Below are 144,179 nucleotides of genomic sequence, written 5' to 3'. Positions count from 1 at the left end.
CCGCAACGAAGAATATACAACTATGTACCGGGGGGCTTTGGGGAGAAAAAGGAAAAGATAAATATCTTTTAAAAAAAAAGATTTCTTAAACAAGACACCAAAATCCATTTTTAAAAATTGATAAATTGCACTACAAAATTGAAAACTTTTGTTTTTCAAATGACACCATAAAAAGTGAAAAGACAAAGAGGAAATACAAATTAAAAAGACTGAAAATATTTTCAAATTGTATATACAATCACGTATTGCTTAATGATAGACGTACATCCTGAAAAATGTGTCATTATACAATTGTGTTGTTGTGTGAACATTGTAAAGTGTACTTACACAAACTGAAATAGTATAGCCTAGTGCACACCTAGGCTATATGGTACCAATCTTATGGGACCATCGCCACATGTGCCTTCCATCATTGACTGAAACATTGTTATGTGGCACATGACTGTATGATAAAAGACTTGTATCCAGGTTACACAAAGAATTTTTACATGTGACTCAACAATAAAAATAAAATATCTTCACCAAAAAGGTATGTGAATGGCTAATAAGCACATGAAAAGATGCTCAACATTAGTAGCTATCAGGGAAATGCAAATTAAAACTACAGTGAGATACCACTACACATCCACTAAAAGAGCCATGTCGAAAAGACTGATAACATCAAGTGTTGGCGAGGATGTGGAGAAACTGGAACTGTCATGCATTGCTTGTGGGAATTTAAAACGATACAGCCACTTTGGAAAACAATTTAGCAGTTTCTTAGAGTGAAATACATTTGTACCATGCAACCCACCAATTCCTCACAAAGTTGTGTACATAAATGCTCATAGCAGCATTATTCAAAATAGCCTCCAACTGGGAACAATCCACATGTCCATCAATGGGTGAACAGATAACCCCAATGTGGTACATCCTTATAACGGGATACTATTCCACAATAAAAAGGAGCAAACTACTGATACATGTTACAACTGGATGACCCTCAAAAACATGCTAAGTGAAAGATGCCAGACACAGAAGACTACATATTGTATGGTTCCATTTATCTGAACTTTCTAGAAAAGGCAAATCTTTCTAGAAATAAATAGATTAGTAGTTACTTGGGGTTGGAGTTGGGGACTGAATGCAAATGGGTATGAGAGAACTTTTTGAAACGTTGTAAATATTTTAAAATTGGTTTGTAGTGATAATTGCATGACTGTATAGATTTATCAAAAATCATTGAATTGTATCCTACAACGGGTGAATTTTATGGTATGTAAGTTATACCTCGATAAAGTGCTAAAAATGTTTAATGGGACACTTTCTCTGTCCCCTGGTGGAAGAAACTCTCCTCTGGGATCCAGGACCCTCAGACCTGCAAAGCCTAGAGTTGCAGTGATGGAAAACACAAATTCCCCAATAGGTCACTGGAAGTGATGGTAACCAGGGCTACTCTTGCTACCTCCCTTGAGTCCTGGACCATGTATTTTGCCTACTGGGTATACAGTACCATAAAACAGTCACTGATTCAGGGTACATATTGCATTCTGGAGGATGGTGCCCCATTTTTGCATAGTATTATCTCCAAGCTGGTACCTTAGTTGAGCTTTCAAAAGGCCGTACCTCATTCTCTTGGGCCAGCTACATGCGGAAGGATCAGTGGGTCCCATGGTCATGATCCCACAGCTACATCCACTTTTGCTAAATAAGTTTCTTGGTATGATGAGATATTGTGCAGGATTTCATGTCATTAAATCGAACTCTTCATGAACTTGCAGGTGATGACATTGGCTAATGCCCTGCAGAAAGGAAAGGCAACCCATACTCAAAAGAGGTGTTGATTTTAGTCAAGGTGAATCACTGTTCCCTTCAGAATGGAAATAGTCTAATGCAATAACTTGCCAACAAGTGACTGATAAGTTTCTTCAAATGAGGGTTGGTCTCTGTTGCTGGCAGTTTGAACAACCAGCTGCTGAGGTAGCTCTATCCGCCTTTGTGGGTGAGAGCCCCTGCTGTTTAGTCCATAGATAGCCTCCTGCAGTCATGACTCTCTGTTCATTGTACTAATGATAGAGGTTGGATGACATCCATGAGTCATTCTATTTGGTTGTTGAACCTAGTGGGGAAGATGGAGGCTCTGAAGATGTTCCTAGCACATGCACAGCTAAGGAGGTGAGAGAAACCTAACTCACCTTCAAATACTGAAATACTGCTATAAGACATAGCATTGCTCTGTTCTCTTCAAGGAACTCTCCCACTAGAGAAAGGAAGCACAGATCCAGGGAAATTCACAGGTGGAGGTCACCTGAGCTATTTAGTACTCCCCCTTCACTGTGTGGGTGAATATACCTGAGATTCTTCAAGAGCAGAGGACACACTCATGGTCACCCAGCTCTTTGTGGGAGGGCAGGGATTTGAACCTAGACCTCCTGTATCACATCAACTCCTGGACATGTTCCAAATTTGCAGGTGATAGAACCCACAGAAGGCAAAGCCACTGTAGCAGGAAGGGAGGAATTGATTACAAGAAGCACTACATATCGAGTTCAGAACAAATGTTTCAAAACTGATTTCTCTAAGACGTCTGCCATGCACGATAGCCAGGCACTCTGTTTGCGCACGGCACATGCAAGAGAATATCTATTTTGTACAAGTTGGTAATCATATTAGATGCGATTCTTATTGACCCCTCAAAGAAAGTAACTTAATCTAGATTAGCGAAAAATAGAGTCTAGTATAAGAATGTGAGGGTGTCCTTTAGAAGTAAAACAGACCTGGCAGGAATGTGGCCAGGTCTAGGGAAAAATGGAAACCAAGAACTGGGAACGTATGACGAGGTCCTCATCATCTCTCATCTTCGCTCTTTGGGTCTTTTTTTCTTTCCTCTCTGCGCACTCGGTTTCTCATTACCTCCCCAGTTCGTATGGTCAAACACAATTACCTCATAGCTCCCAAGTTTGTACGTTATGGAGCAGTGACTCCCTCCTTGGGTGTAAATGACAATCCCCAAATCTGGCAGGAAGAATGTGATTGGTCTAGGTAGGGTCAGTGTCACACAGCACAAACATAAGTCCTTCATCTCTGAGGATAAAGAAGAGAAATGACTGGGGAAAAGGCCCAGAGAAATGGGATTGCTGGCTCATAAGCTGGAAAGCCAACCAGAAAGGCACTACAATAAAAAGTTGGAATTGATTCAGTTACGTGTGGTACTGAACTCTGTCTTCAAGTGTCATAAGGCTTCCTCAGAGGAGTTAACATACTTCATTAATAATAAAAATGTTCATTTATTAATTGGGAGGTTGTTCTTTGCTAGCCACTATGCATTTTTTATATATATGCATAATTTGCACATACAAAGGGCAGCTAGTCTGCACGTGGACAAAGAAAAAGGTACATACTTTTTTACAAAGTTTTAATTTTTATTGTTTATTTTTTCAGATTCAAACTAACTTTTAATAGTCGGTTATCCCTGCTTCCAGGTGATTTAGCACAATCCCCTCTTCATTCTAAAGACTTTTTCCATTGTCAAACATTCAGGAAGGCCCATCCTGAAGTGCACGGTTTGGGAAGTTTTGTGATGAAACTAATCTGTGGGACCATCGAGCAAGTCTGTGCTCACCAAGTAGTCATTTCCTAGGGGACCCCCCTGTGTGCACAGAACCACAAGATACACTGCTTCCTCCCACGATCACTGGGAGAAGCGTTTCTGACTTACCAGGTTCTTCACAGTGGCCTTCACATCCTTGTTTCTGAGGCTGTAGATGATGGGGTTGAGCATGGAGGTCAGCACTCCACAGATGAGGGGGATGAGCTTGTCTGAAACATCCTGCTTGTCTGCCCCCAGAGAGTCCTTTGATTTGGGCTTCCCATCCATGAATAGGATGGTTCTGTAGAAGACGACCACCACATCAAGGTGGGCAGAGCAGGTGGAAAAGGCCTTTCGCCGGCCCTCAGCTGAGAGGATCCTCAGGTTGGTGGTGAGGATGAAGATGTGGGAGACAAAGATGAACAGAACAGCGACTCCCAGGAAGATCGCATTGGCCACCCCCATACTGATCACACTGATAGAGATGTCAGCACAGGCCAACTTCAGAACTGCCAGGATCTCACATATGAAGCGGTTGATGATGTTGTCCCCACAGAAGGGCAATCATACTGCAAGAGAGATCTGCACCAAGGAGTTCGCTCCACCAACCACCCAGAAACTGGCAGCCATGGGCACACAGGCAGCCTTGCTCACGACCATGGGGTATCTAAGGGCGTTGCAGATGGCCACATAGCAATCAAATGCCGTCATACCCAGAGTCACACACTCTGTGGCTCCCACGGAAAAGGAGAGAAACGTTTGCACAGCACAGCCTGAGAAGGAGATGGTTTTCCTGACACACGAAGCTTTGTCTTGGCCAATTAAAACCCAACTACCCCCAGGATGGTCTGCCTGAGGCTTCTCCAGACAGTGAGGAGAAATCAGGAGAAACATTTTCAGCAAATCTCAACTCTCCATGCCCCGAGCCCCCCACACTGTGTTAGTGAGAAGTCAGCCCAGTGCTCTCACATGTGACTGACAGATGAGCAGCGTCGGCATCCCCCGGGGACTAGTTAGTGATGCAGATTCCCAGGCCCCTCCCTGGACCTGCAGACTCAGAATCTTGGGAGGTGGAGCCCAGCCTTCCGTGCGTGCTGTCTGTGTGCGTGTGTTTAATCAGAGTTTTAACAAGTCCTCCAGATGACTCTGATGTGCTAATGTCTGAGAAGCATTGGTCTACTTAGACCCTTTCTACGACTAGGATCCCAGTTATTTCTTTCAAGGAATCTAAGAAGAGGGAGGGTATATTTTAATGGTTGATCTGAGCAGCTGCCTATAATTCCTCTACTTTGGAGTCGGCGCCTCTTTCAGTCCCTGCTCGCCCCTATCCTCTGATCTTTGACACTTGACCACACCCCTGCCAACCTCTAGGTCACTGGTCTCTGGGGCCTTTCTCTCTTTCCCACCAGCAGGAAACTTCCTTCCCATCCTCAGGATCCACTTTCTTAGGGAGTTCTCACAACAGAGCGGATGGGCCCTAGTAGCCAGAGGTCAAGGACACCCTGTCAATATCATGAATTTGCATTTCGGGGGGCCTCTGACAGTCTCCCATGGTAGTGCAGTTAGAGCTGTGTCTAGAGACAGCGGAGTGGTACCAGCGTTTCCAGGGGTCCAGCCACTCTCTCAAAGCGATGAGTCTCCTTCTCAGACATCACCCATCTCTACCTGGATGTTCTTCAAACATACCATGTCCCAAACTGAATTCACCTTCTCCTCTAAAACCAGCAACTAGGTCAATATTCTCTACTTCAGTGGTGTCGCCATCATCCACCCATCATCTGAGCTGGAAATATTGACTCTACCCTGCTTCCTGCCTGCTGTATCCAACCAACTCTAATATTGTATTTTGTATCTATCCACCATTTCTTTTTTTTTTCTGATTCTAGAAATTTTTTTTTTAATTAAGATTATGATAGATTACAGCCTTGTGAGATTTCAGTTGTACATTATTGTTAGTCTTGTTGTGGGTACACCACTTCCCCCTTTGTGCCCTCCCCCCACCCCCCCTTTTCCCTGGTAACCACCAATCAGTTCTCCTTGTCTATATGTTAACTTCCACCTATAACTGGAGTCATATAGAGTTCGTCTTTCTCTGTCTGGCTTATTGCGCTTAACATAATACCCTCGAGGTCCATCCATGTTGCTGCGAATGGACCAATTTTGTCCTTTTTTATGGCTGAGTAGTATTCCGTTGTGTATATATACCGTATCTTCTTTATCCAATCATCAGTTTCTGGGCATGTAGGTTGGTTCCACGTCTTGGCTATTGTAAATAATGCTGCGATGAACATAGGGGTGCAAAGGACTCTTGGGATTTCTGATTTCAGGTTCTTAGGATAGATACCCAGTAGTGGGATGGCTGGGTCATAAGGTATTTCTATTTTTAACTTTTTGAGAAATCTCCATGCTGTTTTCCATAGTGGTTGCACTAGTTTGCATTCCCACCAACAGTGTATGAGGGTTGCTTTTTCTCCACAACCTCTCCAACATTTGTCGCTCTTGGTTTTGGATGTTTTTGCCAATCTAACGGGTGTAAGGTGATATCTTAGTGTAGTTTTGATTTGCATTTCCCTGATGATTAGTGATGATGAACATCTTTTCATGTGTCTATTGGCCATACTTATATCTTCTTTGGAGAAATGTCTGTTCATGTCCTCTGCCCATGTTTTGATCGGGTTGTTTGTTTTTTTGTTGTTAAGCTGTGTGAGTTCTTTGTATATTATGGAGATTAACCCTTTGTCGGATAAGTGGCTTGCAAATATTTTTTCCCAATTAGTGGGCTGTTTTTTTGTTTCAATCCTGTTTTCCCTTGCCTTGAAGAAGCTCTTTAGTCTGATGAAATCCCATTTGTTTATTTTTTCTATTGTTTCCCTCAACTGAGGAGTTATAGTGTCCGAAAAGATTCTTTTGAAACTGATGTCAAAGAGTGTACTGCCTATATCTTCTTCTAGAAGACTTATTGTTTCAGGCCTAATCTTTAGGTCTTTGATCCATTTTGAGTTTATTTTGGTGTGTGGTGAAAAAGAATGGTCAATTTTCAATCTTTTGCATGTGGCTGTCCAGTTTTCCCAGCACCGTTTGTTGAAGAGATTTTCTTTTCTCCAATGTAGGCCCTCTGCTCCTTTGTCAAAGATTAGCTGTCCATAGATGTGTGGTTTTATCTCTGGGCTTTCAATTCTGTCCCATTGATCTGTGCACCTGTTTTTGTACCAGTACCATGCTGTTTTGATCACTGTAGCTTTGTAGTATGTTTTGCAATCGGGGATTGTGATTCCTCTGGCTTTGTTTTTCTTACTCAGGATTGCTTTAGCAATTCGCTGTCTTTAGTTGCCCCATATGAATTTTAGGATTCTTTGTTCAATTTCTGTAAAGAATGTCCTTGGGATTCTGATTGGGATAGCGATGAATCTGTAGATTGCTTTAGGTAGAATGGACATTTTGACTATGTTTATTCTTCCAATCCATGTGCATGGAATGTCTTTCCATCTCTTTATGTCGTTGTCAATTTCTTTCAAGAAAGTCTTGTAGTTTTCATTGTATAAATCCTTCACTTCCTTGGTTAAATTTATCCCAAGGTATTTTATTCTTTTCGTTGCGATTGTGAATGGGATTGAGTTCTTGAGTTCTTTTTCTGTTAGTTCATTGTTAGTATATAGAAATGCTACTGATTTATGTATGTTGATTTTATACCCTGCTACTTTGCTGTAGTTGTTGATTGTTTCTAATAGTTTTTCTGTGGATTCTTTGGGGTTTTCTATATATAAGATCATGTCGTCTGCAAACAGTGAGAGTTTTACTTCTTCATTACCTATTTGGATTCCTTTTATTTCTTTTTCCTGCCGAATTGCTCTGGCCAACACCTCCAGTACTATGTTGAATAGGAGTGGTGAAAGTGAGCACCCTTGTCTTGTTCCTGTCCTCAGAGGGATGGCTTTCAGTTTTTGTCCATTGAGTATGATGTTGGCAGTGGGTTTGTCATATATGACCTTTATTATGTTGAGGTACTTTCCTTCTATACCCATTTTATTGAGGGTTTTTATCATAAATTGATGTTGGATCTTGTCAAATGCTTTCTCTGCATCTATTGAGATGATCATGTGGTTTTTGTTTCTCAATTTGTTGATGTAGTGTATCACATTGATTGACTTGTGGATGTTGAACCATCCCTGTGTCCCTGGTATAAATCCCACTTGATCATGGTGTATAATCTTTTTTTTTTTATTGAGTTATTGATAGGTTACAATCTTGTGAAATTTCAATTGTACATTAATGTTTGTCAGTCATGTTGTAGGTGCACCACTTCACCCTTTGTGCCCACCCCCCACCCCACCTTTCCCCTGGTATCCACTAAACTGTTCTTGGTCCATAGTTTTAAATTCCTCATATGAGTGGAGTCATACACAGATTATCTTTCTCTTGCTGGCTTATTTCACTTAACATAATTCTCTCAAGGTCCATCCATGTTATTGCAAATGGAATGATTTTGTTCTGTTTTGCAGCTGAGTAGTATTCCATTGTATATATGTACCACATCTTCTTTATCCATTCGTCTGTTGATGGGCACTTAGGTTGCTTCCATGTCTTGGCTATTGTAAACAATGCTGCAATAAACATTGGGGTGCACAGGACTTTTCGGATTGCTGACTTCAGGCTCTTTGGGTAAATACCCAGTAGTGGGATGGCTGGATCGTATGGTAGTTCTATTTTTAGTTTTTTGAGGAATCTCCATACTGTTTTCCATAGTGGCTGCACCAGTTTGCATTCCCACCAGCAGTGTATAAGGGTTCCTTTTTCTCCGCAACCTCTCCAACATTTGTTGCTATTAGTTTTAGATATTTTTGTCATTCTAACGGGTGTAAGGTGATATCTTAGTGTAGTTTTGATTTGCATTTCCCTGATGATCAGCGATGATGAGCATCTTTTCATGTGCCTATTGGCCATCAGTATATCTTCTTTGGGGAAATGTCTGTTCATGTCTCCAGCCCATTTTTTGATTGGGTTGTTTGACTTTTTGTTGTTGAGTTGTGAGAGTTCTTTATATATTAAGGATATTAAGCCTTTGTCCGATATATGACTTGCAAATATTTTTTCCCAGTTAGTGGGTTGTTTTTTTGTTTCAATCCTGTTTTCATTTGCCTTGAAGAAGCTCTTTAATCTGATGAAGTCCCATTTGTTTATTCTTTCTATTGTTTCCCTTCTCTGAGAAGGCATGGTGTCCGAAAAGATCCTTTTAATACTGATGTCAAAGAGTGTACTGCCTACGTTTTCTTCCAGAAGCCTTATGGTTTCAGGTCTCACCTTTAGGTCTTTAATCCATTTTGAGTTTATTTTGGTGAATGGTGAAAAAGAATGGTCAATTTTCATTCTTTTACATGTGGCTTTCCAGTTTTCCCAGCACCATTTGTTGAAAAGACTTTCTTTTCTCCATTGTATGCCCTCAGCTCCTTTGTCAAAGATAAGCTGTCCATAGATGTGTGGTTTTATTTCTGGGCTTTCAATTTTGTTCCATTGATCTGTGCACCTGTTTTTGTACCAGTACCATGCTGTTTTGATTACTGTAGCTTTGTAGTATGTTTTGAAGTCAGGGATTGTGATGCCTCCCGTTTTGTTCTTTTTTCTCAGGATTGCTTTAGCAATTCGGGGTCTTTTGTTGCCCCATATGAATTTTAGGATTCTTTGTTCTAATTCTGTAAAGAATGTCATTGGGATTCTGATTGTCTACCCACCATTTCTTGAATCGCCCATCTTCACCAGCCCTCAACCACTTCCCCAGTTTTTATCTTCACTTGGCAGAAGTGCTTCCCTATCTCTTCAGTTCTTGTACCCCTGCCCCCAATCTTCCCTCCACAGTGTGCCCAGAAGGATCAACCTAAGACGCAAATCTGATCATGTCAGACCTTTACTTAAAACCCCTAAGTGCCTTCTCATCCCCTACAGGAGAAAGTCCTAACTCCTTAGGATGCCCCCAAGACCAGCACAGAGCTGGCCCCTGCCTTCCTCCCCATCAGCAGCACCTGCCCCTTATGCTCCAGCAACACTGCTTGGCTGGTCACTCCCCACCCCTCTGTTCATGCAGCCCCTCCTGGCTGGGATGATTCCCACACCCCTTCATCAGGCAAATTGCCGCTCATCCATTCCAGTGCTGTGCTGGTAGAGTTTAACAACTGGATCTCCAGGTTGAAAAAAGCCCTGATCTGGAGCATTTGCTGATTTCTGTGGTGTAAACACTCCCACAATGGCCAATTTCAAGCTACCACTGAAGTCACTGAATGGGAGTTGGAAGGTGATGTGCACCACTGGTAAGGCAGCTCCAGCACACCGGGGACCAAGGATCACCTCCTCCAGCAGTCTGGCCCCTGCCTCCCTCTGGGCTTTCATGACAGGGCTTTTTCCCCTGTCCTGGCTTCCTGCTTTGTGTGGTAGTTAACTTTTCATGTGCCTCTCCCTTGCCTCGAGAGGGTGCACTCCGGAAGGCAGAGACCCTGGTTACACTGCACGTTTCCGCCTTCTCTGCAGCACACACTCAATCATCACTTCTGAATAAAGGAATATACCCATTCTCTGCACCCATCCCTGCTCTGGGTCATATTCTGTCATGACTCCCCTGAAGTCCAGGAGCATATGCACAGATGACAGGATGCTGATACGCCGTGACTTATACAGATGCCGAGTAAGGACCGAGAAACAAGACAGCAGTTGAGGACGGAGGGAGGGGTGGGGAGGGGAGGGAAGGCATGGGGGGAGGGTAGAGAGAGCAGCAGGGCAGGGGAGGGCCCAGGGGGGGGTTGGGGAGGGGCGGGATGGGGCAGGGCGGGGCAGGGCCGGGGTTGGGGGGAGGAGAGAGGGCGGAGGGTGGGTAGAGCAGGTTGTCTCAAGAGGTCTAATTCGGGGAGTTAAAAACTTAGAGGGAGAGTATGTCTTTCAGTCTGGCCCCGCAAAACCACTGCATAAGCACAGACTTGGGGTGATGGGGCTTGGCACAGCACAGGAGAAAAAACTTGGTGTTCTGAGTGGGTTACTGACCAGCAGGCTGTTGGACTGTTGAAGGGATTATGATGTTCAGAGAGACAGAAGGAAGGGAGGAAGGAAGGAAGGGAGGGAGGAAGGGAGGGAGGGAGGGAGGAAAACATGAGGGAAGGAGAGAGGCAGCAGGGGGCAAACCTCCTCCAGTGCCTTCTGCATAATTGGATCTTGGGGATGTTATCCCAGAAGAATACAGTGTCTAAACAGAGTACCACTCACTTTCCAAACTTTAAATGACTTCAGGGACTAAAATGGTCCTGAAGAACAAGCTGGGATTTAAATTACCTTCTAAGAGCAATGGCCAGTCCCTCGGAGGGGAGAGGACAGCCGGACCCTTCACCTGTCACATTCTGAGCCCTCACCCTGGCACCTCAGACTGAGAGTCACTATTTCTGACATGTGTCCTATTCCCAACCCTTAGGAAATGGATCATTCTTGCTCATCATGTTTCTCATACAGGTAAGTCCAGGTTTTGATCATGCCAAAATTTTCATTGTCACAGCTACATTTCTTCTGTCAGACTTGATTAGAATGGAATGGGGTCTTGAGAAGGGGAGATAGGAAGCCCTTCCATTGGTACGACGTTCTTCTCACAGGTCAAGTAGATCCATCAAACCGCAAGAGTCTCCAAGATCTCTGGCCTCGCCCACTTTGTGCTGAGGGGAAAGGGCTTGCCTGGGACCACGCAGCTCGTAGTCTTCCCCTGCAGCTTTCCCTCCTCGGTTAAAACTGGGGGCTCTTTCTCCTTCTGAAGTTACGAATCCCAAGTCCAGCAATAATAACGAGCCATGTTTCTGGTTGTGATGACACGGAGGGATTATTTTCTTCACATGATCCAGGTTCTTGGGAGAGGCTGGAGGGCTGGCTGACACAGAATGACAACCCCGCTGGGGCTGCTCCAGCACACACACTGCAGGCAGCCGTGTGTGCTGGGCACCTGAGCCATCCCTAAGCTGGGGGAGGTTCTCAGTACTGACCAGCCTTTGTACTCAACTCCTGGGTGGTGCATTTGCTTCTAAGAGATGGATTGATTGTTTTAAGGCCCTGGGAGAAAAGGGGAGACTGATTCTTGTTTATCTTCATGCTGAAGCCAAGCTATTTCTGGATATTTGGAGAGGGGCCTGGGGAGGAGGGATTCAAGTTGCAAAGGGGCAGATTTCAGCTCAATATCGAAGGGGAACTACTTTAAATGCAGTGAGCCTGGCCAAGAGGCTCATCACAGCACCGCACATCCCTCAGGGAGTCAGGTCCAGGCGGGGTCACCGTGAGGAGTGCAGGAAGGGGCTTTCTGCATTGGAAAGGGAGCGCATTGCCAAATAGACCCTAACGCCTGTTGTCAGTAGCATTAGAATGACTATTAGGGATGATGATGGTGGTGATGTAATTACTTGTCTCCATGACTATTCTGCATCCTCACCATGTCCACCCCTCCTCCCCCCATCCCCATTACACTTTGAGTCAGGGATTCTGCCCCTCATTGCTGTGTTCCTAGCACCTAGAATTATACCCATCCCAGAGCAGACGCTCAGTAAATGTCTGCCCAGCTGACCTGAATTATGACGGCACTGACTCGGTAACAGCTCTAATGCTGGGCACCAGCAGAGGAGCGGCTCAGAGCTCCCCAGGCAGGAAGCGCCCTGCACAACTGAGGAAGGCCTAATTATTGAAAGATAGGTTTCTGGGACGAGAATTTCAGATACAGGGCAAATGAAACTGAATGCCCAACACCCTCACAGTTGCCAACAAGTTTTTTACTGGTCCAGAATAACTCCCGGTTCGGGGAACACTTAGAAGTCTGAGGAGAGATTTAAGCTTCCTAGCAGGTAGCGCTGGCAGAGCAGGACTGTGTGCAGAGTCTCAGAGAAGCCAGCGCCTCTGGTGCAGGCAGGTGGAGGGTGAAGAGGAGATATTCAGCCAGAACTCTCCTTCCACGTGGCCACAGTGCACAAGCGGCGCACGAGCTGCCCCAATGTACCAAAGGATCACAGGCTGCTAAGACCTTGGCACTGCGGTCGGCTAATTCTCTCAGGAGGTGACGCCAGGGCACAGGAGCCCTTGGCTCCCACCTGCCCCGAGGACAGGGACGCTCGAGTTCCTGTTGGTTTTCATTTATGTTGTCTTGACTCCTGTGTGCCATATGCTTTTTTTTTTTAAAGATTTTATTTTTTTCCTTTTTCTCCCCAAAGCCCCCCGGTACATAGTTGTATATTCTTCGTTGTGGGTTCTTCTAGTTGTGGCATGTGGGACGCTGCCTCAGCGTGGTCTGATGAGCAGTGCCATGTCCGCGCCCAGGATTCGAACTAACGAAACACTGGGCCGCCTGCTGCGGAGCGCGCGAACTTAACCACTCGGCCACGGGGCCAGCCCCTGCCATATGCTTTTTTAATGTGTTCCAGATGTAGTATTTGCGAAATTATTTGTAGAAATGATTTACAGACTGGGGTGAGGTCACCTTCCTTCAGAGTGGATTTGTGTTTGCTTCTGTTAGATATTGGGGAGCACGGGAAATCTGAGACTGCCTCAATCCACTCTCGGGGCTTGAGAAGGCTTGAAGGTGAGCTCCAGCGCCTGGAAATGCGTGTTTCCTCCCGATTCACTCTTATTCCTGTGGCGCTGCCTTTGGGGTCCCCTCCCAAAGGGAGGAGGTTTGGTTAGGGGCACCTTCGCAGTGGCCTTGCTCCCCACCTCCAGGCTGTCTGTAGTGCTTCTTGGACTCTCAGTGCCACCTCCAGAAGCTGCAAATGCCCCAGTGGAAACCTACCTTCAAATGCTGCTCTTCTTCTCCAAGTCCCTCTTATTCCCAGAATCGTGACCCTATTATTCCTCGTTGTCTTATTACCTTGCAAATGCATTACACAAATGTTTTATATAGTTTTTCCAGTTTTTCTAATTGTCATCTGCAGGAGAGTTAGTCCAAATTAACTCGTTCATTCTTCCTGGAAGCAGAAGTTGAATATTGATTTCCACTACATTTCCCCTAGAATCCTGCAGAGATGACCGAATTGTCAGAGCTGTTCTTCAGTTGCTCAGCAGGGTAGGGTTTTGCCCAGCTGCCCAGGCACTTTTGGAGTCAGAGAGTGTGGAGGTTGACCTCAGATAGCTCCTGCAGGTGACAGAGCAGATGCACCATGGACAGATCCAATCGGACGTCCCTGATGGTGGGGTTCATTCTCCTGGGCCTCTCAGCCCACCCAAGGCTTTAGAAAATGTTCTTTGTGCTCATCCTGCTGATGTACCTGGTGCTTCTGCTGGGCTACGGGGTCCTCATCCTGGTGACCACCCCTGACTCCCGCCTGCACACGCCCACGTAGTTCTTCCTGGGGAACCTCTCCTTCCTAGACATCTGCTACACCACCTCTTGCATCCATCTGGTGCTGGATGGCTTCCTGACCCCAAGGAAACCATCTCTTTCTCAGGCTGTGCCATTCAGATGTTTTTCTCCTTTGCCATGGGAGCCACAGAATGTGTGCTCCTGAGCATGATGGCATTTGATCACTACATTGCCATCTGCAACTCCCTTAGGCACCCCATGGTCATGAGCAAGACTGTGTACGTGCCCATGGCTGCCAGCTCATGGGAAGCTGGTCTCACCAACTCTGTAGTTCAGACATCCCAGGCCATGAGGCTGCCCTTCTGTGGGAACAACGTCATCAGCCGCTTCACCTGTGAGATCCTGGCTGTCCTGAAGTTGGCCTGTGCTGACATCTTCATCAATATGATCAGTATGGGGGTGGCCACTGTGGTCTTCCTTGGGGTCCCAGTCCTGTTCAGTTTTGTCTCTTATGTGTTCATCATTGCTACCATCCTGCGGATCCCCTCAGCTGAGAGGAGGAAAAAGGCCTTCTCCAGCTGCTCTGCCCACCTCACAGTCATGGTCGTCTTCTGTGGGACCATCCTCTTCATGTATGGGAAGCTCAAGTCCAAGGACCCACTGGGGACAGACAAGCTCATTTCCCTCTTCTACGGGGTGGTGACCACCATGCTTAACCCCATCATCTACAGCCTGAGGAACAAGGACGTAAAGGCTGCTGTGAAGAAGCTGGTACATCAGAAACACCTAACTGAGTGACTATCACAGATTCCCAGACTGCCAGAGTGTAAGACCTCTGAACTCCTCACTGAACTTGTGGAGAAATGGTAATCCAGGGGAGTCCTCGGGCTGTCAGGGGGAAGAGCCTTTTCGTTTCTGGCACTGTTGTTTAGTTTCTTGGCTTCACACAGAACCACACTGTATCGTATCATAGCTATATTTTGCTGCCCAAACCTTGAATCCTCTGATACCGGAATTTGATGGCTACCCATAAGGACTTACAGATGTGGTCAAAAGAGACAAACAAACAGAAATGTTAGTGGTCCTGGGACCGTAGAGTATCCTGTTTTTCCCTGTGTGGAACTGCTGCTTGCTCTGTTCTGCTTTGGTCTCATCCCAGAGACCTTTGCTCTACCAGATTAGGATAAAGTGGAAAATGTCATCTGTTTCAACACACAATAGTGATCCTAAGCACTGTGGCAGGACTTCCGCTCAAATCTTAGCACTAGAAACAGTAGGACTTAGCTTGAGCACCTGCTCTGTTTTGATCTAATGGACACTAAGAATCTCATCATTTATCATGTTCTCCTCTTTACTGTCACCTCCCGGAAGCACAGAGGCAGATGTGCCAGCCCACTGCAGCAGTCGTGGAGTGCTGCACGGCTGGGCGCCCGCAGCTCCCAAGTTTTTGTCCGTGAAACCGACCTGGCACATGGATAGTAGTTACACAGCACACACTCCAGGAACGTGCCGCATGGTGATGAACCCCCCAAAAAGATTGTCAGGGAGCAAATGTAAACATTATTCTCAAGCCCAGAACTAACAAGAGGCACAGTACCAGGGACTCCCTCCCATCCGTGGCTCAGGTAGGATCTGCCACGGGGTCCGTGACTTTCTCCTACGCTCAGGGGACGTGTTGAAACAGGAGTGAGACTTACTGTGTTACAGCAATGCTTTGTCATCTGCTTTGTGTTTGTAAAAGTCAGTTGTTACCAGACTTTGGTCCTTGAACAGGATTAGTCTGTGCGGCGTTTTCTCTTTTTCTCTCCTCCTCTTCCCTCCTCATTCCCGTGTTAAATCAGCTTCTCCCCAACTGGTTGATAGTTGCCTCCAAAGTCATATTCATTTTCCATTGCTGCCTAACAAATCCCCACAGTTCAGCAGCTTAGAGCAATGCCCATTTATTAGCCCACAATCCTCCAGGTCAGAAACCCAGCACGGTGTGCCTTGGCTCTTTCCTCAGGGTGTCCATCGGCCAAAATCAAGGTGTCAGTTGCAGTGAGTGCTCGTCTGGAGGCTCCGAGGAAAAACCCACTTTCAAGCTCACTCACTTGGCAAAGTTCAGTTCCCTACAGCTATGAGACTGAGGTCCCCATTTCCTGGCTATGTGGCCCCCTCCATCTTCAAGTCAGCAATGGCGCATCAAATCCTTTTAGTGCTCTGAATCTCTGACATTCTCTTCTGGCACTAGCTAGAGAAAAAGTCTCTGCTTTTAAAGTATCCGTGATTAGGTCAGGCCTGCCTGGATAACCTCCCTTTGTTAAGGCCATGTTATATAACATGACCCAATCGTGGGAGTAAAATCCTCCATTTTCACAGTCCTGGGGATTGTGCAAAGCATGGACACCAGGGGGAGAGAAATCTTGGGGGCAACTTAGAATCCTTCCTTCCACAGCTGTAACCCCTGCACTTCTGGGCTATCTTCGTGAGTGGGCCTCCACAGCATTAAAGAAGGCCTGGGGCAGAGAAGCAGAAAGATAAATGGCACCCTTGGAGGTGGAACGCTGTTACCTCAAGGTGAGTCTAACTTGCATAAACTGTCCACATAGCTGTGGCTGAAATCAGAGGTGGACTGAGAGATTATGAAGTGAGATACTATAGCATTTGCTAATTATGGGTAGATCCATATTGCCAAGCTCATGTCACATCCTAAAGATGTCATAGAGCTTGCCCTATCCCCATTCCCTTCTAAAGAAACTGTCCCACCTTCAGCCCAGTGACACTTTCAGTAATCCTACAGGCCATAGTTCAGGGGACCTGATCAACTGACCCGTGAGGAGTTAATCCATAGATTTGAAGGTAATGTGTCCGACTCAAGCAAAAGGATGAACTAGGCTAATTAGATTTATCTTTGGGGAATTTGGAATTGGGAAATTGGAAGACTAAATCAGTTTAGTGAGGCCCAAATCAGAAAGGAGCCATCAAAGAATCCGTGAGGTAGGGTTGAAGTTATGGTTGTGGAGTGGGAAGCAAAGCTGAGTTAGCAGATGAAGCCCATTAGAAGAGAGAAAAGAAAGAAACAGATGTAGAAAGTGTCTGTATCATGAATTGAGGAGATTCAGGAGGTGAACCCACAAGCTCTTCTTCTGAGTTCCCTGGAGCTTCCTGCTGTCAAGAGCACCCTCCACCTCTACAGTCCTTTAACCTTGCTCCGCTAAGAATCCTGCTCTTTGATTTATATGATTCCACCAATTGCTCCAAATGCATCTTTATTTAGAACCACCACCACAATAAAACTTTCCTTGAGCTAGCTTAAGTGAGTCTTGGTTTCTTATAACCAAAACGACAAAACTAAACCAGGTCAGGGTGAGGGTTTGTTGAGGGGCAGTTGCTCGTGACCAGTCTTGGCTCTAGGTTCGGAAACTAGCAGGCTTCTTGGTGGACCCCAATGGGGAGACAAGAGCAGATCCTATTTCATCCTCATTAAGCTGATTCAGTATTCCCTTGAGGGTCAATTGAAGGGACCTTGAGTATCATAAGGAGGGGACCTTAAGTATTACAAGTAGGAGGAAAGGAGAACTGGGGTCCCTTGGCCATCCCAAACTAAATTACTACAAAGCTGCTTCTATCCCTCTCCAAATATGGCAGAGTAACTGTTGAAAGAAGGTAGACCTGAGATAGGTTTGGCCTCCATCAGACCACAGAGGCCACCATAGACTAGGCTGACTCATTTGCCCTTCTTTGTTCCAGTAGAGGAAGTGCTATTCCAGACTGCACAGCCAAGACATCTGCCTTTCAGTTCTGCCTCTAGCATTATATACTAGTGCTATGACGTTAGTCAAGCTCCTTCCCCTATCAGGGCCTCAGTTGCTTCATCTATAATCTGGGAGTAAATGTCCTTGTCCTTCTAGCAAGAAATATGTTTGGATGCTTCTTGAGAAGGGGTTACACAGTGCAAATGAAAAGAATTTAAGATCCATTACCCTTCAAACTGTCCTTCCCTAATCCTCTGATGTGATGTGGCGCAAATACACGTCAGAGTAATCATATTGTCTCTTAAGAATCTGAAGCAAGAAGCTTGGGAAGAATTGACCCAGTAGAAGTACGAGCTGTAACTGAGAGATTATGGTACATAGATAGACCATATCCATGTGCTCACTAGAGTCGTGAGGCAGCAGAAACTGTGAGGCAGCAGAAACTATAACTTAAAGAAAACATATGAAATGAGAAAAAGGCAAAGAAGTCAGTTGACAGAAAGAAGCAGATATGGGCAGCAATTCTGACTCAAATTAAAGGTGGAGCACTAAAGCAAACATCTCATTGACATTGGTGAAAATTAACGCTTTTCACACTGCACCCATGCCTATAATTCCCAGAATACACTCCCCTTTCCTCTCCTTATAGAGAGCACAGGTTCAATTTGAAATCATGCCCAACAAGTAGAGAGACCTTGTTTTTACAAGACATGGGGTATTTCTGTGACTGACACTAGGTAACATAAACTCTAGTTTCAGGCATATTCAGAAGGAAATAACGTCCAGTGCTGTTTGTGCAAAAACAAATAGGCACCTTTTACACAACCATTCTAAGTCGGAAAGGGCTGCTCACGTCTGAAGGTAGAAGGAAATAAAGGTAGCTGATGATGACGTAAATGGAGGAACAAGTGACATGGGTCGGGATTTGAACCGGGGGATGTGTAAAGAGAAAATTGGAGGGTCTATGGCTCTCCATATCTCCATGATATTTACTTCTGGAGAATTAATGGTTTGGGTGGCCCAATCATAAGTTCTAAACAAATTTATCGCACTTATACAGAACTCCTATTAATGCAAAGTGCTGAAAGAAAGCTGGGAAGAATCCACCGCAGCTCCTGCCTTCCTAGGGCTGGGAAGAGGACAGACACATAAGCACACCCACTGGCACACGGTGGCCTGTGAGATGTACTTGTAACAGGGCAGACTGAGAAAAGAATACAGTGAAAAGAAGTTCACTCCTCTTAGACATATATAAGTACAATCAAAGAAAAATACAACTCGACACTGATCCCTAGGAAGACTCATGGAAGAGTATGTGAGCTGTTGAAGGATGAGAAAGACCACAACAAGTGCTTCATAAATGTCCACCTCACTCTGGGTGATCAATATCTGGTTCTTCATCAGCTTGGAGCAGTCAGAAGGACTTAAATTGAATCGCTGGCTAAGAGCAGGCAGTTGGTCAGTCAATGCCTTGTTCTATGTCCACTTGTGTAAGCCTGGAATGGTGAAAACCCCAAGCTGATCCTTCAGGTCAGAGGATGAGCCGCCCCTGTACACAATCTGTGTCTGTATGATGCCTATTTCAGGACAGTTGTTCTCTCTTCTTTTGGTCCCCTATCAAGGGAGGATCAAGCAAATGGGGTATGGGGAAGCAACTCTAGACTTAGGTTTCTTATAGTTTCTTCATTGACTTCTGCTTTATGATGTTTATGACAGTTTGGGAGCCTTTAGGAAAGGAAGCAATGTGTACTAGGAGCCAGAACAAGTCACCAAGATCAAGTCATGTCATCCTCATTGCCTTATGGCACAGCATGTCAATGCTAAAAATGCTGAAAACATCATACATCTGCCTTCAGGAGGCATCCAACAGTCTTCCATGGTTGTCCTTGTGGACCAGATGAAGAACCAGGTCTACATGGTCATACAGTCAGAGTTGTACTCAGAGGACACAGAGCAAATGACCACATGCAACAGGGCTCCATCCACTCTCCCTGCGTGACCTCATCCACTCTAAGGGTTTCAATCTCTGGGCAGAAGCTGGCGAGCCCCAAATCTTTACCACCAGCTCCAACCTTCTTCCAGGCTTTAGAGGTTCCATGAGCATCTCAAGCTCACCAAGCCCTATACCGAACTCACCTTCTCCCCTGAAACCACTTCTTCAGACAACGTTCTCTCCTTGGTGATAGCACTGCCATTATCCACCGATCGCCTGAGCTAGAAATTTGGATTCCTCTAGTCTCTCTGGCACCTCATTCAATCAATCTCTAATCTTGTGTTTTTTTATCTACAGGAAGATTCAAGAAATAGTAGGGGCTGGCCCTGTGGCCAAGTGGTTAAGTTGGTGCACTCCACTTCGGCGGCCCAGGCTTTCGCCGGTTCGAATCCTGGGCATGGACATGGCACCGCTCATCAGGCCATGTTGAGGCGGCATCCCATGTGCCACAACTGGAGGGACCCACAACTGAAAAAATACACAACTATGTGTCGGGAAGCTTTGGGGAGAAAAAGGAAAAACATAATCTAAAAAAAAAAAAAGAAAGGAAGTTTTAGTCTAGCTCTGATTAGTCAAAGTTACAACAAGACCATTATCATAGCCTGTCAGTGTTAACTGTCAGAATAAGGTGTCTCTGATGAGAGGCCATTGTCTTCACCCCTTTTCTTCATCCAGCCAACTCCAAAGTCCTTCTCTATTTGCACAAACGTTGTTACAGAAAGGCCCACAATCATCCTCCATCCTTCATTCTGGACTTGTTACCGGTCTTGTTTGTTACTCACAATCCCAGATGCCCCTTTTCTTTGGTGCTGCCGCGCCATTGGTGAGTGTGATTCCCTGTCCCTGTGGTCCTCACTTAAGGCAGAATCCACACAGTCCACATCACAGTCATAGGCTCTTCCATCTTTTCCTTTGGTCTTTCACACTCAGAAAGTTCTCCTCTTATACTTGTCTGAATTTGTCACTTACACCATGAAATTTTAGAAACATGCACTTGAAAGAGCATCCAAGTTCCTTATCCTTTTCCTTAGTTAACTAAAACACCCAGTTTCTAGTATCATTGGGGTTCAGTTGTTGCCCAAGCCAACGAATGTCCCCCCACATCTCTCAGTGCTGCTTTTGCTGCATCCCATCAGTTTTGGTACATTGTGTTTTGTTTTCGTTTGTCTCAAGTATTTCCTAATTTTCTTTTTGATTTCTTCTTTGACCCAATGGTTGTTCATGAGTGTGTTGTTTAACTTCCACACATTTGTGAATTTTCCAGCTTTCTTTCTGCTGTTGATTTCTAGTCCATTCCTGGTGGTCAGAAAAGATACCTGGCATGGTTCCATTCATACTTAAATTTGATGAGATTTGTTTCATGACCTAACACGTGATCAACCCTGGAGAAAGTTCTACGTGTGCTTGAAAAGAATGTATATTCTGCTGCTTTTGGGTGGAATGGTCTGTACTGGATACAAGTTATGGGGGCCAAGAAGTCCCTGTCTCCCGTCTGCATGCTAGAGAACCAGGAAAGCTGGTGGTAAAATTCAGTCCGAGTCCAAAGGTCCAAGAACCAGGAGCTCCGATGTCTGAGGGCAGGAGAAGATGGATATCCCAGCTCAAGCAGAGCAGTAATTAACTTTTACCTTACCATTCCCAGTACAGAGGGCGAGTGCCCTGAAGAGAGTGCCAGTGTGTTACTCCTCTCTACGTATGTCTGCCTCCCTCTCTGCCCTGAATAAAGCAGTGTTCACAAAAGCTGGTCTCTCATGGAGTGCCTCAGGGCTCTGTATCCATTCCCGTCCTGTGCTACACTCCAGTCAGTGACCCAGATGAGGAATTGGGCCCGCACAGAGGACAGGAAGCTGAAAGGACAGTGACTTGCTGGAGGCAGAGTTGGGATCCAGAAAGAAGACAGTGCATTGCTTCAGGGAACCTAATCACTGTGGGGATGATACATCCTAAAACCAAACTCTCCCCGAAAACCACTACAAAGTACAGGCTGGGATGCAGCCGTCAGCAGCTGGTAGAAAAGGGCTTGGGGGCTGTGTGAGCTGAGGATGGCTGACCAGTAGTAGGCTTATGGGTTCTGGGCAATGTGTCCGTAGAAATATGTTGACCAAAGACAGGGAAGGAGGAAACGAAAAGGAGGGAGGCAGCAGGCAGCAAACCTCCTCCCGTGCCTTCGGCATAATTGGATCTTGGGGATGTTATCCCAGAAGAATACAAAGCATCTAAACTGCATACAACTCACTTTCCAAACTTTAAATGACTTCAGGGACTAAAATGGTCCCAAAAAGAAACTGAGACTTAAATTACTTTCTTTAGGCAACTGCTGGTTCTTTGGAGATTGTTCCTGGAGCACCAAGGCAAGTGGGGGTGGGGAGGCCTGGACCTTTAGCCCCCCCCTCCCTGCCCCGGGGGATCCAGATCCAGTGTCACTATTTCCCACCCTTTACGAGAGTGATCACTCTTTCGCATCATGTTTCTGATGAAGGTAAGTGAAGGTTTTGATAAAAGGACTGAGATTGTCATGAGCACAAACTCATTTCTAAGAACGGATTTGATTGTCCAGGGGAATAGGGCTCCAAAGGGGGAGAAAGAGGTGACTTCAGTGGCATAGTAAGTGCCAAATTCACCATAGCCCCCCTTGGTGGGTCATAATATCCTGACATCTCAAGACTATTCAGGAATGGTGGACAATTCCTCTCACTATATGATGTTTTTTCGGTGCTATAGGAGTAACAAGGTTGGTTCTCCATCATTTTAATGCCAAAACCAAGATATTTCTGAATATTTGGAGGAGTTGGGGAAGAGGGACTAACTTCTCTTGGGGGCTACAGAAGGCAGATCCTGTTGGAAGGTTCAAGAAGGCAGAATTCCCTAACAATAGCAACGACCTTCAAATGTCACAAACCTCCTCAGCAAGTAGAGAGTCTGCTTCGCTCAAGTCTTCCAGCTGAGGCCAGAGGACTACGGTCCAGGACGGAGTGGGCCCGTGTGCCTTGCAGTGGGGTTGGGTTGGTTAGGCCCTAAGGCCCCTTCCAAGCCGGGTCTACAGTTGTCTGTCAGCATAATGGTAGCCAGAACTGAAGACCGGCCAGTGTTGTATGTTTTAGGAAGCCCTGCATAAGCAGGTGGCATCTTCCCCGTGACTATTCCCATGACTGCTTTTGCACAGCCGCTGAGAGAACAACATTTTGGAAAACATTTCCAAACATGAAGCCCTTCCAAATCAAACTACCTGGCTCAAGGGACCCCAGAGGAGGCGTGCCTCGGCTTTATTCTCACAAGAGGAGGAAGGTTGGAACCATGACTGCATTTACAGAGTAAACCAGTGGCTTCCTTCCTGGGGTCGAAGAGGCGCTGCTCAAGGGGATTCATGACATCTAACCCCCAGGTCAGAGAGGGACTCTGACCTCGGAGGTATGGGGCCCCAGACCCCATCCCTGCAGATCCCGTCTGTGCATGGAAGAAGCTGGGGGTAGATGGACATTCAGTCACTTTCAGACCTTTGCATCTAGGGGCCGAGAGGATAACGCAGTCGGTAACATGGCTGAGCTTCCCACAACTTAAAGCTCACCAGTGGGTTAAGGATATCTGCCTCAGCTCCTTGAACATGCGTGTTTTACTGCCCTTACTCTCTTCATCTGAGAGTAGGAATAAGAGCTCTTTCCTCCTGAGGATGTTGTGAGAATGATAGTAGATAAGATTAATATTATTATTAGGGTGCTGATATATGATTTGTACTCAGTCAATAATAGCTACTACTGCTGCTTCTACAAGTGCTGTTGTAGCTGTCGTAGTTCTTGCAGTGATTTATTACCACGTCTGTTTTCCCCTAAGTCTTGAGCTCTCTGAAGTAGAAACTCTGAGTCCTCAGCACCTAGAATCATGCCTGGCACAGAAGAGGTGCTCAGTAAGCATCTGTTGACTTGAGCTGATGGCACGGGCATCGTGTGCTGGCACAAGGCAGGAGAGTCCCAGAACTCCTTGCAGGAAGTGCTCCCGGAGCAATCTGGGAAGGGGCCAGACCACAAAGCAGAGCTTGGAGGAGACGGATTTCTAGGCAGTTTGTAAAGTTTTTAGGCACAGAGTAAAATAAAACCAACGGCCAAAACCCTCTGTGCTGTCAACAGGTTTATGCTGATCCAGGAAAAAATCACGTGGAAGCACCTAGAAACACAGAGATTTAAGGTCCCCAGAAAAGAGCCAGGGAAATCTCAGGAGCAACCTCAGCAGCAAGTCAGTGCCATTTGCGAGGACTGATGGAGAATGGGGAGTAAGAAGATCCAGGCAGAACTACCATTCAACTACCATTCAACTTGGCCAAAACACGCAGGAGGCCCTTACTGTCTAGTCATGGAGGCTTGCTAGTGAAGTGAAACATACTTAAAGGTAAGATTTTCAGATCTTGGCACTAGGGTTACACGGGATCTGGGGCTGACTCAGGGCAAGTGCCACCAGAGCAGAGGGGTTCTTAGCCCCACCTGCCCCAAGGGGAGGGAAGAGACTAAACATGATCAGAATCCCTGGAGTGTCAGAAACAAGTTCCCAGCAGAAAGCTGTGGCCGAGGTAAAGCTCCAAGCCCAGAGCACCAGCTACTGCAGGTTCCTCTACGCAGTGGAGCCAACTGGGTCCCTCTGCTAAGTGTTCACCCCAAGACTGACTTTCCCCAGTGCAGCAAAAAGAAATGTGCCCAGCACAGACCCTGTCAGCAGAGCATCACCCAGGGCATAGAGGGGCTGTGACAGAGGTGCCCATCCTCCAAAGACCTCGAGGACATTGGAGGAAAGAGCAGAGAGCCCCCTACTCCCTATCAACTCACAGAAATACATGAGGGGGCAAAAGAAAGAGAAATGAGAGGATGGAAAGAGAGACAGAAGAGACCTGGAGAAGTTCCCAGGGAAGAGGGAGGCTCAGGAGTGGAGGAATAAGATGGGGATTTATTTCAGAAGTGATCACCCCAGCACGTCAAGCTTTCCTGGGATGTGCAGAGGAGAGGTGGACTACTTAGGGCCTGAGAAAACACAAGGAAGGTAAGGATGGCTGGTCCTCAATATCTGTCAGTGGGCATTGCTATTCTGGGAATGGTTTTGATCAAGCAAATGTCCAGGGAGAGATCACGAAATTCTTTAAAGACAATGCTTTTCATTTGTTTCTCTGTTGGTTTATTCATTTGTTTGTTTTAAAAAGTTGGTAACAGCAGAATGGAATACCTGAGAATATAAAGTTAGCATAGTGTTCCCAATCTTGGCTGGATATTGAAAACATTTGGGGAGCTTTAAAAAGTCCTGAAGCCTGGAGTCCATCACAAACATTTGGATTTACTCAGCCTAGGGTGTGACCAAAGAGAAAAGGAGAATTAAGGGAAGCTTTATCTTTAGATCTGTGATGAGCCATTATGGGGCAGAAAAGCATGACATGCTCCACGTGCCCCCAGAGAGCAGAACTAGAACTAATGGGTGAAGACATAAAGAGATTTGGCCCAAGAGACAGAATTTCCAGGTGGTAAAAAGATGTATAAAGGTAGAATAGGCTTCCTAAGGAGGTAATGAGACCTTCATTGGTGGAACGCATCAAGCAAACACTAGATGGTCACAGCTTGGGTGTACAAAGAAAAATCCAGGTGGACTAGATGTTTGGAGGTCCCTTTTCCAAGATCGAGGTCTTCAAAGTCAGAGATAAGACATCAGTCAGACTTCAGTGGCAGCGGGATGAGAAGCCACCAGGAGACTGAGACAGAGATGCCCATGGGGCTTTCTGGAGGCTGAGATGGTTGCTGGTAACCCAGCCTGGCTTCCCAGAGCATCAGGCCAAACTGACCAGGACAGCACCACAGCTGGGGGATGATAAGTGCCTTAGAATGCAACCACCCTCCACAACACATCTGCTCAAGTAGAGCCCAAAGCCTCCTACTAGAACCTGATTGGATGTCACCTTCCCCAAGTGACCTTCCCTGTCCACCTTGCCCTTCCAAAGTGACCCATCAGTGCCCCTTCCCAGAACTGTGACCTACGCTGGAGCCAATGCACCCTTCCCTGAAAGGCTGTGGATTTTCAGAGCCATGTGTGAGTGAGTCATGATGGCTGATGAATGCAGAGAGGAAGACAGGATGAGATGAAGGCATGGATGAGAGGACGGCCCTGGGCCTGGGTGGGCTATTGCAGGAGGGTGAGCGGAAGGTTAGAGGATGCTTCTATGAGGGCAACATGAAGACAGGAAAGTCTGCTAAGAGCTGAAGATTCAGGGCTGATCATTGCACCAAGAGAGGAGAACATGAAGAGAATCTAGTCTCACTCTTGTGACCAGGGTTGAGCAAGGTGAGTCCACCGTCCAGGATACGCATCAGTAGAAATGAGTGTGTCTGATCAAGTAAATTAAATCACCACAGGAACATTTCAAATGTCTCACATACACAAGGTGGCTTAAGGTCACAAAGTAGATTCTTTTCTAGACCCTGCATTTTACTTAGGACCACAGAGAGACCATCCACTGTTAAAGCTGTTTTCCTCTCAGCAGAAAGTGCATTTCTCACTGGCAAGCCAGCACTTCAGAGTCAGAGAGTGTTGAGATTGACCTTCTGAGTTCCTGCAGGTGACAGAGCAGATGCACCATGGACAGGTTCAATTGATCCTCCCGGCGGTGGGGTTCATTCTCCTGGGCCTCTCGGCCCATCCAAAACTAGGGAAAACGTTCTTTGTGCTCATCCTGTCAATGTACCTGATGATCCTGCTGGGCAATGGGGTCCTCATCCTGGTGACCATCCTTGGCTCCCACCTGCACACACCCATGTACTTCTTCCTGGGGAACCTCTCCTTCCTGAACATCTGCTACACAATCTCCCCAGTCCCCCTTACTCCCAACAGCTTCCTGACCCCCGGGAAAACCATCTCCTTCTCAGCCTGTTTTAGACAGATGTTTCTCTCCCTTGCCATGGGAACCACAGAGTGTGCGCTCCTGAGTATGATGGCATTTAATTGCTACGTGGCCATCTGCAGCCCTCTTAGGCACCCTGTGGTCATGAGCAAAGCTACTGGCTCCTGGATGGCTTGTATCATTGACACTGTGCTGCAGACATCCCAAGAAATGCAGCTGCCCTTCTGTGGAGACAACATCATCAACCACTTCACCTGTGAGATCCTGGCTGTCCTGAAGTTGGCCTGTGCTAACATCTCCACCAATATGATCAGTATAGGGGTGGCCAATGTGATCTTCCTGGGGGTTCCCAGTTCTAGTCATCTTTGTCTCCTACATGTTCATTACTACCATCCTGAGGATTCCCTCAGCTAAGGGGAGGCAAAAGACCTTCTCCACCTACTCTGCCCACCTCACAGTTGTGGTCATCTTCTATGGGACCACCCTCTTCATGTACAGGAAGCCCAAGTCCCAGGACCCACTGGGCATAGAAAAATGGGACCTTTCAGGCAAGCTCATTTCCCTCTTCTCTGGAGTGCTGACCTCCATGCTCATCTACAGCCTCAGGAAGAAAGATGTGAAGGATGCTGTGAAGAACCCGTGGTACATCAGAAACACCTAACTGAGTGACTGTCACAGAATCCCAAGTCGTCAGAACCCCTTACTTCTAAACTCCTCATTGTTCTCATGGGAAAATGGTAACCTGGAGTAGAGAAGGGACTCTCCCAAGGTGCATGTTGTGGGCCATGAGACTAGGACTAAAAACTAACCTGGTTTTCCCACACCACCACCCCATTGTTCCATGGGCAATGGAATCTTCTATCTAAGAACCTAGAAGGAAAGAGCCTTCACATTTCTAGAGATGCTGGCTAACTATTAGCTTTGTGTGCAACCGCAGTGACATCATATCATAGCTATTTTATGCTAGCAAAATCTTAGATCCTCACCAGAAGCTGGTGCGTACCTGTGAAGAGTCATTGATGTGTGCAAAATTAAGAGACAAACACAGAACCTGGCTTTAGTAGAGCTGGGTTCTTGGAGTGTAGTGTTCGGCCCTATGTAGAACTGCTGATTACTGGACGTGCTTTGGTGTTATCCCAGAGGCCCGTGTTCAGTAAGAATGAGGTGAAAAATATCAGCTACGTCATCACAGTGCGTTGCCCAATGGCGCCATGGCAAGAATTCTCCTCAAGTTGTAGCACCAGGAAGAGAGGGCTCCTACCTTGAACAGCAGGACTTACCTGTGAGGAAACAGAGATGTTTGCACTCTCCTGCCTGTAGCCCAGCTCCAATCACGTTCGAGGCAGTACTGCACCGCTGGGAGGCAGCAGCTCTCAATCCCTTCTTCCCACGGGAACTATGTGACTCATGGCATTAACACCCTCCAAACCCTCCCATGGTGGTGCCCGAACTACAAGAACATCCAAAAAACGTTTTGGGCAAGGCAAAGAGTTATAATAATCCTCAATCCCACAGCAACCATTGGCCATTAGTAAGAGTTGGGCCCCACTGGTTATGGCACAGACGTGATGGGCTTTGAGTCTGGAGTTTGGATTCTTGGGTGGTCAGGAGCAGCCATAACAGCGTGGAGGTTGGAGGTTGTATCAGGCAGGAGACTTTCAATTGAACAAAAGAGAAAATTCTGTTCAACTTGGTTCAAGAATAACATGGACTTATTCTCCAGTATGGCCAGCCTCAGGCACGGTAAATCAGGCTCCAGCTCCTTTGCTCCGAGATTCTCTTCACTCTTCACTCTTCTGTGTGTCAGCTTTGTTCTCAGGCTGACTCTTCTCATGGTCACAAGATGGCTGCTGCCAGCCCTGGGCCTGCAGGTTCCCCATTCATTTGTGGGATAGAAACACTGGTTCCCACAGCAGAGAACAAGTGCCCTGAGGTTTGCTCTGACTGGACGGATGCAAACCACAAACCAATCCCAGTGGCAGGTGGGATAAGATTGTGCAGATGGACTTAGACCAGCAGGGTGCTCCTCTGACACAGAAGATGGGGTCAGTCTCACCCGCATGTGTGGCTGCTGCACAAAGGAAACTCCGGAGTTGTTCAGAAAGGAGTAGAGAGGCAACGGATCCTGGGAGGGCAACCAACAAATGTCCATCATTTTCTGGGCCCTGGGTGAGGCTTCCTGACTCTGGGAAATCCCTCTGAGGGTAGAATGCCTCTTACTGATTGAGACAGAATATTCCCATCAACCTCACCAGATGGGGGCTCGGTGTCACAATTTGATTGGAGAAAATAAGTACAAGAATGTTTCTTGTGCATCTGAGTTTCTGTCCTAACTTTGAATCTGCGCTGGGTGTGTTGTGTCACGTCAGCTCTGCGTCTGAGAAGGCCTCTCCATGGTCTGCATTTTGAGGTGAATCTTACCCCTCCCTAGCTTTGTAAATTTATAATTTTTCTACTTTTAATTTCCCTTTGCTCCATTTCCTCACCCATTTATTTTTAACTTTTTGGCCTTGGATGTATATTTGGATTACTTCAAACCCTTTGTGTGATGGTTCCAGGCATAAACTGAAAGACCAAACAAGCAAACAAAGCAACAAGTAAGCAAACAAACAAAAACCAAATGAACTGATGACAGAACTAATGACTAGACAGTGGGCGGGACAGCGGGCCGGCTGCTGGAGGCCCCTGCCAGCTCCTTTCTCTGAGCCTGCTGTCCATCTCCTACTTAGGTTAGTCTGTACGTTAATTCATCCATTTCTTCTACATTATCCTATTTGTTGGTGTGCAGCTTTTCATTGTATTCTCTTATAATCCCTTGTATTTCTGAGGTGTCCATTATTCTTTCTCTGCTTTTGTTTCTGATTTTATTTATTTGAGAACTCTCTCTTTTTTTCTTGGTGAGTCTGGCTAAAGGTCTGTCAATTTTGCTCATCTTTTCAAAGAACCAGCTCTTCATTTCCTTGATTTTTTCTTTTTAGTCTCTATTTCACTTGTTTCTGCTCTGATTTTTATTATTTCCTTCCTTATACTGATTTTGGGCTTTATTTTTTCTTCTTTCTCTAGTTCCTGTAGGTATATTTTTAGATTGTTTATTTGGGATTTTTCTTGTTTCTTGAGGTGGCCTGTATTGCTATGAACTTCCTTCTTAGTACCACTTTTGCTGTATCCCACAAATTTTGGCATGTCATATTTTCTTTTTCATTTGTCTTCAGGTATTTTTTAATTTCCTTTTGTATTTCTCCCTTGACCCAATAGTTGTTCAGTAGCATTTTGTTTAATCTCTACATATTTGTGACTTTTCTAGTTTTCTTCTTGTAGTTAATACTGTTTCATACCGTTTCATACTATTTCATACTGTTGTGGTCAGAAAAGGTGGTTGGTATTATTTCAATCTTCTTAAGTTTATTGAGACTTGTTTTGTGGCCTAATATGTGATCTATCCTGGAGAATGTTGCATGTGCATTCAAAAAGAATGTGTATTCTGTGGGTTTTGGATGGAATGTTCTGTATATATCTACTAAGTCCATCTGGTTTAACGTGTCATTTAAGGCCAATGTTTCCTTGTTGATCTTCTGTTTGGATGATCTATCCATTGGTGTAAGTGGAGTGCTAAAGTTTCCTATTATTATTGTGTTACTATTTCTCCTTTTATGTCTGTTAATAATTGCTTTATGTATTTAGGTGCTCCTATGTTGGGTGCATAGATATTTACAAGTGTTATACCCTCTTGTTGGATTGTTCCATTTATCATTATGTAGTGCCTTTCTTTGTCTCTTGTTGCAGTTTCTGCTTTAAAGTCTATTTTGTCCAATATAAGCCCAGAGAGGATTGGTGGCTCACACCCCACAACCTGCCACTCATGGATGAGGAGCCTCCTCTGGGCTCCCTCCCCCATTCATGCCCTCCACAGTTCATAAGCAATGGCTCCAAACTTCTAATACCACTGAGGGCACTATTTGAAGGAAACTTGGGTGGCTGATTGTGGCTCTGGTTACCTGTGCCTGCTGCAAACCCGCCATGTGATGGACATTTCTACAAGCTCCTGAGATCAGTGCTTCTGGAACTTATGTGCTCAGGAGTCATCTGAGGACATTGTGAAAATGCAGATTCTGTTTCAGAGAGCCTGAGGTGGGATCCCAGATTCTACACCTCTGAGAAGTTCCCAGGTGATGCCCATGCTGCTGTCCTGCAGACCATACTCTGAGTAGCAAGCCCAAGAATACTCGGGACCAGGGCCAGGGACTGCAGGAAGAGGCAGGGAAGCAGCGCCCATGTGGAAGTCTCCTGCCACGTGCCAAGTCCTCCAGCATCAGCAACCCAGTCTGGTCTCTCCAATGTGGGGGGGAGCGGTTTGCCCTGTGACCTCACTTCTCTTGAGATCTAAGCAGAATTGTTGATTTATTATCTTGTTCAGCTTTTTACTTGTTAGTACAGAGTGACAACTTCCAAGCGTCTGACATGTCAGACCAGACACCAGTTATTCCCACTTCAAATAGCTCTGAAGTGCAGTCAAGTGCAAATAGATATAAAAATGTGGTCAAGTACAAAATAAGAGGCATAAGTATAGCAGAGGAAGAAATAAATATATGTCAAATTTTGCTGAGGACACAATTACTGTATTTCTAAAAATTAACCAGAAAACTATTAGTAGTAATATGAGCTCAGAAAAGGAGAACATTCATAGAGAACAAACATAATTCCAGATATGAGTCAAGAAAACATTATGAATGTTATGGGAGTATGAAGGAAGGTTAGAGTGATTGACGAGGGGCATGGTAGGAAAAATCCAATACAAATGACCTTGATTTGTAAGGTGGAAGCTCTCAAATTATAACAAACAGAAGAACTTCTTTGCATGCGTATTCCTGGGCTCCACCCCTAATTTTGAATCTCACTATGTCTGAGGTAAGGCCAATAGGAAACCTGAGTTTAGAAACATACTTATTTAGTGGTTTTAAATCCCCCGAAGACGCTGCTGAACTACATAAATTGTTAGTGAAGAACCATTGAACCACACAGGTTAGATTCTTCCAACCAGATTTGAACTTATTACAAAGTAACAATTATTGAATTATACACCATTGGCTTTTTGAAGTTTTGTAAAATCAATGGTATCAGAGATATCAGAAAATCGGTTACAACTATAAGAATTTAATATGCATATGTCAGGTCAAAATTAATAGCATGAAGAAGGAATCTCTTCTTAATAAAGAGAGGGACAGTAACAGTATTTAACTGAATGAAGGTTGGCTTTTGATCCATACATCACGCCATACGCTGCCATAAACTTCAGATGGACTAGAAATAAACATAAAACACCATCATGATTACAAAAGCTAAAAAAGAACAGAATGATATATTTATTCCAGCTGTAGAAGAGAGCGTGATTCATTATTTTGAAAGAGGAAGAGGGTATCAGAATTAAAATAGACATGTTCAAATGTACATTATACCAAACTCGAATAATATTGTCTGGTCAAACAAGAATCAATGGAGGTTTGTCAGGTTCCACAAGTATTTGATTTATTTCTTTTATATATATATATATATATATATGTTCTAAATAACTTTTAATATGTAGCAAGACAACAGACCCACACAAACTTGTTACATTTTGACTTTTGACACACTAGAGGCTACTACCACATTACCATGCATGCTGTTGAGTTGACTTCCTTCTGTATAGACCTCAGAATAAATTTTTTCCTGCCGTTTCTGTGCGTTTATTTTATCTTCCTTAAATGTGTCCTTGATTAGAAAAAGTGTAGTTCTGCGCTGATCTTTTCTTTAATCCAAGCCTATGCACACCCGCTCACATAAAATCGTGCTGGGGAGTACACCTGTGCACTGTGCTCGTTAGTGCTGGGTGAGGCTCGGAATCATCTGCTTGGTGCACGTTCTCATCATGGTGTCATAGCCAATTGCACAACAACAAGTGAACATGTAACTGGTCACACGGTAATAATGTCACATTATAAATAGCACTGGGATTAACCGTACATTTGGGGTGCTACTACTCTGACTTTACATTTATGATAAGGATTTTGAGCAGTTATCCAATCTTATTAGTGAATCGGTATTTTCCTGATTTTTTCATGTCTAACTGGTATTTTTTAATGAATAAACTTTGTTTTTTAGAGCAGTTTTAGGTTCACAGCAAAATTGAGCAGAAGGTACAGAGACTTCCCACATGCCCCGTCCCTACACATGCACAACCTCCTCCACTATCAAAATCCCGCACCAGAGTGGTATATTGACACATCATCACCTACAGTCCATGGTTTACATTAGGACTCACTGTTGGTGGTGTTGTACATTGTGCGGTTTAGACAAATGTATAATGACATGTATCGACCATTATAGTATTGTACAGAATAGTTTCACTGCCCTAAAAATCCCCTGTACTCTGCCTCTTCATCCCTCTCACCTCTAACCCCTGGCAACCACTGATCTTTTTACTGTCTGCATAATTTTGCCTTTTCTAGAATGTCACATAGTTGGAATCATACAGTATATAACCTTTTCAGATTGACTTCTTTCACTTAGTAATATGCTTTTAAGTTTCCTCCATGTCTTTTCATGGCTTCATAGCTCATTTCTTTTAGCACTGAATAATGTTCCATAGTCTGGATGCACTGCAGTTTATTTATCCACTTACCTACCGAAGGACATCTTGGTTACTTCCAAATCTTGGCAATTATGAATAAACCTGCTATAAACATCCATGTGCAGATTTTGGCATGGACTTAAGTTTTCATGAATCAATACTGAAACAATTTCTCAGTACTTCTTTATCAAGGTACCATTTTAATTTAAATAAAGAGTAGTCTGAGATTAGAAGGTGAACTATTTTGAAAACCATGACCCTTTGCAAACTACTCATCTGTAGGAATCAGGATTTTCTCTACAGCAGGCAGCCAAAACCAAACACAGAAATAAATTGGAAGCTGAAACTGATGTGACTGCAATTATGATGATAATGCCAGATTTCAAGGTTTTCTGTTCATCAAAGTCTCATTTATTATCTTTGAATTCTTGTTCATTATCTTTGAACCAAGTAATTTGAACTTATAAAATAAATGTAGCAATAAAACACCACTTTTTAAAAATTTTATATAGCAGGACTCTATAAGATTTTCTTGAAAAAAAGGATTCTGCTGCTAAAAAATAAAAATAATCTTTTTAAAGTTTGAAAATTACTGAAATAAACGGGCAAAGAGAGTAGAGAATGGGGACAATTTCACGCTCACAGGCTCACGGGCTCTAAAGAGAGGGCTCATTGGAGGGTGGCAGGAGGTTACACCGGCACCACAGGTTGAGGATGACAGTGCCGCATTTTCTAACATGTTGGTGTTGGATGCCTTGGGGTAGAGCCTCTCCTCCTCCTCTGAGATCTCGCTGTAGAGGTTGATGGGGATGTCAGCTACACAGATTCTGCTCCAAGGCACAAGGACCCTTTGTTCTCCAAGGCCATGCTCCCAATGATAAAGTTAACAGCGAACATGACAGCAGTTAGAAAATGCTTTCTCTGGCTGGGCAGTTGATTCCAAGCAACAGCTTCTAGGAGGGCTGCACAGATCTCTGATGGACAGCTAGTTGTCTCCGTGAGCCCCCTTCCTTCTGAATGACTGAAACTTAATCTCAGTCAGTTCAGCGGGATCTCAGTTTAGTCAAGGCCTCTCCCCAACCCCCCTCCCTAGTTCTGAGAGGAATGCATAGAGCTGAAGCCATCCACTGGGACTGGGGAAGAAGGCAGGACATCTGGGCCTCAGTTGTCATCAATGCCTGTTCACATCTGCATTCCTATCTGGTATGTAATTGTACAGACCATGCAAACAGCAGCTATAGCCCCTGCATTCTGATCTTGAGGCCTCTTCGGGCTCTTGGCTCTCTCTCAGCTCCTGCCTTGCCCCTGTTGCAGGGCACGGAAAGCATCCAGCTCCTCTCAGTGGCGCTCTAGGCGGGAGCAGGGAGCAGGACTCACTTACGTCACACTGAGCGCAGGGCCATTTTATGAGGTGTGTCACCTCCCCGAGCTCCATGGAAAGTGAGGCTCAGATCCCCTCTTAGCGCATATTCTCAAGCCTTTCTAGGGTTCTGCATCCCACCCCATTGCATCCCCCAAAAGGGACCCCTTCTTCTCCTCCCCCATCAGAGTGAGTCAGATTGTTGGGGGCTGGTGAGGAGAAGGTGGACTACATGGGACTGGTCACAGTATTCTTCTATACCTGTTGTTCATACAAATATTTTATGCCCTCAGCCTTTCAGTCTAGGTTCTGATATCTCAAAAGTTTTTGCTCTTAAAGCTATTGTCTCTGTCTCCGCTTGGAATTTCAAATGTCTAATTTTTTTTCTTTTTCTTTTTGTGAGGAAGATTGGCTCTGAGCTAACATCTGTTGTCAATATTCCTCTTTTTGCTTGAGGAAGATTGTCACTGACCTAACATCTGGGCCAATTTTCCTCTGTTTCATGTGGGATGCCACCACAGCGTGGCTTGACGAGTGGTGTTAGGTCCATGCCTGGATCTGACCCTGAGAACCCCAGGCTGCCAAAGCAGAGCGTGCAAACTTAACCACTACACTACTGGGCTGGACCCTCAAATGTCTATTTTTAAAATCTGTTGACACACCGAGTCCATAACTAATCTATAAATTAAAACTTAGGGTGAGTTTATTATGAGCCAGGTCTGAGGACTATAGTCCGAGGCCTTCCTTCTCCAGGGAAGGAAGGGCACCAAAGAAATAGGGTGCACAGAATGGTTATATGTCATCTTGGAACAAAGAGCATACATTGCATATGACAGGAATGTCCTCCCTCGCTTTTTTTTTCTTTCCTGAGGAAGATTCGCCTTCAGCTAACATCCATTGTCAAACTTCCTCTTTTTTTCTTTTTTTCTTAAAAAATGCTGCTGCCACAGCATGGCTGCTAAGTGGTGTAGGTCTGTGGCCAGGATCCAAACCCAGGCCACCAAAGTGGGGCATGCCAAACTTAACCACTAGGCCACTGGAATGTCCCTTTTACAATAGTCATGTGATTTCCCTGCTGGCACAGCAGATCAGTGGTCACAAGGTGGGCACAGCAGGTTGGTAACTAATCCTTAGTTTCTAGGAAGAGATGCTTATCCTTAAGGAAATGCTAATATGGGGGATGATACATCCCTATCTTTAAGGGCATCATTCTTGTCTTTGGGACATTGTTAATGTTTAAAGCAGATGTACAATGCATGTACAATACAGGCCACATCAGACCCTTTTGGAAAGACAAGGTCAGGCCAAATTAGTTTTAAACCAAATGGCTTCCTCAAATACTCCAATATATCCAATATATCCTATTGCTTTTCATTTATTCATCTAACCAAAAACCTAGGAATTGTCCTCTTTGTTTGCTTTTCTACTCTAATGATCATCCCTGAAGAAATGAATGCTTTACTCTCATCTTTTAGGTCTAGTGAAGGAATTGTGGGGAATAAAAAAGATATAAATTAATACTTCAAAATATTGGCCCATTATATACTATGAAATCAGATACCATAAAGTCCTAGTTAAAGAACTCAAAATGAACCTCTTCCTTATCAAGATAGGTCAATTCACTATAATGAAATGTGTTCAGGCTAAACAAAACAAGAAAAATTAATTCCTTTAAAGATTAACTTCAGAAATTTGCTATCCATAAATTCCTAGAAACAATGCATGGGGTCCTAGTTAATTAAAATCAACAAAACCTGCCATGTTCTTAATTAAAAAATTTCTCTTCCTCAGAGAGATTCAGATTCTATTGCAGGAAGCAATTAGGAAACAAAGATAGACTAAGAGAAAAATCCCTCCCCTCATGGGGCAGGGAGACAGATAATGAACAACAGCAGGAAAGTAAACTATGTATATAAGAGGTTAGGTGATAGCGGCTCTTGAAAGAATAAAGTGTGAAAGAGGGCGTGCGGGGGTTGGGTTGGGCTGTAATTTTAAGTACGGTAATGGGGAGAGGCCATTTGAGTTAAGGCCTGAAAAGGAAGAGAGAGGGTTGTACAACTGTCTGGGAGAAGAGAATTCCAGGCAGAAGGGATGACAAAGGCAAGGGTCCTGAGGCGGGAGGTACAAGGAGCAATTAAGGAAAGACACAGAGCAAGAGAGGCTGGAGCCGCTGAACGAGACAGAGATAGTAGGAAATGAGATCAGAGAGATAAGAGGAGGCAAGGATAAAAGACCTTGAGAACCACTGGAATACATTTACCTTTTTCTCTGAATGAGAATGGGAAGACTTCGGAGAGTTCCGAGGAGAAGAATGACAGAAACCGAGTTACATTTTGAAAGGATCACAGTAATTGCACTGTTGGAAATAGACCGTAGGGAGTAAAGGGTAAAAGAAAAGAGTCCAGTTTGGAAGCTATTGCAATATTCCAGGCAAGAGATGACAGTGGTTTCAACCAGGGTGGTAGCAGTGGGCTGGGTAAAAGTGGCCTCCATTGTGTCTGACGAGCGTTAGCTCTCACGTGTCTCATTATTTTCCTATATTTAATCTGTCATTTTTCTCTGGCTTATTTCAAGATTTTCTCTTTATTTTTAATTTCCAGCAGTTTGACTATTATGTGTCTAAGTTGAAGTTTTCTTTGTATTTATTCTGCCTGGGGTACCCTAAGCTTTTTGGATCTGAAAGTTGATGTTTTTCACTAAATTTGGGTGATTTTGGCTATATTCTTTCGATTTTTTCCTGTCCCATTCTTTCTCCTCTCCTTCTGGGACTCCAATTACACATACATGAGACCTCTTGATATGGTCCCACAAGTCACTGAAGATCTGCTCATTTTCTTTCAATCTTCTCTTTCCTGTTCTTTAGATTGCACAATTTCTGTTGATCCAGCTTCAAGTTCAATGACTCTTTCTTCTGCCATTTCCAGTGTGGTGAATTTTTAACTCACATTGTACTTTACTTATAGGCCTAGAATTTCCATTTGGTTCTATTTTTATAGTTTCCATTTTTCTGCTAAAGTGACAGCCACCCCTTAGGAGTGGGGACCATGCCCTTATATAAGGAGCATACTCTAGGTCCAGCAAAAGGTGGAACTTTGTTAGACACGTGAAAAATGGGAAAATGTAACCAATTACCTAGAATACAAAACAGTCAACGGAACTCATCACCAAGATTACCCAGATGTTGGCATTAGCAGACAAGAACTTTAAAGCACTTGTTATACATATATTAAAGTACTTAAAGGAAAATACAGTCATATTGAATAAATGAATGGGTAATCTCAGCAGATCCACAAGTAACTTAACTGCATACAAGAACAAAGCCTAACATTCTTTAAAGGAATCCACACCCACAAAAAAATTTGAGCACTCAAAATACAAAATTCACAAGGATGGCACACAATCAAAATTTGTCCAACATGGAAAGAAGCAGGAAAATATGACTCATAATCAGGAGAAAAATCCATCAATAGAAACGTATAGAGATGACAGAATCAGACAAGGACATTAAATTAGCTATTATAAATATGTTCAAGGATACAAAGGAAAACATGTATATAATGAGGAGGGAAATTAAGATATAAAAAGATGCAAAGGGAATTTCTATAGATTAAAAATATACTGAAATGAAAATACACTGGAAAGGACTAAGAGCAGATGAAATACTGCAGAGGAAAGAAGAGTGAACCTGAATATGTAGCAATAGAAACTAACCAAAGTGAAGCACAGAGAGGAAAAGAATTTGGGGGAAAAAAATAAAAGACCAGAGACTTGGTTACCAATCTAACTCCGTTTAATTGGAGGAGGCAGAAAAAACTTTAGAAATTAGTGGCCAAAACTTTTTCCAAATCTGATGGAAAGGAAACACAGCCCCACAGGTCCCAGAAGCTCAACATACCCCATACAGGAGGAATGCAAAAAGACCACACAAGGCACACTATAATCAAATTGCTGAAAACCAGTGGTTTAAAGACAAAACCCAAAAAACTTTAAAGCAAACAGAGGGGAAAAGACTCGTTACCCAGAGAAAAGCAGATGAGAATTATAGGAGACATTTTGTCATAAATTATGCAAGCCGGAAGACAACTGAATGACATCATTAAAGTGTTGCAGAGGAAAAAAATAAGTCAACCTAGAACTCTATATCCAGTGAAAATATCTTTCAAAAGTGAAGACAAAATAAAACTGTTTTCAGACAAACAAAAGTCGAGAGCATTTATTGCCAGTAGACTGGCAATATAAGAAAAGTTAAATAAAGGAAGGATTTCAGGCAGCAGAAAAATGATGCCAGGGAGAAATCTGGAGCTACATAAAGGAATGAAGAGCATCAGAAATGCTTAAGGCGCGGGTGAATATAAAAGACACTTCATAATCTCTTTTTATAATCTTTTAAAAAATAATTGACTATTTAAAGCAAAATACTAACAGTGCATAGGAGCAAATGTATGACAACATTAGCACAAAAGATGGGAGGGGAAAGTGGAAGGATACTGTTGCCATGTTCTTACATTTTACACGAAGCAATAACTACTACTTGAAGGTAGACTGTAATAAGTTAAAATGTGTGCTAAGAACCCTAGAGCATCTGCTGAAAAGAGAAACAAAGAAGTAGAGCCAATAAGCCAACAGAGGAGAGAAAACAAAACCATGGAAATAGCGCTCCATTACTCCAAAAGAAGGTAGGAGAAGAGGAAAAGTAGAAAATGGAGAAAAGAACAAATGGAGCAAAGAGAAAACAAAGAGTAAGACAGTAGATTTAAACTCAATCATGTCAATAATCATATCAAATCTGAGTGGTTTAAACACTCCAATTAAAAGACAGATATTCTCAGATTCGATTAAAAAGAAACAAAGCAACCAACTACATGATTTCTACAAGAAACCTACCTTACATGGCAAAGGAACCCATCAACAAAATAAAAAGACAACCTACCAATTGGGGGAAGTTATTTGCAAATCATATATCCAATAAGGGGTTAATATCCAAAAAATATAAAGAGGTCATACGACTCAACAACAAAAAACCAAACAACTCAATTGAAAAATGAGCAGAGGATCTGAACAGACATTTTTCCCGAGAAGATATACAGATGGCCAACAGGTACACGAAAAGATGCACAACATCACTAACTATTAGGAAAATACAAATCAAAACTACAATGAGATATCACTTCGTGCCCATCAGAATGGCTGTTATTAAAAAGACAAGAAATAACAAGTGTTGGAGAGGATGTGGAGAAAAGGGAACCCTCATACACTGCTGGTGGGAATGGAAACTGGTGCAGCTACAATGGAAAATAGGATGGAAATTCCTCAGAAAATTAAGAATAGAACTACCATACAATCCAGCTATTCCATTGCTGGGTATTTATCTAAAGAACACGAAACACTAGTTCAAAAAGATATATGCACCCCTATGTTCAACGCAGCATTATTCACAATAGCCAAGACTTGGAAACAACCTGAGTGCCCATCAATGGGTGAATGGATAAAGAAGATGTGGTATATATATACAATAGAATACTACTCAGCCATTAAAAAAAGACAAAAATCGTGCCATCTGCAACAACATGGATGGACCTTGAGGCTATTATGCTAAGCAAAGTAAGTCAGACAGAGAAAGCCAAATACCATATGATTTCACTCACATGTGGAGGATAAACAACAACAAACATAGATGCAGAGAATAGATTGCTGGTTACGAGAGGGGAGGGGGTTGGGTGAAAGGGGTAAAAGGACACATGTGTAGCATGACGGATGGCAATTAGACTTTTGGCGGTGAACATGACGTAGTCTATACAGAAGTTGAAATATGATGATGTACACCTGAATATATATAATGTTAAAACCAATGCGACCTCAATTAAAAAATAAATTTTAAAAAAGAAAATAGAAAAAAAGGAAACCTACTTTAAATATAAAGAAACAAGTTAAAAGTAAAATGATGGAGAAATGATACCACATAAACATGAATCAAAAGATTTGATGGGTTTTGTTTGTCTAAAATACAGAAAGATTCTTTTGCACTCAGGACAAAATTATTGGTGAGAAACATTTTTAAAGTGCCATACTGATCTCTAAGCATCAGCCTTTGTCTAGAATAAAAGATAATCACACCAGTACGTAGAATAGAAATATAATGGGAGCCCCAAAGTGAACCACATATGTAATTTTAAGTTTTCTAATAGCCACATGTAAAAAAGCAGAAAGAATGCTGGTGGTTACATGTCATTATACATTTGTCAAAACGCAGAATGTATACAACCAAGATTGCAACCTGTGTGACCCTATTTTTCCATACGGAAGCCCCCTACAGGCTTCCCTTATGACATTTTCTGAGGTGCAGAGAGCTAAGGACACTGTGTTCCATTTTGCTTGGTACTAATGAAGCTCCTGGGACGTGGGACTTTCAGGTTTAAGACCAGGACAGTCCCAGGTAAAGGGAGATGTGCTGATCTTAGGCAGAGCCCATTTCCTGCTCAGCGCTTCCAGGGCACAGCTGGGCCCAGAGCAACCATCCGTTCCCTCAGCTGAGACCGGTTCCCACAGGAACTGGGGGTTTCTGGGCAGAGACACCTGTTGTGACAGGGGGTGAAAGCAGCTGGGAGGTCTGGGAGAAGGTGAAAGGATCTGACAGGATGGTGGCAGGGGCGCAGGGAGGGCGTGGAGAGGAAGCTGGAGAACGTGGTTGGGTCCAATCGCTGAGAACCTCTGGCACCATGTTAAATAACCGCACATCATTGCATCCTGAAGGAAAAGCGGGGGCCCGCGAGAGAGTCTGAGCCAGAGAGCTGTCTTCAGAGCAGATGTTTACAAAGATTATCATAATTTATTCTGTTTTCCTCTTGCAAACTTAAAACACAGAGAATAGACAGAAGGAGACCCGAAAGAGATACAAACCAACCTCAATATATGGACTTTGGTTGTAATTTGAAAAACTGTAAAAGGAAATTATGAGACAATAAGGAAAATGTAAACACTTACTGGATATTTTAATGATATTAAGGGATTTAAAAATTTTAACCATGGTGGTGCTTTTTTAAAAAGGGAGGGGAGAGAAAAACGGTATTAATTCGAGAGCAGAGACAGACAAGAGGAGGGGGAGGGAGAGAGAGAGAGTGAGCTTTGCCAGCCAGCGGACCCTCTCAAACCTTCCCCGCAGTAGCTGCGGGGTAAGGGGGGGAGTGGGGCCCCACCCCCAAACTGTCTCTTAAAGTCTAAACTCAACCTGGCGTTCAAGGATCTCCATATCTAGACACACAAGCATCCTCCCCCCAGCTTTTCCTGATAGGAATAGGTACTTAATAGGTCATCAAAGAAACATGAGGCTACAGGTGCCAAAGAGCCTCGGTGGCAAATCCATGCCTCGGGCCCTTGTCAGGGGACGATGTCTGCGGCAGAGCTCCTCAGATTTTAGGGGAGGCCCAGTTGTCCCGGGCGACACGCCTTCTTTGGGTGTGAGGCAGCGTCTGGGCAGAAAGGATAGTAAGAGGATCATTGCGGGTATGTGAAAGGGAGAAGTCCCTCTGGTTGAGCCTTGGACCACAAGCTAGTCCTCAGGCGAATTTGCAGTGTGATCTTGGCTAGGTCGGTCCCCTCTCTGAGCCCAGCGATGGCATCTGCAAACCTCGGGAGGTGGCAAAGGCGCTCTAAGGGCCCTTGCAGCTCTGCCATCCTGAGTGCCCTCTTGGAAGGCGTCGGCTGTGGGACGGGGCGCCAAGGCCCCCACACAGCCGGGCCTAACAAAGAGCAGAAACCCGGCCCGCAACAGGTTTTGGAAACTCCGTGCGGCCGAGAGGCGGGGCCCGAGCGCGCGGCAGCCAATCACCGCAGGCCCCGGCGCCGGGGCGGGGCTCGCGGGCAGCGGCAGCCAATCACCGCAGGCCTGGGGCCGGGGCGGGGCTCGTTGGCAGCGGCGGCGGCCGGCTGGCGCGGGTGTCCCGCGGCTCCGGACCGCGGCCGGGACATGGCTGCCGTGCGGAGCTTCCCGCGAGGCGCGCTGCTGCTGCTCCTGGCTGTGGCAGCGGTCGCGGAGGGGGCAGGGGGCCTGGCCCCGGGCAGTGCGGGTGAGCGACGGCCGGAGCGGCGGTTCGCGGCGTCTGGAGAGGCCGCCTCAGCGCTCCAAGATGGCGCGGGCAGGGGGCGGGGGTGCGCGCGACCCCCGGGCCGGCCCCGCGGGGTGACCCCGCGTCCCGAGGTCCGAGCGGGCGGGGCGTGCTGGGCGGGCCGGGCGAGGACCGCTCCACCCTCGCGCCCGCCGCCCAGCCATCTGCCGAAGCGCGAGCGGCGCCGGGGTCCGAGGCCTCGCGCTTTCGCCTCCGGGCAGGACCCCAGCCGGCGCTCGGCCTCCCCGCTCGGACCTCTGTCCGGAGCGCGTGACGCGCCTTCGCCCCGACCGTCGCGAGGGCGCATGGGGTTGCGGACGCGCGGCCGCCGCCCGGGCCGCGCCAGGAGGGACCGACTCTGGGCTGGGCGCCGCCTCCCGAGTGCCGCGCCGCCGCCGCGCCCCAGACGGCGCCGGGTCCCAGACGGCGGGAGGCGGTGGAGGCCGGCGCCCCTGCTCTCGGCGGCCCGGAGGCGGGGCTCGTTCTCGCCGCAGGAGCGAACCGAGGGCGGGCGGGAAGCGCGCCGTGCTCGCGGAGAGTCCCCGCGTGCTGGCCTCTCGGCGGTGCGGACTCCTGCCCGCGGGAGCTCTCCGCCTGGGAGGCGGGCACAGCAGGACGCAAGCGGCTCGAGTTCAAGGCAGAAGGGGCCAGAGGAGGTGAAAGGCTGTGGGTGCAGAGGGAGAGATGACGTCCCCCTCGGGTGGGAGGAAGAGTGAGTGATCCCCCAACGCTTCTGATGTTTCCTCTGGAGAGTGGGGTGGGACCTTATGCTGTGATCTCGGGATCCGTGTGTCACGGCACCTGATGGTAGCTCTGTTTCTATTCAAGATGTCTTGTATGAACGAGGGGAAGGTGTAACACTACGGGCTAGGTTTCAGTAAGTTGGCATTTGAGGAATCGTGTAATAGAGAGCCTAGCATCCTGAAAAAGGATGTAATGAATTTTAAGTTAGTACGAGCAAGCGCCTATCTGGAGGAAAGTAATAAGAAGCAGGTTCTCTTCTCAAAGAAGTCTCTTGGCGCGCTCTGTAGAAAGCGCTGGGATTGGTGATAAACCAGATCTAAGTCTATTCTGGTGTGCCGCTAAAAGTTCCTCTTATATCCGTAGACTTAAGCAGTCTTTCATTAATCATACTTTGCACCATGTGCCGTGTCTAGAAGAAGTGAGACGATGTCAAGGAGGTGGTTTTTATATAAGTGTGGTTTAAAAGAGCAAAACAGATACTACAGAGGTTTGTTTATTCAGAAAACTCTTTCTTGAGTGCTGATTATATGTCCGGCGCCGCTGTAGGTGCGGGGTTGCTGCTCTCAAGGAGCTTACAGGCTGGTGGAGGGGAGAGAGACGATCAACAGATAAATAAAATGATTTCTGGTAGGAATAAGTATGCTATGATGGAAACCATATGGTAACATTGGGAATTGTGTGAGTAGAGGGGCAGGGGTTCTTTACATAGTGATGGCAAGAGAAGTGATGGAGAAGGTAAGGTTCAGAATGGAGACCTGAAGACTTGTGAAGGTGCTGTCCTTAGGAGAGGCAGGGCTGGGGACGAGGAGGTGTGCAGGCACTAAGGCAAGAAGGAGCAGAAGGTCGTGTGGTTGCAGCAGGCACTAAGGCAAGAAGGAGCGGAAGGTTGTGTGTTGGCAGCACGGCACACGAGAGGGTGGGCTAGGGTGGATGGTGCTGAGCCTTGCAAAAAGCCACGTGAGGATTGTAGGTTTTATTCCATGTGCAGATAGAAACCAATGGCCTTTTTTTTTTTTTTTTGCACTGAGGCAGATTCACCCTGAACTAACATCTGCTGCCAGTCTTCCTCTTTTTGTATTTGAGCTGCCACCACAGCATAACCACTGACAGAGGAGTGGTATAGGTCCGTGCCCAGGAACTGAACTTGGGCCACCGAAGCAGAGTGCGCTGAACTTAACATCGGGGCTGGCCCAAAACTAGTAGAGTTTTAAGTAAGAGATGTGTGCTTTGCTTTATATTTTAGATGGCTCTGACTGCTGAATGAAAAAAAGTGATTCTAGTGGGGTGGGAGTAAAAGCAGGGTGACTAGAAACCCATTGCAGCAGTCAAAGCAGGAGATAATGGTGACTCAGAGTAGAGTGGTGGTGGGGATAGATGAGGAGAGATTCAAGATATGTTGCTGAAGGATTGGATGTGAGGGAAGGAGGAAGTAAAGATTACTCAGAGACTTTTACTTTGACTAACTTAGTGACAAATGATGCCATTTACTGAGGTCAGGAAGGTGGTGGGGAGCTGTTTAGGGGGAGGTGGGGTTTGTCAGGTGAGTGGAGAAGAGAATCAGAAGTTCCATTTTTATGTTTAAGGTGGATCTTAGGAATAACTGCCCCAGGACCATTGCTTATTAAGCTAAATTTTATACCTGTCAGTAATCCATTGAGCACGTGTTTGTTAAGCTGTTAGTAGTGCCTGACCCTGTGATAGGCACTAGATATAAAGTGGTAAGCAAAAACAGACATGGTCCCTGCTTTCATGGAGTTTATGTTTAGTGGGAAATTTAGACGTTAAATGTCACCAAAAAATGTATAATATCTACAGTGCTAATATTATGTGGTTATATTAGTACATATCCATTTATATTCTAAATCTGAAGACTGTGTTTCAGGAGAAATCATATGATTTAGGCAAGTATATAGCACATAATACGAGGGACGCTTGTACTATAAGAAAAGTGTGGTATTGAGGGAAACATTCTGACCGTGGACTGTACCACTGGGAGCCATTCATCCATCCTTCCGTGTCTTGTTCTGTAGATGGGAGGCCTGCAGCGTGGAGTGGAGAAGGGAATTATCCAAGAGTACTGGTTATTAGCATCTGAGAGGAGGACCTGGAGAGTCGTTTGCTTTAGTTGTTTCATAATGATGAATGTCTGGGTTGAGCTTCTTGTGACCCCCAAAGAAACAGAAACCAAGGTAGGTCAGGATTAGGGGGCCACTTATGTAGCATCTAACAGGGAAGCGCCTGGAGCCGAGGGTAGGAAATTCAGCACAGCCAGACTCCGGGGACTGCTGTGGGTACTGGAAAGCTGCCAGGAACCAAGCCTACTCTTAGAGGCAATCTCTCTCTACCTGTAACTTCTCTCTGTGCATCTCTCTCTGCCAACAGCTTGCTCTTTCAGCTCACGGTTTCTGCACCACCATAAAACTCAGCTTCCCCAGTCCCAACTCGTCTTGACCTTTTAGCTGCAGAGCCCAACACCACTGGCTGCACAGCTCTGTGCCCGAGTATGTGATTGAGTCCAGTGCATCTTTAGACCTAGGCCCAAAGCTCACGATGTTCGCTGAGTTGTGGGCTGGTCACCATACGAAATGTGGTACTGAAGTGGTACCCTGAGAGCAATAAGACTTTTTTCCTTTTATAACAAGGCATTGTATAACTAGGAAATTATTATTTATTAATTAATGAATAAAATTTTTTGAGCTGAGCACAGTGCTAAATGGGCACAAGAAGTTTGTAGTCAATCTGGGGATACCGTGTAAGTACAGGCATGAAGTGATTAGAGAAGAGTTAAGTGTTAGTTTCCAGTGGTGACTGGAAAAGTAGGGCCTTTAATAACAAAAACAACATGGCTTGGGGTTGTTGGCGAAGAAAGGCTTCCTAAGAGTTGAGATGGGATTTTAGCTTTGAAAGATGTTTCGGATTTAGGACAGCAGGAAGAGGGCACTTCAGGCAGAAGGCTGTGTTCAAGGTAAATGCAGACTTTCCTTGTCGCAAAATAATGGAAGGGGGGCCGGCCCGGTGGCGCAGCGGTTAAGTGCACTGGTTCCGCTTTGGCGGCCCGGGATTCGTCGGTTCAGATCCCGGGTGCAGACATGGCACCGCTTGGCACGCCATGCTGTAGTAGGCGTCCCACATATAAAGTAGAGGAAGATGGGCACAGATGTTAGCTCAGGGCCAGTCTTCCTCAGCAAAAAGAGGAGGATTGGTGGCAGATGTTAGCTCAGGGCTAATCTTCCTGAAAAGAAAAAAAAGGAAGGCCAGGGAAGGGAAGATGAGAAGACTTGGAAAATCTAGAATTGGAAAAGCAGGAAGCCATTGTAGGCACTTGATTAGAAGAGTGACATCATGAAAAGTCTATTAGAAAAATTAATCGGGCAATCATATTGGTGATAGAATCAAATGAATATAGTTGGTTGTTGCAGCGATGCAGTATGCAGCAAGCAATGGAGAAGGATATCTGTAATATGTAAATGATTCAGGAAAAAAACAGAATATGTATCTGTCTAGACAGAGAAAGCGGTTTGACAGGGTGTTAGCAATGTTGAATCCAGGGGGTGAGTACGTGGATGATCATTTTACTGTTTGGCTCTTCCTTGGCCGATGATATCTTTTATATGTATGCACACAAACACATGCCTGTGTTTAAAAGGATATGTGACAATTGCAAGTGTGCATTTGTAAGTTAATGCAGTTGTCATTTAAACTTTTTAAAAGTGAATGTCAATTTCCAGGCTGTTTTGAAAATAAAAATTTGATTAAAAGTAAGATCAGATTTTCTGTTAACATCTTTTCTTTGTTTAGAATGACTTTTTTCCATTATCAGCTCAGATTAGTTTTTCCTTCTCAACAGTGTAGGATATATATATATTTTTTATATATTCGGTTTTAGTAGTTCTTTAGGAAGACATTGATTAGAGGGAATCTATTTAGAAAAGAAAACAAGAATGACATTTCATTAACCAAATTGAATTACAGCTTTTGGGAGACTTCTGTGGCAAAATCCCTTTAACTTCAAAAATCCTCTAATTATATGAGTATTTTAGTTTTTGATTAGGGTGTGTATTTGTTTTTTTGAATGCTAGTTGGCCTTAAAAGTTGCGTTTTTCCCTTGTGGCTGGAGCAGGTGCTTCCTCCTTACTTTCCTGTCTTCGCTGCTTACATGTGGCCCAAACCAGCAGCCAAACCTTGATGTTTCTAATTATTGGATCATTCTGTTCGCATATTTCTAGGTTACACTGATACCTTCTTAAACCCAACATACATGGCCTTTAGTATTCAGTTGTTGGTTTTTATTAATTTTATAGTACAGACTCTTGGAATAAGAATGCAAAATATGACACTCATGTTGTTAATGAGAAAACACTTTGCTTTTTTTTCCGTCATGTCAATATCATGTTTTATTTTGAATTATATTTATCTGTTCAATTCCATTTTATGAGAAATAAGCAGCTTTAAAGTTTTTATTTAAGAACAAGAAATTAGAATCAAATTATAAAAACAAAATATTTCTAGAGTTCATTGTCTTCTCTTGTATAAAACATTAGGCCTCAGAGTTTTTTTGCACTTGAATAATTGAATGACCCAATTAATCCATTTTAAAAGCTCTAAAAACAACAAAGACCTTTGATTGCCACAGTAATTGCATTTGAATCCCTCCCCCCCATTCCTAATGAAGGCATATGAATTGATGTCTATTTGTAGACATTTATTTCATGGAAAATATGCAGTGGTAAAGATTATAATGAGTTTTTGTTGTTTCAGAGGAAGAAAAGTGTGAACCCCTATCCTAATGGCTAAGGTGAAGAGTAGAGTGTGGAGAATGGGGTGGAGCATCGGCTGTCCGCGGAGGACGGCAATCCTCTCCTGGGGGGACTGTGCTCCTACAGGGGCTGCTGGGTTGGGAGGAGAAGGCGTTGTTACAGAACACTTCAGGCTCTCCTATTCCACCCCATTTAGTCAAACATATCAGAAGGCTTTTGGAAAGACTAGAAGGAGGTATGTCAAAATGTCAGCACAGGTTCTGGCAGGACAGTGGGAGTCTAGATCATTTTTCTTATATTCCAAATTTTGGGGTTTCTTAATGAAAAAAATAATTATCTTAAAATTTTAATTTTGGGAGTCATTCCACTATAAATTTTACCTTTACCATTAAATAGGAAAAGAAATAGGCCTTTATATTTTTAATAAAACCTTCCATTGTTATCGGAGTTTTAATTATAACACGTTTTATGTTTCTGTTCTGAATAGGCCTGGTTCCCAGAAACTCTTTTTCAAAAATCCCTAGGCCCAACTCAGCCTCTTGTCTGCCTGTTTACTCTTTGCTAAGCCTGTATTTTATTGGGACCATATGTTATCCTGAGTTACCTCTGCTTATGATCAGCTGGATTTTCTGCCCATGTGACCATGGTGTTAGAGGGTAGTAGAAAGCAGCAACTTCTAGAGCATTTCAAAAGAGCACACAGTCTCACACAGGAGTGCCTTTTTTTTTCCCCGCCTGCCTTCCCTCCCCATTGTAATGAGCCTGGGGACATAACAGAATCTTAGAAATGGGGGTAACGTGGTGTGGCGTGGCAGAGGATAAGGAGTGTTGAGAGAAAGCCTAGTGAGTGATTGGGCCCTCCCTCCAATTAGAGCTTCTCAGAAAGTAACTACAGCGTTCGTTATAAGCCAAGAACATTTTTTTTTCTCTTCTGAAACTTAGTGAAATTTTTATATGTTCTTCACAATTTTTAAGTAGACTGTTTAGAACCTCGACACCTTTTCTCATAGAAATAGTATTAGAAAGCCAGCCCCACAACAGTCTTTTATGAAACCAAACTATAGTAATATGCCAATAATATCATAAACCCTGTCATTGTTTTAGAGAGAAACAATTTCCAGTTTCAAACTTAGGAGACTTCTTGGTAAGATTTAAGGAGGATTTCTTTTGTTCATTTATGTATTCATTCATTTCTCCACATTACCAATCCTACCTTCAATCAAAAAAGTTCTGTTTTCATCTAATTTATATGCTGAAATCCTATAGATTTTATTTGAGGAGATTATGGTGCAAATTTAACTCTTGTATCAATCTAGCTGCCTGAAATGTGATATTTCCATCTCCTTGTGTCTTTGACTTGCCAGTCTGGACAGCCGCTGATAAATCCAGCTGTATCTCGTTTCCAGTCAGCTACGCTCTGGAATAGTAACAATCCCCTGCTGATTGTCTCTGTAACCAATTTATGATTTCTCTCGGCCCGTAATGCTGCTTGGCGACATTTTTCCTTTTCTCTAATTTGATATTTCTCAAGCTGGCGGGCGTTCTGAAATGTTAATAAGTGGCATGAAGAAAGTGTTCTGTGCTCTGAGAAATTTATCTACTTAGATCCCTTTTTAGGAGATTATTAATAATGCGTATTAACATGTTAAAAACTTCATGAGATCCTGCAGTAAAGAATTCCTTTATTTCCCAATTTATTTGAACATGAAACATTTTCTCTTGAGGGATAAATATTAACAACTCATGAAACAGTGTTTCATAGAACACAAGTTGAGAAGCATATCTATAGTTGGCCCCCTTTCTCTGTTCTCAAAAGTGGCTGTTGCAGACCTCTACACTTTCAGCTCATGCCCTCAAGCCCATCTCAATGCTTTTTGTTTTCAGACCCAATTTCTATTTTACTGAGAAAACAGAGACTATCAACTTCTCTCTAAATTTATCAGTGTCCTCATATCCTTTCCTCTGGTCTAGACGTTGTTCTACCATCAGGCTGTAACCTGGCTCAAATCAGAGAGCATAATAGCTATTCACTGTTGTAGCCCTAGCCCCAAACACAATGCCTCTTCTTGAACTCACATCCCTTTCCAGTGATCATCTCATTTCTCTGTATTTTGTTTCACCCACAACTGGATATATGGCAATTCACTTCTGGCACTAACCACCCAGAGTTAAAATAGACCCCACCAGTTAAAGAGCATAGTCCTCTTACTCCAGACATCAGCCACAGTGCGGGGGGGTCCCCAGGCCACCAACACTTCTCACCAACTGGCTATAAATCCAGGCTTCCCGTGACCCCCTCAGAAGTGGTAATTCACTAGAAGGACTCAGAACTCAGGATATGATTATAGTTTTATTATAAAGATTACAAATTGGGAGGACCAGCCAAATGAAGAGACACACGGGGCAAAGTCTGGGAGGAAATTCAGAGCTTTTATGCCCTTGTTACCACACAAAATTGGGGATCTCTTAAATTAATTTTAATTAATTGGGGTTTGCATAAATTAATTATGGCATCAGCTTTTGGGAAAAGAGATCAGCTTTATTCTGTGAGATCCATCTGCAGGGAGACGGGGTGTGTGCCCTCGTATCTGCCTCCCTGATTTGGTATTCAGGGCGCAATTTAAGAGGTTAGGGAGTCAAGGCTGGCACACAGGAACGCTGATGGGACAGCTTTTGATTGGTGGTCTTCAGGCATTTATGGCAAGATTCTAAATGTTTATGATTAGGTTCTAAATATTTATGATTGTGTTTTAAGCATTTGTGATGAGCTTCTAAACCTTTATGGTAAGGTGGGAAAGGAATTTTAACACCGGATCTTCTGGAATGACGGACCGCTTGCTTCTGATAAGAGTGATGTTTAAGTTCCAGTCATGTCCTGGTCCTTTGGTTCATGGGGAAGAGAGTCTTTGGTTCTCTGGTCATTTCAGGTCAAGATTTCTTCTGCACATGCTCAGGCTATGCAACTTTGCAAATTTTCTGAAAGGCGATTCTTAATCACTCTGTTGATAAGATGGGGTCAGTCGATCTGGTCCTGGAGGGCCCTCAGGTACACCCTCTCCTCATGGAATCAGTGTGCATCACCCTCCTGGCACATCAGTGTTGAACAACCAGGAAAGGTCTGCTGAGCTTCAGTATCTAGAGTTTTTATTGGGATTTTATCACACAGGCATGATTGATTGAATTATTGGCCATGTGGTTGAACTCAATCTCCAGTCCCCCATCCTGCTGGAGGTTGGGAGGTCAGGCTGATATCCTGTGGCTCCAAGCCCCCACTCTAATCACATTGCTGGTCTTTCTGGCTGACCAGTTCCCATCCTGAAACTATCTAAGTGAGACAATGGAGGGGGGAGGTCGCGTCATTGGCATAACAAAGACACTCCTCTTACTCAGGAAATTCTAGGGATTGAAGTCTCCCAGGAACCAGGGACAAAAGCCACTCTAGAAAAGGGGACGAGAAATCTTCCCTTGATCCTGCATCTTGCGGTAACTACGACTCTCTTTCCCTTCTTGAGACTTCTTAGGAGTCTATATTCGCTGCTTGTACTTCCTCACCTCTGGTTTACTCCTTACTGTCATTCACTTCTACCAACTCCACAGAAAGTACCTTGTGAAGGTCACTAAGTCACTAATTAGGCTTCCTAATTAGTAAGTCTGTTTCCTTTTTTGAGTCTTCAATCTAACCTGACTGTTGTGGTGCCCGATACTAACTGCTCCCTCTTCCATGATGCCGCTCTCTTGTGGTTGACCTACTGCTCTGACTGTTCCATCTCAGTCCCTTTGCTTGTTTCTTGCCATGTCTCAGATGTTGCTGTTCTTTAGAATTCGGTGCTGCATTCACTTCTCACTAGAAACTCTCCCTAGGCAATGTCATTCATTTCCATGTGTCTCCTTTATGCTGATGACTTCCAAATTTGGATCTTTAGGCTTGGCTTTGTCTGCACTTCAGGCTTGGGTTTCCGACTTGACTGCAATTTCCATCAGGATGCCCTATAGGAACCTTAAATATCACATGTCCAAAACAGAATTCACTATCTTTTTGTTATTTAACCTTACATTATATGTATAATATATAATAGAATTTAGTCCATAGGGTAGTTATAAGGATTAAATGAGATAATGCATCAAGCAAACTTAGTAAAATTCTGGCACATAGAAAGTACACAATACATAGTAGCTGTTATTATTACATGACAGTTTCCCCTGTTAGACTGCACGCTTCTTGAGGTCAGGAACCATGTCCTCAAACTTAACACTGTCCTTGGCTTATAACAGGTGAGTAGTAAAAGTTTGTTGAGTTAAAATGAATAACAACAATAATCTGTTGAATAAATGGTTTGTGTAACCGTCTGATTTATTAATCATCTTATTTTTTCTCCATAGGTGCACTGTGCTGTAATCACTCAAAGGATAACCAAATGTGCCGTGATGTATGTGAACAGGTAAGCTACATACGAATTGTAGAAGCTGTTAGTTACGTAACCATTAAAGTATAATTGTTTTGGAGAAATCTATTGGACAGCACCTTAACCAAGTGATCTGAGTTCACATCACCAGTAATGGAACAGATTAACATGTGTCTGCTGACTTGATGTAGTGAAAAGGAGTGCTGTATCATATGTATGGTTCCTGCCAAAAATGCATAACTTGAATCATGAGGAAACAATAAAACCCAGGTTGAGGGATATTTCTCAAAACAACAGGCTGTATTCTTCAAAGGTATCAGTGTTATAAAAACAAAGGCTAAGAAACTTCCAGATTAAAGGAAACTAAATAAGTAAATGTACTGTGGGATCCTGGATTGGATCCTGGAATGAAAAAAAAGATTGCTATAAAGGATAAATTATTGGGATAAATTGGTGAAGTTTGAGTATGGACTGTAATAATATCGTATCAGTGCTGTGATCCTGAATTTGGTGATTGTATTGTGGTTAGGTAGGACAGTGTCCTTGTTCTTAGGAGATAACATGCTACAATTTAAGAGTGAATGATCACTTCTGTAATGAATTTTAAAATGTTTCATCAAAATAATAGTAATACCTGTATATGTAGATAGAGTTAAAGCAAATGTTGCAAAATGTTAATAGTGGGTGAATCTAGATGAAGACTATGTTCATTGTACTACTTTTGGAACTTTTCTGTAGGTTTGAATTTTTCTGGTTGAGCCTTATTAGGCAAGTTCCACTGAGACAATACTTGTTCATAAAGTCTTATCTTTCTTTCATCACCTTGGTTGTGTAGTTCTGACTTTAACACTTGAGAACGAATGGCTTCAATTAACTTTTGGAGGAGTTTTCAAATAATGATGTGGATTTTGTCACCTCCTGATACTGAGAGAGCTGCTTAACTGGGATTAAAACTCTCAAATAATATTATGAACTTAGAAAGATTTTGCAAGATACTCTCTAATTATAAAACAAGGCAGTCACTCAGCTCATCTAAAGAGCTGCTGGGGAATTCATGTGGAAACAGTCTAGCAAATTAAGTTTTGTGTGAATTTAGTACCAGAACAATAGCTTGTAAAAGCAAAAATAGCCCCTTGATGGTGTTACCATAGGGGAGCTTTTAAACTAGATCTGCTACTTTTGGAAGCACCGCTTTCCTGACTTTTTGCTTTGTTTCCTCATGTCTTTTCCCACTGGTGTTCCACAGGGTGAATGATTTTTGTGAGGTGGCTGCAGCAAGCAAGGTCTAATTGCTTAACATCTGAAATGTTAGAAATTCTATAACTTAGCAAATTAGGTGAATACTATTGTTACCCTAATAAAAAACATTCTTCCCTGTCTAAGTTCTTAATTACTTGAGAAATAAGGCAAAAGAATAAGGCAGATAGGACCCCAAATACTACTTTTATTACTAGTTACACAAATGTTGAATGTAACTTTTATCTCCAGATACATACTACACTGCAGAGTTAGACTTAGTCCCAGAGGAGGAGAGGACAGGGTTGGGTTGCATGTGTTCACTTTCTCCTACCAAACTCACCACTTAGGCAAGTCAGTTATCCCAGTCACGGGAACAGGGGTGAGTCATGTGCAGAGAGCCTGGGCTGCTAAAACTCGGAGAGCTTACTTAATGAAAAGAAATACCTGGAGGGAGGAACCCTTATTTCTTCAGCCACTAGGGAATGAAGAAATGGCGGAGTCCTGATGACGTTTAAGGTTTGAGTTGGAGTGAATAATAGTACCTGTGATGGCTGTGGGAGGTTGGTAAAAACATTTGGTTTGGGAGGAAGGCAAGTTGCTGAATTATCAGTGAAAACCATTGTGCGAAGGCAGTTGGAGATTTGGAATTAAAGCTTTTAGAATTTGAATTTAGAAATGCAGGTGATGTCAGCATCATGGTGGAGTGAGCTGTTCTCTTAGTCTCTCCCTACTAAGTTACAACCAAACTGAACATTGATTAACCAACAGAATATTTCCCTACAAAGCATAATAGGATGTCTGAGAGATCCACGTAGCCATACATCTGAAGATGGGGATACTGGATCCACGGAAAGCACTTAGAAGGAGTGAGAGGATACCCCCCGCTCCCCAGCAACAGTGATCTAGGTTGCACGTCCTCACGCAGCAGCTGGTGCATGACTGTAAGAGGAGGTGGGGGAGCAGGCAGGCCTTTGCAACAAATTCTTTTTTTTTCTGAAGGTAGAAAATATATTTTACTCCAGAGAGATAGGAAATAATTTTTCAACAAAATGTCATAGCCAGAAAGATCAGAATGAGGACAAACAGAAGCTTGAGAGGAAATCAAAGTTACTCACAAGGTGATTAGAATATTAACATTAATTTTTCAGTTAGATGCTTTATCATGAGAACTTTAAGAAAGAACCTGTTCTTCTAGAATCGGCAGCCCGTGCTTTCTGTTAGCTACATTTTGCAATGCTTTGCAACTTTACATTCACTAGATATAATTTGGATCCTCACAGAGACCCTGCAGAACTAAAATTTTTATCCCTGTTACTCAGGTGAGAAAATTGAGGTTAGGAGTGAAGTGACTTGTCCAAGGTCAAACATTAGTTGCTGACCTGGGACTGGAACCCAGGCCTGTTGGACTCCCTTCTCGGAGTTCCACTGGACTGCTCTGCCTGACAATGGTTTGAGGAGCAGACTGTTTCTGGGGAGAATACAGAGAAGGCCAAAGCTTGTGGGTAGCCAGAGGTGCAGAGAGTTAACCAGCTCCTCAACCCCTCGAGGATGGATGGCCTGAGGAGGGGTTGGGGACTGTAGAGAATGAGGAATTGATCTGGCATTCCATGTGAAAATGGATTGTAGCCCCAGCCTACGTGTGTCAGTGGAGCTGATTAGCACTTGTGTGAGTCCTTTTGGAGTTGTAGCCAGGCCCATGGGAAGGCTCCATACTGAGTGGTGTGACTCAGCCAACACATGGTCACCCCTACCAAGTGCGGCAACCCTGGTGAACTGCCCGTGAATGCAGAGCAGTCCGACATGCATGAAAGAAAGTGCTCCTCCCCTCCTGCCTAGTACACCAGCATGACTGGTCCCTGGCCAAGGCAGCAGATCTACACTGGAGCACCTGAATGTGCGTGTGTGACCTGCCAAGTGGCTGCACCCAGTGGGCAAACACAGACAAGCCCTAACAGCACAACTTCCAGCAGATGCAGCAGCTTCAGAAAACACGGCTCCTGCACCCCACAGAGGTGGTAGGTGGAATCTGCAACCTGATACTACCACTGTCTGCCGGCAAAGGGTCACTTCATCAAACACCATGAAGAACTACATTAACACTCCAGAGCAGAAGGAAAATGATGAGTCTCCAGAAGCCAATCCTGAAGTCACAGAAATTTACGATCTAAATGACAGAGAATTCAAAATAATTGTCATAAAGAAACTCAACGAGTTAGAAGAAAACTCAGAAAGATAGTGCAGTGAACTCAGGAATAAAATTAATGAGCAGAAGGAATTGTTCACCAAAGAGATTGAAATTCTAAAACAAACCAAACAGAAATTCTGGAGAAGAAGTACACAATGTATGAGACAAAAAACAATCTAGAAACCTTAAAAAACAGAGCTGCCATTATGGAGGATAGAGTTGGTAATTTAGAGAACAGACATACAGATATGCTTCAGGTGGAGGAGGAGAGAGGACTAAGGCCTTAAAAAAATGAAGAAACTTCCAGAAATATCTGACTGAATTAGGAAATGCAACATAGGGACTGGAGGTATTCCAGAGGAGAAAGTAGCAGAGAACTTACCAAACCTGGGGAAGGAACTGGATTTACAAGTATATGAAGCCAATAGAACTCCTAATCACATCAATGCAAAAAGACCTTTTCCAAGATTATTAGTAAAATTGGCAAAAGTCAATGACAAAGAAAAAATATTAAGGGTAGCAAGGCAGAAGAGAATAATCTACAAAGGAACCCCTATCAGACCTTCAGCAGGCTTTTCAGCAGAAACCTTACAGGCTAAGAGAGATTGGGATGATACATTCAAAATATTGAAAGACAAAAACTTTCAGCCAAGAATACTCTATCCAGTGAAACTATCCTTCAAATCTGATGGAGAAATAAAAGCTTCCCAGATAAACAAAAGCTGAGGGAGTTCATCTCCACTAGACCTGCCTTACAAGAAATGATTAAGCATGCCCTCATAACTGAAACAAAAAGGCAAAGGTTTACAAACTCTTGAGCAAGGAGATAAATAGACAAAATCGGAAAATTGCAGCTCTCTGTTAGAACAGGTTAGCAAAAAATTACAGCATTAAAGCTAAAGGGAAAGAAAGCATCAAAAATTACTATAAACACTTCATTTTAGTCACAAACTCACAACACAAAATGGAATAATTTCTGACAGTAACTTAGAAGGAGAAGAGGAAAGAGATGGAACCTGCTTAGGCTAATGGGGATAAGAGGTTATCAGAAAATGGACTATCTTATCTACGAGATCTTTGATACAAACTTCACGGTGACCACCAAACAAAAAATCAGAGCAAGACGCAAATGATAGAGAAAACCATCAGAGAAAATCGCCAAAATGAAATGACAATCAGAATTACAGCGGAAGAACAAGGGAAATATAGACCAACTAGAAAACAAAAGATTTCTAGTATTAAGTATTTGGCAGTATTAAGCCCTCATATGTCAATAATCACTGTAAATGTAAATGGATTGAATTCTGCAATCAAAAGACACACAGTGGCTGAATGGACTAAAAAACAAGACCCAAGAATATATTGCCTCCAGCAAACACATCTCAGCTCTAAAGACAAACAGATTGGAGTGAAGGGATGGAAGACGATATTCCAAGAAAATGGCAAGCAAAAGAAAGCAAGTGTTGCCATACTTAGATCAGACAAAGCAGACTTCAAGATAAAAAAGGCAATGAGAGACAGGTAGTATTATAATGACAAAAGAGACATTCCATCAAGAGGACATAATACTTATAAATATATGTGCACCTAACACAGGAGCACTAAAGTACATAAAGCAACTATTAACAGACCTAAGGGGAGAAATCAACAGCAACACAATAATAGTAGGGTACCTCAGCACCCCACTTACATCAATGGATAGATAATCCAGATGGAAAGTCAACAAGGAAATAATGGATTTAAATGGAACACTTGAGCAGATGAATTTAATATACATAGAATATTCCATCCCAAACCACCAGAATACACATCCTTCTCAAGTGCACATGCAACATTCTCAAAGAAAGACCATTTTTTGGGGAAACAAGGCAAGCCTCAGTAAATTTAAGAAGATAGAAATCATATCAAGCATCTTTTCTGATCACAATGCTGTGAAACTGGAAATCAACTACAAGAAAAAAGCTGGGAAAGTGACAGGTGTTTGGAGACTAAACAGCATACTACTGAACAACCATTGGATCAATGAAGAAATCAAAGGAGAAATCGAGCAATACTTGGAGACAAATGATAATGAAAATACGTCGTACTGAGGATGACGGCATCAGCATCATGACGGAGTGAGCTTTCCCAGTAATCTGAGCCCCCCCATACAACAAAAAAGACATTCATACTCCAACAGTGGACATCCAAACACAACAGAAAAAATGGTGAAGAGCCTTAGGCAGCCATGCAATGGAGGTCAGAGAGGTGGAACCAGGTAAGAGAAAACTTCACTTCCTTCCCTAAAGACTGTGATCCAAGACTGTGGGTGGCCTCAAGAGGGAAGGAATGGCGGAGGGGACATTCGTTTGCGGGAACATCAAGGATCCCCAAGGGCCCTGCAGCCTAGAGGGAAAGCCATTTACTGAGGCAAAAACTTTCACAGGGGATGACCTTATCAAGCCCCCAGGAGAGCAGATAGTGAGAGAAGAGTAAGAACAGCCCGAGAGCTTGGTGGAGAAAGCGCCCCTTCCCGCACCCACCCAGCCTGGCTCCAGCACCTGGGATCTCCTGGAAGACAGAGGGCTCAGAATATGCTGCTCTTGACTCCCACCCAGTGGCAATAGGCAGTAACTGCAACCAAATAATACCAGGGTGCCAAAAAACAACAATGCCCTCTAGCAATATCCAACATTATATTACATCTCCAGACCAGACAGAAAATGACAAGTACCCAGAAATCAGCCCTGAGGACTCAGAAATATCTAATCTAATGACAAAGAATTCAAAATAGCTATCATCAAAAAACAAGGTGAAAGAGAATGTAGAGAAACAATTCAGGTTCAGGAGCTACTTCACAGAAGACATTGAAACTATAAAGAAAAATCAGTCACAAATATTAGAGATGAAAGACACAATGGAAGAATTAAAACAAAATATGGATTCCCTGAACGCTTGAGCACACATGACAGAGGAGCCTATCAGCATAATCAAAGATAGACATGTTGAAATGCTCCAGATAGAGGAGGAGAGAGAACTAAGACTAAAAAGAAATAAGAAAGTCTCCCAGAAGTATCCAACTCAATTAGGAAATGCAACGTAAGAATTATAGGTGTTCAAGAAGGAGAATGGAGCAGAAAGATTGTTAAAAGAAATAATAGCAGATAACTTCCCAAACCTAGAGAAGGAAATCCTTGTAGAAGAGGCTACCAGATTTCCTAAATATGTCAACGTAAAAAGACCTACTGCGAGGCATATAGTATTGAAACTGGCAAAAGTGAATGACAAAGAAAGAATACTAAGGGCAGCAAGGCAGAACAAAATAACCTACAAAGGAACCCCTGTCAGGCTTTCAGCAGATTTCTCTGTAGAAACCTTATAGGCTAGGAGAGAATGGAATGAGGTATTCAAATCTTTGAAGGACAGAAGCTTTCAGCCATGAGTACTCTAAACAGCAAAAACATCCTTCAGATACGATGGAGAAATAAAACCTTTCCCAGACAAACATAAGCTAAGGAAGTTCATAGCCATTAGACCCCTTGCTACAAGAAATACTCAAGAAGGCCCTCATACCTAAAAAAAAAAAAAAAAAAGCAAGGGGTTACAAAGCATGGAATAATAAATAGGCAGACGGAATCAGAGCAGGATAGCAAATGCTCAAATAAAGCATTAAAGGCAAAGGGAAGTAAAACACCAAAAACAAAGGTAATCTTGTGATTTTAACCACAAACTCACAACACAAGACGGAATAAGATGTGAGAAAAACAACTTAGGAGGGGAGGAGGAATGGGACTGAATTGGTTTATTCTAAGGAAATAAGAGGCCATCAAAAAAGGGGCTATCGTGTCCATGAGATTTTGAATATAAACCTCACGGTAACCACTCACAAAAAGCAGAACAGAGATACAAATAATAAATAAGGAGAAAACAAAGAAACACAAATTAAAAAAACTACATAATTTGACTGGTAGACCAAAATACACAGTACGAGAAACACAGGAAATGCAGGAAGTCTGGAAAACAAGTGATAAAATGGCAGCATTAAGCCCTCAAATATTGATAATCACCCTAAACGTAAATGGATTGAATTCTCCAATAAAAAGACACAGAGTGGTGAGATGGATTAAAGAACAAGACCCAACACTATGCTGCCTCTTGGAAACACATCTCAGCTCCAATGACAAACAGGCTCAGAGTGAAGGGATGGAAGACAATACTCCAAGCCAACGGCAAACAAAAGAAAGCAGGTGTTGCAATACTTATATCAGACAGAGTAGACTTCAAGATAAGACAGGTAAAGAGAGACAGAGGGGCAGTATATAATGATCAAAGGGACATTCCATCAAGAAGAAGTAATACTTGTAAATATTTATGCATCCAACACAGGAGCACCAAAGTACATAAAGCAACTATGAACAAACCTAAAAGGAGATATTAACAATAACAATAATAGTAGGGGACCTCAACACTCCACTCCCATCAATGGATACATCATCCAGCCAGAAAGTCAACAAGGAAACAGTGGAATTGAATGTAAAGCTAGACCAGTTGGACTTAACAGACATATATAGAACATTCCATCCGAAAACAGCAAAATACACATTCTTCTCAAGTGCACATGGAGCATTCTCAAGGATAGACATATGTTGGGAAATAAGGCAAGCCTCAATAAATTTAAGATTGAAATAATAACAAGCATCTTTTCCAATCAGAATGCTATAAAGCTAGAAATGAATTATAAGCAAAGAGCTGAGAAAAGGAGAAAGATGTGGAGACTAAACAACATGCTGTTGAACAACCAGTGGATCATTGAAGAAATTAAAGGAGAAATAAAAAAATATCTGGAGACAAATGAAAATGAAAACATATCATACCAACTCATCTGGGATGCTGCAAAAACCATATTAAGAGGGAAATTCATCGCAGTACAGGCTCACCTTAACAAACAAGAAAAGTCCCAAATAAACAATCTCAAACTACACCTAATGGAATTAGAAAAAGAAGAACAAACAAGGTAGAAGGAGAGAAGTAATGAAAATCAGAGCAGAAATAAATGCTATTGAAACAAAAAAGGCACTAGAAAGGATCAGTGAAACACAGAACTGGTTCTTTGAGAAGATAAATAAAATCGACAAATCCCTAGCCAGACTTACAAAGAGAAAAAGAGAGAAAGCTCAGATAAATAAAAGTAGAAATGAAAGAGGAGAAATAACAATGGATACCACAGAATTACAGCGGATTATAAGAGAACACTACAAAAAACTATATGCCAACAAAATGGACAATCTTGAGGTATGGTAGCCACTAGCCACATGTGTCAAGTGAGCACTTGAAACGTGGTTGAAGAGATTGAGGAGGTGATTTTTAAATTTTATTTAATTGTTTAAGTTTAAATCTAAATAGCTTCACGTAGCTGGGAGCTGTCTTCTGAGACAAATTCATTCACCTTGATCAGATTCGGGTCAGGTTTCTTTTTTTTCTGTTTGGCAAGTCTTGCTCATAAATGGTATTGTGTCTGGATGTCTCTTCTGGTGATGTTAGCAGTCGTTGATAATTGTCTAAATGCATTAATTCACTAGGGGTTGCAAAATGGTGATATTCTAGCTAGTGAGTGAACTTGTCATCTCCTTGGTATCTTTATTAAAAGATTTTGTCTTTGTTTTATGGAGAACTTTATGCCATAATGCTGTTCACAGATTTGTTCTTCACCAATATCAATGGTGTGACATAGTCTATTTTTCATTTTGGTTAGTTAATTAAAAGCAGTTTGTAGAACAGTTTAAAATAAATTTATCATTTTTTCTTCCTTTTCTGTTTTCTTCTTTTTCTCCCCCATTCTCTAACAGGTTTTCAGCCTGGTTTTCTCTGTTTTTGGTCATTAGAAAAGGATCCAGACCTAGTATATTTGGACTTTCTTGATTAGTTGCCAAACTAACCAACCTTTTAAGAAATGTTACCTCAGCTTAATTTAGATCTTTCCAAATGTTTTCCATTTATGAAAGGAGTTGGAAAATATTCTAGACAACTGATTAGTATAGAGGATAATAAATTTGACCTCTTCTTATTTCTTATGGAAAAAATGCCACAAAAACCTTTTTTTTCTTTTGTCAAATAGATATTCTCCTCAAAAAGTGAATCCCGACTAAAACATCTGTTACAGCGAGCCCCAGATTATTGCCCTGAAACAATGGTAGGTCTTGTTTAACTGAACTATGGAAGCTTTTATCTAAATGAAGCCATCAGATAGGTTACTTTTAGATTTAGCACATTTTTCAATGTGATTGGAGTTTGTGGTCAAAGTAAAATGTTACCTTTAACTAGGTACTTTACAAAGATCTTCACACAAATTGCTAGATAGAATATTGTTTTCACCTTTTATTCTTTATTCTCTGATGTAGTATAAAAACAATATTAAATATAAATGTATTGCAGTCTTTAAATTTCATTATAGCTTAACTGGAATTTGAAATTTTACTTATTATATTTTGACAATTTTATGAAAACCATAACTAAATCTTGTATTTGTTTGATTTTGAAAAGTTGGATTTGGGATAAGGGAAAACGTGTGCTTCTCCTTCTTCCTCTCTTCCCATTTTCTGGTATACAGTAGATGTACCGCTTGCCTGTCCGAATCATGTGACTTAAAATGTCTCTCCTGCCTGGGCTGTCCTCCATGTTTGGGATGCTCGTGGGCCGGGCTAAGGCAGTCTGAGCCTGCCTGAGAGCCTCTTTAGATGTGGCAGCTTGCCTTCTGTGAGGGGGAAAGGTGATGCTCAAACAGTTCTGACTGACACGTTTCCCTTTAGTCATTCTGCAGACACTTTCGTCTTTGTGCTTGGAAGCAGTGATTCAGTGAGCATCTTGAGGAACCAGACTCATCCTTAGTGCTCTTAGATGGGAAGATGGGAAAAGAGCAAGCAATATTTTTGCATCTCAGTTTTATTTTTTCTTCCCTGAATAGCTGGTGGATACTCATATAGTCCTAGAATGTTGACTGTATAGAGACAAACGTGGTCAAATTAGCTGTACACAGTTTCTGTAGAATTTAATTCTTGTATTTAGGAACTGCTTACCTACATAAAAGCCTTTTGGTGATTACAATTTTAGGTTGAAATTTGGAGTTGTATGAATTCATCTTTGCCAGGTAAGCTATAGAAGTACAACATACGGCACTTTATTTTTAAAAATTTGTTTTGTGATTGTAAAATCCGTGTCATAGTCCTATAACTTAATGTGTACCCTTGAGTTTCTATCCTCCCCTTCCTGCGGGCACCCACATTTTCAAATGTGTAATTTCTCATTCACTCAATCCTTGACTGTACTCTTATCTCCACTTCTACCATTCTGTTGAAACTGGTCTTTGAAAGATCACAGGATCTCTTGATTCCTAGATCTTAAGACTTTTTCTCAGTATTTAATCTCTTCAACTTCCCTGCAACACTAGATAATATTGACTACTGACTACCTCCTTGTGACTCCACCTTGGCCTCATTACCATGTCCGCTCTGACCTCCCTGCCTCCCCACCCCAAGGACTGTGTTATTTCTGTGTGCATCCTCTTTCTTTCTCTGTCCACGGTCACTCTGGTAATGGCATTCCTTCCCAGAACTGTTAACTAATCAGCTCTGGGAAGATAACTTTCAAATCCAAGTCGTAGTTCATGCCTTCTGAACATCTCTACCTGGATCTCTGCATCCACATGGTGTCTGAAGTGCAAATCCAGAACCAGACTCCTCTTATAGCTGCTCGTCTTATGAATGGCACTAGACTGGAAACCCTCAAGTTATCTTGATTGCTTTTTCTTTTTAGCTCCATTGACTCTCCCCTTGTAAAATCTTGCGTCTGTCCTCTCTACTCCTAGTTCAAGCCTTTATTACACGCTTGGAGTAGAATATTGTAATAACCTTGTAACCGGTATTGCAACACATTATAGCTGTCCTCCCCACCTCCTTCAAAAAGGTCCTTTAGGAGATAGCCACTTCCGTCAGAATAAGGACCCACTTCCCTAGCCTAGCATTCCTAGTCTCCTCAGATTAAAGCTCATCTTCCGGTCCTTGTTACAGCCAGTGCCCTGGACAAAGGGAGTGTATCTTATGTATCTCTGAATTCTAAAGGCTGTCACACTGAAGTTTGTATTTCAAACAAATTGGACTGTTTGTCGTCCTGGAATTGCCCACATCCTTGCTTGTTCTCCTAATCATCCCTCTACATAGTGTCCTGGAATTACATTCATATACACACATACGTACATACATATACTGTATGTGCACGCACATACACATTGTTCCTACCAACCTGTAGTCTCCATAATGGGAGAAATCATAGATTTTATCTGTTTCATAGCCCTCATGATACCTAATAGAGTGCCTTGTGCAGAATAGGGGCTCAGTGGGAATTAATGCTTATTGAACAATTTAATACTTTCTAAGAGGCCACTAGGTGTGTGGAAACAGCAGTATACTGCATTATGGTGTAAAAGTTGACAGAGGTTTGGTTTTTTTTTTTCCTTTTTAAAGATTGGCGCCTATCTAACAACTGGCGCCAATCTTCTTTTTTTTTCTGCTTCCTCTCCCCAAATCCCCCCAGCACACAGCTGTATATTTTCAGTTGTGGGTCCTTCTAGCTGTGGCATGTGGGACGCCGCGTCAACGTGGCCCGACGAGCGGTGCCATGTCCACTCACAGGACCTGAATCACTGAAACCCTGGGCTGCAGAAGCAGAGCATGTGAACTGAACTGCTCGGCCCCGGGGTCAGCCCCAGCTGACCACAGAGTTTTTGACCTACATTGATTCTGTTCAAATTCTTTCTAAAATATGACTGATTCTGAATAGCAAGCAGCAAAGATTTAGAGAAACTGTACTAGGCAGTGGGGCTAGATGGGAGTCCGTTGCCCTTTGTACCCCTAAAGTATATGAGGATACAGAAGCTTATGATATGCAGTATTTTTAGCCAGTTTTAATAATTGGGCGGTCTGTAATTATATTTTGAGAACTTTGCTATCTGTGGGTCATTCGTTTGCTTTTGTTTGTTTTCTTTTTTAGCGGAAGGCTTCTATTTGTTGTATTAAGTCCTAGATTCATTTGGAGAACTATGTTACCTGTTGCCTCGAATCCCTGACGTGTTTTTCAAATGTAAATAATAATCTGATTTAATATAGATGTGGATTTGTAGATCTGTGTATTACACGGAAGCAGCGTAAAGCATTTTCTAAAAGATATAAGGAAGAATTTGTATAAATCTTTTCTCATAATCATTGCTTGTATCTCCTAATTTTATCCTAGGAGTCATTCATTGACATTGATAATTGCAAAAAGGGATCTAAAAATGCATTAGAACACTTTTTATAATTTTATCACCTTTTGGTCTCACAATAATTTGGTTGGAGCAGTAGCTGCTGTGTATAAATTAACCAGAATAATCATTTTGCCTCATAATTAAGTGCACCAATCAAAGTCAGTCCTGACTCACAGAAGATGTTCCTGTTGGTTTACTAAATACAGTTTTTAAACAACCTCATGGGTTTTACACTATTCTAGGTATTTAATATTTTGAATACAGTGATACTTAGGCCCTTTTTTATTTGTTTGCTTGTTAAGTTAAATTGGAATCTTTGCCTGTGATTCAGTCTAAAGGTGAGGAAGGCCTCTCTTTGCTTTCCTTAACCTGCACGTCTTGTAGAGTTGCTGTCCACCCAGGAGTGAGAATGACCTAAAGATTAGGGTGGACAGAGAGAGGAGAGGGACAGCAAAGGACCTGATAGTTCTGCTGGGCTGGGGGACCTGAGAGGACTGGCGGCACTGGGAGGAAGGGGAAGAACACAGGCTTAGTGGTTTTGAGGCCCTGCTGTCTGAGCCAGTTTTCCTGTGGGTGCCTGCTGTGACTTTAGTGGCATCCATGAGTCAATTTGGCATGCTTTTTGTGTTTGTCAGTACTAATGACCAAAATATTTGAACATTCTGTTTTTAAGGTGTGTTTAAGAAGTCTGACGGCTGGGTTGGCTTAGGTTGCTGTGAACTGGCTATCACCTTGGAGTGTCGACAGGCGTGCAAGCAGGTAACACTGGGCACTCGGGCTCTTAATCAGTCAGCAGAGAGTACAGTTTGAGTTTTGGCTGTGCATGTCTTGGACCCTCGCCTCCCTCGTTCGTACCTTTGAAGAGGTGACCCGTAAAAGCTACACATTTAGCGTTTCTTGCGTAGACGCTTCCTTTTAGGCTTGCTGCTTTTTCAGTTATGGCTGCTGCATCGGAGACCCTTAGCCGTCTCTTATTCTTGCTTACCTTCTCTCTGCCACACAAAGAATACTATAGCAATTGAGGTCTTCTGTACTTTGCCTGTCATCATGCTTATCAATGCTGAATGATTCCAGACGCTCGAGAGTGTAGGGTGTGCTCGGATGAGAGCATTTGACACAGCTGGCCTCCTTTGCTTTCGTCCTCCCTTCTGTCTTTCACCATGGTTTTACCCTGAGCATATTCTTCTATGCCTTCTCTGCTCCGAAGGTGAGCATGACTCCTGCAGTGAATTATGACTTTTCTGGTGCAGTTCAGTTTAGGCCCCTGAGTTCTTCCTCCCTGTGTCTGTTTTCACGGTGCTTCCTCCGGGGGCTGTGGGGAAACTGGTCTCCTGGCTCCTCATACTCCTAGTGGTAGGAGTAGACTTAACTGGGAAATTTAGATGGACCAGAAACCACGGCTGGAAATCCTTCTTTTATTTTCTTCTTGTAGCGACTGGTCTGTGGACAGGAGCATATGAGACTTGGTGTCACCTTCACTTTGATGTGGATTACGCACTCTGTGGGCAGCACACAGCCTAGCTGTCTGCTGCTCTCCTCCAGGCAGTGGGATGCAGCTGAGTTGCAGAGGGTTTGGACTAGAGTGGGTCTAGTGGGTCATAAAATAGTTGCCAGGTCCGTTGTGCTTCTTGCTCTCCCCGTCCTCATCAGCTGGCCTGTTCAAAATTGCATGAGCCTAGGTGAAGAACAGGAGGGAATGGAACGAGGAACCAGAGCCCATGGCTGTGGAACTACATCTCTAGACGGAGATGTGACCACCCTCAGCAGATTTGTTTTGGCTTGTTTTATATGGAAAGTACATACTTAAATGTGCGAATAACTTGCCTTTTCTCTTAGTGTCACTTTCTTCATCTGTAGAAGCGATATCTTCTTCATAAACTTAAGAGAATTTCTTAAAAGTAACTTTTGTTAATTGCCTGCCATAGCCTTTTCCTCTTTAATTGTCCCCTCTATTATATATGGATTTTTTTCTGAGGAAGTTGGCTCATAAATCAGCATGAGAGTTTAAAATACAGAGGGTTAAAGAAAAAGCAAAATATAAACGCCCTGGCAGAGCTTCACAAGAGGATTTGCTACAGAGTGGAATTCAGCTAAAAGACAAAAAGTCCTCTGGTTTACATTTCCTTCCAAGTCACTTAGTTTCTGAATTAACATAAGGACCGTGTTATGATGTGAGATTAAAGCCATTACAGTTAGAGTGAAGTTCTTAGGTTCTGGGGCTGATGTTTGTTCTAAAGAAATTGCGTTGGGGCCAGCCTAGTGGCACAGTGGTTAAGTTCACACATTCCACTTTGGCGGCCCGGGCTTCGCCGGTTTGGATCCCGGGTGCAGACATGACACCGCTTGGCAAGCCATGCTGTGGTAGGCGTCCCACATATAAAGTAGAGGAAGATGGGCACAGATGTTAGCTCAGGGCCGGTCTTCCCCAGCAAAAAAAGGAGGATTGGCAGCAGATGTTAGGGCTAATCTTCCTCAAAAGAAAAAAAAGAAATTGCGTGAAATTTGTTTGTTGTAATTTAGAAACTTTTAAATATTTGAGCATAACATTTTCCTTGATGAAATAAAGAATATTATAGGATCAGCCCTGGTGGCCTTGTGGTTAAGTTTGGCATGCTCCGCTTGAGCAGCCCAAGTTTGGTGCCTGGGCATAGACCTATACCACTCCTCAGTGGCCATACTGTGGCAGCAGCCCACATAGAAAATAGAGGAAAATTGGCCACAGATGTTAGCCCAGGGCAAATCTTCCTCAGCAAAAAAAAAGAATACTAACAATTAACATATACTTATATTAACTTCTGTTCTTTTTTGTCCTGTGCAGAATAGCATGTGTAATAAATTAACGGGGAAATCTGTTATCTTTTAGGCATCTTCAAAAAATGATATTTCCAAAGTTTGCAGAAAAGAATATGAGGTATGTGTTTTATTTAATAAATTTGGATAGACTATTCAGATGTTATCAGAATTGATAAAAGCACTTACCTTTTTAAAATGAATTCATTCTTACATGAATTGCCTTTTACTTTACAGAAGGTATAACCTTGGCAAAAATGTTGTTTACCTTTTTTGGAAATACTATGACTTTAATTGACTTGTTGAAGTTAAGCGTTAATTTTAAAGAAATGCCTAAATCACATATACGGAGGATTTAACCTATAATGTTTTCATAATAAAGGAACTGGCTGTACCCGAGGTTGTAAAACAGTTTGTCTTGGGTTCCATATCTTTTTTGCCCCTTTTCCTGTCCCTTGACCCATCCAGGCATCCATCTTTATAAACTACCTCTAATTGGAAGAAAAAAATCACACTGCTAGTGTGAGTAGCTTCAGACTTTCATAGTGTCTTGCATTTGGGGGAAAAAGTACTAAATTACAAAGGCTGTGTTGAATCTGAAGGACTCTTGTCTCCCAAAGGTGGTATTTCAAGCACTGTGGTTCTAGATGGGGGAGTTACTAGGTCAGCGGTAGGGGAGGTGTTTCACATCATGCAGATACGTAGAGAGGATTGTCCTGATGTGAAAAAGCTCCTCGGTGGGACTGCTTTGTTCAGTTTCTAGAACTCCATCGTTAAATGTGAGCATATTATCGTTTTTCATAGTGTGAGACCCTGTAATTAAGGACACAAGTGCATATGCCTCATTCATCATTTTTATATGTAAACATTGGGATTCCTATTGCTTTTAATAGTCTGTATTCTCTTGGAGAAGAAAGTTAGAACAACTCTTAACTGCTTCAAAAATCTAGTTCTGAATTTTTTTCTTTTCTCAAAGCCTATAATTGTATCTCTTGATTAATATTTTTTAATTGGAGAAATCTTATTTATCTTTTATCCCTTTATACTATTTTCTAAGTTTTATCTGTTTGTCTGAAGACAAATTTCAAGATTAAAGTACAATTCTCCTCTGTTCTTATTGGAAGGAGCCGTGCTACAAGGAAGTAAAAGATCTTTCTTTTTTTCCTTATCTCTCTACCTTTGAAATAACTAGTTTTAGTTTCTCTTGAATGAAGTGGCTAACTGATAATTCCTTCTTTTCTCCCACATGATGTCTGAGACTGTCCATCTTCTGTAGCCTGTCCTCCATTATTTTAGTGTGCTTCCTTCTCTTGTCTGGATTTCTGCATTGCCCTAGGAAGTCTGCCAGTATGTGTTGATGAAGGACGGGACAGGAAAGGTAAGAGAGATAAACACTGTCCTATGGGAGAAATACTAAGAGTAGTTTACTTTTCCTGGTCTATCCTCCCTTATTTGGCCTAGAATTAAGCAATTGTTTTCCAAAAATCTGTATGCCAAGAGGGTTCTTTTACATATATATGTAAAATGTATATGTGTAATATACTATATATGTAATGTATACGTATATTTAAAACTGACCCTACAAATTATTCAGACTCAATTTGATTTCTTATATGTTATTTAGAAATAAAAAGAGAGACGAGCACTTTAATGCAGAAAGAGGGCTCTACATTATAAACCCCAAATAACAGTCCCTCTTAGGACTGTTGAAGTCTAGAGATGATAGCTCTTTGATATAAGGTGAATTGGGTAAGTTTGCTGCAGTGGAACCTATTTTAACTGGACTGGTTGTTTATGAACATTAGAACAGTTTATGAAACTAGGCTTTTAGCACCTTTTCCTTAACACTGTGTGGTCCCTGGGGTGAACTTCTAGATGTGTAAGCTCCTCCTTTAGGCTTACTGTTTCAGGGATTAGCATTTACCCTGAAGGATGGCTTTACGTTGTTTGACTAAAGATTCAGAGTGAGTAATCATATTTGGAAGAGCTAATGTTTATCTTTACTGGTAAGCTGCTGCAAAATTCCTTTTGAGGGGATTTCCTAAGAAATTTACTTACATAAATAAAGTTAAAAAATCTTAATGCCATTTAAGATTCTGTTTTGTTCCAACCAAGCTAGGCTAAGCCAGTTAAATATAAAGCATTGTTTTGGCTGATTTTATAGCATCTGGTTTCTTTCTTATGCAAATCAACAAGTCTTTATTGACTACAGAGAGGCCGTTTTATATATTAGAAGGAGCACAGACTTTGGAGACCTAGGTTAGACCTAGGTTAGAATTCTGGTGAAGCCACTTAGAACACAACTTCAAATACGAAAGAATTGTATCTAGTTGAGTCAAGATGGTTAAAATATATACTGCCCACGCAAGGGCTCAGGGAAATCAGAAAGCAGAGTGAGTGTGTTGGAGGTTATCAGGGAAGAGTTCTCGAAAGAGAGAGGTCTGAAAGGATTTCTGTAATTTGGGTAAGAAGACTGGATCAAAAGCATGTGAGCAAACATACACTTTGCTTGTGCAGGGGGCAAAAAGAAAATAAGCCAACTTTGGGCTGAGGTTCTATGCTTGGACAGGCAAAGTGGGACCAGACCAGAAAGGTGATATTTTGAGGCTCAACCCATTATTAAGTAGAGGGAGATGATGAATCTGTAATAGAAGACCAACGTAAATTACAAGTCTAATATTTTAGAAAGCTGAAAGTCTTAGTGGTGTGTAGGCTAAGTTTTAGATCCCCCAAACTCCTCTAATCTTGCCAAAATCAGATGATGCCCAAAACTGGAGTGATAGCAATAGAGTCGAGTATTCAGAAGTAAATCAGAGATTTGAAGGCAGAATCCACCTACAGGATTTGTTATGATGGATTGAATATAAGAAGTGATGTTCAGGGAAGTATAAAAAACAATTATTAGTGAATTAATGATTTGGAAGATAGAACTGAAGAAATTATATGCCAGAGGGACAGGCTTATAAAAGGGAGTTTAAGGGATGTGGAGGATAGAGAAAGTGTTCTAATTGGAATACTACAAGAAGAAGAAAGAATATGGGGCAGAGGCAGTGTTTAAAGAAGCCCAGCAAATCCCCAGCAGGATTAAAAAAGAGAGAGAAATCCATACATTGTAGATAGAGCTCATAGCCAAAGATCTTAAAAACAATCAAAAAAAGACCTTGCCTTCAAAGGAGACCAACAGCTGGTATCTCAGTAGCAACAGAGGAAGCCAGAGACAGTGGAGTGGTACCTAAACTGTTCTGAAGGAAAATAACTGTCAACCTAGAATTCCATATCCAGCAAAAATATTTCTCAAGAAAGAGGGCAAAATTAAGATACTTCCAGACAACAAAAACAGAATTGCCATTACTGGACCCCTTCTAGAAGTCCTTCTCTGAAGAGAGTTCTAAAATATCTACAATTATTTGAGATGCAAAAGAAAATGAGAATGATGAAAATACAAAGTAACCAAATTCAAACACAGATTATATAAAACAATAATATATTAATTGAGTTTAAAAAAAGATAAAATACACAGCAACAATCGTGTTTACGTTGGGAGAGGAGTTTAAAGAAATTGAAGTATATTGAGTGTTATGTCTTTTTAAATGTAAACACCCATATCTCAGACGTAGTTAGAAATGCAGGACTAAAGGGTGGAGAGATGCTATGCTCAAGGTCAACCCTGAAGTAACCCTTCGACCTTGAGAGTGAAAGAAAGCTCTATTAAAGAGAAAGTATAGGAAAAAGAAAAGCGCTGCACTTTGAAAATTGGTTCTTGAGGGATCTAGAGGAGAAGAAGCCAGATACTGATCTGACATTTTAGTAGGAAGATGCATTCAGTAGTGGAATGTTGGCATGAGATATTCCAAGAAAAAGAGGAGATCTTGTCGCTGGAAACGTTGAAGCAAAGGCTTACTGGCCTCACATATTGTGGAAAGGATTTCTGCAATGGACAGGAGATTTGACTAATGATTTCCCAACTCTGCAGTTCTCTTATCTTGACCAATACCTAAGAAGGATTACTTCCTTCTGTACTTAAGAGTACTTCCTTCAGAATCACACTTGTTTAATTAGAGCTATCAAAATCAACCAGTGGCTTGATGGCACCTGTATGGACATGTTCAAGTGTCATGGGCTTGCTCAGTTCGAGGTTCTCTGTGCATTTTCACAGGCTTGATCCTTGACCCACGCTGAAGTGTTTGTAAGGCCACATGGGTTCATTGAGATGTGGCACTAGAACCAGGGATGATATTCAAATTATTCAACAAGTGGAATGACGTGGGCACCAACAGAACAGATGCTGGCTAAGCCATCGGTGTAGCTGGCTGATTAGAACTGAAGTAAAAACTAATTCATGTTTTCTGTGAGGTGTGAGACATATAGTATAAGTCGTTGTCTACAAATTGGCAAGCACATTTCCTTATAGCCACCAAAATGGTGATTTTTTTTTCAAGTTATTTTTCTTCTTAGTTTTTTTTTTTTTCTGTCGAACATTAGAATAAAGATGATGTGAGGCCAGTGAATTTCCAGAGACTGGCAATGGCTATAAAGTGATGAGACACATTTTAGTTTCCAGTTCATAAATCCATTTCCTACCTTTATGTCAGGCCTCACCTGCTCTTCTCTTAGCATAACGGTCATAAATATGAATCTCTCCATTGCTGCATGAGCCACTGAAGTGCCGTGCTACAAATTTATCTTCACACTTTTACGTTTTTACTTGTGTCTTCCTTCTTCACAGATCCTTCTCTATGCTTTTCTTTATACTCTTTTCAGAAATAGCGTTTTCAGTTCTTTTCTTTCTTTCCTAGCTTTTTTTAGTCCAGTTATTTGATGTTATTTCATTAAGGAAGGTGAGAAACTATAAAGGAAAGTCAGTAGGAGATATTTTTGTGAGGACTCACTTTTTTTTTAATCTTAAGGCATTTATAAGTTTTAAATTAAACAGTTGTTAACAAAACTAAAATAATGTTCTGTCCTGGGACTCTGGTTCTGTGACAATGCTAAGATTAAATTAAGACTCTGAGAGTATTAAAAAGAGTCTCTGAGAACCACGAAAGCAAAGATGGTCAGGTTTGTGAGTTCCAGGCTTGGTTCTGTCCGTGCCATCCCGTCAACAACACACAGCTAAGTGCATAAGAGAAGGGTGGAGGTATGTGTTAAATTCTGTTGTTTGAATTTCACATGTTCAAAATTAAAAATGGTATATGATAAAAAGTCTCTTTGCCACTTCTTGTATGATGGCCACCCAGTTTTTAGAGTCGCTAGAGGTTTTTTATTTGGTGAGGAAGATTGGCCCTGAGCTAACATCTGTTGCCAGTCATCCTCTGTTTTATGAAGGATACTGCCACAGCATGGTTTGAGGAGCAGTGCTGGGTCCCAGCCCAGGATCTGAACCAGTGAACCCTGGGCCACTGAAGCGGAGTGCAAGAACTTAACCACTATGCCACTGGGCCGGCCCCCACCAGAGATGTTTTATGCATATAAAAGTAAATTATGTATAAATATGTATATATAGGCCTCTTCCAGCCCCCTGTGACACAGATGGTGGCTTTCCATACACTTTGTCCTAACCCTGGATGCCAGTGTTTGCTGCATATTTACGTATGCCTACATGGGCTGTACAGTGTATCCTCAGAAAATGTCACAATAAAGTGTTGTTTTAAAGATTTCTATGTGTTAGTTTTATTTTGTTCCTTTTTTCTCAAATTAAACTTGATTCTAGATTTACTACAAGAAGCTTAAAGGAAAAGAGATGAAAAAATAGTCCTGGGGCTGGCCCAGTGGCGTAGTGATTAAGTTTGTGCGCTCTCCTTCAGTGGCTCGGGGTTCAAGGGTTAAGATCCCCAACACAGACTTAGCACCACTCGTCAAGCCACACTGTGGTGGCATCCCACATAAAATAGAGGAACGTTGGCACAGATGTTAGCTCAGGGCCAATCTTCAGAGACTGGAGCAGACCCTCTTGTATGGCTGCTGACAGCCAGGGCTGTGGACAGGCAGCTTTGGGCTTTTTAGCACAAAGAATCATGTCGCACTTTGCCCTTGCAAAGCCTTCAGGACCTAAATGTAAAGCTGCTTTTAGTTAATGCTAAGGAAACTCTGAAAGTCGTCAGGACAGAGTCAGTAGAAGACGGAATGGGAGACTTTGTAAATGATGAGATGCTATGGAGGTGTGCTGCATGAGAGCAGCCCCGAGCCGTTACCTGCAGCTGATGAGCTCCAAAAAGAGCGAAACCGGTTAGGTCCTGCAGTACTGGCTTAAGATAGGACAAAACCTTGAATATGTTCCCTTTGTATGTTGTTTTCTTGTGTCATATTTTTTTATTTGGGAAGGGAATAACTCCTTTTTAGTCTCTTTGTGCTAGTGTAATTCCTCTCTAGTCCATCTTCTCAGAAGTCCCCTGAATGAGATCGTCCCACAAGGGAAATCTGATCAAGTCAGGTTGGACCAGTGACCTGGGCTAATAAATGGCCAGGTTTTTCCCGCTAGGCAATCTCATCTACTCCCTAGCTTTAATTGCCCCTGTATGATGACAACTGCAGAATCTTCTTTGCTGACATCTTTCTCTGAGCTCCTGAATCACTAGTGGATCTGTGTACTTTGGATGTTCAACTGACATTTTGAATCAGCCAAGCTGATTGTTACCTTCCCTACCTTCCCTACCTCCTCCTCCCTCCACCTTACTGTGACATACCAGCACACACGGACACATCCCAAAACAAAAACTTACTTCTTTTAGGGGCCGGCCCAGTGGGGCAGCGGTTAAGTGCGCACGTTCCGCTTCGGCGGCCCAGGGTTCGCCGGGTCGGATCCTGGGTGCAGACATGGCATCACTTGTCAAACCATGCTGTGGCAGGCGTCCCACATATAAAGTAGAGGAAGATGGGCACGGATGTTAGCTCAGGGCCAGTCTTCCTCAGCAAAAAGAGGAGAATTGGCAGCAGATGTTAGCTCAGGGCTAATCTTCCTGGAAAAAAAAAAAACTTATTTCTTTTACATTTGTTGCTTGGTTGTTCCAGTATGGTTCTCCCAGATACAGAAACTAAAACCCTAAGAGGTATTGTCTACTCTCTTCTCTTCTCACCACCTCCCACAAATAACTGGCTATCAAGCCCAAAAGATTTGCCTCAAAAATATATCTCAAGTCAGCCTCTGTTCCAGATTCTCAATTACTGCCTTAGCTCAGGCCTTTAAACCACTTTTCTGGACTGCTAGGATAGCTGCCCCACCAGCTTTTCTATCTAATTTCTCCTCTGTTTACTCTCTCCACTTCTCCTGGGGTGCTCTCTTTGAAGACCACATATGGTCGTGTCACTCCCTTCCTTAAACCTCTTCAGTGGCTCATCCATGGGACACAGGTCACGTTCCTCAGCATGGTGTACTGGGCTTTTCTTGATCTAGCCCCTGACTCTTCCCTCCTTTACCCTTCAGCAGCTGGCTGCTCAGGATTCCCCAGGTGGGCCAGGTGTTATATTTATTAATTGTAGTTGCACAACCTGTTTGTTCTACCTGGAATTCCCTCTCCCCGAATCCATCCTATCACCCAATCCAGAGTGTGCTGGAGCCAGCTCCTACCAGCTAGGGAGAACTGATTGTTAAATATTCAGGAATTTTGCAAACCAGGAAAGCAGTCATGATGGGGTATTTACACCATAAACATCAGCAAATATTAGAAATCAGGACCACCCCCACCCACACCTCTGCGAAAGCTGGTCCCAGCACACCACTACCCCCATCCCACTGGCAACCTTTGCCCCGAATTCTGGCTTACATGGTTCCTCTTTAAACACTTTCCTTCCCAGCCCTCTTGCCTCCGCACACATAAAATCGACTGCTACTTCCAAGCATTTTACATGCTTTGGGATAGCATTTGTCCCCTTTAGTGTAACTCTTTGTTTACATGTCAGTTTTTAGTGCTAAACTCAGTTCTTGGGGGCAGAGTCCATGTCTCAGTTGTCTTTGTATCTGTCATTCATTCATTTACTCAGCATTCATTGAACTGATACATTTAATGTCTATCAGGCAGTGTTTTCAGGGTACAAAGATGAAAGGATTTAGCTACTGTCTGCAGGAAGTTCGTCATCTAGTCTATGGGAAGAGAGAAATTCAAAAAGTGTGTTACAATGCAGTGAGACAAGTACTTTGCTAGAAGTCTATACAAGACACATTGACGCCTAGAGGAGAAACCCTGCCCAGGGTAATGGGGAAGTCTTCACAGAGCAGATAAGACTGTAAGAGTAAATAAAAATGTGTTGCCTGTAAATAAGTGCTACAGTTAGTATTTTTAGAAATAGAATTTTTTCCACTCTGGATAGCTGAATTACGCAAGGTTCTTTATTCCACAGTAAATAGCAGTTTTGTATGGAAACCCTGTGTAAATGTCTTTGAATTAGGTATTCTTTGAATGAGTAGAGAAAGCACTGAATACTGTTTCTGTTACACTATAATGTATGGCAAACCATCCCCAATCTCCATATCCTAAAACAATAAAAGTTGATTATTTCTCATGAATCTAAGGGCCAGCTGGGCAGTTCTGATGTGGCCAGGCTTAGCTGATTCTGGCTGGACTGACTCATGCATCTGCAATCATTTGGCATTTGGCCTGGGTCTGGCTGGTTAGGAGGCCCTTGGCTGGGTCAGCTCAGCTCTCCTCCATGTCTCCCCCAGCCCTCTAGCAGGCTGGCTCATGTGTATTCCCATGGTGGTAGCAGGGGCTCGAGAGGAAGTGGAAACATGCAAGTGTGTGTGCAGGCCTCTGCTTGCTTCAAGCCTGCCACTGCCTGCTTCACCAGAGCAAATTGCGTGGCTAAGTCCAGAGTTAGTATGTGAGAAACAGAGGCAGGGGAATAGGAACATTGGGATCATTACTGCAGTCAGTCCACCACGAACACATCCTCTGTGCTAAAGTCTGTTCTAGACCTTGTGTTACTCTGCAGATGTTACTTACCAGGGAATTTGCTTCCAGCTGGTTGGATGCTCTGTGCTGATAATGAGCAAACTTATCTGAGCAGTCTAAACGTATTAACTTATTTCAGTTTTGTGTGTTCATTTTTGTCCAAGTATTGAAATAACATTTATTATTTGGGAGGCTGAAGAAATTGAAGAGTCACTTGTTTAGTGATATCCATGTCGTGATATTAAACTCCTTTACATATTCTAGTCACTTAGACTTTTTGACTTAAAAGCATGGTGTCCGCAACAAGGAGAAAACATCTTGGAGAAGTTTAAAAATATTTTTTAAAGCTCAATTATTTGATCTCTCCAACTAAGCATTTGATGAGCTAGATTTCTCATACGAATGCAAAAGTTCAAACTGGGAGAAATTTCAGTCCATCTGTGAAAAGCAAACAAACAGATTTTATTTAGTGAGGCCTTAGGAACAGAGCAACTCCTTTTCTTTTAACTAGTGGCCTTGGGAATAGGAAACATTAAATAACAGTTCATAAAATGTGCTCTTTTGGGTCTTTGTCCAGAAGTGACTAAACATCCAAAATTCAAACCTGTTGTTGTTTTCACAAGATTCGTATGATCACTGTTTGCTTCATTTTCATCATCCTCATCATTGGTGAGAATGGGAAAGGGAGCTGGAGAGGCCAGTAGTAGAAGGGCAGTGGACAGAGAAAAGATTGAGACAAGTGGACAAATGGAGAAATGTTCCAAAGGAGTCCCTGAAGTGGAAAAGTGGGTGGCCAGGACAGAAAATCCATCTGCAGAACCAACTTCTGAGCAAGAGGTTGGACCAGCAGAGTCCACCGCCCAGATGTACCCCAAAAGGAAGGTCAGTGTGGCATGAAGGATCACATAAGTTCCCTCGACTTCAGTGTCACTCTATATCTTAGTTTTTCTGCCAAGTTTGCCCACAGGTCACCTGCTTCCAGCACTCGGTGGAAGGGCTTGTTGCAGTTCTGTAAAACGAGTGCGAGTGGGGCAGGGAACTGGTTAATGGAGCAGCTGCCTGAGGAAAGATGTCACCATCAAATTTTTTAAAGGGAAATAAGATTAATCTCAAGAAAATGATTTTTTTTCACAATTTAAGGTACTGATTTTAAAAATAGGAGACTGTTGAAATGGATTACTCTATGGACGTAAACTCATCTGTGTGTTGGCTGCTCTCAGAAAAATAATCCAAAGTCGTCTTCTAGTATAGTGTCATGGCGGAGCACTGGCAGAGCGGTCTGGGTTCTAGCCCTGCTCTGCCCTTTGCGTCATGTGTGCATCTGTCTCTCCAGCTGTACAGCAAAGGCTGTGGGTTGGACGGTCTCCTGGGACCGTGTCGACTCCAGTACACTGACGTGTTCTTTGGGTCTCTGAGGTTGTGGCAGATCCTCACCTCAGTAACACTGTAACTTTGATCTGTTCTAGAGTTAGATGAGTGAGGTGAGGGAACTGTTACATGGAGGCACACTGGGTATAGATTGGTGGTGGAAGGTCCAAAGAGGTTCCATACAAGTGAGTATAAACCATCAGTTACTTCTGCTTTTGCCACCAGATGGTGATCAGACATTTGAAAGACTTAAGAATCCGCTTTACTAAGACCCCAAGATTGGCTGTCTTAAGAAATGAAGAAACTTTAAGTTAATCCTGTAACTCATTACGTAGTATGTCTTAAGCCCTGTCAAATGAATCAGCAATAATTTAAGCAGTGAAAAGGTAGAGTTACCTATAGATTGTACCTTAGGTATCGCTATCTGTGGTATAGTTGATAGCGAGGTGTAGTTACGGAAGGTTAGGAATCTTTTCTCAAATAGGGGGATATGATCAGAGTCTATGAAATCATGAGTATAAAGTAAGCAACAGAGACAAATGCTGGTATACCCAAATTAAGGACCATTCTTTTAAACCTTGAAATTGGTTAAGATGAACATAAAGATGTAAAAACAGTATTTATTAACACAAGAGGTGCTGCCATGTAGAAATGTAAAAGTTTTTGGTTCAACAAATGAGAGTAAACCTATGCATGAAAGGTGGATCAGTGAACATTAGAGAAATGAGAAGTGCTTAGGGAATATCTCTGAACTGTGGATGTGACATCAAAGGAGACACCTGCGCCTTTCTTCTACATCAGGGGTTGGCAAACTTTTTCTGTAAAGGGTCAGATAGCAAATATTTTAGCTTGCAGGCCATGTGGTTTGTGTCTATTCAACCTACCATCGTAGTGTGAAGTAGCCATATACACTATGTAAACGTATGGATGTGATTGTGTTCCAATAAACCTTTATTTACAAACACAGGCACTGAGCAAGATTTGGCCTGTGTGCCATGGTATGCCAACCTGTTTGTGGGTGAAAGCCAGGGTCCCTAAGTATTTCTCCTTTCTAGGCCTCGGTCTCTGGCTCCTGTCAAATAAGGAGTTGGGTTAGATGATCTCTGACATTTTTCAGGTTTGTGTCTTTCAGTACTTCTCTCTGAAGCCAAGTGATCCAGAAGGCTGACCCAGAGATATTTCTTTTATTTGTAAGGTCAAATTTTGTAAAAATCCAGCTTGAACAGATTCGTAAGTCTCTAGGACAGGGTTTCTCAACCTTGGCACTATTGATATTTGGAGCTGAGTAATCTTTTGTTGTGGGGGAGCTGTTCTGTGCATTGTAGCATGTCGAGCAGCATCTCTGAACTCTACCTGCTAGATCCCAGTGGCACATACCCTCCCCTCTGCACCCAGTTGTGACAGTGAAAAATGTCTCCAGACGTTGCCAAAGCACAGTCACCCCAGGTGAGAACTACTTCTCTAGAGACTTCGAGATAGTAGAAGAATACCAAAAGTGGAAGTCAGACCATGCAACCCAGAACAGCCACCAAGATAACAAACACACTTCTTCACGTACAAGGTTAAAAAAGCCAAAACTGAAGGAACACCAGCTTATTAGAGAAGGGCCATGAGAGCTGGAAAGTTGGTAGCAGATTGCTTTTTAATACTGATTTAGATCATTTTATGGAAAGTGTTCCTGAAACCATTGAACCAGAATAGAGGGCTGGCTACAACTGGTAGCGGAAAAGTCAGAAACAAAGAAGCATGGGTGAAGAGAGAGCACTGTCAAAGAACACCAGGAGTATTTCCTTTTCACGACTTTTATGTTGTTCGAGGAGATCTCTAGCAGAAAGAATTCACTGGGTGAATTCATTAGCCCTCATCTCTGAGGCCTGGGGTTTTTGTTTTGTTTTATTTCGCTTTAAATGGATAATCAAGTGTGGTTTATTCCTACAGTAGAATATTATTTACGGAGAAAATGAATGCAGAACAGCTTCACACCACTACGGAGAGGGACACTTCAAGTATCCCTGGGTTTTAACTGTCAGTAAAGCTGGTCCTTTAACAAATCCATATCACGTGGCTGGCTTGTGCGTTAGCTGTAATTAAAAGCCAGAATCATCTGTATTCAACAATAAGGGTGCACTTGATTTCCATCTACCTTTCGTTTATGCCCATAGTATTTCTTTGAAGAATTCATTCTCTTCCAGTTGTGAGTGATATTAATCATTGTTGACAAGCCCTGAATATCCAAATGGGTTTGTACAGTGAATTGTTTTTGTCTTGTTTTGCTTCTTATTTTCCTACAAAGACTTTAACACAGTATGATGTTTTCTGAACAGTGATCTCAGAGCTCTAGAAACACTAATTCTATCTCAGTCTCTGCTTTTGGCTTGCTCTGTGACCTGGGGCAGTCTCTCCTCTGCTGAGGAAACAGTGTCTTCATCTGTCAAATGGTAGAGACGTTCCCCATCTCTGGCCCCAGGGTGCCTATGTAAGAGTTATCTTTGGGGCCTTCCTTAAAATGCAGACTTCCGTGCTTCACCCCCAGGTTCTGATCCTGTGCTCTCGGGTGAGGCGTGGGAAGCCCAAGGGATTCTAGTGCGAGGCCGTGTGTGAGAACGGTTAGAGATGGCCTCCAAGGTCCTTTCAGCTCTAAAATGCAGTGTTTCTATGAAATATATGTCTCTCTAAATGTCCTGTATTATATACTACAAGAAGTCATGAACTGATACGTTGTAAGTTCCTCCACATACACACATTGGTACTGCTTTACGTAAACTTGGTTTGCTGTGATGTGGTCAGCTTATGGCTCAAGAGATAATCTTGATCCCCACTACATGCTGGAAGATGATTTCCCTTTTCACCAGGATGCCATCTCGTAGCTTCTTTGTTTTCAGTCTTGGGTTTAGAGAAGCCTTAAAGAGTTTGATATCCTGATTTCCATATAACAATAAAGTGGAATAAAATTAGAAATTCTGTGTGGTTGTTAATTTCTGTTTGTTTGTTTTTCTTTAATTTACAGAATGCTCTTTTCAGTTGCATTAGCAGAAATGAAAGTAAGTATATTGTCGATGGTTATGTAACCAGTCCAAAGAGCAAAGCACAGTTTACAGAATGGGATTTAGCTGTCTAAATATTGCCAAGACCCTGGCAGTAGAACTGAGGTTGTCAGTAAGCCATCTGAAGTACTGTACACGGCGGGATTCCGATAGGCTCCTTCCTCTGGAGTGTTCAGGCCATTCTTGAATTACACCGGTTCCCGTGTCCTAGTTGCAGATTTGCAAAGCAGAGACTAGTGCTGGGTGTGCTAGAGGAAGATCACGCCCCGCGTGAATAATGGCATCACTTTCAGAAGGGAAGCACTCCCCCGTGATGCAATGCAGCACTTGCTCAGGGCTGCCTCTCAGTTCATTCAGCAGACGTTCATTCACTGCTTGCTCCGTGCAGGGCAGACGCACATCTGTGGGGGACACAACCTGTGCACAAAGAACACTGGGACATGGTGGATATGGGATAGTGTCACTGATAAAGTGCTGTGGGAGTTCAGAGGAAGTAGGGATCACATCCTGCAGGGGTGCTTAGAGGTGACTTTGTGGACTTGGTAGCTGAACTGGGCCTCGAAGGATGGACAAGATGTGAACAGTGGAGGCTGGAGGAAGGACATTCCAGGTGAAGGGAATAGCGAGAGCGGTTAGCGATGGGGAAACGCATCTGAGCAACAGAGTTGTTTAGATTAGCTTGGCAGTGGGGTGTATCAAAGGATAGTAAGAAAGACTGGCTGTCTATACTTTCTCTTCTACCCTTTCTAACTGGGGCTGAGTTCAAGATATCCCAGATAGTCTCTGGCATGTAATCTTAGGTCCCCCCACACTGGTGAAGAAGCCAGCATAATGGGGGAGTCAGAAGATCGGCATCCTTGTCCTTTTCTCACTTGTCTCTCTTCTGTCTTCAGTATCCCCTCCCCACTCCCAGTTTATCCTCGTTGAGGTTGACAGTGATAAATGTAGCCATTAATAATTGTTCTTTGTGATGAAAATGAAGAATTCAGCAATGAACACAGTAAGTTTGGAAGTAATTACAAGTCAAAAACTTAGGTGGCACAATAGGTATGAAATAATTTTCTAGTCCAGGAAACTGAGGCTTGTGCTGTGTCAGTTCAGTCCTAGTTTAGTTAATTTGTATATGATTTTATCATTATCATTATTTCTGGAAGCTGCCTGAATTCCCTGATCATTCCTGGTCTGTGAAATTCACCAGAAACCTGGTTTTGGTTCGTGCACAACCATCTCTATTAATTATCAGAGATTTCCTACCTGCCTTTCTCTTAGCATTTCCCTGCCATACCTCTACCTTGGCTCCATTCAGCCTCCTGCAGGTTCCTCACCTTCTCCTGTGAGGGTCTCCTGCTCTTCTCCATTATAAATCCTCCATCTGCATCCCTAGCCACTCATCTAGCTCTGCCCAGATACCTTAAATGGTGCCCCTTGATTTATAAGAATACATAAGTCCAGAATCATATTTATTTCAAGTATGGGTTTTACTCTTCAGAATTGAAGCAGGTCTTATCAGTTTTAAGTGAAGACTTTCAATTTAGGCATATTCTTGGAGATATTCAAACAGTATAGAACTTTTAGGATTTTGTTTCAAGATACATAGTTATATAATTGCTAAATTTATGAGATGATACTCATAGTTTTTATAAATGTGAGGCATGTGGGGTTTTGTTTTATTTTGGTTTTGTTTGTTTTGCTTTGCTTTGTTCATAAATTTCCATAAATCTAACGGAAAGAAGCTGTCCCAGTGGTTCTCAACATGGGCGCTATTGGCATTTTGGGAGACAGTTTTGGTTGTATGAAACTGGCCTGTACTTTGCAGAGTATTTAATAGCCCTGAGCCCCATGCGTTAAAAGCCAGCCGTAGTCCCCCCAAGTCATCATGAACACTGGAAACATTTCCACAGGCATTCAAATTCTCCCAGGGAGCGCCCCTGCTAAGAACCCCTGGACTATAGATGATAAGTTGATGGATAGTGACTTTCCTATACCAGTGAGCACCTGAATGTCCCCATGGCTGGGCCTCCAGTAGTGCTGGTTTTAAGTTTTAAGACAGTAAAACATCTTAAGTTTTAAAACTTATTTTAAGACAGTGCTTGTCTTCTATGGCATGGTTTTATTTCTGAAATTCAAAAAGACACGTTGTTCCAGCATTATGATGGTGGTTTAATGTTAGCAAATAGCTGTTTGCATTTCAGTGTCATCTCCTTTTCTTCCCCCAGTGGGCTCAGTGTGTTGTAGTTATGCAGGCCATCACACAAACTGCCGAGAATACTGTCAAGCCATTTTTCGAACAGACTCTTCTCCTGGTCCATCTCAGATCAAAGCTGTGGAAAATTATTGTGCCTCTATTAGTCCACAATTAATACACTGTGTGAACAATTACACCCAATCTTATCCAATGAGGAACCCAACAGATAGTAAGTAAAAAGTTACATATTCCTCTCATTTTGATCTTTGGTAAAATAATTTGTTAGAAGGAAGTAAATTCTTGAAGATATCTGTAGTCTGGATCATTTGGGAAACACCAGACTTCTTTTGGTGTTTAGATTTAGCAGATTGGACATTACTGTCACAGCTAAAAGATGCCAAGAAAGATGGAACTGTCAAGGGTATGAAGAAACAGGCACTGGGGGAATTCGGTGGTGTGGGTATTCTGGGGGGGAGTTGGGTTTTGACCATGAGAATTTCAAATTAATCATACCTTTTAATCTAGCAATTCCATTTCTCAGAATTTGCCCTTCAAGAAAACTCACAAATTTGCAAAAATGTATCTATGATTATAAAGGATGTTCACTACATTAGTGGTAATAGACAAAAATTAGAAATAACCCAAACATCCATCAATAGAGTATTGATTAAAATTGATTCAATAAATCATGTATCTGTATAATAACACTATACAACCAACATAAACAAGTATGTTTACATTGAAGTGCAAGATATAATAAGCAAAAAAACAAGTTGCAAAACTAAATGTATAATATGACATATTTATTTTTATATACCTGTTTGTTCCACATTATATTTGTCTGTAATGTTTCAGTTTTTACCAATGAACAGTTATTACTCTCATAATAAAAATATCATCAAGCCAGCGCTGATGGCCTAGTGGTTAAAGTTTGGCATTCATCGCTTTGGCAGCCCGGATTTGCTTCCTGGTTGCAGAACCACACCACCTGTCTGTCGGTTGCCATGCTGTGGCAGTGGCTCATGGAAGAACTAAGCTAGGATATAGAACTATGTATAGGGACTTCGGGGAGGGGGGACAAAAAGGAAGATTGGCAGCAGATGTTATCTCAGCACGAATCTTTCTCTGCAAAAAAAAACAATCATAAAAATGAGAAGAGATCCTGGTAACTTTTTTTAATCAGGGCCTCCTAATGAAGCTGTACCTTTTGGAATTTTCATTGTCTCAGCTTTGTATATCGTATAATCCATTGTCTTCATTTAGAGATGATCAAACTTTAAAGAACTGACTAATTAACCAAACTGATAAAAGACTTATAAATATGCCAGATGCGAATGTTTTGATTTACGCTGAAATGTGAAAGACTTGCTTTGTAGACGCAAAAGCGGTGCTCTGGCCTTGTTTGGTCAGCGTCTAAAGCAGAACTCCAAGACTGGCGACATTCTGTGGTGTGGCTCTGTGCTGAAAATCAGAAGGTGAAGTGTTTGCCACAAATAGCCTTCATTCATTTTAAAGGCAGATCTCCCTTCACTGACATTTAGGCTGTGGGGGTGCTGCTGGAGCTAAGGTGATAGCGGCTCCAAAAAGAGCAGAAAGATGTTTTATTGGGTTTTTTTGTGGAGGGTGGCTGAGGAAGATTGGCCCTGAGCTAACATCCGTGCCACTCTTTCTCTGTTTTGTATGTGGGATGCCACCACAGCGTGGCTTGATGAGCGGTCTGTAGGTCCATGTCTGGAATCCAAACCCACAAACCCCTGGCCCCTGATGTGGAGCTCACGAACTTAACCACTACACCACCGGGCTGGCCCCAGAAAGATGTTTTAAGGGTAGAAGAATGACCATCTCAAATGTCCGTGCTAGTCAGAGGAAATCTGGAGAAGAACGCTACAAACAGATATACCTGAATAGGTTTCTTAGCAAGTCAAGACACTTGAGAAAACTACTTCAAAGAAACCCTTTTGAATTCTGTAGTATGGTTCAGATTGTTCTTTTACTTTCTGATTCTTTGTAGAAAATCAAGGGCTGAAGAAAACTGATATCTTGTCACAGTTTGCGACGTATTATTTAAATTATAACAGATTAATTAACTTGCACAGATTTATAAAAGCTTTATATCCCAGAGTGTGATGAAATACAGTGTTTGTGGTTGTTGCTATTAAAATGTCATATCTCGCATTATGTCAAGAACATAATCCATTTTAGGCAGTTGTTTCTAGCATGAAATAGTTCCAGTTTGATCTACAGCACCTTTTCCAGGAACATAAAGTACCTCACATGTAAGGACTTGTTGGTGTAGGATGACCTTTCGTTTGTGTAGGAATGGTGCTAGAGGTCCCATGATTGGGGACAGTAGTGAATTCTGGTAACAGACACCTCGTCCACCTTTAGCTTTTCACTTATCTGCTGCACTGCAAAGTAATGGAGAGAGAATTTGGTAGGCCCTGTGTCCTGTAGATATTGACATATGGCTCAAACTAGCAATGGTTTCCAGTACACTGCAATGTTCTTCTGTTCTGAGCAATGTATGACATAAACCAGCTAATTTAGCCACTTATATTCTGAAAATGTAGGTTTATATTGCTGTGACAGAGCTGAAGACCATGCTTGCCAAAACGCCTGCAAGAGAATTCTGATGTCTAAGAAAACAGAAATGGAGATTGTGGACGGCCTCATCGAGGGTTGTAAGACCCAGCCCTTGCCTCAGGACCCTCTCTGGCAGTGTTTTCTCGAAAGCTCACAGTCTGTTCACCCTGGAGTCACTCTACACCCTCCTCCCTCTACGGGCCTCGATGGGGCTAAGTTGCATTGTTGTTCTAAAGCAAATACTTCAACATGTAGGTCAGTATCTCAGTTTCCTTTATTAAAATCAGTAGAAAATAGCATTTTAATCAGTGATTTTAGGTCTGGCAAATATGTATTATGTTCTTGCATTGTGGAGACTTAGGAGTTTAGAAGACATAAAATCTTTCATTCTTTCTTCCAGCAAATATTTATTGAGCATCACGTGTCCATAAAACATTGTTTTTGTACATCGAGTGCTAAAAACATCATGTTTCGTAGTGTGGAAGATTAGTATTGGCAGGGCAATAAATATTTAAAGATGATGCAATGTGGATTCTACCCTCAAGGTTATCATTAAGGAAGCCTGCAATTTAGAAGATGCTTTGACCTGACATCTAGGGGATATTATCTTTGTTAAATTATGCGACATTGAACTTAACCAACCTTTTGTGTAGATTGGTGCTTAACCTGGGTTGACAGTGGCTCCCAAAGTTAAGATAGCAGTGTATTGGCATTCACTTGAGTGATACCCTTAGGGATAAAAAATTAACAGTAAAAATATAGGATGAAGTAAACGCAATCTAGAGACAAGAGTAAATGGAGATCAAGTCACGATAGAACACAGGTGAAAGAGAAATTTGCTTTATTAGGGATGTTTGGAGTTAAAAGGGACCACATATTACTAGGATATCCTGAAATGAATATGACATACCAGGAGTAAAACAGTCTTTCTTGTGGTTTCTGAATTGGATGGGCCTTTAGCAAAAAATTCTGCCTAGAATAGCTCATCAAACTTTACCAAAGGTGTGAAAAATCTGGAAAATATCCAAAGAAAATTAAGAGAATGGCTTAAAGAGAAGTTAAGTTGGTGCTATAATTAAGGAATTTGGGTTGCTGATAGGAATTAATAAATGTCTTTATGGGAGGGGTGCTGAGCAATTCTTTGAACGTCCACAAAAAAATTTATGCCCTGTACTCACTGGAGCTTGGAATGGCTGTGTCATCCCAGAAGAACTTCAGTAAAAAACAGTTGGCCCTCTCTTCCCCTGATGTAAGGTTTTGTGGTTTACTAAATACTTTCACTTCCACCTTACCTTGTCCTCGTGAAACCTTATAAGATGATTGGTATCATCTTATGATTAGTCTCAATTTGTATAATTTCTGTTTATATATAGAAAACTAACTCTGAGATGTTAAACAATCTGTGCAAGGTCATACAGAGAGTTAAGGACTAGAGGAAGGGCTGGTTTCCAGATCAGGGTGTCTGAAGTAACTTGATCTCAGCTTCCTCATCCCCATGTTGTGTGAGTTCCATTGAGAGCAGGGACCTTGTTTCTTTTATGTGCCACTGCATATCCAGTGCCTCCAACAGGGCCTCACACAAAATAGGCACTCAGTAAGCCCTGGTGGAGTGATGAACAAACATAAAAGTAAAGATACCCTCTCACTGGGGTAATTGCGAGAGTCAAATAAAATGTGACAGGAGTGGAGGAGTGATTTTGTATATTTTGGTAGTATTAAAATTTTGTGTTACATGTATTACATTTATAAATTTAAAAAATTAAACTGATGAATAATATCGTGTGAAAACCTTTGGAAATGGTACTGATAATATTTTAGCTATACGCATGCACTTGAGTTGCTTTGTATTCATCAAGTACTGAAAAGAATATGTACATAATACAGTAATATATAGAAGCTTTGGAATTCATAAGCCTTTCCATGTAGACTGTCTTGGTATATCTTAAGGAATATAAGTGGCTTTAGGGTAGTTTTTCAGGGAGAAACTAGTGAACTGTAAGTCTATAATGCTGCTTAAAAGAAGTCTGAGGACCATGTCACGGTTTGGCCTCTTGTGATGGGAACACAATTATAATGGAATATATCTGGGTGGAGGCAAAACTGTATGCTTTACCTTACTCTAAGTAAAGGTAAAAGAGAGATCAGAAATATAGAGGAAAGTAATTGTGCTAAAAATAAACATGTACAAATACTATAATTAAACATTAAATTTAGCACTGAGCTTTCTAGCAACCATGGCAGAAGGGAAGGAGATGGAAAATAAGAGAAGGCTAACTTTTTCACGGAAAGATCACACTTTCTGGCTCTAAATTGTAGGAGATAGATCTTTTGGTTTTTGTACTTTTTTTCTCATTTATATTCTAGTAGCCTTTTTTTTTTTTTTTGGTGAGGAACGTTGTCCCTGACCTAACCTCTTTGCCAATCTTCCTCTTTTTTGTATGTGGGACACTGCCACAGCGTGGCTTGATGAGTGGTGCGGAGGTCCGCACCTGGGATCCAAACCCACGAACCCTGGGCCGCCAAAGCGGAGAGCGCAAATTTAACCACTACACCACTGAGCCGGCCCACTCATTTGTATTCTGAAGTACAGTTCATAGAGTTTGAGTTTTATGTGAATCAGTTATTTGTTCATTTGGCTCATCTGTGTTTCTGCATTTGTGCTTTTGTTTCAGGGAACTGTGCACTAAACTTTATAGCATGAGCTGGGGCAACACCCAGAGCTGGCAAGAGTTTGATCGCTTTTGTGAATATAATCCAGTGGAAGTGTCCATGTTGACCTGTTTAGCAGATGTTCGGGAACCTTGTCAGTTGGGCTGTAGAAACCTTACCTACTGTACTAATTTTAACAACAGGTAGGAGCAGATTATAATACATGGAGTGGAAATATTTTTATCATTAATTATCTGGTTTTTAAGTAAGTGACAAGACGACTGCATTCTGATTTTGTTCCTGCTAAGTTAAAAGGAAGTAGCATTTCTTTATGATTTCGTCTTTAGGTGGTACATTCCATCTGGTAAATTACCCTGGGAAAGGAAGCACTATAAGCAAGTCCTTTCTATTCTAGAAGTACTTCAAACTTGTAGAGTTCAGAATCTCCTCGGCCTTCAGTCTACTATTCTCCTTCTCTCTCTTCTGCTCCACCACAAGTGGAAACAGTTCGTCGCAGAATAAATCACTGGACAATCTGGTCATCCAGATGCCCTCTTGTGGACAGTTTACTTGAAGGACCTACAGACTGGTTGAGGTTCCCCCTCAGCGAGTCCCCTATTTCATACGAAAACATTTTCTTTACGGAAGCAATTTGAATAGGTATTTTCCTTAGGTATTCAGTAGGGTAAGGGAAATAAGGGCCAAGAACTGAGCTAATGGGTGAAGAAGCAGCGAAGAAGACAGAAAAAGGGCATCCAGAAGCAAAGAGAGTGCCACGTCACAGAAGCCAGAGAGGGAGAGTTACTAAAGAAGAGGGGGCTGGTTTTGTGAGCAGCAGCCCGGAGATCAAGAGGTCAAGAAGGAAGAGGATCATTCATTTGGGCCAGAAGGAAGTTCAGAGGATGTTTACCTCCAGTTAACACAGGTCCTATCCTCTTAAAAGTATTCAGGTTGTAATTTTGAGTAAAAATTGAGATATCTTTACAACTGATGATAGAGTGTTAGCCTTACTGGCATGGTGGAGTAGTTTGCATCAAACTAACACTTCTATCAATACCAATTTTGAACTCTGTACAAAATATTAAAAACGATTGTTTTGAAGGCATTGGAGAGTGACCAAAAGCAGGAGGGGCTTCATCTCGTGAAAGATGGAAATTGCACTGAGTGAGAGGCACACTTATTCAGCTTTTCCTTCATGGGCACTCTCAGTCCACTTGTATGGCTTCTAGAACTCAAGCAAAAAGCAGCAGTCTTGGGCTGAGGAGTTAGAGATCAGAGTTGAGGCTGCCAGAATGGCTGGGTGTGGAAGGGGAAAATGCCAGAAAGGAGGGAACCACAAAAGGAGATGCTCCCAAATCTGCATACAACCTCCCTTTATATCCTTGAGTTTAACGAAGTCACGAGATACAAGGTTAACATACAAAAGCCAGTTGTATTTCTGTGTGTTAGCAAAAACAATTGGAAAATGAAATTTATAAAAAATAATCTACACGTGCATCAAAAAACATGGAATACTTAGGGATAAACTTAACAAAAGATGTGCAGGAACTCTACACTAAAAAACCAGAAAACCTTGCAGAGAGAAGTTGAAGACAGCAGATAAATGGAACTTTCGTACATTGCTGGTGAGAGCGTAAACTGGTATAGCCGCTTTGGAAAACAGTTTGGCAGTTTCTTAGAAAGTTATGACCCAGCAGTGCTATTTGTAGCAGTCAGCAGGGAGGACATTGACTGGACGGGGACACAAGGACTTTCTGACGTGATGGAAATGCTCCTTAATTAATTTGGATGTCCATATTTGTCAAATCACATCAAACTGTACCCCAAAAATCTGCATTTTATTTTTATAAATTGTACCTCAATTTTAAAAACTTGGACTTATAATATTTATTTTGTCAAATGAAAGAAATGGTACCAGTGCAGATGATATTCCTGTCCACAGGGTTTTGAAGTTTTAAACTGCCTCACAAAAATCTCTGTAAAAAAGAAAACGTGCAATCCGAATTTTATGGGTAGCATCTGCATTGAATCTTCATACATTCAAAGCCCATATCCTTTGATGTGTTGTATGTACTTTCTTCTTTAAAAAAATCAGATTTTCCTGATTCATTAGTATGTCAGGATTTAACACATTGCTCCTCTCTGGAAAATAATTGCCTCTTAATTCCTTCTGGGCTGTTTTCTGTTTAGGCCAACAGAACTTTTCAGGAGTTGTAATGCTCAGTCAGATCAAGGAGCCATGAATGACATGAAGCTGTGGGAAAAAGGAAGCATAAAGATGCCGTTTATCAACATTCCTGTTCTTGACATTAAAAAGTGCCAGCCAGAAATGTGGAAAGCAATAGCTTGTTCACTGCAGATTAAACCCTGTCACAGTAAATCCCGGGGAAGTATTATTTGCAAGTAAGTTTCTTTCATCATAGTGACTCTCCGGTTTTGGTTCAGACCCTCCATGATCTCCACCCACAGCCTACCTTCACAGTTTTCTTTCCCACCACTTCCCTTTGCCCACTGCCCCCACATGTCAAATTCTTTCCCACTTTTTCCTCCTCTGCTTGAAATGCTCTTCCCCCCATCTCCACTTGCCCGCTGCCTGTCCTTCTTAGCCCTCTCAAATACCGGTCATTCCTACGGAATCTTCCCCGACTGCTCCAGCTGATGGTAATTTATCCTCACTGCAAATTTCCATACACCTTTGTTTGTACTTCTCTTGTGGAACTTAGTTCAAGAAACATTTATTGAGTACTTTCAATGCATAATTCTGTTTTTATATTTTAATTTGCACTTTTGCATTATTTTATATTTAATTTGTACTTGTCTCATATTCTGTTAGACTTTGCTCTCCTTGAGGAGCGTATTCTTCTTTGTGCCTTTTTTCCTTGTGTCCTCCTTCCTCTTTTTTCCTGTTCAGGGATTGGTATAATTCTGACACACAGAGGTATTCTGTAAGTGTTTGGTGAGTGAAGGAGGTAGTGAATATAGTCCTTAGGGCCTGTTCCTGGCAATCATTTTGTGAGTGGTTTGCTTAGGAGGCCTAGGATAAAGTAAAGATGAAAGCTGCTATGGTGGGTGAAACCAAAAGCATTAACTACTTAGTAACCTATGTCAACTGCTCTTTAAGCATCTTTTTTTCCAGAATGCTTTTCCAAAACCAAGTTAATACCCAGCCCCTAAGTTGTTGGTGTGTGGCTTGGTGCTGCTGGGCACTCAACGACTAGTTGCAGTTTATTTCAACCTTAAACAGGTTCCACCTCTATTCTCTGACGTGACTCGGAGATGACCTGAGTAGGGGAGAGAGAAGGGGTAAATATTGGGTGACAAGCAAGGGGCAACGCATGGGAAATTTATAGACTCTTAGCTCACAGAACTTACAGAAGAGGAGTCAAAACCCTACTGAAGACTGAGAAAATTTTAAAGTAGTGGACTTTCCGATTGTTTGGGCCACACACTTTAATGTTGATAACTAAAAAGATATTTAAAAAGAGAAAGGAAGGGTGGGAGGGAAGGAGGGAGAAGCAAGTGTGGATAAGGTCCTGAAAGAAAGGAGATGTGATTTTGCAAAGAGCAGATCAGACCAGCCTAGTTCAATTCCTTTCAAAGACAGTGAAGAGCCACCTTGATGGTAGCTCCAGTAAGGATGGGTATAAAATGTGAGCAAGGCCTTTGGATCTCAGGTCAGAGAAAGTTAGGGATGTTTTGGTAACATAATACCTTACTGTTCAGCCTGAGGTCCCCTATGACTCCTGTTCTCTTTTGCCATCATTGCACTTAACCACTTGTGAAACATGGTTAAGTTATGAGAACTCACTTTCTGGAAATTTCAGAAACAGAATTGATGTTGACTAGACAACATGAGGAGGTGTCTCGAACCCTAAATTTGTGAGTATTTTTCTTTTCAAGATCAGATTGCGTGGAGATTCTCAAGAAATGTGGGGACCAGAACAAATTCCCCGAAGACCACACAGCTGAAAGTATCTGTGAGCTTCTGTCACCCACAGATGACCTGGAGAGTTGTATACCTTTGGATACCTACCTCAGTAAGGACTTTGTGTTTTTGGATTTTAAATGCCCCTCCCTTCCATCTCTGCCCTTCTTGTTTGCCTGGTTGAGCATCTCTCTTTGAGAACATGTGGTCTAAGGATACTGTCTCGATTGCACGCTCTTAGTTGCTTGGCTTTTTTGGCCCAGGAAAGAATTACCATCTTCAGATATGTAAGCAGGAGTGATTATCATATCAGTCTGAGGAGGCAGTCGACTGTTGTCAGTCAGGAATTCTAAGCAGTGAGCCAGGGCCAGCGTTCTCAGATAACCAGCTCATATCATTGCTGTCTCCTTGCCACGATTTGACCAGGAAGTAGAAGCTCCCCAGGGAGTCTTCAGCTTTTTGTCATCAGAACATCAGCAGACCTGAGCGAGGCATTGGCTTGGACTTACCACCAAGTAGGGAGTAAGGAATGATGGTCTGGGTTAGCACATGAACTGGAACTTCTCTCTGTCAAATACTCCTGCCAAGAGCTGGAAGAATAAGCTGGGATCTCACTGAGGCATCCTGAAGCTGAGCCTTCTGGCAGCGAGGTGGCTGTGTGGAAACCAGGGGGTAACAAGCAGAACCTCTACACACCACGCAGTTAGGCCAAGGGCAGTGACTAGGCTGCCACCAGGGGCCATTAGTGCTGTGAGCAGGCTGGAAAGCCAGACGGTGAATTCAGCCCTTACTTGCTTTGTCTTCCTTTGTCAGATAGGGTTAAGTCAGACTGCAAATAACAGAACAACAGTTAGAAGTGAGAAAAAGCCCAGAACTAAATAGTCCAGGGCTGCTGTGGTGGCTCTGTCATCAGGAATCCGGGCTCCTTCTTCTTTCTCCACGTCCTTGGTGCTGGGCTTCATCATCATCACGGTTACCGCGTGTGCTTTATCATCACGGCATGGCTACTGGAATGCTAGCCACTGTATCCTAGTGTGAGGGAAAACCACCCTAGTTGGAAGGGAAACTGGGAAAGGTGATCTTTTTAGCTGTGGGCCCATTGCCACCCTAAGTAAAACTGGAGTTCTATTAGTAAGCAGGAAGGGAAGAGCAGATGCCAGATTTGCCGCTAGTAGTGTCTGCCGCATTTTCTCAAGACCAACAGACTATGTCCCTTAGCCTTTGTGACCAGTATGGAGAAAAAGAGAGCACGAGACTAGAATATAGACCTCTGACTTTGAGCAGACCACTTCTTTGAGCCTTAGCTTCCCTCTTTATAAAATGACTGGGCTGGATGAGATGACCTCCAAGAACCCCTATTCCTCTATTAGCCTTGGAGTCTGAGTCTGGCCTAAAACCAAGTAAGCAAAGCTAATGTATTCACAATCCTAGACTCTATCAGAGCCATCAAATATACGTGTGGAAGGAAACCACTTCAATGGAAGAAAAACTAAAGAAATGCTTTTGTTTGAGTTTCAGTACGCTCTTTAGATATCACATGTGCTTTCTATTAAGTGAGACCCATCCTTGGTCCTTATTTCACAAGTTGACAAATATAATCATGGGACAGGATCCATCTTACTGTAATAAATTATGATCATTTATGGTAAAATGTGCTAAATTGGCCCTCTTACACAGAAGCACCCCTTTGACAATCCTATCCAAAATATACCTGTCACTTTCTATCCCTGTATACTACTTATTATCATTGTCTGACTTTTATTGTCCATTTCCCGACCAGAATGTAAACTCCGTGTTAGAGATTTGTCTGTTTTGTTCACTACTGTCTCTCCAGTACCTGGAACCTTGCCCAGCATGTTGTAGGTTCCCAATAAATGAACAAGTGGGTGAATGTGTGTATGTTTATGCTAAATTCACAAATGATCAGAGAGTCGGAGTGTTTCCGTCTTACTAGAATCAGGCCTCGCTTTATGCTCATGAGCTCTCCATTTACTCCAGATGTGATTAATTCAGATGACTTACAGACCTCTGGTACTCTTTTGGGTTTGTTAAGCTGATCTGGTTTTGTGTTTTCAGGGCCAAGTACTTTAGGTACCATTGTGGAAGAGGTGACTCACCCCTGTAACCCAAGTCCCTGCCCCACCAATGAGCTCTGTGAGGTGAACCGGAAAGGGTGTCCGGCCGGAGATCCATGCCTTCCATACTCTTGTGCTCAGGGTAAGAGGTAGATGGTGCGGGTGTGGGATGAGCACAGATGTGTGCTGCTCGTGTTTCTTTACGGGGGTGATCTTTGGAATGAGATTGCAAGGCACTTTATTTTCATGTATGCTTTCCTTTAATGTTTGAGGTTTTCCCAATAAGCATGTATTATTTATGTAAGCAGAAAAAGACAAAGACAAATGTAAGTTTCAGTAGTCATTTAGATTATAAACTAATATCAGTCCCAAACCAGACTCTCTTAATGAGTTGCAGGGCTCTTGACAACAAAAGGAAAGAAAGCCTTGGGCCAGTTTTTTGTACTTTGTCTTCTGGGTTATAGTGTTTGAGAAAATGTACTGCACATTGTTCTTGTTTTTTCTTTTCTTTCCTTTAGTATGTGGAGAAAGGACCTGCTCAGCGGGGTGTGTAATTCTCTCCACGGAGATGAATGTTGTGTTGAAATTTTTTTATCCCATAGAATTTTTATAGTGTTTATCTCTTTGTAGGTTCCTTTAGAATATAGTTGTGACAAGATTTTGCTGCCTTTTATCTATTTCCCAATTGAAAGTGTTTCTTTATCATGTTAGAATCAACATTTCAAAATATATGTGGAGTTAAAAGGAACAAAAGATTAAATTATAATGTCTCAAAGGATCATCTGTAATATTTGTGTAATACCATATCAGCCATAGAGTCGTAATAAATCTTGTTAAAATTGAAAATGAATGGGTTTTTGTTAAGCCAAATCAAGTATTCAACTTTTCTTTGAATTTAAGGTATGTTTATATTCTGTCACTAGAAGTTTTCCTGACCGAGATTATTCTAAAAGTACAGTCAGTTTCTCTATACCATTTTAAAAATATCTGTAATTTTTAAATATCTTAAGTAAACCAGAAGAAAGAAAAAACCACATATCTTATAGCATTTTATACTGAACTGGAGCTAACTTTGGAGTACAGGTCCAGAATCACCACCATCTCGTAGAACATGGAATTTTCATTTCAGAGGATATGTTATTGACCACTGAACCAAAGCGACTCCTTAGTTAGGTGAAAATTCTGTTTCATAACCTCTAGTAGCCACACAGAACCTGTAAAACTTATGTGAGGTATATCTAATGTCGTAAAATAGTATCATGTCTCTCAGGTAATTTCTGTTTGTGCAGGTTGCAAATTGGGAGAAGCCTCTGATTTTATCGTGCGTCAAGGGACACTGATCCAGGTGCCATCATCTGCAGGGGAAGTTGGTTGCTATAAAATTTGCTCATGTGGACAAAGTGGACTCTTGGAAAACTGCATGGACATGCACTGCATAGACCTTCAGAAGTCTTGTATTGTCGGAGGGAAAAGAAAGAGTGAGTCTTGGCGAGGTTTCTTTGTTTTTTGTTTTTGATATGAGATTGATTATCCTAACTTTGTAATAAGAACATTGGATGGATTCTCACCAGAGACTGAAGTCTACAACTCAGACACTCAGGCAATGTTTTTCAAACTGTGGGACGCAGCCAGCCCTGGTGGTCTAGGGGTTAAGATTCAGCGTTTTCACCACCAGAGCCTGAGTCCATTTCCTGCTCTGGGAACCATGCCACCCGTCCGTCCATGGATTGTCATATTGTGGCAGGTCCATGTTGCTGCGATGCTGAAAGCCATCAGGATTTCAAATACCAGCAGGGTCACCCATGGTGGACAGGTTTCAGCAGAACTTCCAGACTAAGATAGATTAGGAAGAAGGACCTGGCCACCAAATTCCAAAAAGATTGGCTGTGAAAACCCTCTGAATAGCAGTGGAGCCTTGTCTGATATAGTGCCAGAAGGGGAGAGGATACTGCAAAAAAGACCGGGCAGAGTTCCACTCTGCTGTCCACAGGGACGCTAGGAGTCTGAATCCACTCGAGGGCACTAACAACAATATGGCACCTAGCGTTTATTGAACATTTGCTGTGAGCCAAACTCTGTGCTAACCCTCTCTAGTCTTTTCTCATGTACGCTCTTAACAACCTATGAAGCTATCTCACACCTGAGGAAACTGAGGTTTAGAGAGTCTGGGCAATGTGTCCAAGTCCACACTTGATGTGGAGAGCTGACCCACGGCAGCCCCCAACCTTTTACAACTAGAGCCTTTGAAATGTGCAGTGGACGTCCCGGTTTGCCTAGGAACTGACATAATCAGGGCTTTAGAGGCCCTCCCATCCTCACTCTCTGGATGCTGACTCTGGCATCCCTGCTCCACAGAGTGGTCCCCACCTCTCCCTCTGTTTTAAAGAAGAGTGGTCTCTGTGGCCACAAAGGTCAGAAGCCAAAGGACGGAGGCTTTCTTCTCTGATGGCCAGAACCTTGGCAGAGAAAGCTATTTCCTTGCCTGAGAATCAGAGACTGGGGAAAGCTGAGTAGTGAGGAGCTTCCGGGAAGGGTGGAAAGAGTACTAAGTTCCAGAAGGCTTGGGTTCCAGGCCCTGCTCTACTTTCTATTTCCAACTGGCTGTGTGATCTTGGACAAGTCCCTTCTCTCGTCTGGGCCTCAGTTTCCCTCCTGTACAACGGGAGGATTCTTCTTGATGACCTAATAATAATAATCTCTTTCCTTCCCCCAGCCTGCCCTTATCCCTCCTTGCACCACCCCCTGCCCAACTGGCTCTGACATTCCAGAAGCAGCCTTGAACTGACCTTGAAAGTCTCAGGAGTCACAACCCCTCTCTGGGTTTCCTCCTGAGCTCTGGGCCCTGGGCACTAGGTCCTGATAGGGTATCTGGCCTTGGCAGGTTGGAGCCATCACAGGAGAGAAAGACCCTGAGCCTCTGAGGAAGGCCTCGGGGGACCTGCATTGTGATGACCTCATCGACTCTATGCCATCATCTTCTCTCCCACCCTTCACTCCTGCCTGACCAGCTGCACTGCAAACAACCATCAGTCTCAATCCCAATGGCCTGAGGTGGTCTGTTCTTCAATGCCTGCTGCTGATCTTCTGTCTCAGCCAGTAAGAAGCACCATAAAATTAATACTCACTGAGAAAAACTGTGACAGCTTCATGCTATAGAAACCGAACTAACAGAGGAAACTCAAAGAGTTCTGGGACATGGCCCTGACTGTGAACCACCATGACTTCTTTGCACATCAAAACTTGTTGCCTGCTGTCTCTTCAATAGTGAAGAACGTCTTCTCTGGCAATGATGTGAACACCAGCAGTGAGCTTTCTTTCACCCTTGACCCCAACTATCTGAGTCTGGCCACAGTGGACCAGGTCCTGGACTACTTCTCCCGTGGCAAGGTGGTGATCTTGGAGCAGAACGTGGAGGAGCTCCTTCGTGGGGCCCACTATTTCAACACAGTGTGCCTTGAAATCCACTGTAGTGACTACCTGATTAAGACCTTCCGCCATGCCAGCTGCTTGCGCTACCTCGTCTTGGCTGAGTTGTTTGGGCTCAAAGAGGTATCAAACTTGGCCTTTACTGGTATTTGCAACAACTGCCACTACTGGGCCAGTCCTGAGAGCTTCATGCGCTGTCGACTTGTCATCTTTGGCACTTGCTTAAAGATGAAAACTTGGGTGTGCGCATTGAGGACCAGGCCCTCAGCACACTCCTACATTGGGTGTACTTCCGGAACGATGAGCAGGAGAAGTATTTCAAGAAGTTCTCCTATTACATGAGTCTCAATGCCGTCTCCAACAAGACACTGATGTTTGCCAGCAACCAGATGATGGACATGGAGAACAGCTCAGCCCACACATCCCTGATTGAGAGTGTCCTTGTGGAACGACAGCAGGACAGGCCATCCAGCCTGCTGAGCTACCAGTGGAAAGGGGCCCTGCTTGATTCGGTGGTCATCCTTGGTGGCCAAAAGGCCCAGGGCCAGTTCAACGATGGAGTGTTTGCCTATGTCATCCAGGAGAACCTGTGGTTGAAGCTCTCAGAGGTGCCCTATCAGGCAGCAGCACTCAGTGCCACCTCTACTGTTTGCTACATCTACATGTCTGGTGGCACCAATGAGCAGATTACAGGGCTGAAGATGGCTTGGCGGTATGACATGGATGACAACTCCTGGACCAAGGTGCCTGACCTGCCAATTGGGCTTGTCTTCCACACCATGGTGACCTGTGGGGGGACAGTGTACTCAGTGGGTGGGAGCATTGCCCCAAGGCGGTATGTCTCTAACATCTGTTTTTATGATGAGCGCAAGGAGGCCTGGTGCCTGGCAGGGAAGATGAGCATCCCTATGGATGCCACAGCTGTGATCACCAAGGGTGACCAGAACCTGTACATGGTCACTGGGCGATGCTTGGTGAAGGGCACCATCTCCTGAGTCGCGGTAGTGGATTGCTTTGATACCAATACTGGGGAGGTGGTCCAGAGTATCATCTTCCCCATCAAGTTCAACCACCGGCCCCTGCTCTCTTTCAGTCAGGACAACATCCTCTGTATGCACAGCCACCATCAGAGCGTGGAAATCAACCTACAGAAAATCAAGGCCAACAAGAGGACCACATCAGTACCTCTCTTGCCCAAGAACTGCCCCCTGGATGTGTCCCATGCTATATCCTCCATTGGAGACAGCAGGGTGTTTGTAGGTGGGGGTGTCACAACAGCCAGTGATGTGCAGAAAAGGGACTGCACCATCAATCCAAACGCCTACTTGCTGGACCGAAAGACAGGCAACTGGAAGACCCTGGGCCCCCCACCAGAGCCACTGGACTGTCCCAACTGCTGTCTAGTCAAGCTACCTTGAAAGATTCTTCAAAGGAATTAAACCACTTTTAGTTGGGAGAATAATTAGATGCATTATTATCCACAATTTAATGAGAGAGAGAAGGAGAGGAAGATGGCCTGTGGGTTCCTTCTTAGTGTTCCTGTCTGTGTTTGGCCCTGAAGGGGAGATCCTGGGCTAGGGCTGCTCTCACTGGAGGGATCCAAGCTGAGGTGGAATGGAGTTCCTGGTGGGGGGACTGAGGCATCTCCCAGGCACTGGCCAGGGTGGTGTCTGGAAACCCCCGTTCTGTTCCCTGCAGTCACCTGGCAGGCATGTGGTAGACTGACAGGTGAAGCAGTTGCTTAGAGCTGTGAGGCCTCAGGCTCCTCAACACTCACTTCCCTCAAGTCTGCCCGGGAAGGCAGGTGGGCCAAGGCCAGGTCTGGGAGAGGAGCCTCCTGGCTGGGAAGGGAGAAGGCGGTGTGGGCCAGGCTCAGGGATGAGGCAGAGGGAACCGGGGAGGCAGGGTCACTTGGTTGTTGTATTCGACCATGCAGCTGTGATGTGTTTGTGACTCATTTGTGGGGTACTTGGGGGGTTACTTAACACTTGTTTCCAGAGAGCAAGGTTCATGGAGAACTTTCTCCAGGAATGTGAGTCTGAGGGACTGGAGGTGATCGAGAGGTCATCAAGGGAGAGAAAAGAAACCTATGTCTCTATTGGAGAGCAGCTTGGGGATGAGGCGAAATGATGGGATAAGAGAGACAGGGTGGTGTAGTAGTTAGGGGTTGGATGCTGGGGACAGATGGCCTGGTCGAATACCAGTTCCACCACTTACTGGGTCATCCTGGGTGAGTTACTTACCATCTCTGTGCCCTAGTTTCCTTATCTGTAAAAGGTGGACAATAGGAGCCCCCATCATCATAGGGTCATGGGAAGTGTAAGTGAGTTAATACGTGCATAATGCCGACGACAGTCCCTGGCATACATTAAAGGGCTACAGGAGTACTTTTGTAGAAGGAAAAAAAAGAGAGGTGAGGCAAGGGTCCAGATTCTTGGGCCCTTAGATTAAGTGAGGTCCCATCAAATGCTCTTTGAGACCCCCTCCCTCAAAGAGTCAGTGAGCTTTCCTCAGTTCTAACTCCCCTTTCCCTTTCCGTCATGTGTGTACTCAGACGTAATCCTCAGCAATTTAGAACGAGCTGACCACGTCCTGCAACAGCTGTAGAATCCTCATTCATCCCGTCTCTCATTCATCCATGAATTTACTTTCTCCTCCAATGGCCACTTCACACACACACCATCACTGAGCCCTCTCTGTACAGGCCCCTGTTCCAGGTGCTGGGGCCACAGACATGACAGAGACAATTCATGTCCTTGGGAGGGAGTATCTGTGCCAGTGCCCTGCAACGGGAGTATTATGCAAGCCACATGAGTAATTTAAATATTTCTAGTAGCCACATTAAAAAGGTATAAGGAAACAGATGAAATTAACTTTAATGATATATTTTATTTTACCCAATATTGTCACAATATTATCATTTCAACAAATAATCAATTTAAATATTTATTTTACTTTTTTGAGGAAGATTAGCCCTGAGCCAACATCTGCCACCAATCCTCCTCTTTTTGCTGAGGAAGATTGGCCCTGAGCTAACATCTGTGCCCATCTTCCTCTATTTTATATGTGGTACGCCTGCCACAGCATGGCTTGATGAGTGGTGTGCGTGTCCGTGCCCGGGATCCAAACTGGCGAACCTGGGCTGCCGAAGCAGAGCACATGAACCCAACCACTATGCCACTGGGCCAGCCCCATTGTAAACATTTATTGATGCGATATCTAACGTTCTTTTTTCACACTGAGTCTTCAGAATCCAGTGTGTGTATTATACACTTAGAGCACAGCTCAGTTTGGACTAGCCACAGGCACAAGGCCCCAGGAGGCTAGTGGCTCTTATCAGACAATGCCGTATACTGTACATATCCCCATGGTTCAAATCTGCTCCATCTCCTTCCTTTCCCCACTCCATCCTCCTCCACCTGCTCAGCATCATCTTCCTGACCTCTGTTGGCTGGCCTCTCTCTTCAAAGCCTACCCTCTGCCCAGGCCTTACTTTCCTCCTTCCAGGCCAGGACCTTGGACTTCACAGCTGACCCTCTCTACCCTGGAACTTCTCCCACATTTCTCACTTCTCCAACCCTGGGCAGCCCCCTCCTCTGCTCACCTCTCTGCCATCTGCCAGCTGGAAGAGCAGGGTCTTACAGATCCACGCAGCTAAGCCCAGCTGCCCCTTCCCCACCCCACCAGGCTTAGCAGACCACTGAGTCCCCTCTCACTGACTCCAGAGGCCACTCCCCACAGCTGATTCTCCAGCCCTCTCTGGGGTCCTGGGGCCCCGCTCTTCCCCTGTCTTCTTTCTCGGCCACCTACCTCTCATTCTGGCACCAGAGCTCGAGAGAAATAGAGTCAGATGATCTGAGCTCCATAAACAGTCCCGTGTCCACCAAAACTCTCCCCAGAGCTCCTGCTGTTGAGCACCTCGGAGGAAGAGGCGTCCTGCCGCGATTCAAAGCTCGTGCCTCCCCTGTGTCTTCACTGTGTCCCCTCACAACTTCTCAGGCTCCTTGGTTCCCTCTCTCTTCACATCCCCTTCTCGATTCTTCTCTTCATCCCACACATATTCTCAAGTTTGCCCTATCCCCAAGCAAACCCTCCTCAGCTCTGAGGTCTGCCTCTTTCTGTCTGCCCATCTCTTTCCTCAGTTGAGCTTCCTGAATGTTGTCTGTGCTCTCTGGCTCCGGATCAGTCTCTAACCCACTTAGCCTGGCTTCTGTTCCCAGCATGCCACCCAGGTGTCTCCTGACGACACTGTCCTCTTTGTCCTTTGCTCTGCATTCTTTCTTTTCCTTGCAGTACTGGGCAGTATTGACAACTCCCCCCCCCCGCAGCAGAATCGCTAGGGCGCTTGGTAGAAGGAGATCATTAGCATAGAGGGATGATAATCTGATATGTTAACCAGCGTGGGCCTCCCTTCTTCCTTCCTGAGCTCTTCCCACATGAAAATTAGACCATGAGGCTGAAGCATTCAGGGCTTATTGCTGGAGGAGGCCGGCACAGCTCAGTGTAGGAATCAGAGTCACATTCTTGGCATTTGCTGCTAGGGAAGCTTTGTCAATTCATAGCAGAGATTATGGTCTTGAAAGACGAGGCTTTTGAACTACAGCTCAGATCTGCAAACTGGGTGCCTGAAGGCCTTCCACGGGAAGTTCAGACGTGCATGGCTTTAAGGGAATCAGTTTCCAGATCCTCACATTTTTTCCTAGAATTGATCTACCTGAGAATATGCCTAGAGATTTCATTCTAGTTCTCTTTCCCCACCTTCCCTTTCAAAATTACCTTTCAAGCACTTTACACACACACAGAGAAATGTTTACCCATCCCACATCTTCCTGGATGCACTGCCCCAGGATGCCGCATGAGTGTAACCGTGTCAGTGAGGCGTCAGTGAAGCCTCCTTTCACCAACACACCAACATCCAAAGAAGAGTTTCTTGTATTTTTCTGTCTTATCAATGCAGTGTTTCTGTTAAGGTGTCAAGTCTGGTGTTAAAAACTAGGGTATTTTGGGTCTGGCCCCGTGGCCGAGTGGTTAAGTTGGCGCGCTCTGCTGCAGGCGGCCCAGTGTTTCATTGGTTCGAATCCTGGGCGTGGACATGGCACTGCTCATCAAACCATGCTGAGGCAGCGTCCCACATGCCGCAACTAGAAGGACCCACAACGAAGAATATACAACTGTGTACCGCGGGGCTTTGGAGAGAAAAAGGAAAAAAATAAAATCTTTAAAAAAAACAAACAGAAAAAAACCTAGGGTATTTTGGTCCAAGTTGTGTTGGCCGAGTGGTTAAGTTTGCGTGCTCTGCTTTGGTGTCCCAGGGTTTCACCAGTTTGGATCCTGGGTGTGGACCTAGCACCGCTTATCAAGCCATGCTGAGGTGGCATCCCACATAGCAGAACTTCCAGGACCTACAACTAGAATATACAACTATGCACTGGGGGTGCTTTGGGGAGAAGAAGAAGAAAAAACAAAAGTAAGATTGGCTACAGATGTTAGCTCAGGGCCAATCTTTAAAAAGAAGAAAACAACTAGGGTATTTTGGTCCAAGGTGGGTTGTTCAGAAATGCTCAATAGCATGATGGAATGATGACACTTTTAAAAGCTTTCTTGAGATATAATTCACATACCATACAATTCACTCATTTAAAGTGTACAATTCAGTGGATTTTAGTATATTCACAGGGTTGTACAATCATTCCCACAATCAACTTTACAAAATTTTCTTTGCCCAAAAAATGGAACCTTGTACCCCTTAGCTGTCACCCTCTAACCCCCTCATCTTCCCAGCCCTACACAGCCACTCATCTGTTTTCCATCTCTGGATTAGCCTATTCTACACATTTCATATAAATGCAATCATATAATATGTGTCCTTTTATGTGGCTTCCTTCACTTAGCATAATACTTTCAAGGTTTATCCATATTGTAGCATGTGCCAGTACTTCATTCATTTTTATGCCTGAATAATATTCCATAGTGTGGATATACCACATCTTAGTTATCAATTTGTCAGTTAGTTGATGAACATTTGGGCTGTTTCCTCTGCTTGGCTATTCTGAATAATGTTCTGTGAATATACATGTACAAGTTTTTGTGTTCACATGTGTTTTCATTTCTCTTGGCTAAATACGTAGGAATAGAATTGTTGGATTAAATGGTAACTCTACGTTTAATCATTTGAGGAACTGCCAGTCTGTTTTCCAAAGCAATCGCATCATTTTCATTCCCACCTGCAATATATGAGGTTCCAATTTCTCTGCATCTTGACCAACACTTCCTATTGTCTGCCTTTCCAAATATAGTCATCCTAATGGGAGCAAGTGGCATTTCACTGTGGTTTTGGTTTACATTTCCCTGATGGCTAGTGATGTGGAGCATCTTTTCATGAGCTTATTTTTGATGATGTTTATTTAATAACCTAGTCTCTTCCATGCTCAATGGTTATCAGAGAAAGTATGACTCCTGAGGGAGAGCTCTGTGAGGACAAAACCAAGACAGCATGGCTCAGAAATATTGACGGTCATAGTGCATTATTTCCTTCAGGCCACAGAATCATGACAAGTCTCTCTATGTTCCTACCTCTCCATCTGTCTTAGAATTAGAATATCCAAGCTTTGTTGCAAGTATGTTAGAAATATTCCCTACCAAGAGGGTCCTCTCTGCATTTTCACCACTCTCTGTGATGAGAAAGAGCTCCCCTTCTCCCATGTGCAGGTGCCAATTTAGCAACATTTAAGGGATGATGTAAGAAGTTCCACATCTACTTCCAAAAGGGCAGTGTTACATCTTTGAACAAAACTAAATATATCACATGTAGGTTAGAATGCTCATTCAGCCTCATAAGAAACATTTTAAGCCTTTTTTACTATGAATGTCATACATAAAAACTGAACAAACATAATTGTGTAGCTTAATGAATTAGTGTAAATATTTTAAATATCCACATAACCACTATTAAGTTCAAGAAATAGAACATTGCCAACACCTCCAAATTCTCCTGTGTAGCCCCTTTCTGTTTATAAGCCCTTCTCTCCTCTCTGACCTTTATGATAATGTGTTCCTGGCTTTTTTATATTGTTTTGCCATCTAAGTAGGCATTTTGAATATAGAGATTAGTTCGTCCTGTTTTTGAACTTTACATAAGAGAATTGTACAGTATGAATTGTTTCATGTCTGGCTTCTTTTACTCAAAATTTTGTTTTTACAATTTTTCCTTGTTGTCTGTAGGTGTAGTTCTTTCCATTCCTCTTCTGTATAACATTGTGTGATAGGAATATATTATTTATCCAGTCTCCTCTTGATGGATGTCTGGGTTATTTTGTCAATGACAAATGATGCTATTCTTGTGAATGTAGCTTCGTGCACATGCACTCAAATTTGTTTAGGGCATATGCCTAGGAGAGGAATTGCTATCTTCGTTGATAGATAATGCCAGACTGTTTTGCAAAGTGATTGTGCCAGTTCACACTGCCATCAGCAGTGTACGAGAAACCCTGTTGGCATTGTCCAACTTGTTATTTCTAGCCAGTTGTTGTGAGGTAGTATCTCAGTGTGGCTTTAATTTGCATTCTCTTGATTGATAATTAGGTTAAGCATCTTTTCATGTTTATTGGCCATTTGGATTTCCTCTTTTATGAAATCTTTGCTTCTTTTTTGTATTTGGTTGACTGTCTTCTCTTATTGTCTTGTTGGGATTCCTTATATATTCTGGATGTTAGCCCTTTATCAGTTACACATGTAGAAAATATCTTCTCCCACTCTGTGGCTTGCCTTTTTGTAACCGAACTTGATGGGCTCATCTCCTGGTGAGTAGGGAGCCAAAAAGCACAACTAAGGCCGAAGTAGGTGAAGAAAAGATTTATTGCTTGGGCGAGCAATGAAGAACACCAGGGATATTGCCCAAAAGCAGTGTCTCTGAGGCCAGCGCTGGTGGAGACGTTATAAACAGAGAGCAGAGGATAACAGGTTTATTTGTAACAACTATGTAACAACTGTGCTTATTCAGGACTCATGTTTAGCAGGTAAACATGCTATTACAAACATCAGATGATCTGAAAACGGCTGCTTGGACCCTCCCAGAGGAGAAGAATTTAAGATGCTAATAAGTTTAAGATAACTTTAGGTCACTTGGAGCTGGAACATTTTGCAAGAGTCTTGCTGCAGACGTGTTAAGTTTCTCTGCAGTATAACAACATCTGCAAAACAGAGACATCGATCTGCAAAACGGAACACAGTTTCTTCCTGTCTGAAAACATCGGACAGCCATCTTAGTTATTGCTCAGATCCTCAATAACCCTTTCTTTCTCTGGTTCCAGTCACCTTTTAACTCTTAATGATATTATTTTTGATATTTATATATATATGTATATCAATATTTTATATTTATAGCAAATATAAATACTGATATTTATATCAAATATTTATAGCAAATATATTTGATATTTAATGATATTATTTTGTTTGTTTTTGGGTTTTTTTGAGGAAGATTAGCTCTGGGCTAACATCCGCCGCCAATCCTCCTCTTTTTTTTCTTGCTGAGGAGGACTGGCCCTGAGCTAACATCGTGCCCATCTTCCTCTACTTTATACGTGGGATGCCTACCACAGCATGGCTTGACAAGTGGTGTGTAGGTCCACACCCAGGATCCGAACCAGCAAACCCTGGGCTGCTGAGGAGGAACTGTGAACTTAACTGCTGCGCCACTAGGCTGGCTGCAAATGATATATTTTAATTTTAATTAGTCCAACTTGTCTTTTCCTTTTTGGTTAATGCTCTTTTATACATGAAGAAATCTTTCTCTAATCTGAGGTCATGAATTTCTCATAGGATATGTAATTGACTCAGCACCAATTTTCCCACTTCTCTGCAGTGCCACCTTTGTTGTAAATCACACGTCCATACACCAGTGGATGTGTTCATGGGCTCTCTTATTCCACTGTCTATTTGTCTGAGCTGTGCCAATACCACAGTCTCTGTTACTATAGCTTTATCATCTCCTGTACAGTTTAGAATTAGTTTGTCAAGATTCACAAAAAACCTGTTAGGATTTTGGTCGTGATTGCATTGAATTTATAGGCCAATTTTGGGAAACTTCATTGATTTACAATATCAGTTTTAAAACTTCATGGATGTGGTATATCTCTCCATTTTGGGGAGTCTTTAATTTCTCTTAAATTTTATACTTTACTCTGTAGTAGTCTCATACAACATTTTTTAGATTTATTCCTAGGTACTTGACATTTTAGAATTTTATATATATGAATACATATATTGATATATATATATGTATATATTGAAATTGACTTTAGCAAATTGTAGGAGATCTTTAGATATGCTGGTTGTGAGCCCATTATCAGTTGTATGTGTGGTAAATAACTTCACTCAAAGGAATCATAGCTCTAAATGTAAAATGTGAAATTATAATGCTTTTAGAAGAAAACATGGAGAATCTTTGTAATCTGGGGCTAAGCAAAGATTTCTTAGATATGACGCCAAAAGCATGATCCATTGAAAAACTGATAAATTGGATCTCATCAAAATGAAAAAGTTTGCTATGGGAAAGACACTGTTAAGAGGATGAAAGGAAAAGCCACAAATTGAAGAAAATATTTGCAAATCATTTATCCGACAAAGGACCTGTATCCAGAATATAAAAAGAACTTTCTAATAATTTATTTGTAGATGTTTCCATATACACAATTAATATCATGAATAAACAACAACTTGCTATTTTTCTTTATAGAGGTTTCCCCTTTTCGAAATTTGCTAAGAGTTTTTATTGTGATAAATGTTGAATGTTACGCATCTATTGAAATGAGCACGTTTTCGCAACTTTAGTCTACTAATAGGACAAGTTACTTTTATTAATTTGTCAATGTTAGACCCTCCATTCATTCCTGGGATAAACCTAACTTGGTTATGACATTATATAAAATACTATATGTTTTTATATAATTATTAGACTCAGTAATTATATAATTCCTTAAAAATACTAGTGGATTCCATTTGCTATATATTCAGTTAGGGATTTTTTTTTTTTTTTTTTTTTTTTTACAGGGAAGGATTCACCCTGATCTGTTGCCAATCTTCCTCTTTTACTTTTGTTTTTCCTCCCCAAAGTCCTAGTACATGGTTGTATATACTAGTTGTAAGTTGTTCTATTTCTTCTATGTGAGCCGCTGCCACAGCATGGCAACTGACAGACGGGTGGTGTGGTTCCACGCCTGGGAAGCGAACCTGGGCTGCCGAAGTGGTGAACACCAAACTTTAACCACTAAGCCATCAGGGCTGGCTCTCAGTTAGGTTTTTACTTGTAAAATTATTATATGGAGGTTTTGTGAATGGTATTTTTGAAATTTTAGTTTCTAATCATATATTTCTAGTACTGTAGGAATTTCTGTGTAGTACATGCATATATGATTGATTTTTGTTGACCATGTACCTTGCAACTTTGCTAAACTCACATATTAATTTTATGAGTTTTTTGGGTAGATTTCTTAAAATTTTATATGTAGACAATCCTGTCATCTGCAAATACTGACAGTTTTATTTTTTCCTCTATCACTCTTCCTTTTCAAGTTTCTTAAGGTAGAAACTTGGATTAGTTATTTGAGGAGTTATTCAACAACCTGTCTTCTTTTATAATAAGCATTTGATACTATAAATTTTACTCTAAAAATGACTTTACATCTCACACAATTTATATTTGTGTTTTCATTCATTCAGTTCAAAATATTTTCTAATATCCCTTGAGACTTTCTCTTTGACTCGTGGATTATTTTAGAAGTGTTTTGTTTAATTTCCAAAGGTTTGGCATTCTTGTCATATCTTTCTATTGGTGATATCAACTTTAATTCCGTTGTGGACAGAGAGCATACCTTGTACTTTTTTCCACTTCCTTTACATTTGTTAAGGTTTGTTTTATGACCCAGGACATGGTCTATCTTCGTGAACGGTCCATGTGCACTGGAAAGAAATGTATATTAGGCTATTGTTGGATAGAGCGTGCTCTAAATGCTGGTTGGATCCAGTTGGTTGATGGTGCTCTTCATTCCTTCTATATCCTTGTTGATTTTCTTTCTATGAGTTCTACAGAGGTTTGTGAGAAGAGTGTTGAAGTCCCCAACTATGATTGTGGATTTGTGTGTTTCTCCTTTCAGTTCTGTCAGTTTTTGCTTCATGTATTTTGAGATCATTGTTGTTACATAATACACATTTAGGATTATACTGTTTTCTTGGTGAACTGGCCCTTTTAGTATGTATATTATATGCCTTTATCCCTTATAATTTTTCTTGCTTTGAGTCTCCTCTGTCTGATATGAAGGTCTGCACAATGTCTTTTCCCATCCTTTTACTTTGGACCTATCGATATCATTATATTTGAAGTGAGTTTCTCGTAGACATTTTATAATTGGTTTATGTTTTGTTATTCAACAACCTCTGATCTTTTTATTGGTGTATTTTAAACAGTTACATTTAAAGCAATTATTGATATGTTTGGATTTAGGGCTACCATTTTATTATTTGTTTTCCATTTTTCCCCTCTTTTTCGTTCCTTTGCCATCTTTCCTGCCTTCTTTTGGGTTCTTTGAATGTTGTTTAGTGTTTCCTTTTGATTTATTGTGTTTTGACTACATCTCTTTGTATTAAGTTTTTAGTGCTTGTTCTCGGGATTACAATAAACATATTGAACTTCGTAATCTAGTTAAAATTAATAGTTTACTACTTTGAGTAGAATATAAAATCCTTACTGCCATCTCTTTACCCTCCCCTTTATATGATAGTTGGCTTATATGTTATATCTACACCCATGGAAAATCCCAGCAGACACTGTTACTTTTTTTGCCTTCAAACATCAAGCACGTTTTAAAGAAACAAGAGAAAAAGAATACTCTATTATATTTACCCAGATATTTGTCATTTCTGTTGCTCTTCTTTCATTTCTGATGTTCCAGCTGTCCATTTGTTGTCATTGCCCTTCTCTGAAAAACTTCCCTTATCAATTCTCTTAGAGCACGTTGGCTGGCCCTGAATTCTCTTACTTTTCCTTCATCTGAGAATGTCTTTATTTCATCTTCATTACTGAAAGTTATTTTCACTGGATATAAAATTCTGGCTCCATATTTCTTTTTTTCAGCACCTTAAAAATGTTGTGCCACCTCCTCCTGACCTTCATGGTTTCTGTGAGAATTCAACATTCATTCAAATCATTGTTTCTCTGTCATTAAGTTATTTTTGACTGACCACTTTGAAGATTTTTAAATTTTCTTTAGATTTCAGCAATTTTATTATAACGTGTGTGGGTATAAATTTCTTTGCCTTTTTCTTGTTTGGGGTTCACTGACCTTTTTGAATCTGTAGATTTATATCTTTTGGCAATTTGGGAAGTTTTCAGCTGTTATTATTTCAAATGTTTTTCTAGCTCTTCAGTCTTTTCTCCTCTCTTTCTGGAAGTCTGATGGAACCAATGTTGGACTTTTTTTTTTTAATTGTTCCACAGTCTCTGGGGCTCTTTTCATTTTATTTTCCTCACTGTTGTTCATACTAATTTCTACTAATCAATCTTTATGTTCACTGACTCTTACCTCTGTCATCTCCATTTTCCTTTGAGGTCTGTCCAGTGAGTTTTTAATTTCTGGATTTTTTTATTTTCCAGTGCTGACATTTCCATTTTTTTATTCTTTATTTTTTCCATTTCCTTACTGAAACTTTCTAGTTTTCCATTTGTTCCAAGGGTGTTTACAGTTATTTGTTAGAGCATTTTTATAATAGCTGCTTTAAAGTCTTTGTCAGATAATTCCAAAATCTGAGTCATCTTGGTATTGACATATGTTAATCATCTTTTTATTTGAGATTTTCTTAGTTTTTCATATGCCAAGTAATTCTAGATTAAATCTTGCACATTTTGAATATTTTGCTGTGAGACTCTGTGTTGAAAGCCCATGAAGAATGTCGATATTTTTGTACTAATATGCAGTTAATCTAATTAGGTTCAGTTTGTAAGTTCCAACTGAACTTTTGTGGGCTATGGTTAGAATTACTTTTCAATTTTCAGACTTTGCAATGGTATTCAGATCTGTGTCATGTGCGCACCACTCAGTCACCAGTCTGGGACCTGGATGACTGTAAATCCAGTTCTTCAAGTCTTTTCTATGCTGATTAAGACCAGGTCAACCTAAGTACAGCTCAGGGCTGAGCCCAGGAGAGTGTAAACAATTTCATGGGGTCATTTTCCTAAGCTCCTCCCTCTCTATGATCTCCCTTGTACTATTCCTTTCCCTGGGTTCCTCTTTTTGGTTCCCCAGCCAGAAAGCCAGAGTTTTACTTAGCCCTCTCTGCCATGCATTTCATAGCCATGCTGTGTTTGAGGTCAAGTGGAAGGATGACCAGAGGATAAAAAATGGTGAACTCATTACCAGTTCAGCACTTCATATTTTGGTTTTCCTCCCCAATTCTCCTGCCACTGTCTACTGTTCAGAGTCCTCCAATAGCTTCTGCTCCCTGCATTCTGGCTAGGTGTAATAGCTGCGTTCAGTGGGAAAGACCAGGAGGAATGTGCTTACTCCATCTTACTCTCACTCAGCATTTTTTCAACTGTATTCAGGAATGACTTTGCCTGTTATTTTCCTTCTTTCACTGTCTTTTGGGTTTTGTATCAAGGTTATGATTCCCATAAAACGAGTTGAGGAGTGTATCCTTGTTTTTAAACTTCTCTGGAAGAATTTATGAAGACTGGAATTTTCACTAATGATGCCAATGGAGTTTTCTTTGTGGGATAGTTTTTAATTTATAAAATTGCTTTTACTAGTTATAGGAATATTCAATTCTATTTCTCCTTATGTTATTTTTAAGTTTTACTTTTCTAGGAAGTTCTCTATTTCATTTAAAGTTTCAAAGTTATTAATATACAATTGTTTGTGTATCCTCTTATGATCTTTAAGATGTCTTTAGATTTTTCAGTGATCCCTTTTTTATTCCTGATTTTGAATTTTTAAAAAACTTTTATCAGTCTCACGTAAGTGTAAATCTTTATGACTTTGGGTAGGCAATGGTTTCTTAGATATTACTCCAAAAACATAAATAACCATCATCAAAATTAAAAACTTTGGGGCCTCAAAGGACATCATGAAATAAATGAAAAGACACAAATTGAGAAAATATTTGAAAAGTACATATCTGACAAGGAACTTGCATTAGAATATAAAAGAAGTCTTACAACTCAACAATATAAGGTAAAAAGCCCAATTAACAGATGAAAAAAGATCTGAAAAGACATTTCTTCAAAGAAGATATACACAGAGCCAAAAGGATGCTCAGTATCTTTAACCATCAGTGAAATGCAAATCAAAACCACAGTGAGATGCCACTTCACACCCAATAGGATGGCTATAATAAAAAAGATGGATGAGAAGGGTTAGTGAGGATGTGGGAAAATTGGAACCTTTCACAATTTGGAGGGAATGTAAAATGATACAACCACTTTGGAAAACAGTCTGGCAGTTTCTCAAATGATTAAACATAGAGCTGTCATATCACCCAGTAATACATACACTGGGAATATATACCCATTAATTTCATTCCTAGGTATGTATACTCAAGAAGTGAAAACCTATGTGCACACAAAAACTTGTACGTGAATGTTCGTAGCAAAACAATACATAATAGTCAAAACATGGAAACAACCCAAATGTCCATCAACTGAAAATGGGTGGTGGATAAAAGTGGTATATCCATACAATGGAATATTATTCAGCCATAAAAAGGAATGGAGTAGTGATACATGCTAAAACATGGATGAACCTTGAAATTATTATGCTAAGTGAAAGAAGCAAGTCACAAAGGACCACTTACCATACAATTCCATTTTTATGAAATGTTCACAATAAGCAAATCTATAGAAACAGAAAGTAGAAAATTAGTGGTTGCCTGGAGCTGAGGGAGTTGAGAGGACTGAGGAGTGGCAACCAAAGGAGCAAAGTTTCTTTTGGGGGTAATAATGAAAATGTTCTAAAACTGGTAGTGGAGAAGGGTGCACAACTCTGTGAATATACTAAAAGCCACTGAACTGTACATTTTAAATGGGTAAATTGTGTGGTATCTGAATTGTATCTCAGTGACGTTGTTAAAAGATACCATGCCTGTGTCTTGGTCATTCTTTCTCTCTTGGATTACTCACCCTGGAGGATGCCAGTTTCTGTGTCTTGAACAACGTTTTGGAGAGTCCCATGTGGCAAAGAACTGAGGCCTCCTGCCAGCAGCCATGTGAGTGACCTTGAAAGTAGATTACTCTGCCCCATCAAGCTTTCAGTGGCTGCAGCCCCTGCCAATAGCGTGATTGCAGCCTCATGGGAGATCCTGGGTCAGAACCACCCAGTGAAGCCCTCCCAGATTCCTGACCCTCAGAAACTGTGTGAAATAATGTTTGTTATTTTAAGGTGCTATGTTCTACGATAACTTATTACACAGCAATAGATAATGCAAGCCCATCCATCTCTTTAAGACAGGAATTTCTAATACAATTGTGATTTTTGTATTTAATAATTATTTATGAAATTTCTGGTATATTTTGTTGTTTTAATTAAATGTATACTACTAATAATTATAATGATGTCAATCCAAAACCAAATTTCAGCATTCCAAGCCTTATGGTCAAGGGATTTTTTTTTTAAGTCCATTATATTTATATTACATATTTTTGTTATAAAGAACTATGATAGGGTGATCAATAAAAGTCTTTCAAACACAAAAATAATTTTAATAGGAAGAACTTAAGGGTAGGTGTTGGAATGGTAGTGTGTGTTCATGGAGAATCTGAAATTTCTTAATATTAATGAAAAGCTTTGTCATGTATTTTTTTAATGGATGTTGGTGAGTATCAAATCACTGTGGTATCTAGCTGCCACTGGATACATTGGAAAGAGCAATGGAACAATTTTATTTGAAAGAATCAATATTTACAATATAGTAGAAAGTACATGCCTTGCAACCAATTAGTTATTATGAATATTTTAGATGTCAATTTAAACAAACAAGAGGCATGTAGATTTTTAAAAATTCTTTTAGGGAGGGTATTTTTATCTTCTTGAAGTTCATGGTGATTCTTGAGTCTGTGGCTTGATTTCTTCATCAATTTGGGGAAATTCTTAGCCATTTTCTCTTCTAACATTGCTCTATTCTCTCCTTCTAGCTAAAATTACATGTTTATAAATCTTATTCCTCATATCCCATTTGTTTTTTATGCTCTTTTCTCTATTTTCATCCTTTTGATTCTGTGTCTCAGCCTGAATATTTTTCTGCTCTATCCTCTGGTTCACTAATTCTCTTTTCAGCTATGTCTCACCCACTATTAAATTTACCTATTGAATTCTTACTATCAGATACTGTAAATTTGAGTTCTCAAATTATGAAACTGCTGAAATTCTCAATAGTTTCTTTCCATTCTTTGAACTCCTTAGTCATAGCTATTTTAAATCTGGTCTGATAACTCCACTATGTGAATTCCCTAGGATTTCTGTTGTTGCCTGTCCCTGAAAATGTCTCTGAGCACGCGTCTTTACATGCTTAGTTATTTTTGGATGGAATTTTTTCCATCAGAGAGAATTCACTTTTGCTTGTCGTGGGCTGCTCTAGGCTAAGGGCCCCAGAAAGCCTGGATCACTTTAATTCAACCAAGGATTGATATGATGCAAAGCTGGGCTTTAGTCTACTTTCACCTTTATTCCTAGCGTGTAGCCCACAGGGTCCCAACAAAAAGCCTGGTACATTTATCAGGGCCCCTCCCTCTTGGCAGACCCTCACGTGTTGATCTCCCCATCCCTGTTCACGGAAGCTCTACTCAGCTTCTCAGCCTCTGCTTTCAGAACTAACAATCCCCTTGAGAGGAAGCTGGCTCCAAGTGTGAGACTCACTTTCCTTGGCTTCCCTCCTCTCCTAGAACGTGGGCCCCCAGTTCCTCACTGCTTTGGTAGTCCTCTGATGCCTTCAAAGAGGTGTTCTGAACCTTTTCCCCAGCTCTTCTGGTTGTTCTCAGCAGAAGAGTTTGCCCTAAACCCTTTGCCCACCATTGCTGGGATGAGAACCTCCTCTCTCCTGAACTTCACACCTGGATCTCCAGTATCCTGTTGAACGTCTCCTGAACATGCCACAGGTCCCTCGTGCTCAGTATGTCAGCATCAAACTCCACATTTGTCTCCTCTCCTGGCCTCCCACTCAACTGGCTTTGCCTGTTGTGGCTATTCCTGTTCATGGTTTTCCAAACTATGAATATTCTCTGTGAATCTCCTCTCTCTCTGCCTCCTAAATGCCCTCACTTACCAAGTCGTGTGTAACCCCAATGGACTAGTGGTTAAGATTCAGCTCTCTCACTGCCATGGCCCAGGTTCATTTCCCACTCAGGAAACCACCCACCCATCAGTCAGTTATCATACTATGGTGGCTTTTTGTTGCTGTGATGCTGAAAGCTATGCCTCCAGTATTTCAAATACCAGCAGGGTCACCCATGGTGGACAGGTTTCAGTGGAGCTTCCAGACTAAGACAGACTAGAAAGAGGGACCTAGCCACTCACTTCTGAAGAAATTGGCCATGAAAACTCTATGAATTACAATAGAATATTATCTGATAGAGCACTGGAAGGTGAGAGGTTGGTGCAAAAAAGATCAGGCAGGGTTCCAATCTGCTGTACCAGGGTCACTAGGAGTTGGAATCCGCTTGACAGCACTATAACAACAAATTTGAGAGGACACTAGGATTTATAAGGAACCCTCTTAGAAGCCTCCTCAAGAAGGGACTAATAGAAAATAGTAATTAATTAACACTTGAACTCTTAACTGTGTGCGAAGCATTCTCAGAATAGGGATCAGTCTGGTGAGACAGCAAATTAGGGGTTTGGAAGGATATGATGAGAGGTAAATAAGAAAATATAAGTATTACAGATTGAACTGCCTAATTTGTATATTCAAAAGCCATCCTTCAAAAATTTCTGTTTTATAACTTTTAAAAACTATTAAGTTTTTAATTTATGCTTTCTTTATAAATACATGCTATAGATCACCATTTTATTTCTCTTTCTCTCAGGTCATGGAGCATCCTTTAACATCGACTGCAATGTCTGCTCTTGCTTTGCTGGCAATTTAGTGTGTTCTACCCGCCTGTGCATCAGTGAGCACAGTTCAGACGATGACCGTCGCACCTTCACAGGTAACTGTGGTCACCAGAAGCTGTCCTCAATAGACCAGCATCCCTTTGTATTTATTTTGCCCTTCAAGGCAGCTTCTCTGGTCTTGCCTTTACTGCAAACGTACAGAGTGAAATAAATGCATAATCTGAGAACATGATATTTCCCCTCTCTGGATCTGTTTCCTCCTCTGTGATTTGAAGGTATTATTTTACCAAATGGTTTCTTAGGGCCCTTCCAGCACTAATATTCTGGAATTTTGTGAGCCAAAAAGAACAGGGCCAGTGATTGGGATGGTTTTAGTTAAAGGGAACTTTCTACATGCTAAAATACCCCATTTACCTTAGCTACTAAAAAGGTCTAAATTGTCCATGTCTTTTCTAAGTTTGTGTCTTTCTAGTGTTTTTCTCACCACCTTCTTGACCTACTTTAGCTTACTGGTTCATTTAGGTACCCGTAATCAATCAACTATATTACTTCCGTGACTTTCCTATGCTCTATGCTGCTGGTATTATGCTCATACCAGCTACATAAGTGAAAAGCCTGGTGAGATGGGGATGCTCTACCCTTGAGAAGAAGCTACAGTTGCCAACAGCAACAGCATAGTCTACTGGTATCAATTGGTATCTGCTTTTTCCCAGAAATACCTTTGGTTCTAGGTAAAGAGAAGCCAAGTAGCTGCCCTTGGCCCATTTCATGCTGCTGCTGCAGCAGCAACTTGATTCCTCTTTCCCTGGAGTCAGTATTACACATAGAGTGGGGTTGGGGGAGAACAGGATAGGGATTTACCAACCTTGTATCTCCAGCCCATTGGAAATAAAAAGGAGATCAGAAATAAGAAGCGAATGGCAGACTGATGGGGAAGTAGAAGCAGGACTAACTTGATTGCATCCCCTATCCACCCTCATGAGAACCAGCCTCTGCTCCTTTGTTGTTGTGGTTGTCATTGTCCTTGTCCTTTATTATTTTCATTTCTCTGCTTTGCTCTGATATGGACAGTTTATTCTGCTTAGAGAAACCATGTAATAATGTGGGGATGACAAGTGAGCCAAAGAGATATATGGAAGACTTTATTTATTTACCTATATCTAAATGTTTTGGAAGGTGAACTAGCAGCATTCTTTTTCCCTGTAGTGTGTAGCCCTTCATGTCTTGGGATAAATTAATGACTGTTTAGCTAGTAGACTCTAAGGAGATTTTACTGGCCACAGTCTACCACATTTGTTGGGACTCAGATAGTGTCCCCGTCCAAACATGACTCAGAGAGAGATGTTCATAAAAATTCTTAAGTCTTAAAATTACACTAGTTTTCCAAGTTACCTTCTTGTTCTTCCCCCTCCCTAAGGAGATGGAAGGAGCCTATGGGAGGAGTTTACAACCTTTGTTATTCATCTTATTTTTGGTATTGCTTTTTAATAGTTCAGAAATCCCCCAAGCCAGATTTCAAACATCTAAATTTAGATTTTATATACCAGATTGAGAGAAACAGTCTTTACTTTTCCCACCTATACCTTTGTTTATAGGGGTCACTACCCCTAAGATCAAGGTCTGGAGACCCTCAATTATCTGGCAATAAGTGGAACAAAGGAAAGCCATTGTCAAATAACCATTACCAATAACCAGTAGCCATTCTGTAGAGAGACAGAGATAAGGTAAATTTTACTTGAGCCAAGCTGAGGACTATAGCCTGGGAAGGCAGTCTCCACAAAGGTAGAAAGCATTCTGGAGAAGCATGGTTTTAGAACAGAGACCATAACATCAGACAGGCCCAGGATACATATTCATCAAAGTTTCAAAGAGATATTTAGTCATAGATAAGCAGCTCAACAGTGACCTTGATTTCCAGGAAAGGAAGCTTTATCTTCAGGAATACTGATACTGGCATCATAGGAAGAATGCATTTTTATCTTCAAAGAGTGCATTCTTTTGCTTTGAGATAATGTTTAATGCATCCTTAATGGTTAAAGCAGATGTGCAATGTATGTTTAATAACTGTAAGTCAAGCTTCTTTAGTTCAGGCCAAATCAGGCTTAAACCAGAATAGTTAACCCCATATACCTCAATATGTGAAAATTTCTTGTCATTTCACCCTTTTGATCAATAATCTTTTGATAGAAAGCATTGATGATCAACATACTGTCCCTTGGTGTCAGGGTGGTTGCTGCCTGCCCTGGGTCCCTCATGTCCCTCAGTGGTAGGCTTTTATTTCATTGATTTGCCCAAGCATCCATGTTGGAAAATAATTGGATATAGTGGACAAGCATAGAGGTATATATATTGACAGGGGAAGCATTTCATAAGTTATGTGATTTGTGAATTTTTAAATTGTCAAACAAACATTGTACATGTGCTTATACATGACTTCTTATGGTTACATTGTTTGTAATTACAGAACAGATATAGTAACAATGGTAATAAACTTAATACTTGAATGATTAATTTAGAAGAATGAGTTTTAGGCATAATCTTTATCAGGAAAAGAAATTCATCCGGAGTTATAATACTGATCTACAATCTTAAGTCATTGAGCAATTATCACTCTTTAGCCTGCATGCCAGTCTTACAACACTGACTAAAGAAAACAGTGATTAGTTTGAACATTATGATTAATGCAAGAATTCCAAGGAGTAATCTGGAAATAGGAATTGCAATCTGGATCACAAAAGGGAGCCAGTACCTGAAGGGAGCCAATGAAACAATCAAAACTAGGTGTAGGATTGCTTAGGGCATTTTTCATGTGCTTTAGCAGAGATGACACATAGGAAGAACAATGTGGGCTATTAGCCATGTTTCACTATCATAATTAGTAATATGGGATGAAATGCAAACACTGGAATGAGATCTTTCCATCATAATAAATTGTTTTAAAGCTTTCCAATCTGTACCTTGAAAGAGAGAAACCCACCAAGGTATCCCAGATGTGCTAGAAAGGGAGAGTTGGCCTCATATGCAACAATTGAACTGATTTTTGTGTGAAGCCAAGGAATGAGTCCACTGTAAAAAGACACTGCCATCCGAGTCCCATTCAGATGTGGACTGGAAAAATAAGCATAGTATCAGGAAAACCTTAAATGCTGTTTTTGTGCTTAATTAAAAGATTTTGTAATTAGCTTCTAATCTATGTCATAGAGTTGGAGGGGTAGAAAATAAAGTATTGTGGAAGGGAAGGACATAGTTAAAAAGTACCAAAAAAGTCATCTAAAACACAAGGAAGGTGACCAGCATCATAAGAGTATTAAAATTGCTCGTATACTCAGGAGCGTGATTATTGTAGCAATTATAAAGTGGATATATAGTTTATGCATTACAAGGGTTTAAATGAAGAGAGATAAGGTTGGAAATACAGGCCTGGTCCGAAGTCTTGGGACAGCTGTCTACAACAGATACCATCTTCTTCTTATCCTTATTTGGAGGGATTTGTCTTGGTCAGTTGAAGTTGGGTGTCAGAAACAGGAATTGAAATCCACTCAGGCAGAGGGACCTTTTTAAAATTAGAAATGTGAATCCATGAGTTTATGACCTTTAATTTTGCAGCACATGGACTGGTTAAAAGTACCTAATATGGTCCTTTCCAACAGAGCTGCAAAGAGTCTTTTACTTGATGCATCTACCAGTAAACAAAATCTCCAGGTTGTAGTCTGTGATCCTTAAAGTCTTTGTCTAGCGGGAGCTCTCTGTGAAAAGAATCAACTTCCAACCTTTCATTTCTTTTAAGCACCTCAATGAGACCCTGACAATGATGTAATATATGTCCCTTGAGCAAAGTTGGTTCATATATTCCCTCATCTAATTACATAGGCCATCCTGTTATTATTTCAAAAGGAGACAGCCAATGTTTACCAAAAGATATAGATCTAAGATTGAGAAGTACTAACAGAGGAGCTTTTCACCAGAGATTAAATGCTTCTGAAAGTTTTGCCAATTGAGTTTTGATAGTGCCATTAGTTCTCTCCACTAATCCCGAGGACTGGGGATGATAAGCATGGTGAAAGTGCTACATTATTAGCCAAATGTTACAGATAGATTTCATTACTTGTCCAGTGAAATGAGTTCCCCAGTCACTGTGTAACTCGATAGAAATTCCCCAAACAGGAACGATCTTTCCAATAACAATTTAACTACTGTTAAAGCCATTGCTCTTCTGCAAGGAAAGACCTCAACCCAATGTGAAAACATGCAGATCATTACTAAGATAAATTTATATCCTTGATATGGTAGCATTTGAACAAAGTCCAATTGCCATACCACAAAAGGTCCTTTAAGAAGGGGAAAGTGACCTTGTGACCCATGGGGTGTTTTCCCAGGATCGTATTTAGGACATACATAAGGTATAACGATGCTTTATGAGCCACTGTGGGAGAAAGTCTCCAAAAATACTGTTTTCCACATCGGCAAGACAAAAAGCAATACCTTACCCAAGCGGGGAGGCTGTCCAGTCTATAGGTATGTAACAAAACCTGAAAGACAATTAACAGGATGAATCTGACATCCACAAAGGTGCAATATAATTTTCTCTCCACAGTTATCCTCATTTCTACCAAAGATAATCAGAGTAAAACTAATTTTTTTATATTAAAACTTGGCTGATTATTTATATAAGTGAAAACAAGAATACTCACTGAGAGTTTCTGAGTTCTGGAGGGATAAGTTAGGGAGAAAAAGTAAATGTTTCATCTTTGTTTACAAAGGTATATCTTACCAAATTGTTGATAGCTTAGGAGAAAAGATTTATTTAAATCCAGTTCAGTTTTATGATCTGAAAGTTCATCAAAAACCTGTATTCTGGAGTAGGTGTCAGAGTCCTTTGCGTGAACCTCCCTGAAGATGAAATATATTTGCAAAAGCATCAGGGTAAAACAATGCTACCTGTAAATGACAAAAGACAAAACTGGCATAGTTGAAGATATGATTACAATGCAATTGACAAGGAAATTTAGTTATTTCTATAACACACATTTTAAGATAATGAGTAGAATTATACCAGGACATATCAGATCTTTAGGAATTTTATATAATTTTTAGAACACTTATATTAATAACATTTATCCACACAACATAACCTAAGATTTATCATCATTTGCTTAGTAATGCTTCTCATTGCAATTTAACATACCAAACAAACCTCATTAGTTTAATAGCTCCCTCTTTATAGGAAGAAAGAGAACAAATTCTATGAGATGTCTCAGGGGCCCACTGAAAATTCTCAAAGTTACTTTCAGGTCAAAAGAAAGTTTTTTTGTTTTTTGGGTTTTTTTAGGATTTGAATTTTGAGGAAGTTTGTCAAAAATCTCAAAAGGTTTTAAAACACTTGGTCAAATAGGATTGTCGGTCACTATGAAACAATGCTTAGTTATCCATTTAACCAAAGTGACAACCGAAGATTTTAAAGGCAATCATAAAGAGTTAAAAAGTTTTTTAAAAAGTCTTAGTGCTCTTAATAGAGACACCTCAGCTTTTTGAATAGGAAATTGTTTTGACAAAACATAGAACTCTTGCCTTTTAGGCAGACTTACTCAAAGGTGAAGAAAAACCTTTTGTAATCTCTTTATCAAGAGCAGACTAAGAGTCCAAGAAAATTACCCTTTTAAGAGAGAGAAAACCAAATTCTAATTTTTGTACCAGCTTACTTTTGATATTGAAACTCATTAAATTCACTTCACTCTTAGCCAATTTGCCCATGCACAAAACTCTTTCCTCTGGGTTCCTCTTCCATAAACCTTCTATAACTTTCTTTTTTCAATTCAGAATTTGTCCCATGCCTTCCCTCCTTCCTAGTACTTTAGGACACATTTACCTTTTTTAGCAAAACAAACAAAAATATTTCCATTCCTTATACCTTCTTTACTGAAAACACACATCTACTCTCCTTGTATACGGATATTTCCCTTGTTCTTTTACATTAGCATCCTGTGGATTGGCAGACTTATAAATACTGTGTTAGAAACATGCATTCTCATAGAAAACTTCTCAGCATGGCACAAAACATGTTTATTAATAAACTCATGTATTTTTATAGTTTCTCTGTAATAAGCCAAAGGTAGAAAAATCTATAGTAACTAATGGCTAATATTTTATCTCATGTGAAAATGATTTAGATAATAAATTTCTATCATTTAACTTAATCAAAACTCTAAGGTTTCAAGTTATCAAAAGGTTTTGAAGTTATTTTTAAGTATATGTACCATGACACAGTTACTGTTAAGAAAGTTCACCCAGGAGCTGGCCCTGTGCCCAACTGGTTAAGTTCGTGTGCTCTGCTTTGGTGGCCCAGGGTTTTGCCGGTTCGAATCCTGGGTACAGACATAGCACTGCTCGTCAGGCCATGCTGAGGCGGCATCCCACGTGCCACAACTAGAAGGACCCACAACTAAAAATATACAACTGTGTACCAGGGGGCTTTACGGAGAAAAAGGAAAAATAAAATCTTAAAAAAAAAAAGTTCACCCAAAACTTTTATCTTACTTACATCAATTTAGTTTATTTGTTTCCAATAATTATGCTTAGATTGCCTACAAAAACTTCATGAGACATTAGATAAAATCAGCTATCATTCTAAGCTATTATTTTTGCTGGCAAATTTTGTAACTGAGATAACATGAACTTATTTGACTAATAAACCCAGGTTGAATGAAGGCTGCATGTATGCATCATCTCCAATGCTGATAACTTTGAAGACGTGCTTATTTCAATTAAACTAAGAAACTTAACTAAACTTCATTTACCAAAGATTGTTTTATATCATGTTAACTTCAAGAACATTTGGTATAGTTTCTGTTACATTTAGAAATAATTTATATAAGCACTTACTTTAAGCCAATTAAATAGAGCTCTTTTAGAAATTATCCCATCTGAAGGTAAAAAAAGATCATACATATATAGACATACATAGATACATAGACAGATGCAGAGACCTCAAATAGTTTTCATTAAATTTTTGCAATGAATCAGGTACAATACAAAATTCAGTAATTTATAAAAGAATAGTTGGATCCAAACTGTGTTTCTGGCAGATAGAATAAAAACTTTTTGGGCCAGCCCCAGTGGCCTACTGGTTAAGTTTGGTGCACTCCACTTCAGCAGCTCAGGTTCAGTTCCCAGGGGCAGACCTACACCACTCATCTCTTAGTGGCCATGCTGTGGCAGCAGCTCACATGAAAAAAAAAAAATGAGGAAGACAGGCAACAGACATTAGCTCATGGCGAATCTTCCTCAGCAGAAAAGAAAACTTCTTTAATTTAGCAGCTGTTTATAATAATGTTTTATTAGTTTCCTGTAAAGATGTCATTTTATCATTACCACACTTTGAAGCTTCTAAATACTACTTAAACTATGCTTTGCATTGTGCTTGCTTGATTTTATAGCCAGCTTTTTCCAGGTGTGCATGCAAATAAACTAATTTCAGTAAATTGAACATTCCTCATTTTGGCCATTTAAGACTCAGGTCATCTTTTGTAAAATTTTCCCATTTTGTTTAGCACTTGCAAGTAACAGCTCCATACGTACTATACATGCAGTCAGCTGGAGTTCCAGGGGAAGGCTGCCCATTCAGGAGCTGGTTGGCTTTAGAAACATGACTTCCCATTGTCTTTTAGTTTTGTTTTAGTATGAAATCTGAACAATGTCTAAGGACAGTGTAATGGGTCAGAAGTGTGCTGCTTGTGCGTGTCACTTCCTACAAGGCCGTGAACACTCTCTTACATGTCTTGGTTTCTCCCACTGGCATTCTAAAATTACCATGGGGCCTGGGAGCACTGGATGACCAATCCTTATGTGTGCATCCCTGGATGAGCCGTCAGTTACTTACTTAAAGTGAACAATCATGATGGATTTCCCTATGGGACTGCTACACAACACAAGGATCAACCTCTGACACTTCCACTAGGTTCTCAGTTGCCTGAGAATGCCTTATAGCTGGAGGGAGCTGGTGTCCCTTCTCTTCAGAGCTGAATGAGTTCAGTCTCTCATTTTGCAATCAAACAATTTGTTCAGCTTTTCTAGATACAATGTTTTCCAATTTAAAGCCAAATTAAAGGGTCAGCCAGCCCCGTTCACTCCCAAGTTCCACCTAGGAAATTCCCTCTAGGTTCCTCTTACCTAGGATAGATACCAGTACCCTCTTTAGACACATAGTCTTAAGACTTGAAACAGCTCAGGTAAAAGTCAGGACCTACAACTTCAATAAGGAGGTCTGGATTTCAGGAGAACTCACTGAGGTACCCAAAGAGTGCAGTGAAGCCAGAGGGACTCAGTGAGCCCATGCTGGTACCAAGCGCCAGTTTAAAGTAGATTCCACATGGTCTCAGGTGGGTTTCTCTCAAATTCTGCCGGTTATGCCAAGAAATGTTGAAGCAAATAACCAATAACTATTCTACAGAGAGAGAGAGAGAAGGAGAATTTTATTTGAACCAGACTGAAGGACTATAGCCTGGGAAGGTAGTCTCGACAAAGGAAGAAAGCATTCCAGATAAGCATGGGCTTCAGGACATTTTTATACCTTTTTAGAACAAAGAACATACACCAAACACACCCAGGATACATATTCATCAAAGTTTCAAAGAGATATCTAGTTACAGATTAGCAGGTCAACATGACCTTAATGTCCAAGAGGGAACTTTATCTTCAGAAATACTGATACTGGCCTCATAGGATGGGAAATATACATTCTTAGCTTCACAGAGCACAGTCTTTTACTTTGAGATAATGTTTGATGCATCCTTATCTTAATAGTTAAAGCAGATGTACAGCCTGCATTTGATAGCTGTAAGTCAGACTCCTTTAGTTCAGGCTGAATCTGGTTTAAACCAGAATAGCTACCCCACATACGTCAATATGTGAAAATTTCTTGTCACCATTATGCAGACAAATGGCTTTTCAGAGCCTTGCCACCCCTAAAAACACTGTCAGAGATTGAGGGATGTTTTTTCTCACTTAATTTACAATTTTAACATGAGACCCCCACATGATTGTTAGTACTTTGCCTTAATTAGAAAATGTGAGGGGCCGGCCTCTTGCCCAAGTGGTTAAGTTCGCACTCTGCTTCATGGCCCAGGGTTTTGCCGGTTCGGATCCTACGCACAGACGTGGCACTGCTTGTCAGGCCACGCTGAGGCGGCATCCCACAAGGCACAACTAGAAGGACCTACAACTAGAATATACAACTATGTACTGGCGGGGGGCTTTGGGGAAAAAGAAAAAAAAGAAGATTGGCAAGAGATGTTAGCTCAGGTGCCGATCTAAAAAAACAAACTTGAGAGGAAGGGGCATGTACAAGTACACATTGTTGAGGCTGTTTCCTCTCCTCAGGTCTGCCCTGTAACTGTGCAGATCAGTTTGTCCCCGTGTGTGGGCAGAACGGACGCACTTACCCCAGTGCCTGCATTGCTCGCTGTGTGGGCCTCCAAGACCATCAATTTGAGTTTGGATCGTGCATCTCAAAGGATCCATGTAATCCTAACCCCTGCCCCAAAAATCAAAGGTAAGTCAAATGGCTCCTTATCTTTTTCAACTGAAGACCAGCACCTACTAAGCATCTAGTGTGTACCAGACAGTGAAAATACAAAGATGAATCAAGAAGGTCTCTGCCCTGAAGAGTGTGGAGTCTAGAGGGAAGGAGCTATGTACAGCTGCTTGGTAACATGCTGTGATTGAGGGCCCAGAAGTAGACCAGTTGATGCAGCCTAGGGGAGGCCTTGGAAAGCCTCTAGAAGATGTGATACTCGGCTGCAAAGACGAGGAGATTGCAGGCAGAGTGTACAGTGGAGGAATGGTGGTGTTGGTGAAGGCAGAGAGCAACAGGAGCAGAGATCTCAGCTGCTGGAAATGAGAAGATAGCGTGCTGGAGGCTGGAAGCTTATAGCAGTTCTGTAGGACTGAAACAGAAAGCAGGAGGCAAGGAGAAGGAGCAGAGGAGACGAGAGAAATGGATGTTTGCTTACCTTGTTAGCTATTTATGCTTGATAGTAATGGGAAACTTCCTTCTACTTATCTATCTCCATCTTAGGGATTGGACATGAGACATCTGTGGAAATGCAACTTAAATGTATATAATGTTATTGGTTTAGGGGCCATTTCTCTGCAGTTTCCTCATGAGCTCAGAGTGCAGTTGACCTAGGCTTAATGACAGATTTCTGTATGTGGTGGCCACAGCAAGGGTCCTACTGACTCTCTTAAGTTTCAGGCTTCTAGAACTGGAGTTTTCACTGGCTGCCTCAAAGACCTGAGCAGGACACATTCCAGTGCCAGAGTCCTTTCCTTATGAAGGATTTTGTGGAGAATAAGCTATTGCTTCTCCATCCTGAAAACTCTGGTGTAGTCGGGGCCAGGGGGGGTGGGGGATTTCTCCTGTGTTAAAAGAAATGGCAGAGAGTTGATCACCAACTGGCAAAGTTTATACCATGAAAACTAAGCCCAAAAAGTTCCTGTGGAGGGGCCGGCCCGGTGGCTCAGCAGTTAAGTGCGCATGTTCCGCTTTGGCGGCCCGGGGTTCGCCGGTTTGGATCCTGGGTGCGGACATGGCACTGCTTGGCAAGCCATGCTGTGGTAGGCGTCCCACATATAAAGTGGAGGAAGAAGGGCACGGATGTTAGCTCAGGGCCAGTCTTCCTCAGCAAAAAGAGGAGGATTAGCAGCAGATGTTAGCTCGTGGCTAATCTTCCTCAAAAAGAAAGAAAAAAATAAAAAAATTTTAAAAAATATTAAAAAAAAAAAAGTTCCTGTGGAAAGAACATAGGTGCTGTCCATTAGAAAAAAAGATAAGCCAAAAGGATAATATAATTGTGTTGGGGGATAGAATTGAGGGTTGTTTTGGTATTTGTTTGTGCCTTTATTTATTTTCTTCTATTTGCTAACCTTTCTGGATAAGGGTGTCTTGCTTTCATAATAAAATAATAAAATCTCTAAGTGGGAAATATAATACAAAACCAATATAAAAGAAAAGACTGAAAAATGCAGCTACATGGAAATGAAAATTTTCTGCGTTGTAACAAACAAATGACAAACTGGGAAGAAGCTCACAGAGAAAAGGCTGATGTCCATCCAATATAAAGAGCCCCTACAAATCCATATGGAAAAGGTCAACAACCTAATAGAAAAATGGTCAAAGATCAACAACCTAATAGAAAAATGGATCGAGGACATAAACATGGAAAAAAGAAATACAAATGGTTCTTAAACACTTGAAAAGATGCTTTAATTAGGATAACTCTAACTACTGTACACAAACTCCCAAATATCAGTATTTTAACATAATACAAGTTCAAATACAGTCCATTTGTGTGTTCAGCAGGTGGCTTTCCACATGGTGATTCAGAGACTTAAGATCCTTCCATCTGGTCACTCTGCTAGCTCCTACAGCCTCACAGTCCTCCTCTGTATCTTCTGCATCTGGCCAGGAGATAAGAGAAGGGAGATGAGGCAGGTTGCTCTTGAGAAGCTTTTGTAGGCCAGGTTTAAAACTGACCTTCCTCTCTACTTCCAGCCACACTCCATTGTCTAGAACTCAGTCACTTGACCACTACTACTGCCAGGGAGACTAGGAAATGTAATCTAAGTGTGTGCCCAAGAAGAAAATTAAATGAATTTGATGAACATCTGACCAATCTACCCCAATGCTTAACCTGCCTCATATTAACAGAAATGTAAATTAAATTAAAACTACAATTGTGTACCACTTCCCATCTACCAGATTGGCAAAGACAAAAAGTTTGATAATATAATGTAGGGAAACAGGCACTCCCATAGGAAAGGAGGGGTGAGGGGAGGATTGGGACATCCTCCATGGAGGGCAACTTGGCTACGCCCACCAAAATTTTTAAATAACATATTCTTTGAATCAGCATATGAAAATGCTTATATTTACATATCTCCAGGAGAATAAACAATAAATTGGTAATAGTGGTTGCCTCTAGGGACGGGAACTAGGTAGCTGGGACATAAGAGTAGGAGGGAGACATTTTCCACCATATATGATTTTGTATCTTTTCAGTTTCACCATGAGCTTGTATTATGTTAAAAAAATAAAAAGTTGTATTCATTCATCAAGTGTCTACTGATGTGTCAGACATCTTTCTAAACACTAGGACACAACAGTAAGCATGTTTAATTGACCCCCCGATTCTCAGCCTTCCCTGCTGATCCTCTTATTTTTACATACTCATATTGATAAAGTTTTTCCTTCCAAAATTACCAAATTTCTCCTGATGTTCTTGGTTCTCATCCCTTTCATGTTAATAGGTAATGACGTTCTAAATATTCTTTTCCATTCTTTCTCTTCAAATGTTTTAATTTTCCATAAAACCATAACGAGGTGCGTTCTAATTTTAAATCCCATCAGAAAAGGCGAGCACAGATGGTGGTGGTGACGGTGGGGGGCATTTCAGGGCAGGAGGCTTACCCCTAAAAAGAGTAGAGGTAATTTCCTTTGAAATTAAACTAATGCTTGCTACTATATTTTTCTCCTTTATAGACTAAGATTTGTGTATCCCATTATTTCAAATACCTAGTGAAAGCTGAACATTTGAATAGGTCTTATCTTCTTATGGGAAGTTATAAATAACATTTATAGAAATGAGGGATGTCTAAGGGTCTAAAGAAGAAGGGCCTCATCCCTTACTCCTCTCAAGAAGTTCAGAATTAAGAATGAAGCAAGGTTCAGATATTACAGGAAACCCAGCTTCGTGGAGTGGCGTTCTCTCAGCGATTCGCAACCAGCCAGCGTCAGGTCCTCAGCCTTGGGAGCACAGACACCTAAGTTTTCAGCACATACTGTGAAGCCTTCTCTTAAGACAGACTCTGCCCAAGGGCTGGGCCCCAGGATCCAAGGGATCAGCGCGTGTGGGGAGAGCCTACATTGGGCTGGGGGTTCGGAGGGCGGCACATGGGGCGGCGCCTACGCGGAGCCTAGGGAGCCCCAACTCCAAGGCCGGTGGGGCAGTGCAGCGGCGCCCAAGGACGGGCGGAGCCCCACCCCCGCCCCTCCTCCGGCCCAGCGCGCGTCCCGCGGCGGGCGGAAAGGCCTGCACGCCGGGCTGGGGGCGCCGTGGGCGAGAAAGGGCCGGAGGCTGGGGGTGGGGTGCGCTTTGTGCAGCGACCCGAGAGGCTAGGGGCGGCGTCCCCACTCACCCTGGCGCGTGGGCACGTTCCTCTCGTTGGTCGCCTGCAGCACGACCTGGGCGCAGCTCTGCTCCAGGGCGAAGAGCTTGTCCTTGCCCGCCCTGGTGGCCTTGCCTGCCTTGAGCGCCGGGGAGTGGCCTTCGCGGTGGCGGGAGGCCACTTTGCCACAGCGGAATTCAAGCCTGTAGCTGGTGGCGGGGCTCGGGCTGCGCCACCAGGCGCCCGTCGTGGCGCAGGAAGCGGTGGCGGGCCGTCTGCAGGCTGCAGCGCCGGTCCTGGAAGGCCCGCGGGACGAGCGAGTCGACCCCCCAGGGCACGTCGCGGTCCACGGAGCTCGGCCGGCCGCGCTCAGGTGCGCGGAGCGCCTGCAGTCAGGCTGTGGACGTTGACCGGCGGGTGCGTGGTGAGGTGTGCGCTGCCCTCCTCGGCCGGCGACACGGGCTGCAAGACAGGCGATCCTCGGTAGCGCCGGGGCGCCTCGGCGTGCATCGACCAACGGCCGTCATCGTGCGCCGCGCCGGGCAACCCGCACTCGCAGGTCACCTTGTCGGCCGCTATCTGGCAGCCCAGGTGGCTGTGCAGGCCTCGTCGGGCAGCTGCTCCCGCACACAGATCTTCTGCTGCTCAGGATGCTGGCCGATGCGTTCACTGTGAACCCGAACGCCTTGGCCGTCAGGCACTCGTTGCTGCAGCTGATGAGGCCGAACTGCTTCCGCGTCGCCTCGGCCGTGCTGGTGGCGGCGGGCAGGAGGGCCAGGTGGCGAGCCCTGCGGCGGCGCCCTGCTCCTGCACTCCGCAAAGTCTTCCCGCAGCGGCCCCGCTCCGGGCTCGCCACCGCGCAGGGAGCGAGGGGGGCGGCTCGGCTCGCGCTGCCCCCGCTTCTGCCGGGCTGGCCTCTACAGCGCGCCCACCTCGGGCCACCGCCCGCGCCCCAGCCCCCGGCCCCCAATGCCGTGTCCCCACTTCCACGCGCCGCAGCCTGAGGATTCACCCAGAGCCCCGGCCCCTCGGACACCCCCACCCAGGCCTAGCGGGGAGGAAGGACAAGCTAGGTGTGAGGTTGTGACAGAGACCCAGAAGACCACAGAGCACACTCGGTGGAGGCAGTCGGGAGGCAGCTCGGAGGAGGTGGCCTTCGAGCAGCGCCTTGAAGAATCGCCTGCAAGGGCCTGTTGGCCGAAGCGTTGGTGGCAGGCCAGGAGCTGAGGAGGGGTCTGCAGACCCCAAATCACCCAACGTAGGCCTTGCAGCCTGGCCCTCCAGAGCAGGGGCTGTGGTTCTCTGAGGCTTCCTGCCCTCCCAGGACACTGCTCTGAAGGCCACCCAGGCCCCTCCCTGGGACCCAAGCACCAAGCCTCCCTGGCCCATGTTGGTCTCCATGGTAGTGGCTGAGACAGGTGACCAGCATTCCCATTCTGAGGGTCCAGAAGCCACAGGGTTCTGGTCTACAGGCAGTGGAGTGGGCAGTGTGCCCTTTTCCTAGGCGGTCAGAGAAGTGAGACAGTTCTGGACAGCACAGCCCGGAAGGACAGAGCCCAGGCGTCTGGTTCCAGGGCCAGCGTGCCTTCCATTCTGTACCCCCAGGCCCTGACTTCATAGGACGCTGAGTAGGGTCCACAGGAAGGGTGATGATGGTTGCAGTCCTCCTCCTTCAAGACCCCAGCTCTCCATCCTCCTCCCTCAAAGGGGACGTTCCCTTGGGACGCCCACCCCTACCCCTGTCAGGAACACTTCCCTTTTCTCACCCTCTCCAAAGACCTAGATTTTTGCTGGGACATTCCCCACTTGCCAAACAGGCCCCTGGAATGCCAGCATGACCACAGGCCGTCCACAAGGTCTCCAGGCCAAAGGCAGAAAGCACTAGTTTGAACCAGCCCCCAAGCCGATTGGTCTGGCCTATGCTTCCCCCAAGGCAGTCCCCTCCAGGGATTTTTATCTTCGAGGGGAAGGTAATGTACCTTCACATCATTGTTTACTGGCAGGGCCTTGACCCCAGGCAGGCGTGCCCATAGCATCCCCTCCCACAAAACTTCCCCCTCCAGAGCTGGGGAATCAAGAGTTTCTCACTGTGGGGTCATCTATGGGTCGCGTAGACCTAGGCTTGAACCCCAGGCTCTCACTGGCTGTGTGACTTTAGGCAAGTTATTTAACCTCTCTGAATCTCAATTTCCCCTTGGTGGTCTGAGAATCCCTGGGGGCATGGAGCTCAGTCTCTATCCCTGGCCACCCTCAGGACTTGTTCCAGACCCCAGGAAGCCCCATGCATAGTTAGGGAGACCCCAAACCTCTGGCCAACTACCAAGGCTCAGAGGAGAGGGACTGAATAACTGCAGGCATTTATAGAAGGCTGTGGGTGCCAGGCTTGGCGCTGGCAGCCAGGCTGGAGTATGCTGAGACCTGCCCATTGGGATTGGGGCTGGGTGGCATCCCCCTCCTGGGTCTGTAGCTCCCCTCTGGCCCAAGTCCCCCTCCTGCAGCTTCACAGCCTGGAGGCTAGGACAGGGGCTGGGGCGGCACGGGGGCTCCTGCGTCAGTCAGGTGGGGGTGGGAGAGGGTCTTGGCCTTCCCAGGAGATCGTTCCGGGGCTACTGGAAGACTGGAAAGTCTGGATAGGCACGGCGGCAGCCTGGGCCCCTGCGCTGGCCTTCCTGAGTTCAGATGCACGTCTCTGGCTCTCGGTTTCCTCATCTCTAAAAGGGGCTTGATAGCACCTGCCCTGGGACAGTAGTTGTGAGCTCCAAAGGAGCTGACTCTTGGAAACCCAACTGAGGAGGGCTCCTGGGACATGGGACTCAGCTTTCAAACCGGGAAGTCTCAGGGACACCAGGGCAAGTTATGACTCTACGCATCCAGCACCCAGAACAGTACCTGGCCTGTGGTCAGTGCTCCACAGATGCCAGCTGTTTTATTGCTCACTCAACAGCCTTGATGGGAGCATCCTGGGGACACAGACCACCAGAATCCCTCAGCCTTTATTCTGAATATTCAGACTTTTTTCCAAACAGATAATACGTTCATGTAGTTCAAATATCCAAAAACGTGAAAAGGCCTTCCTCCCCCCGTTCCCACCCCACCTCCTCAATAGCTGCTGTGAGGTTTGTTTCTTGCATTTTCCTTTCTTTATACAAGCAAACAGGGGTCTGTATTCTTATTTTTCTCTCCATTTTTAAATAGTATTTTCCACCATGAGGAAGAAAAAAAAGACTCATTTTGGCCAACTGACAATTAAGCCCCTGAAGATGCTCCATTTATCTCTGATTACAGGGCCTCCAGCATCAGACCCCAACCCACCTGATGGCCTCACTGCATGCCACTTTGACCCTGTGCATTCTTTGCTCCTGCCCTCGGGTCCCCTGCCCTTTCACTCAGCACCACAGGGTCTTGAGCATCATACCTTTGCTCAGGCTGCACCCTCAGCCTGGCAAGCTTGTGTGGCCCTCCTCACCCCGCTGGGTCCAGCCGGGACACCACCTGCTCCCAGGGCTTTCTCCAGATTCCCCAGTCAGAAGGGCTCACTCCCACAGGCATTTATGACATTTTCTACCTGATAGCCTACTTTCTGTGCGTGCTTGACTCTCCGTTCTCCATCAGCTCTGGAGGATGGGGACTGCTTCCAGTGCTTTCTCCTCAGCCTCCTGTGCCTTATCGGAGCTCTGCCAGCCCTCCCAACATTGGTTCATGGGGCACCATTCGTGTTTTTCAGATGCATACCCAAACCACAAGTCTGTCTGACGACGTTTGATAAATTTGGATGTAGCCAACATGAATGTTTGCCAAGACAGCTCACCTGTGACCAGGTCCGTGATCCTGTTTGTGACACAAACCATCTGGAGCACAGCAATCTCTGCACTTTGTACCAGAGAGGGAAAAGCCTCTTATACAAAGGCTCCTGCCAGGTACCGTCATTTGGCTGACAAACCCAAGTATGCAGGAAACCGGTTGATGGTCTTTTGCAGATGACTCAGCAGTAAGACCACTTGAGGGTCTTCTGTGAATCCTGTTCCGTCGAGAGAGCTCAGTCCTCCACTCACAGTGAGCCAGCCCAAGACTGGCTTCTCCTCCTCACTCTGGAGGCCTCCCTGGCTCGTGTGTGTACCTCCGCACAGCTAGTGTACAAGCAGGAAAGGAGAGTGCCTTCTTGCCACCCACTCTTAGTAAAGAAGTTTTACACCCCTGGTGCCAGTCAGCACCATTTTCTCTCTCTGTAGTTCTGTGGGCCCTCATTGGAAAAGAAATCAGGAAGAATTCGAGTTAAAACAGCCAAGAAAAGAGTTTTCCCCCCACAATTCCCACCGAGTCCCTCCCTCAGTACTGAAAAGTGGTCAAAAATTTCTCTAAGACTTAATGTCTTTTTACATCAGTTTATCTTTCAGTCTTTTAAGGTTGTGAAATCCATATTCATGTTAAAAATAACCCCAAGGACAGCGCCACTGAGGCTTCCCACGTGCGCCACCGGTCTGTGTGCCGCCGCACCCCTTCTGGTTCCCGACCTCGGGCCCAGCGTCCCCTGCCTGCGAACAGCTGGCACCTGACATGATTGGCTCTCGTTTCCTGGTCTTCATTGTCAGAAAATCCCTTCCGCTTGTCTCCCTGGGCTTGTTTCCTCTCAGCACTTGTGTTCCAGTTGCATCAGGACTGCTGCTCTGAATTCCCGGTCTCCTCTTCCTACTTGTCCCCTCTTCCTGACTACAGTTTTTCTCTTACGTATTCTTAACCTGCCCCATGGATCCAGAGTCTGTCTGCCCACTGACTCTGCCCTTATCCCTCACCCAGTGTGAAATGGTAAAGCCTCCATATTTGTAGGACGGTGGATCTTGTTTTCTTCAAACAAGCATTTCTGGAAGCATAGAAGTCTGGAGGGAGGGGATTGTATCTCAAATCAGTTCACAAGGAATGAGCACCCAAGTCCCAAAGAGGCTGAGAGACTGATCTCCTCAGTTCATCTTGGGACAGTCCTGTTCCCCGCCCCACAACTGTGTTTAGCCCACCTCGGGAGATTCATTAAGAGGATCCGCCTGCATCTTTTTTCCTTCCTGAAGTAGGGAGCCCTCTACTGTGTGTTCTTGGGTAGGAAAAGTGCATCACTGAGGTTTCCAGGCTGAATGTGATTGATTTGCCCCCAGCCGTTCTGCAGAGCCACAGAGCCCGTCTGCGGGCACAATGGGGAGACCTACAGCAGCGTGTGTGCTGCCTACTCGGATCGTGTGGCAGTGGATTACCACGGGCCCTGCCAGGCCATCGGGGTCCTCTCAGAGTACAATTCTGTCACTGAATGCGCTGCTGTGAAGTGTCCTTCGCTCTCGGTGACTGAGTGCAAACCCGTCATCCCACCTGGTAGGCTGGCAGTGCTTGGGGAGGGGCCGGGGTGGGAGTGGGAAGAGAGTGAGTCACTGAGGGGAAGAGAGCTGACTAGTTTATTTACATTTTTCAAAAAGTCGTGACTGTGCCTGATGCTGATTAGATGTGTTATTCCGGGTCAACCAGGTTACCTTAGACATCATCTGGTCTGGTGGTTTTAAAACAGTATAGTAAACTTTTTTCGAGGAAAATCTTACACCAAACAATAATATATAAACAGATAAAGCAGTATTTAATTACTAAAATTATGGTTATTAGTTCAAATGCATAATATTTACTTATTATAAAGTTAATAAAGAAATCATAATGAATGAATGAATAATTGAAGTAATTTTGATGCACACCAACTTTTGAAATTGAGAGAAACAGAAGAGAGTTGTCTTAGATTGGCGTTAGCACCTAATTGTTTTAGTTGCGTATAATCAAGAAAGTCTTATTTCATAGACTGTTATAAGCGGTAACAATTTTCTTAAACAGCTTACCTTACAGGCTCATACTCCTCAGTTAAACAGAGGTGGCAGAAGAGACTCTATCCCAAGTCTGCACAGAACACATTAATCTGGACTCTAACAAGCTCATTCCTCCATCCATGAATTCATCAGATGTTTACTGAGCTTCCAGCATGTGCCGGACATTCTTCTAGGCACTGTGGACGCAGCAGTGAGCAAAACAAAGCTGTTCTGATACTTTGTTATCGTTTTTTAACAGTTTAAAATAATTTTAAATATTAAATTAGAATCAAACACTCCGGGAGTCCCTGCTTTCGCAAACAGGAAATCTAAGGGCCGGGAAAGCACCTGCCCAGGATCACACAGTGAGTTCTGAGGCAGGCCAGGGTCTCAGGACAGGGTCTCGGCCCCACGTCTCTCGAAAGGCCAGCCCTCCCTGTGCTGCCTTCCACCACAGCTGCCTCACCCTGAGAAGTGTTGAAGGATGAAAGCAGGGCTGGAGGAAGCGTTCTGGTGGATGTGCAGATTCTGAGGCCCTCCCAGGTAGTCAGGGAACACATCTAAAAGTGCACCATCAGGAGAGCAGCTGCAGCTCTCCGAGCACGGAAGGAAGGGCCGGGGGTTTCACCAACTGTTCTGGGTTCTCCACACTTCCAATTCTGAACACATGTGAAATGCTTTCTGTTATACAGGTGCTTGTTGCCCGTTATGTGCTGGGATGTTAAGAGTTTTATTTGACAAAGAAAAGCTGGATACTATTGCTAAGGTAAATTGCTTTATATGCCAGGTACTGTTCAAACCGGATTGATAAACCTCTCAGTAATCCTACAGAGTAGAAGATGTTATCCCCTTTATAGATGAAGAAACCCATCTGCAGAGAAGCAACTCAGGTTCTGAACCCGGGCTGTCTGCTCCGGGTCCTGCACTCCTTTCCTTTGCAGCCTGGCTGTATGGTGACCTTGCTCTGCATGTCACAGCCTGAATCTTTCTTAGGAAAGATCGCCTCCTGGCCTGGTAAGCAGAGTTGGGGCTGGAGGCAGAACCAGGCAACCAGAGACTGGTAGGCGCCCCACTGGTTTCCAGGTGGCCTGCCCTCTCAGGCCCCACTCTGCCCGGTGCGTCCAGCGCCAGCCCCTGCCCACTGTGGCTCTGCCCACTTTGCTTCTCTGCCACTCCTTTGGCTGCTCACTGTTGTGGAGACAGGGCTCCAGACAACACCTGCCGCTACCTAGAAAATTGTCCCCATTTGGATTAAAACACCTGTATTTTTATACAAAGACTTTAATTATTTCCCTGCAGCCTCCAACTCAAAATACTTTATTTAAAGAAAAAAAAAAAGAAGAAGAAGAAGCATTTCTGTTGAGAACGCTTATCCTGGCTGCAAGCTCCACAGTCAGGCCAGACCCCATTGGAACAGACTGGAGATTTCAAATGCAGCTGGCAGGGCCTTCTGGGGCCTGCGCTTAGCGGTTCCTTGGTTGAAAGAGCCTCCTTGCCTTAGGCAAGGTGGCGAGGCAGCTTTGGCAATAATAAGGAATTCTTTTTTTCAGATAATAGAAACTTTTTCTCTTTCTAGGTAACAAACAAAAAGCCGATAACAGTTCTGGAAATACTTCAGAAAATCCGCATGCACGTGTCTGTCCCACAGTGCGACGTATTTGGGTACTTCAGCATTGAGTCAGAAATTGTGATCCTGATTGTTCCTGTTGATCATTCTCCAAAAGCGTTGCAGGTGGGGTTCAGCAGGTGCTGTGCCACCATCTTGTCACTGTCAAGTTTGGGGGACTTGGGAGGGGTGGCACAAACCAGAACCAGGGGAGGACCAGGTGGTGAGGACACAGAGGCATTGGGCTGGGCAGGAGGGAGAGACGCAAGGCAGTCTCTGAAGGACAGAGCTACACTGGGGAGCGTTTTCCGGGGGGCTGAAGCTGGGTACCCTTTTGACAGCAGGATTCAAAGGAGTGGGAGAGAGAAGAGGTTGAGATGCTGTGACTCAGAGGGTGCAGAGACGGAAGGAGCTGCTCATCGTACAGACGAGTTGGCTGAGGCCCAGGGAGGGGAGGGTCTGGCACAGGTCATGCAGTGACAGAGCCAGAATAGACTCCAGTCTCTGGAGGACTTTGCTCCCACTGGGGAGGGGAGCCCACTAGAGCTGGTCTTGTGGGCCCCAATCTTTCTTCCTCACAATCGAGATGTATGTGGAGCCTCATGCATGTAGGCCCAAGTTTCGGCATCAGAATAGTGAGGGCTCAAATGAAGGGGTGAATATAAGCCCCTGGTAAACTGCACAATAAGAAAGCTCCTTAAGTCTCATTGCTTTCACCCTCATGTTTAACTAGGCATTGACAGTCCATTCCTCATGACTGTTTAACCATGGAAAGATAATGTCTAAATGTGGATAAGTGGTGAGCACGATGGTGGAAAAAGGAAAGGGCAGTGGCATTGTGGCTCATTTCTTCTCTGATTTCATTTTCATTGATGCTGTTATGATTTGTGTAATACATTAATACTCTAATAAAATGTGACTCTAGCCAAGGATAGGACAGAGAGAAAGCGTATTCCCTATGTTATATATGTGTTAGGATATATGTGGGATTTGTCTGACTTGACCTTTTTATGGGTTCTGTGGTTTTATATTAAAAGAATCTGATTTTCCTCTTCCAGATTGAGGCCTGCAATAAAGAAGCGGAGAAGATCGAATCCCTCATCAACTCTGACAGCCCTACCCTGGCATCCCACGTCCCCCTGTCTGCCCTCATCATTTCCCAGGTACAGGTCTCTAGCAGCGTGCCGTCGGCCGGCATCGGGACCACACCCCCCTGCCACTCCTGCCTCTTCCTCAGCCTGGGCCTCGCCTTGCACTTGCTCTGGAGACACAACTGACTGCCCGTGAGAAGGGTAAAATGTGCCTCGATCTAGTTTTTCTACCTTGTGAAAAACATACAGGACTGCTGGTTTGTAGTTGAATAGTGGCCAAGTGAAAGCTCTTGTCACCTCTATTCACCACACAGTATTTTTTTTTTAACCTGCCAATATTTGTAGGGCTTTTGTTTTGTTTTTTACAAATGTTAAAATATATGCTTCCAAATACTTTTGAAAAGAGGATGTCCCCTTCAGGTGGATCACCCCTTACCATTTACATTTTGCTCATTTGATGGGTCCTCTACTCTAAACCAAATTCAAGATTACTGATAAATGAGATGATCCCTTTTTAGAAAGATAACTCACTTCACTGTGGGCTTCATATCACAGGAACTTCATTTCAGAGTTCCTTTAAGTATTCAGATGCCCCTAGGAGGTATGTGTTTCTTTGCAGATAATTACCTCCTCTGTCTGGAAGCGAGGGGTCGCAGTGAAGAGCTGCTGCTATTAGAGGAAGAAATAAAGGGAAAGCGTTTTTGAAAGATCATGTAAATCATCGGGCAAATTTAATTTACAGGAATGTAATTTGGGAACCCATCTATCATGTTAAGTAAAAGCAAGCTGATTAAGTGACACTCAGATAATGATATATGGTGGCCGTCTCAGTGGTTACTAATGTGCTTACTGTGACTTCTGTGAAAGGCAGTTACGTCGCATCAAAGCGTCTTGCATTATGCATTTTTATATTAACCAGATGTATATTCTTCAGTATTCATCCAAGTTAAATTTAGAGTTTTTAAACATCAATCTTTAAACCAATTGCTGCTACTTATTTAATTGCCAAAAAGTGAAATAAAGAGTAGTTCATGTAAAAAATACATGATTTTTCTATTTTATTATGAAGGTGAACAGCCATATTTGTAAAGCGACAATCATGCATGTTAACCCAGTACTTTCTCTTCGTGGAGACACATTTGCTTTCTGTGATATGCACAATATAGATAAGTGTTCTGTCTGACTTTCTTTTTGATATAGAATTATAAAGAATTATGGTTTATATATTTAAAAATGTCGATCTAAGTATTAAAATGTTTGCATGTTGTCTAAGAAGTGGAATACTTTGAATGTGTTTCACAGTTTGAAATAAGCTATTCAATGTAATACTTCTTGTTTGTATGCACCTAAACTTAGACTTTACATGAAGTATTGTTTTCAGTATTATATGTACTCTCTGGAATATATAGGGATGTGCTTATTTTACCAAAACGTTGTTTAACAGTGGGCACTTCAAGGTTCCGGATGATCTCGGGGCTGCTGGAGCGTGTTTGCTGCATCGGCCTTTTCTCTATAAATGTCTTCAATGCAATATACTGGAAAGCTTTTCTATTTTAATAAAAACAATTTTTATATGACCTTATGTACTTCTAAGCAATGTGGGCATTTAAAATGAAACCACTGATCACTCTTGGGTGAGCTGTGTCCTCCATCTGGAATAGGAAGTCATGGAGTGTTACTGTTGCCAGCCATGGGCCCTGGGCAAGTGGGGCAGCTGGAAGAGAGCGGCTCAGACCAGACCAGGCATCACCAGAGTGGCAGGAATTTAAATACAAAGACCCCAGCTTTAGGCCTTCAGGACCGAGAGCTCCAGGCCCTCTGAGGCCCAGGAGCAGACTAGGCAGCTCTGTTCCCCACTGCTTTGGGCCCAATGTTCTAGCTTCAGGGTATGTCCTGGGGCAGAGAGGCCTTTGGACTGTGGAGAAAGAGGGCCTGTTGATCAAGGCCTGGGACATTCTATCAATCAGCTGAGGCTAAGATCCCGAAATCTCCATGGTTGACAACAACAGAGGCTCACATCTTGCTCGTGTCACACGTCCACTGTGGGCCAGCTGCTCTTCTCTACACTGTCTTCACTCCAAGGACCCATTCCAGTGTCCCCACAAAAGGGAGGAAAGAGGCAGAGAGAACCACAACTGGCCCTTAGGTCTCTGCTCAGAAGTGGCACTGTCATTTCTGCCTACATCTTACTGGCCCAAGCAAGTCACACAGCCACTCCTGATTTCAAAAGGAAGGGATATTTAATCTTCTGGGGGGGGTGTGTGTGTGTGTGCGTTAGGGGGAGGTGGCAGGGGAGGAGCTGGAGGAGGGACCATGAGTATTTTGAATAATAATAGTCCACCACAGAGGTCCTTTCTCATCAGGATAGGACAACAGCCAGACTGACTAAATTTTTTATTGGGAAAGTAATACCAGTTTCATGGCCTGGGAAAGAAAGAAGAGAAAATGAGAGGTGCTGGCGTTTGGGGGTGGGGGTGTATCAAGGGAGAGAAAGATGTAAAGGTTGTCCTTCTGAGGACACAATCATGAGATGTTAGGGGCCAGACAAGCCCAGGACAGGCAGAGGGTGCTCCTCGCTGGCCAGTTGCTGTGCTGAGCACACCCAGGCTGCCTCATGGCTTCCCGGCATGAGTGCAGGTGGAGCTCGTGCTGGATGGCTTTCCAGCCTTCTGCCCAAGGCCAAGTGTGTCAGGCTGGTAGAGCCCTCGAATGCAGATCCTGCAGGAGACAACTGGGTCTTGGGGGAGAGAGAAAGATTCAGAGGCTCCTATGCCATGGGTAATGAAACCAAGACACTAGAAAACAGATGAAACAGCTCCGTGTGCAGTCTAAAGCGAGTAATTGGGCAGGTGTGGACCCCAAGAGGGTCACAGGCCCGGCCTGGGTCACAAGCTCACCTCTGTAGCAGAGCAGGAAAGTTAGGGGAGCTGCAGCCCCGCCTACAGCGGGCCCGATGGATTTCTCACAGGAAGTAACTGTTCCTGGAAGAAGCCTTCTGCTGGCTGCGTCCTCTGAGGAGTGTGCATCTCTCTAGCAGGAGGCCATTAGCCCTCAGACCAGTTCAGCCTGCGGGCACACAGCACTGCCTCGCCCTCAGGCTGAGCACAGACCGGAGATGTAGCCCCCAGAGCCCAGTAAGGACCCTGGGGTGCTTTGTACGACTCACCTATAGAAAAAGGAAATTATCCAAAGTGGCTAATAATGAAATAATTGTTACACCCAGGGCAAAAATGGCAAAAAAGAGAGTGCAGAAAATTGAAATCAGTGCAAAAAGAAGCAGGTCAATTTGTGGAAGATTCTGCCTGCTTCCTGGAGGTCTCGCTCCAGAGTCAGCTCTGCCAGGGAGCTTCCCAAGGGCTCCGGGACAGGACCTGGGCTTAAGGCTTGATTGTCACTGGATGACACTACACAGTTGGTCTCTCCTTAATCCTACATAATCATTCTTCTGTAGGCTGGGGACAGCAAATGCACATCATTCACGCCACCAAATGTTCATTTTGTGTGCATGACGAAGAGATCACAGCTCTGCCCTCTTGGTCTCATGGGGGCTGTCTCAGCTCCTAGCTAAGGTCCAGCACAGTGTTCTCAGCAAGAAAGGGCATGAGAGCCACAGTGCCTTCTCCTTTTGCTGCCAGGGCCTCTTATGAGTAAGAAAAATATTCCTCGGCAGTCACCCCTGTGTCTCCTTGGCTGGATCCCATGCCCAGGCCAATTACTGGCTCCGGGGAGCAGGGTGGCCACAGCTGGCTAGTCAGGGACCACACACGCTGCTGCCCAGATCACATCAGGTGCAGGAGGGCAAGTAAAAAGGCGAAGTGCATCTGCCTCGAGATAAAACTGCTGTCTCAGCTTATCCGAGTACAAATATGAGCACAGTTTTCTTTGTCCAGTAACTGCCGCTGGTTCCTACTAGGTAGTGGAGCCCATAACGACATCTCTGTCAAGTTCCATGCCTTTACTGCTTCAGTCTCACTTCGTTCCTCAGGCCTCTCTCCTGGTTATTTTAAAAACTTCAGTGCCATAGCCAATTCAAAGGCGTCTCTGCCTCCCGCTGCCCAGGCTGGAGGAGAGGCTCCAACTGCCTAGAGTAGGGGGTGGGAGCTGTGGTCTCCGCCCTGTACATAGGCAAGGCTCACTTCCTCAGGACAGTGAGCTTGGCATGTCACTGGCGTCAGTCACTAATGGTCATTAGGATGTCTTCAATATAAGCTGTGGGACGCTCGTTTCTAGTCAGGAAGTGTGTCAACTAGGAGCTCCCAAGTGGCATCGCACTTAGTTATGGTTTGCTTGTGCAAGACAGGAGGAGCAAGTAATCCGGTTGTGCAGACAACGTGCCACAGGAGGTGTGAAGAGGAGAGAAAGTCTAACAAGGAGACAGAAGGCTTCTTTGAGGGTTTGATTTGAGCTGGGCCAGGTAGAAATAGGGAGGCTCGTCCAGATGGCTTTAAGGAGGGGCATTCTAAGTAGAGGGTACGGCTTGAGCAAAGGCACAGAGCAGGAGAGTCTGGGGCCGTCCCAGTGGTAGAACAGTGGAGGTGATGGGTTGGGAAGGGGTGATGAGGGGAGGTATGAGGCAAGTCAGACGTGCTGGCCTTGAATGCCGGGCCAGAGTGGCATGCAGAGCATCTGCCCTTCCCTCCCGGCTCCACTGACTGATCTGGATAGCTCTGGTGTGCAGAGAACTGTGTGTGTCAAACTTCAGTGTCAGGAGAGACCTTCGAGATCATCCACTGACCTCGCTCTCAGGCGAGCTTCCCTTCCCTGTCCTGTGCTCATCCTCGACTCTGCTGAGGAAACATTAACTGAATGAGGCTGGGTGCCAGGCTTCCCCTGCGCCCGGCGCCCTCCCTCAGGGTCCAGCCTGCGTCTGTTTCAGCTCCACTGCCGGAAGAAAGTTAAACCCACCAGCAACACTGATGGTCTTGACACAGAAGATGTTTATTGTCCTTCGTCTGATTTAATGGTTTCCCTTCATCCCTGAGCTAGTGGGAGCCAAACCCACAGGCTCCCCCAGAGGGCGCTCCATCTCTCAAAGGCACTGGAGGCCCTGCCCCGGGAGCCTTCTCCCTCCCTCTCTCCTTCTCTCCCTCTCCCTGCTGCGGAAGGAGCCTGCGTTGGGCACTCTGCCTGTTGAGGGGAAGAGAAAGCAGAGGGCTCATTCCTAGGGAAATTCCTTTCCCTAGGCAAGCAAGCTTGGAGCTAGGGGGTGGATTTCCACTTTGTATAGAGGAAGACAGGCCAGAAGAGCAGAATTACTAGCCCAAGGTCACACAGCAAGTCAGGGCAAAGCCAAGGCCTGAGGCCAGGTCTGGGCTTTCCCTGGCACAAGGCAGCTGGGCGGGATGAGTGCTTTCAGGGATGGAGCAGCCGTGCGGCAGAGCTTCCTGAAGGTGGGCACCAGGGGCGGGCAGAGTGGAATAGGTTCAAGGTCAGGTCAGCCCAACAAGGCAGACATGCATGGTCGAGGAGCAGCAGGAATCATAAAAGTAACTGACACAGCTCTCTGGCACTTTCCATGACAGTTTACACTGCGCTTTTCACCTTGTTCTCACTGGCCCACACAAAATGGTGCACAGAGAGCACACGCAAGGTCTAAAGAGTCTAAAGTCCAAAGGTGGAGTGAGGTTCTCAGGAAGTCAGGCTGCTGCGGGGGAAGGGGAAGGCAGGAAGCCTTCCCATGAGGAAGCCTGCTAACACACTCCTGCCTCCAACTCCACCTGCTCTTTCATTTTCCCAAAATGAAGTTCACTGTATTTTCTCATTATGAAAACAACATGTGCATTCTCCAAATACTGGAAATTTAAACAAAGGAAAAAGTCACCCATACTGCCCCTTGCTCTCCCTGCCTGTACCAGTGAGTGCACAACAGAATCCTCCATACGTATCTCTCTCTCTATCGTTGGGGCGGGGCCCTCTGTCCACATCGGGGTGGAGGAAGTTACCTCACTGCCCTGTGAGGGCAAGTTCAGGAACATGACTTCTTATTTGGGAAGTTGTCTGCTGGTTGGCATTTCCCTGTCTAATGGTTCACAGGTTGAAGCCCCATCTTGGCCAGAACCCCAGCCAGCAATCAGGCGACGTGCTGTCCTCTTCCTGAGGGCCAGCTCACCTGTCTTCACCAGACCAATCTCCCCCTGAACTCTGCTGGAGATGTGAGCAGTTGCTTTACTGAGCTGTCAGGTAAGGTTTATGTTGGTCAGGACCCAGCAGGTAAACAAGTGACCCACCCAGATTAGGATAATCTGAGGAAGTCTCAATAAAGGAGCTATTTACAAAGGTGTGAGCAGGATGTACTAAACCACAGGAAGAGTGCAGGGCGTGAGCTGTAACAGAGGCTGTTAGCACCC

At 43.1% G+C, this 144,179-nt stretch overlaps 1 protein-coding gene, 1 long non-coding RNA gene and 4 pseudogenes across 4 annotated transcripts; 4 read left to right on the top strand and 2 right to left on the bottom strand.

The window, feature by feature from the left end:
* Positions 1–3,670: 3,670 nt before the first annotated feature.
* On the bottom strand, positions 3,671–4,462 carry LOC106831690 (olfactory receptor 13C7-like; annotated as a pseudogene).
* A 9,257-nt stretch (positions 4,463–13,719) lies between these two features.
* On the top strand, positions 13,720–14,660 carry LOC106831732 (olfactory receptor 13C7-like; annotated as a pseudogene).
* An 11,521-nt stretch (positions 14,661–26,181) lies between these two features.
* On the top strand, positions 26,182–27,112 carry LOC106831683 (olfactory receptor 13C7-like; annotated as a pseudogene).
* A 15,202-nt stretch (positions 27,113–42,314) lies between these two features.
* RECK (reversion inducing cysteine rich protein with kazal motifs) lies at positions 42,315–139,409 on the top strand. Of its 3 annotated transcripts, XM_044779218.2 has the most exons (21): positions 42,315–42,481; positions 52,401–52,459; positions 61,942–62,016; positions 62,934–62,970; positions 65,795–65,880; positions 67,985–68,032; positions 81,172–81,205; positions 83,425–83,622; positions 85,964–86,231; positions 88,649–88,828; positions 90,816–91,028; positions 92,526–92,662; positions 94,627–94,767; positions 95,915–96,103; positions 116,119–116,241; positions 125,522–125,693; positions 133,032–133,224; positions 134,452–134,662; positions 135,828–135,901; positions 136,712–136,867; positions 137,800–139,409. In XM_044779218.2, the coding sequence occupies exons 1-21, from the start codon at positions 42,382–42,384 to the stop codon at positions 138,016–138,018; spliced, it is 2,913 nt and encodes a 970-aa protein (XP_044635153.2). In that variant the 5' UTR covers positions 42,315–42,381; the 3' UTR covers positions 138,019–139,409. The 3 variants fall into 3 exon arrangements, with proteins under 3 accessions (XP_044635153.2, XP_070375286.1, XP_044635156.2); XM_070519185.1 differs by lacking the exons at positions 61,942–62,016; positions 62,934–62,970 and having other exon boundaries at positions 42,321–42,481; XM_044779221.2 differs by lacking the exons at positions 42,315–42,481; positions 52,401–52,459; positions 61,942–62,016; ... (1 more) ...; positions 65,795–65,880; positions 67,985–68,032 and adding an exon at positions 69,182–69,289.
* LOC139046482 (calicin-like) lies at positions 97,692–99,490 on the top strand (annotated as a pseudogene).
* On the bottom strand, positions 127,382–133,025 carry LOC123289400 (uncharacterized). Its single transcript, XR_006533341.2, has 2 exons — positions 129,338–133,025; positions 127,382–127,600 (listed from the first exon to the last, which is right to left on the bottom strand). It is a non-coding gene; the product is annotated as an uncharacterized lncRNA (long non-coding RNA).
* Positions 139,410–144,179: the final 4,770 nt, after the last annotated feature.

This window comes from Equus asinus, chromosome 10 (assembly GCF_041296235.1).
Source record: "Equus asinus isolate D_3611 breed Donkey chromosome 10, EquAss-T2T_v2, whole genome shotgun sequence".
Lineage (NCBI taxonomy): Eukaryota > Metazoa > Chordata > Mammalia > Perissodactyla > Equidae > Equus > Equus asinus.
Note: the sequence above shows the minus strand (reverse complement) of the source record. Positions and strands in the feature narration are given on the sequence as shown.

Coding starts and splice junctions, on each gene's coding strand:
- RECK (XM_044779218.2), top strand. CDS start 42,382: ATGGCTGCCGTGCGGAGCTTCCCGCGAGGCGCGCTGCTGCTGCTCCTG. Junction 68,033..81,171: donor TTTGCAGAAAAGAATATGAG/GTATGTGTTTTA, acceptor TTTAATTTACAG/AATGCTCTTTTCAGTTGCAT. Junction 134,663..135,827: donor CAAACCCGTCATCCCACCTG/GTAGGCTGGCAG, acceptor TCTGTTATACAG/GTGCTTGTTGCCCGTTATGT.